The sequence below is a fragment of the Malurus melanocephalus genome, unplaced genomic scaffold (assembly GCF_030028575.1).
Source record: "Malurus melanocephalus ecotype Western Australia unplaced genomic scaffold, MMel_1.1 scaffold_191, whole genome shotgun sequence".
Classification (NCBI taxonomy): Eukaryota; Metazoa; Chordata; class Aves; order Passeriformes; family Maluridae; genus Malurus; species Malurus melanocephalus.
In genome coordinates, this window is record NW_026623423.1 from 444016 (window position 1) to 558223 (window position 114208).

At 39.1% G+C, this 114208-nt stretch overlaps 4 protein-coding genes across 4 annotated transcripts; 2 read left to right on the forward strand and 2 right to left on the reverse strand.

Annotated features, from left to right (window-relative positions):
* Positions 1-7610: 7610 nt before the first annotated feature.
* Positions 7611-70521, reverse strand: GAK (cyclin G associated kinase). Its single transcript, XM_057373249.1, has 28 exons — positions 70191-70521; positions 63772-63833; positions 62460-62519; positions 60579-60693; positions 60011-60153; positions 57676-57801; positions 56470-56559; positions 54860-54995; positions 54143-54255; positions 53492-53603; positions 51171-51294; positions 43541-43590; positions 43306-43454; positions 39606-39728; positions 37720-37853; positions 36524-36718; positions 35841-35958; positions 33431-33510; positions 32905-33098; positions 31144-31302; positions 29992-30462; positions 27885-28052; positions 20713-20847; positions 20274-20393; positions 17512-17724; positions 15925-16073; positions 14600-14776; positions 7611-13017 (listed from the first exon to the last, which is right to left on the reverse strand). Exons 1-28 carry the CDS (start codon positions 70330-70332, stop codon positions 12916-12918), a joined length of 3960 nt encoding a protein of 1319 aa, XP_057229232.1. The 5' UTR covers positions 70333-70521; the 3' UTR covers positions 7611-12915.
* Positions 70522-76603: 6082 nt separating this feature from the next.
* Positions 76604-90355, reverse strand: LOC130577728 (S-adenosylmethionine synthase-like). The gene is made up of 9 exons (XM_057373283.1): positions 90295-90355; positions 87364-87441; positions 85711-85833; positions 83517-83629; positions 82733-82876; positions 81405-81623; positions 79767-79949; positions 77971-78104; positions 76604-76796 (listed from the first exon to the last, which is right to left on the reverse strand). The coding sequence occupies exons 1-9, from the start codon at positions 90353-90355 to the stop codon at positions 76694-76696; spliced, it is 1158 nt and encodes a 385-aa protein (XP_057229266.1). The 3' UTR covers positions 76604-76693.
* A 4868-nt stretch (positions 90356-95223) lies between these two features.
* Positions 95224-105548, forward strand: TMEM175 (transmembrane protein 175). Its single transcript, XM_057373264.1, has 10 exons — positions 95224-95402; positions 95744-95782; positions 96842-96939; positions 98000-98051; positions 98912-98947; positions 100276-100359; positions 100992-101156; positions 102435-102513; positions 104099-104240; positions 104784-105548. The coding sequence occupies exons 1-10, from the start codon at positions 95259-95261 to the stop codon at positions 105445-105447; spliced, it is 1503 nt and encodes a 500-aa protein (XP_057229247.1). The 5' UTR covers positions 95224-95258; the 3' UTR covers positions 105448-105548.
* A 2844-nt stretch (positions 105549-108392) lies between these two features.
* ATP5ME (ATP synthase membrane subunit e) lies at positions 108393-110762 on the forward strand. The gene is made up of 4 exons (XM_057373282.1): positions 108393-108535; positions 108687-108741; positions 109017-109115; positions 110628-110762. The coding sequence occupies exons 1-4, from the start codon at positions 108500-108502 to the stop codon at positions 110651-110653; spliced, it is 216 nt and encodes a 71-aa protein (XP_057229265.1). The 5' UTR covers positions 108393-108499; the 3' UTR covers positions 110654-110762.
* The last annotated feature ends 3446 nt before the right edge of the window (positions 110763-114208 follow it).

Here is a 114208-nt window from a genome sequence, read left to right on the forward strand (position 1 = left end):
CCACAACATATCTCTCTGAATAGGTGATCATTTCAGTCAGAGTGTGAGGAAACATCTGGGCCCATCTGGCTCAATTAAAGTCCCTTGTTCCAAAAGCATAACCCATCATTTTCTGCTCATCTTGTTGTATTTTCACTTTTGTCTGAAATTAGGACACGCTCAGAAACGCTAATTATTTTATGAATCATCTAACATCAGACTCGATACATCTTTTTGTTGTTGTTGTCATGCAGCACTCTTACTTTCAATCCTTTTGTCCAGCGATACCGACGTAACGCTGTCTGGCTTATCTCATTTCGCAGGCGCTAAATAAAGAAAGCTTTCCTAGCTGTGGAGCCGGCCATGCGAACGKCAACGTGCTCTGCATTCCCGGCAGAGGAGGCTGTGCCCGGCCACATCAAGCCCAGCGTCAGGGCAGCCCCTCGGCAGAGGGTGGGAAGCTGTGAAAGGTGTCACTCCCTGCAGCTCAGCACGATTGTCACATGCAGGGCAGCAGCGGGGAAGCCTTTGGGATGTGCCTGTCCCTCGTGGTACCAGTGAAAGACCAGGCTGAGCAGCAGGGCCTCCTGTGCTGTTGTGTCACTCAGGGGTGTGCCTGTTGCAGAAGGGCATGCAAAACGGCTCAGAAGCACAAATTTGGAGCATAAGGAGAGTATGTGTCCCTTGCTTTTTATTAGGASTAGGGCCAGGCTTCCCCAAGACATTTGGGACAGGATTTACACAACAATAGGCAGGTTCCTCTGGTCTCCTGCCCAAGCATGAAGCAGGTCACGGGGGAACAGAAGCAGGGCTGGCCCAAGGCATCCAATTTCTTTAATTCAGTTCATTGTCCTGTGGCACAATCAGATACATTACCATGATAGCAGCCACTGGAGAGGGACACATCCCTTCTCTGATGCTGAGCTATTAGACCTGCATCTGCGTGGTCAGCTCTTCCAGTGCTTCAGGCTCACAACATCCCACACAGTAACTGTATCAATCCTTCCAGAAACCCCAGGATATGATAGTCCTGGAGCCAAAAGAGGCTCACACAAGGTAGGTGGATGTTGTTCAGGGTTCCTAGTYCAGTGTGCATATTCCCAGCTATCGTGTGCTTTGCTTCCAAAAGGTTTGCTCTGAAGTCAGAGTCCAAGTCACAGCAGCTCTGCCTAGCGAGGTATTTCTGCCTGACAGCAGTCCCCAGGCTGAGCAGCTGCACGCTGCTTATACAGAGCCTCAAGGATCTGTTGGCCAGCAGTGGCTCCCACTGCACAGAATTCTCCTAGTCCTGGTGGCTGTGCAAACTATGGTATTGCAAGCAGAGAGRTAGGAAAAAGCTTATGCCATCTCATCCCCCATGTCCCTGGGGCTGGAAAGTCCATATTGAAAGCAGGAAAGATTCTATGTGCATGTGTTATTTGCTAGAGATCAATTACAGATCAGTGTAAACAGCTGATCTCCCACAAAATTCACTTCTTTATTATACAATTTATTGGAGGATTATTCAGACAGCTCAGCTGGACCYTACTAGTGCATCAATATTTATTCTGCCCTTTAGCAAAAAGCAGAACTGCAAAGCATAATTTTCTTACTAAACTCTCCAGCTGGGAAAGCTGTATCTTGTTAATGCCACAGAAATCCTCTCTCTCCTCCATTAAGGTTTGCAGCCCCATGCAGACCCACTCCTGGACCTGGCTTGGGAGCACAGCCCAGGTGGCACAGGCAGCACAGTGTCCATGTGTCACCAAAGAGACACATCTGCCCAAGCCAGGGACCCCACAGCACTGGCCAGCCACTGCCRTGGAAACCTGAATTGTAGCTAAAAAGTTAAGTGAAGGCATGACTGCAGTTGTACCTAGTGCCAGGGGAAACACTTCAGATTTCATAAAATGCCATTGTGAGAAAGGTCRACAAATCACAACTGTTTCAGATGACTCTGACTCTGGAGTTGCAGAGATCGATAAGGAGATAATCCTGCAAAAGCCACATATGTGAAAATAAGGCTCTGCTTAAGCACCTATTTGCCTAGGGCACTGGGCTGCTTTCCTGTTCATGCTCATTGCTCMAAAAATAAATTGCTTCAGCACCAATAACTGGATGTGTAAAACAAGGGAAAAAATTACTTCYGACACAATCAAACATGAGGAAATACTAAAGGTACTAAAATCTAAAAAGTTAGATTCTTTGGAAGCTGCCCAATTTATCAGAAGTATTGACCTCCCATCACGAAGTCCATGGTACTGTACATTGTTCTAAGGACTTCATTCCTTGTAACTATTGGAAATTCCTTACTGGGGAAAGGGAATTACTGTCCACTAATGTATCACTGAAAACAGGATTTCTGACATTTCATGTCATAAGACATCTTGGACTTGCCTTTTCTACCTAGAAATTGTAGCTTTGTAGCTCAGCCATATTYACAACAGACCTTGAGCTTCATAATATTGCTTTACCAGACCTCAAGCTGTCAGTTTAATTTTTRCTTGATTTGAGCCATCTCTGCACAATCTGTTAAGATGCATCACCTGAAATTTACCTTAGACACTTTTTGTCTAGCTTGTCTTAACTGCAACAGTGAAATTGTCTGATGGCCAATGCCTGCTCTCGCCCTGTGGCGTTGAGCTTTCTTTTTTTTTGAGCTACTGCCTCAAATGTCTTTTTGTGAAAGTTTTGTTCAACTTGAGCAATTGTGTTGTTCTTCCTCCCTAAGAAATAGTGTCTTTTACAGAGCACAGTAAACCTGAATAATCATGGTATAATTAACCCTGTGGACCTACAGGAGACAAGAAATATAACCTAATTGCATGTGCAAGTTCACACAAAGATCTTCCTAAACATACCCAAGAACAATAAGAAAAATATTAGACATTATCAACAAAGCATTTGCCTGGAGAAAGGCTGTGAAATGCCAATGAACAATGTACAGAAAGGGATWAGGAAAGATACTGATGAAGTAACTAGTGAAGGGGTAAAACATTGTACCTTTTAGGACAAACTTTTTGCTCTTTTCCTTTTCTTACGTTGGAGAAGTCAGCTCAGGAGCAAAGCTGTGCCCAAGATGAAGCCAGGACATGAAAACTCCTGCCCCCTGTCCTGTCACTACCTAGTCTTTCCAAAAGTCCCTCTTTCTCCTTTCTGCAAGCTCCCTTTAGGTGCTGAAAGGCCACAATGAGCTCACCTCAGAGACYTCTTTTCATGCTGAACAAACCCAGCTCTTCATAGGAGAGCTGCTTCCACCCTCTGATCATCTCTGTGSCCTCCTTGGAACTCACTCCAACAAATCAATATCTTATGCTGGGGGCTGCAGAGACAGGGGCTCAGGTGGCRTCTCACGAGAGCAAAGTAGACAGGGAAAATTCCAAAGACTCAAGCCATTTCTGAGTTAAAGGTAAGGAAAAAATTGCTTGGCTTTCTTTGCCTTGAACTCTAGTGACTTGGACACTCTAGTGATCTGGAAGAAAATGCACGCTGGATCTGGCAGGAGRACACAGTTGGCACACTGGGTGGATGTGCATCTTCTGTGAAATTTCCTGTGGGGWTCATTAAAGCTGGTACTACCTTTGTCCTGTTAAGGGACACAAAGTTACACAGTGCTCTGCAGAACCAGAGCTTCATTTCACAGTTCACAAGCAGGGTAAGTGCATGGTCTTCTAACATCTTCTCCTTGCATGCTTTTGTAGAAATTGCAAATATTGCTAGGAGAAATGCCTTGGGAAAATGTATTTTCATATCAGTCTATCTATGGAAAAGGATGTGAAGTATTAAATGTCACCATGGATCACAGCAACAAGAATTCCAGCCTATGCTAAAAATCCGCTGAAAAATTCAGCAGATTCTGATCTTCAAGCATCAGAAGTAATCTTYTAATAGTATTTGCATAGCACTGAAATTAAAGAACTGCATTTATCATTTCTCAGTTGAAGCAGATGCATTAGACTTGACAGCAATGGAATTAAAAGTTGAAGCTCATCTGATTTTATTTACCCTACACAAGATGCTTGATCATATTGAAAASGTAGTTTCCAATCATTCATGCAGGTAAAGCGAAAACTTTGCTTTTAAGGTCTAGTTGGTACCAAAGTCTTGTGAATTTCTGTTATTTAAGCTGAATTTTGTACCATCCTGCACAAGGATTAAGAAATTCACATCAATTTTCTTTTGAAGCTGTGGACATTTTTTTTTTCCAGACAGGAAACTTTCCAGGACAGAGCTTGATTCAGAACCTGAGTTTACGTATTCAACGTGCTGACCAGATGAATTTTGTGGCATTCATGGTGGGGCACAGGAACCCTGGTGAGAGATGGGCCTTGTCTGGAAACAGGAGAAGCTGCACAGCTCCTTCTGCAGCAGCGCTTGGGTGGAGGAGCTGGCTGCCTCTGCTGCTCTGCCAGCTCCAAGAGCTGTCAACTCTGCCTCAGGCGTTGTCAGCCTGAGAATTCAGACATCCAAAAGCAGCTCTTTTTTGCAACATCCAAACACAAACTGCACAAACACATTCACAATGCTCAGTATCAACAAAAACTAGGTGGTTCGAGTCTGAAATGGTGACAAACCTGTCATTCTGCCAGCAGATGGCAATCAAAACAAAGAAACATGATTACTGCTGCTAACTAATTCCACATGAAGTCAGGTGCATTTTATTCAGGAGACTAATGCAGTTGCCATCCACCACGAGAGGATACACGGCAGAGAGGTGGTGAGCTGAGCACAGGCCAAGGAACTGCCTGCATTAGGAAAAGCAGAGTACAGAATGACATCCCTTCTGCCTCTCCCTCTTGGATGAATTCCTGTTAAGACTTTATCAGAAAGCCCCAAACATCCTCTCTTACATCTGGAGATTGTAAGCAGCTGCCGTTCAACTCTACATAGGAGATGTGGTTCTCATGATCTCCCACACACAAGAGAAGAAATAAAGAGGTCTGACAGAGGCTTGTACCTTGCACATGTGAGGCAGCATCAAGAGCAGGTGCACAGCAGCAGGTGAGGAATTACGTGCTCCTGGTGGTACGAGCAGCAGAAACAYTTAGTGAAAAGTGAGTGGGAGAAGAAAGAGGGAGGGCAGCTTCCATAGTGAAGACAGATGAGAAAAAAAAACTGTTGGTAATAAAATTAAAATTTTATAACCCCTGCATTCACCCCTGATTTCAYGATGAGTCAGTAAAGGCACAAGAGGCGAGTAAAAACATCTCAGTGTGAAATKACATAGAATACACACAGAGTTCAACAGCCCTAATTCAATTCATTGAAAAAAACACACAGAAATGCAGTTCCTGTGGTTCATACATCCATAGAACAGAACCTGGTGCCTTATTTGCCTCCAAGGTGAGCCGCAGCTAGGATGTGGACAGAGCAGGTGCACTGCAAGAAAGGAAGAGCTATGAGGCATCACAGCAGCTAACTGCTGTAGGTTGACTGTTTCTTGTTCTGCTTCACTGAAKGTCATTTTCCACGTGAAGTCCAGTGAATCCATTGCTTTAGAAACTCGAGGCCCAGGGAAAGACAAAACCTTGGAAYGATGACAAGAAGGAAGTCTTTGGGTCAAACACTCCACTGGCAGYGTCTAGGAATGCTGTCAGCACCATTTTTGAGCTCCCTCATGAGGCTGACAGGACTAGGCTAGCAGTGATAAGGAAAGGAGCAGACCCAGTGGGAGCACCAAACTCAAACTACACTATGGAACACTCAGTGCTTCACAGCACACACAGCAGCACGCTGCAGTGGCAAACCAAGGCTTGTAATTTAAWTTAGCTTCCTGAGCAAGCTGGATGAGCTGTTTCTTCAGGTCTCATCATGCACATGAGAAGCGTGCTGAACACACTGCATATTGTCAGGGAGGCAGCACGCTCACAGTACCATCTCCTGCAGAGTTCGTGTGCAGTCCTGCTGCCCACCACAGCACAGAGAGGCTAGCACTGCAGTTCCCCAGTTCATAATGGCCTTATCAAATGTAACCCCCCCCCCCAAACACTGGCACACAGATAACTGTTAAATTCTTGGGTCTGCCAGCAGCATTACACACCAGAAAACCTCTCAGGCATTATTCTGTGTGTGCCCTGAGCTTTGATTAGGACCAGGAGTCACTTTGAGAGAACAGCTGTCAGCTTTACAGATYAAAAGAGATGAGGAGTTCCTCATAAGTTTGTACTAACAGGGATCCATCTAGTTCAAGTCTTCACCTAGCTACATGTTCCATTTTCCCTCCTTCAGTGTTTTATACCAAAAAAATCTGCCAGAAGTTCTTCTYACCCTCCTAAGAGAGGCAGGGCTGAGGCAGGGCAAATCAGAGCCTCTACAATGCTACAGTAACCAGATCAGCTGTCCACAAGTACAGACTTGGAAAACTTTGATTGCTAGAAGTTKCTCTGCACACCACAGCAGTGTTTCTGCTGCCTTTTAAAATCCTCCACTGTTTTGTTTACTCTACTTAATACTGAATTTAGGCCATGCTATTACTTTGTAATGCATTTCGCCTAGCCGGTGTAATTACTGATGCCTGCTAGCTTGACTCTTCAGGATTTCTATCTGCTGTGTTCTCCCAAGTCTTTCTAAATACATATTAGAGTAGCCAGAAACCTGCATATGGCAAAGGAAGATACACTTGACTAACACCATCTTTCTTTGCTGCAGTGGTGAAGGACCAGAAGTAGGTATCATTACATTTTTTTCCACATCTTTCCMGGTTAGTAATAAACCAATTAGCAGCAAAACTGGTAGTATGTTCTTTATGTGAAGAAAGGTCTTTMGCATCTTGTCACTGAATAATCTATCATAAGTTCTTGGAAACCCATCAAATTATCCAAAGTAATAAGCAGAATATGAAAAATAGCCCACTGTCCAGTAGCAATGACCTTTCCATAAGACAATTGGTTTGCTTGCTGGTCCTAATCTTTCTTGACACATGCATTTTCACCCATCCTTCTTTGGTCATGCCTGTCCATTCTTTCATCTCCTCCCTGTTTTTCACCCTTCTCCTTGGGGATCCCCAATGGTAAGCCTATAGTTCTGTGCTTTTATCTTCAAAATAAACTTTCTCTATGTCACCGAAGAGGCTTGTTCCCACCTATGGAAGATCCTTCTTGCCCATTCTCGTGTTGAGCATGGAGTCCAAAGATGCCTCTGGGCACCTTGCCAGTACGCTCCCAGCAGCAGCTCACCCTTTGCCAAGCCACATTCCCTCAGATTACTGCCACCAGCAGTCCTTCATTGATGGATGTGCCTCTCCACCATTCCTACAGACTGCCCATTCCTCTCTCACGCCTCAATCATGTGTGTCCATGTCCTCCTGCTCTCTTCCCTTTGACTACTGCCCTGCTCTTGGGCCAGAAATTCCATTGGGCAGTGGAAGAGCACTGCACCAGATCCTGTGCAAGAACCTCCACAATCCAATACAGGCACTTAAAAAATGCAGCTCCCAAACCTCAAGGCACACTGCAGCGATGTCTCTCTGACAGGAGAGACACTTCTAAAGAGCCACTTACATCCTAAAAGATTCAGTCAACCTGAAAATACCAATGAGAACCAATTCTCTAACATTTACGTATTGTTCTGGAAGAGGCAGTGGAAATGCTTTGGGTGTTCAGACTGCTTCTCCCGTGGTAAAGAAGGAAACATACAAAGTTATTTTKTTTGCTTTAATTGATCACTGGTTAAATTGTAATACATTTCAAAGCAAAATATTATGTTCAAGGACATTGTACCAAACATTAAATCTACTTTTAAACAAGGCTTAATTTGACAGTTTTACCTTATATACATACAGGTACAAGTTTCATTTCACCAGTAGCAAAATTACACAGTACATTGCATTTCCTGAAAGATGGCAAAAACAGGACTTGAGTGTCTGCTCTGTCCTTACACACACTCCAAATCAGAAAAAAAACCCCACAGGTATTGAAAGTACAATCACAACTACAGGTAAATACAATAAGGACCTCAGAGCAAGCCAAGACCTTATGAGAGATGACAATCACTTCTAGAAATCTACATTGCAAATATACAGTACATTCCACTAAAGAGTTTTGGGAGTTCTCACGATGCCTCTTAATCCCCTTTTGGTAATAAAAGCTTCTGTGACAACACGTATCCTTCATAAAAATTATTGAATTCGTATTTTTGGAGCATATGTTGGAAGCCTAACGCAGTCAAAACTGCAGTCCACGATAAGCTCACCCAAAGAGAGAGTAAGCAAGCACTGCAAGATGGATCAAGTTCAGAACCAGAGCTCAGCTCCTTGCCTTTGGGCTTCTGGGTGCAAGAGCTGCTCTGCACCAGGGACAGGCTCAAAGGGTGAGAAATGTACATTCCTTTTACTGCTGTCGCAGGTCAATCACCTGCAAAATCTTAACAGAAAACATCAACTGACTCATACAAGATTAAATTGAACTTATTTACAAAGCAGCTGTGACACTGCAATTGTTAGACAATTAAGGACACAGCTGAGGAGCCACAAGGTTTCCACAATTATGCTATCCCTGAAACGCTGTGAGCAGCAGAGAATGCGGCGGCCAGCAAGCATACAAACACACTGCCACTGCTGGGGAAACTGCAGCCTGGCCTCAGGAGGTGGAATGGTGCATGGAACCCAGCAGCCTCAAAGGCCCGATGAGATTTCTGTCACACTCAAACTCTGCTTTGGTTTGTGCAAAATATTAATCTTGTGCACATAGCTTTCACAAACGAACTGTTGCTCTATGCTTGGCCAGACAAAATGGGAGGAACTGTCCAGAATTATCAAGAAAATGGAGGTAAACAAGGCATTTTTCATGAGCACTTGTTGCCATCAACTACAACACCAAGGACTCTGCCACTGTTGCAAAAAAAATGTACTTACTTCATCAGCACTGTTGGAGGTTTTTCTGTTCTGTACTTGCTGGAGAAGCTACCACTGATTAGCAAAATACTTGAACATGACCCAAATAACAAGGAACTTTTCCTTCTAGGCTTTATGGCTAACTAACAACTAACATCTTTCCTGCTCCTAAGGAACTCTGACAGGACTAGGAAACATCAAACAGGCATGCCTGAGGTTGAAGACATTTCCTCCAACACCCTTCAAATACATCACTTGTCTCTATTAGGCAGACTCCAGCCACACACAATCTGAACACCAATTCTTCTTCACAGATCTCTGTTTTAAAAGTTATGTTGCTGGACTCCCCAGATCTAAAAGCAACGTAACACAAGCAATTTAACTAAAATAACTAATGGAAACCTGCCCAATTATTTCATAAACCTGCTTTATAGAAACTTCTGGGGGAAAAAAAAAAAAAGCTAAGGACTTTATACTCCCACCTGCTACAGTCAGTCAGCAGCATTGTAAAACGGTTGGAAAAGCAGGCTGCAAACCAGGTTGTCCCTGCTAGTCTTGACCTGTTTTTAGCAGAGGTAGGTAGCAATAGGTCAGTGAAAGAGAAATAGAAAACAGTATTTCAGACACTTTAGAGCCCTGGTGTACTTCTCTACTCTTCCTTTAATCTATCTTGTGCTGTTACCCTTTGTTCTTGCAATAACCATGCCAGCTGACACACTTGTGGAAAGTGAGCCCTGGTAGGTTGCAAACACTGCATGACATTAGTCAGGTGCTGTTTTCAGACAAGAACAACCAACATGGGCCACCAGGCACCATGATTTGCTGCAAGAGTCAAGGAGGTGCTTCACAAGAGAACCTCAAGTGCCACATGCAAAGCCTGTTGCCTGCTGTCAACAACCCAGCTACCTCAGCTTCAAGCTTCATAGCCAGCAGAAGCAGATATGAAGTCCAGTTTTCAGGGCATGGCTTCAACATGTCAAAATTTAACTGTACAAGGAACAATTACCAGAAAATACACATTTTAAGCAAAGAGAGAATCCAGCCAAGTCTCTGATTAATAATTTTTTCTGAAGCTGGTTCTAAAAGCTTTTCAGTTTGTGAACACTAAGAATGCAGCTATAGTGAAATGTATGTTTCATCATTTGCACTCCTAGCCCATAAAGCAGACAGATAAACAACCAAGTAAAAAGCATACAAAAGGTTGAAAAGCCCTCACTCCCAAATTTTCTACCACTTTTAATCACTGTTTTAAGATTAATCCATACAGAATGGCTGGACTGTTTCCAAACGACCCTCCTTTATAAAAGTTGCATTAAGACTCAATACAAGCTTTTATTAAACATACTTTAACTTCCTTCTTCCCAGGTTCTTGTAATTAATATATACCTTGCACTAAGAAACACCTTTAATGGTCCTCATGCTCCTTTGCGTTCCACAGAAAAYAAAACTTCAGTTTATTATGTTCATATTCACCACTTGACCTTTTTTAATATCCAAATCACAGTTTGCTTACAGAATCTTAGTGAAATCCCCATTGTTTGCACATTCTTGTATGTAACACAGATGAATAGCACAGTTAAAGAAAATAAACCCAAAACACTCTACCTGAAATAGCTTCATTGCCAAGATTCAATGATTTACCAAACCAAGCCTCTCCCAGATTCGTAGCAGCAAAATTCAATAATGTAGAAAGGAGTAGGATAGAGAAATGATTCAGTTCCCCCACTGAGAACCAGAGCTGACTAAGCCATAAAATAAGCTGAGCACAGTTCTGTCTGAAGACACAGTAATTGTCTACTGGCTCTTGGAAGAATCCATAGCCAAACCTCTTGATTTTCCATAATTTTAAAAAAGAACAAGCCAATTTCAAGAGATCTTCAGTTCCAGGTAAAGTATTTGCACTCATGTTTTCCCTGCCTACTTAAAATCACATCTAAGGTTCTTCTCTGATGTTTCAAAAAAATTTTGCAAGCAAGAGTACAGAAATTAAAAAAATATTAACATAGACATCATCCAGAAAATGCTACCAAATGTACAAAGCAGAGGAAGATGYTTTCCACCCAATTTTCATGTTTGAATTTTTGAAACATGTATTYCAAGAAAAGATAAATTAAAAATGTATGCCTCAAAATTAACTTGTCTGTATATGGATGAATGTGGTTTTTTAAAGCATTCCTTCTGTACTTGAAGCAACTCCCTCAGAAATGCTTTATCTCTTAAATGTATATAGGACTGCAGTCTGTCCTTTTAAACCTGTTACTATAGCATTTGCCATTTGCCCTAGAACTGTAAAGAGCCACGCCAGTCTCCCACAAACCTATCCTATCAGCAAAAGCCTTTAATTTCCATGGATGCAAAACACATACACAGATTTAATGAAGTGTCCAAAGGAAAAAAGACCAACTACTACTTTAAATCAGACAGCAAGTTACATACTTTCATGAAGAMATCTACTGAGATTTAAGATTGCTTCAAAGCAGTAACTGAAATACAACGGCAGCTATGAATAATACATAACCTTCCTGATCCATAACTGATCTTAGCTTCATCTTTAAAAAAAAAAAAAAATCACAGCAGCTGAATATATATGCAAATATACACAAACAAAACCTTTGATCAGAGATTAGTAAGTAACTGTGTTGTATCAGAGCTGGAGACTAGACATTGCAAGTGTTCAGCAGCCTCTAACCCATCAGCTTTCAGGCTGGTGCATCAGTGGAAAATCTCATCCAACACGGATGGTTCAGGTGGCATTAGAATCTCGTGTTTCCTGTTCCGATGTTGCTCAGCTGAACAGTTACCTCTGCTAATAATACAGTTTCCCTCTCAGTTAAGCATGCAAAATGTACAAAAAGGCAAGTGATCAAAATATCCCCTTGAATGCCCAACTGTACTGTATCAAGAGACTGCTGCTGAACATTTAATATCCCAGCACTAATTGTCAATGTTTTCAAACTTGATATGAAAATTGCATTTTGTTATTACACATAGTATAACAGTCATTGGTCATGTGCATCATCCACCCCAGCACTAGTGAAAAAGTGCCTCCTGAACAGGCATGAGAAAACATGGCATGTTTTGTCACCAAGTTGTGTCTCTACTCAGAAATTCAACAGTCCACCAAAACACACCATGTTTTCACATACTCTGATGCCACGCGTATGTCAAAAATATAGACGTTCAAACATGCAGCAAAATGTGTTAAAGCACTTTAAATGCTCTCCATATGATAATGAGTGATTTAATACTCAGACAAATCAAAGCACAATAAAAGGTTTGTGCTTATGTTTCAAGTTTCAGAGTAACTTTGTTTCTATCAGAGTATCTGAAGTGCAATGAAAAGGAATGTTCCACTGAAATCAGAAGCAAGAGACTTTCAAAGAACTAGGAAAATAAGCACAGGTCAGAGTATTTCCAAATATTAATAATAAATAACAAAATATCAGGAACATGCAGACTTTAAAGACATAATTTCTTTTTAGAATCATGATATGTAAAAAAAAAAAAACCAGGAACAACTCTTTCTGACTTTCTCACATGTTGTGTCTTTTTTTGGCCAAACAACTGTTACTGTCTTGTAAGGAACATAGATATTACCAGAAAACATTATTTACAGAATGATTATCTGATTGGTTATATAAAATACAGATGAAAATATACACCCTTAGGTTTGAGATAAGCCAAGCAAAATCACTGCTGCTAACTAAAGCACTTTGAAGAAGGCGACAAGCATCAGATATCAAAACTGAATCACAAAACTACTCAAAGTAACAGACAAATTTGGGAAGGTAGAGGTACAGCAAAGATCAATTAAGTTGGAATGATTGATAACTAATACTAGCCTATCAGGAATTATTTAGCTTCATTAAAATTCTATTTTTCTTTTACAAAACTGAAGAGAAACCTTTACTCCCAGACTGTGATTTCTACAGGTACTCAGCAGCTTTTTTCTTAATACATCTATGTAATGCTTTGTACTCTACATCTTACAAAATACATCCCCACATTTAAGTGCATGACTAGAAACTGTGCTGAAATCATGGAAAAGCGCTTCATAAATCTTAGGCGCAATAAAGTCATAATGCTCAGCTCCAGTTTCTGGAAGCAGTTCTGTGAAAGGTGAAGTTTCARAAAAGGGACTTTGATCCCTGGTTTTCAAACTCTGACCATGCATCATTCAATTCCATGAAGATCATTTTGGCATATTGCTCGTAAGGTTGTCCTGTGGCCTGGAAACAAAGAGAATGAACCATAAGCATAAAAATATTAAGAATTAGGTCACTTAGGAAAGATACTACCCCTTTTATATTTGTTGTCTTATTCAACAGCTATAGACTACTTTGTGAAAATAACCTTACATACACAGAATTCTCTCCAGCCTTATCCAAACCTTGCCATGAGTATTTTAAACAAATCCAAATCCTTGATCTCCTTACACTACCTTCAAGCTTTCCGTATAGTTCACAAATAATTGCAACTAAGTTAAAAACAGTTTTCAAAGCTGTTCTTTCCATAGATAGCTTYAGTTATTATTTAATAATCAAATTAAGTCATTTTTGGAATTGCTTCCTGAAACACCTTGCAGTAGTGCATATAGATAAAATCTGAATCCTATTTAAGACAACTTCTTTTGGATGGGATTCCCTGAAGAAAAATCTTTTGCTGGCTGTAAATCATTTTAAGTTTCAACATGACTGACACAGAACCTCCTGTGTGTTTTTGCTTCCAAACTCAAAGACAGGACACTCCTAATTCCCTGCCTGTTTCACAGCAGCCCTGACTCTGGGCCAACACAACCCAACCCAACCCTCATGGTTAATAAAGTCCCAACACATAGTTTTTTCCAACAAAAAAGAGAAGCCCCAGAGCCCTCCAGTATTCTTCCCTTTCTCCTGCTGCCTAGTTTTTGCCAGATTTGGTACTTTATTGACATTTTTAGAGAGTGCTTTAACAGGTAAGTGGCGGAATAAAAAAAAACAAGGAAGATGAGTATGTCTTAAAGAGCTGCATTCCGAAACTGATGCATTAAGGGGCTTACAGAAAACACCTAAGAAAACCACCACAAAGATGGAAGAAGTCATATGGCCAAGAACACTGAAGGACAGGAGGGATCAAAAATAAACCAAAGATTGACTTGTTTTTTTCTGTATGGGCACAAAACAACATAGGGTTTAGATTATGGCTCACCAAAACATTATGGAATGCAAACCTGAGAATTTAGACCCAGTACATCCTATCAATGCCTATCTTTATATGTAATTCAATGGCTCAGAGTAAGAAGCTAGCTTGATACATTGGGATGCATTAAATATTTTTAAAAAAACAACTGTAATGCAATACTCATTAAATACTTTTCATCTGATAATTTGTTTATTCTAGCAAGTTTACTTTTACAAGTAAAAATGGTTTGGTAAATGAGGTTCAGCAGGCTTTTCCTACCAGTTCTGCTGTGACAGTCTCTGAGTCGGCATCTTAGTTCCAAAGGACTAATTCACAGAAATGAAACATTCCACTAATCAGCATTAAATCTATCAGCTGTTAGTCAGAACCTAGCATGACTTTGGTACTCAGTACAACCTTAATGGGATCTTTCCTTTGTTAAAACTTGTCTGTTGAATTCTGTGCTGTGTCAGGATGACAATAATCCTGTATTACCTGTATTACACAGTAGGACATTACATGGAGAAGACAATAAAAGCAAACTAAAGAGCATCTAGAGTGTTGATTGAGAAGCAAGGCATTTGCCAGTGACCAGCATGGTATGGTAAAAGTAGTTTGTATTTCTTCTGAAATAAAGAGGAACACGCTTACCTTATCAGGATGAACCACAAGCACTGCTCTCCTGTAGTACTTCTTTACTTGTTCAGGAGTCACTAAATCTGCCATGCTGACTGGTTTCCACTTATTTTCCCCTTCCCAAAGTACTGTATGAAGAGTGGATATTAATGCTCTAATATTTCTCTCTTTTCCTTCAATCCATTCAAGAATCTGGAAAAATCAGAATACATAGAACTGAATGCAGCACTATATGCATTCTCAGCCTCTGCAAACAATCTTCACTCTTTGCAAGACCATATGATAAAGACTCAAGTACAATTGTCCTACTGCACTCACTCCCCAAATTCAATCGTCCTAGCCACCCAAAAAGTGGTATTTTGCATCTACCACTAGGGAATAGATCACTATGACGAGTTTATTGCAGAAATTCAGTCATTGCAAGAGAATTACTGATATGGTTAAACATTACAAACCCATGTAAAAGTAATGGCAAGAGAATTGACAGGAATAATTAAAAATACCTGTTAGATATTACATTAATCTGGTCCCTGTCAGGACACAGCCACTGAAATTATTACTTTATTTGAACAGAAGTGTAAATATATTTTAAAACTTCTTTTGTACAAGCTTTTTATAAAAGATCATGTCTGTTAATATTTACTGTTTACTTAAGAAACTTGCAGAGGTGCATATATCTTTGAGATATGCCCACAGTCAATTAGAGTAACTTTGCAGACTTTAACAGCAATGTTCAAGCCATGATATAAGGAGGATACAGTGTCTTCATTGATAGTTACACAGTATGAAAATCTCTGCCCTATATCGCCAGTGAGGGTGGCTTCTAATTATCTACTTTTTTCTATTTGTGGCAATATGTGTTAAAAGGCACCCAACATGCAAGCAATGCATGCTCTCTTCAGCCAGGACACCCCACAGAAACAAGTTCCAGCATCCCTCTAAAGTCCTTTCACAAACTTTACTAAAGCACCATAAAGACTACAAACCTAAAAGTATATTAATACGTGAAGTTACGAATGACTAATGTGTCACAAAAATATACAAGAACAGCAAAAATAGCAAGAAYACCTCCTAAACTAGTTATATAGCCTAAGTCCAGAAAGAAGTGCACCCTCTAGTAACTTCTTACAACAGCAGCAGCACTTATTAACCAGTAAATGAAAGTACATGGTCACACTAAAGACAGCTAKTCTCATATGACTCATTTTTAAAGCATATTTTTGTATCATCAGCTAAACCATTAGTTTCTCTGTTAGTCATTATATCCTTCTGCTCTGGTATCAGCAATTCTAAGCATAAAATCAGATTTTCACTTAMATCAAAATCACTGTTAAACCAACCTTGAGTTTTAAGGGGTCCATGTCTTTAGACATCTCTTGTTTTCTCATCTCAGCAATTGTCTTTGGTCCCTTTTTATCAGATTTTGCTGAAAATCCTTGATTAGATAAGAGATCCTCAAAATCATTTTCTGAAACTTTTGGCTTTTGACCTGTGAAAGGAGAAAAAAATATTAAATGAAAAGTTAYACAGGAGAATACATTAACAGGGGAAATATATTACACTTACATACCCTCCAGGTATATCTATCACTACCATGATAAATATTCTTCAGTGACAACAAATGCCACAAGACTACGCATAGAAATAAAAGGGATCACGAAAAAATTTTCAGTCCAGCAGAGCAGACCACCTCACATGCTAACCTCTGACTAAATATCTGTATGTCCTTTTTAAAAATGTTTAGTAGATTTGAGGCATCACACATCTATCCATGATTTTGGAAATCATTCCATTCTTCCATTTTAAGTTAGTTCTAAGTGCTGTGCAGGAGTTTTTCAAGTAACCATACACTCAGTTGAATATAACCAATACTCTAGTTGAAAACATGTAGTCAACATCTAAGTATGTTAAAACTTATACATAATAATGAAGGGATAAAATAGCCAACATAATTATTCATTACAGAACCAACAAACTTCAGACAACTGTAGAATAACTGAGCCCTGAAGAGGCCTCTGGATGTTACCTAGTCCAATTCCCACTCGACACAAGGACAACTAGGTACTTTTGTTAGGTCCTTGTACAGCTGAGGTCCATCTGTTTTCAACAGAGAGGAATTACAACATACTGTTGCAGCATTTCGTCTTGCCAATTGATTTTTTGCCTTGTTCTACAGACTCTGCCATGCTGCAACCTATGATCACTGCCTTTCATCCTGACACCTTTTTCCAAATATGGACCARCAGAAGAATTTCAACTTAAAGAAGTACCTGCTGTTCACTTATATGCCAGTTTAAGGCAGGCAGATTCTCAACATGAAAACACCAGAAAATAATTTTTTCCAAGAAAGGTCATACAGGAGAAGCCAACCCTATTTCTTTAATTCAAGGTTTGCCTATTCAGTGGGAATATCTGAAAGGACTGTATGATTTCACCTTTTCCTGTCCCCATATCACTTTCAAACACAAGAATTTTTAGTTATTTTAACCTTGATCTTTCTCAAGACTAGCTACTCTTCTTCAGCTAGGAAAAACACTGCATCCCTTTACCTGTGTATCACAAACACACAAACATGAAGCAACAATATCAACCATCTCTGCCCAGATGGATCAAATTTATGTTTCTAAACTCAGTGATACAAAATCAGTACCCATGTGGGTCAGTGGATGAGTGGCCTCGAGACTTTATGACCAAACTCACATATACTTGTGCCACTGTCAATTTATCTGTTATGTACTGGGATAGCTTTGGAAAAGCAGAATACCAGACTTGCCAAGTCTTTTTCTGTTTTTTACTAGAGACAACCTAAACATAAATAAAATTATGAAGGTGGAAGAGCTTCTGTAGGTAACAGCAGAAGTAGAGACCTTACTTTTATTCACATGGAACATTGGAAGTAATTCAGAAAGCTCATTCAGAAAACTTACCAAAACTTGGAGCTCTAACTCCTCTTTCTTCTCGTCCTCCGATAACACTCAAGTTCACTGTGTAGTTGGGCTTAGGTGCTGTGCTGGACTTAGTCTGGGATGGCCATGGAGTTGTTTGTGGTTTGTGGGATTTCTGCCATTGATTTCCCGGCTTCTGAGATGGTGCAGTCTTCTGATTAAATCCACTACCCAAGAGTCCACCAGTGGATGAACCTAACAATAAATACTAAGTTAGTTGATCAGGTCAGTGCCTGCTACCTGTTCAATACAAGGACAATTTGGTCTTGATATATAACCACATAGCTCACAGAATACCACCATACAAGAGAAAATGTAACAGGAAAGTGCGGGTATAGTGAATTTAAGAGTCTCATTAAAACATAACTTGAAGAGCAGGAACTGGAGGCATGAAAGTCTTCTTTTACAACTCAACGTCTCAACTGTCAGTTGAGCAAAAACATGCACTCTTATCTGAAGGGTCAGGCATGTGTCAGGCCAGGAGATAATAAAGTAACAGTAGTTCTACCTCCCACTTCAGTACACCTCTGCTAATGTGCAGTGCACAAATATTTACTTACAAACTAAGGTCACAGAACGAGAATATTTTCAGCTGAATGCTTTCAAGGTCTCTAGTGACTCCTTGTACTACTGTTTAAGCAAGATGAGAAGATTATTCTACAATACACATTTTCAGCATTCACAGGAAATATGGCACACAAGAAAAGCATTGCAGCTTGCAGGAGATACTGTGACCACCCCACTGTGAATAGGCCAAGCTCGTCTGGGTATACACAGCAATGTAAACTTGGTTTGCTCTTTGAAAAATGGCTCCTCACACTTCAGCTCTCCTGCTACCTCTTTTTCACAGCAGCTGCTCATAGTTCTAACCTGCACAAGATGATATCTCCCCGGGGCCATATATAAGGTCCTACACACTATCTTGAAATACCACACCTGATAAAATCTAGTATTGCAATACAACACCTAATAAATTCCAGGAATGCACTGTTTTTTTCATGAAATCACTCAATTGCAGTCAACTCAGTCTTCAGTCCTTGACAACTTGTGAAATTCACAGAAAAAAAATTGTTACTAGTCAGASTAAATAACTCCCCACACTGAAAAATTCTCTCTCCTACTCCTTCAAAGCATTCTACTTTCCTTATGCCAGTTTTCAAGGCCAACAAATTTTTCCTGTAGGACAAGTCACRGCCTCACTGTTCACAAGACACTTTTCAACACCACATTCCTACTTTCTGATACAAGACCAATCCTAAAGAGTGTTAACCAACCAGCACAGAACACTGCTGGCATCCTAATACTATCCCAACACACCTCTATTAACTACTTCTAGTTACTGTTTCATTTACACTTATATAGCATTCTTATTTAAGCAACTTGCATTGTCATGCATTTTCTTCCAGAACAATCTCTTGCACATGGAAGCCAAAAAACTCCTATGAAAAACACAACAGTCTGAATTCCAGTTCTTGTGATGCCTTGAAAATTCATTTCAAGTCTGAAAATGTTAACTAGGACAATGACATCCAGCTACATTTTAATGCAGTCATTTTTCGCATTGAAAGCGAACTGACAGTGTAATGAATTGACCTAAGTCCTGCAAAAATTAGTTCCATTTCTTTCACTGCATTCACTGTATGCTATATATGCATCTTGAAATCAAAGATAAATTGACTTTTTTACTGTCACACTATCTGTAGATTTAAGAATCTGTATTAACCTGAACTATTAAATTACAAAATTTCAGAGAATTGTTTACTGCAAAGCAGCTTCAACACCAGAATTTTGCAGTGATTATGCACAAGCAACATCAAGAAGTCAAACACTGCATGTTACCTAGTGTTTCTAAAAGAATTCCACTGGTACTCAATTCAATACACAATGCTAACTGCCAAGGCAACAGGGTAAAACTTCCATCAGCTCCAAGTTAAGGGAAAAACATGTTTCTGCAATTCAGCAATACTACATTGTTCTGAACCGTTCCTTGTACTCTAGGCAGCTGGTCACATTTGTTATGGCAGTGTGGGCYCTGAAATGCAAAGACCTCAGCTCTTTTCACTGCTCTTCATTTTTCCAACTCTTTTGAGAATGCTACAGGGCTAATTCCTGAATTTCAGGCCAATAGAACACCCTGGAATATGTGTTACTCCGCACATGTCTTATCTTCCATAACTCCTTATGCCCACCACTGTAAATCGACAGTTGTTCACAATGCTTTTGGTTCTCCTGTACATATATTGGCTTTGTTTGTGTTCACTGTACAAATATAGTAGATGTGAATAGCAGAGCGATGAAGGTCTTCTGAATTCAATGGAAAGTATGAAATTAACAGGAAAACAACTGTTACTTTGGAACTAACAAATCTAACTAATTTAATCCAGTTTTCATTTTTAATCCTTCAAAAATAGTATTAATCAATGCTAGGCAAGAAACCTTACACTTAGTTACTGAATCAGCAACTCCTGGTCTCTCTTACCATCTCAACTAGATTCTGAAGCATTATYTTTATTGGTTCTATATCACAGCTGTGATTATCTTCTGAAATATTATTCTGAATGTTTCACACAATATCTGTACAATTAAATMTTTTGTTAATCACCAGTTCTCAGCAAATATCTCCAGCTGGTTGTTAACAATTAAAAGGAAACACCTTCCTTTATAGGCTAGTAATATTTATTGGTACAAGAAGCAAATCAAACAGTAGAGGTACCAGGTATAGTCTATCAAAATTAAGATCTTACCTGGAAGACCAGATCCCAGATTGGCCAGATCAGCAAAAGGATCGAAGTTCTGAGATTTCACCTGGCTGAAAGACAGACCTGAAGACATACTGGACTGGCTGACAGTGGTAAAAGCTTGGCCTGTATAATAAACAGACACATCACATAYCTGGTCTATTTGGAAATTGAAAGACAGAATAAAAATAAGACCTCTACTTCATGCAAACCTCCCTAGCATTCTGCTTCACAACATCTTTTACCATGACAAGAATCACCATTACTACAGAGAATTGAAACCATTCAATTCCTTGTACCTAAATCTGAAAAACTACACAAGTGCCTTACTAAAGCATTTAGGCAACAAAGCAAAAATGCATAAAGACATGTTCAGCAGTTTCAGGTGATTAAACTGACAAAGTCTGGAGTATTCCTCAGACAAAAAAATTTAATTTCATTATACCTTCAGAAATAGGCTTCAGCTGTGGTGACGCCACACTGCTGGCTGTTGAGGAATCTGCCCAAGAATCCCATCCACTTAAGAGATCTGGATGGCTWGTAGAAGATGATATTTTAGGTGGCTCTGGAGTTAGGCCGCCTACAGCAGAACAAAGAAACGTTTTTATGCTTTAGAAAACCATCRTAATAACATATATTTTGCTAATACCAACAGAACACGCACCACATTGTCAGCCACAYAGCTTACTTACATTTCTTGGTAACACTAGTGCAGTCTTGAACAGGACTCAGAAGGGTTTTACCACTGGAATTCCTCCACTTCTATTTTAAGACAACCCATACACTTCCTAGATAAGTTATTTTCAGGCACAGGCAATGCTATGAATTTAACAGCTTAGGCCCCCTGACCAAAASGACCAGCTCAGGTATGGATCTAGGGCATGCCCTCACAACATAGCAGGTAGGCAGAAAGCAGCAGTGCTCCATGAATGATGCTCTTTATCACTCAGCAGYCTGGGTTCTACACGGGTGAAGCCAGGTCAAACTGAAAGTTTGCCTAAACCAGGGCTCTTGTGACAAACGGGTCTCTTGGCCAACTAATACACCCCTTTAGCTGTAACACACAAACTGAGGAGCAGTACACGGGAAGAGTCATTTTTTCTTGGAAAAGGTTAAGAAATTCTAGCTCCATGGATAAAAGCCACTTTTCTATATGAAAAACAAAATCATCATGCCATCTATATGAATAAGTCATATTTAAAAGCATACAAGGGTGCTTCCACTAACTGATGGAAAATGTCACATCCCACCCAAAGGTATAACTGCCATCCCTGACACTTGCAAATGATTCTGCACTTACTCACACSAACTACGAGGTGAGCCATCCTCAGAATGAGATATTCTATGTATGGAACCCTCAAAGCTGCATGCCAGCTCTGAGCACTCTCCTCTWGCACAGCTTGTGCAGACTCACAGTGCAGCAAGACAGCTTTTGAATGTAACTCCTTCTTTAATGCTATGACAAGTCAGTGCTACAGAGAGAGGTGGTCTTTCAGTAAAACCAATACATTTAGTGGTGCTCTAAGACATTTCATAAACATAGGGTTTAGAAAGTTAACCAGCTGTTTTTACAAAAGCAGTGACATTTTGACGCTTTCAGTGTTTCGASTACTAAACCTCAGCCTTTCATTTCTCTCAGCTTCTCAACATTCTGAATATTGACATCAAATCCTCTTAATTGAGGAAATAATTAGAAGCAAATTAAAAACCCCTCTAGTATCTCAGTCTAGTAATACTATTTATAATTAGATCTTAGCGCTGCAGTGAAGCACATCAAATACTGTGCAACAAATATCTGCTGAATGCCTGTATTCCAGCAGTATTCGTCACAGCATGTGAAGGAAAACATCAGAATAAAATGTAGGAAGTATGCACAATTTCCAGCCCTTGCTCCAGACTTAAGCTTCATCTTTCTGCCTCTGAAGCCATGGGAGAACAGCATATACCTGCCTCAATACTCAGGATTCCAGCTGTCTGCTACACAGCAGTGTCACTGGCTATAAACCAGCACCTATTCRTCAGTTTATAACTTCACTCTATCACATACCACTCCCAAAAGTTAATCAGGAATTGAATTCATATTAATTTTAGTATTAATACTGATTTTTTGACTAGAAATTATTTTGTCCTACAATCTGCTATTAAAATTCTTTTTACAGGGGCATAAGAAAATTAACAACATAGGAAATTAGCTATTATGAAAATAAGTGGAGAGAAATAAGAAAATTACAGTTGAATACATTTGAAGGATTGAGAAGATACTGTGGGAATCAGCTGTTTTGTAATAGCTGGCTTAAGAGCAGTCAAGTTCAYTGCCTCACCCACCCTTAACTAAGCAGGAAGTAGCCTACTGCTATGTACAGCAGTAAATTCACTATTAAAAGCTCATACACATCCACTACACATAGCAGAAAAATCTGAAATAACGCAATGTACAATACACCAAACAGATAACCTATTCCTCCTAAAACTATTTATTCTTATGTCATCTGCTTTTTAGCTCTACAACCTGGGCATTATGTGAGATTTTAACATCAAGAAATAGTGTTATCAACACAATACTGTGACTTCTACATATTTTGAAGAGGTATGATGAAACTACATACCAAATACCTACTTTTGTAACTGACACATTGGAATTCATGCAGACACATTAAGACACAGGGGCAGAATACAACAACAAATGGTAAAACATAGCTCAATATTCCAAAAATGGAAGCAATTAACATAACGGGCATGCAGATCCATAAATAGCTGTCTCTTTAAGTTTTTTAATACACACATTGATAAACCTTAGACATACAGCAGTAAACCATAGGAGACCAGGGCAAAAAATTCTGTTCTTTACTAACACTGCTCAAATCAAGCTAAGATGCAAGAAAAAAATGATGGTAATCAGATCACACTTTCCAGTTTCCCAGAATAAGAGAACTGCATTTTACTATATTCTATACACAATAAGGTTTTCTTTATTTAACTTGTCATGTCCACAGGAAATCCTTTAATCACACACGACAACAGGATTTTCTTTGAACCAAGAGGCTGGTTTAGTATGATGCAAGGTTCTTTTAACCTTGCCTAAAGCCTGCCTGAGAATACAAATTCACAGAAACTAATTTCTACTCAGGACAAAACTAATTTGATCACCCAGGTTTTCTTTGATCACCTTCTAAATCTCTTTCCTGCTGTCTTTTCAGGAAATACATTTCTGACTCAGCCTGCATTAAAGATAATCTGCTACTTGAAAAATCCAAAAGAAAATTAAGTTACCTTGTTAATACACAGCTGTTTAGCAGCAACAGTACATTTTCCTATTGCAGGACAGAATGTGTTAAGAGACCAGATATTACATAAGAACAGTCATTTAAAAACTCGTATGATTTTGAATTTCAAGCCAACATTTGAGAAATACAAGTTTAAAATTCTAAGTCTTGAACTTGTGTTCACTGGAACAACTTTACTCCTGGTATCTATAGCAGTTTAGTAATCATTTATTATTAACTACAAACAACGCTTATCCATCACTAGAATTTGACTCTAGATGCTTATTACTGTTCCAACAGTAGATTCATCAAATCTCACTACTGCAACTCATTTTGAATAGTCACTGACATTACTACTAATTTATTTTTAGTTTAAATTTCTTTTCCTCACTTTTCCTCATGACTTCATGTTTGCACCTTCTTCTGCTCACTTGACACAATTTTCCAAATATGTCATTTGAGAATTATTCATCCTTTCTTCTCCGGGTCCCAGTGATCCTATTTCTTCAGGACTCACAAATTCACATTAAAAGCAATRTAAGTATTAATACTCCTAGTTTTCTTGATAAAATTGATACCTGTAACTGGATATAATGCTAAAGACTCAAATACATACACAGCTAAATACAGATTAAAAGCTCTAATTTGAAAGACAAATGTAAAGGAGCATGAAATGTTACCCCAGTTACTCCTCTTCCATACAGTTTTTAAAGACTATTGTATGCTACTGCATAGCAATGGAGAAATACTATGAAATCACTGTTAAACAACAGGCTGAAGAGAAAATGGGTACATTTCAAGTAACTTTTCCTATGTGGGCAGAAAGCTCCAGAAATTGCGTTAAAATAGAAGGTATCCCAATGCTCTTGCCAAGGTGCAAGCTATCAAGCAAAATCAGAAGGAGGAAGCATAAATAATAATAATAATAAAAATTATAACCTATTAAGCATAACAAGCATTGAAGTCAGATGGAAGAACATTCCTTTTTATTCTTGTTCAAATGTTCCTAACAGCTGAACATTGATGGCGATCTCCTTAAGGTTGTAGTTAAACGTTTAGTGAAGAGAAATACATGTTTTTTATTTTTCCAACTTAAATTTAATACATAAAAGTGTTTTCTATCTCATCTCTGATATGAGGATTCTTTAACTTGGAGAAAAGAACTGGAAACCATCTTAAAAATGTGTAAAAATACTTAATGTTAAGAGACTGAAAAAAAGACTGAGACATACTTTTCTATGTTGCCTAGTGGAAGGACAARARGAAATGGGCACAAAGTGAATAACACAGGCAACTCCATTAAAAAAATACTTTTTTAACTCTCCAACACTGGCACAGGTTGCCCAGCTGTAAAGTCTGTATCTCTGTAAATAGTAAAAACCAGCAAGGATGTGTCCTGAACAGCCTGCTTTACTTGACCCTTTGACATGCTTTCAGCACATCAGCTGGAATATCTCCAGAGGTCCGTGCCTCAAGTTAGATTCTAGCTGAGATAACAAAATATGCTGAGTTGCAAGGGAGCTACAAGGATTATGGAGTCTGGCTCCTGGCTTTGCACAGAAYAGCTCCAARAATCATACCATATGCCTGAGTGTTTTCCAAATGCTTCTGGAAGTCTCATCAGGCTGGAGCTCCAACCACTTCCCACTGTTCCAGTGCCCAACCGGACTCTAGGAGAGGAACCTTTCCTGATATCCAACCTAAACATASCCTTAACTGCTTCAGACCATTACGTTAGGTCATGTCACTGGTCACCACAGAGAAAAGATCAGTGCCTGCTCCTCCTCCTCACAAGGATGCTGCAAACTGCCATGAGGCTTCCCCTCAGTCTCATTCAGGCTGAACAGAGATCAAGAGACCTCAGCCACCCCTCATATGGCTTCTCCTCAAGGCTCTTCATCATCGTCATGGCCCTTCTTTAGATACTTTCTAACAGCTCAATGTCTTTTTTGTATTGTGGCACTCCAAAACTGTCCCCAGCACTTGAGGTGAAGTCACCCCAGTGTAGAGCAGAGCAGGACAATCCCCTCCCTTGCCCGGCTGGCAAAGCTGTGCCTGATATCCTCCAAGACATGCTTGGCTCTCATGGCTGCCAGGGCACTGCTGGCTCAAATTCAACTTGCCATTGACCAAGACTCCCAGGTATCTTYCCGTGAAGGCTGCTCTCCAGCCTCTTGTCTGCCTATACATCCAGCGTTGCCCCATCCCAGGTGCAGAATCTGGTGGAGATAATGCTCCACAGATCAGATGATTTGATCAGATTGATCAAATCTATTGTGCAAAAAATTTATCATGCTTGGTAACCTCATGGCAGTGATGGCAATAGTGGCATAAAACTAGCAGCCCTACAAGTATACAACTGAAACTTASAGCTGTTACTATCTACAGGACAGAGCAAAAATACGGCAACAGAGGCAGTTAAGTGGAATCTTCTCAGCAGAATTAACCACAGCTGGAATATAATGATTAACCATATGGTAGAAAGGGCAATCATGGGTAGCCTTTTATTTCAGAGAGGAAGACCTCCTCTAATCAGACAGCCACAGATAAACTGCAGAGAAAAGAATACACTAACACCCAGGCTGCATCACTCAGAGGCAGAGTCAACTAGAGAAAGGATGTAAACAAGGAGGGGGAAGACAAAGCTGCCTGCAATAAGCTCTGGGAAGAAATCACTCTGGGTTCAGGATAAGGTGCATGACACCACCAATCCTAGCTACCTGCATATTGTAAGGAGTCTGTCTGAGGAGAGGCCTGGGCTTCTGTGTTGGACAGAGCCAGCTCCAACAGATTCACCACAAGCTACGGCTAAGCCTTCCAAACTAGATGGTGGCCTCTTTGSGAAAAAAGAGAAGGCAAAAAATGCTGCACAGCAGCTGTAAGAAAAGGGAGAGAAGCATRACAGAAACAGCCCTGCAGACATCAAGGTCAGTGGAGAAGGAATGTGAGGAGGTGCTCCAGATAGCACAGATTCCCTGGCAACACATGGGAAAGACCACAGTAGAACCAATATTCTCACTGCAGTCCTGTGGAGGACCCTACATAGGGGTGTGGATCAAGCCACAGCCCAGGGAGAGCAGCAGGTTCCTGGCAGGAGCTGCAGCACTAGGGAGAATCATGTCCATGCAGCAATCTCTTCCTAAAGGACAGCACCCTACAGAGACCCATGTTCTTAAAGGACTCTATCTTGTGGGTAGAATCTATGCAGAAAGCAGGGAACAAGAGAGCAGCAGAGAGGAACTTTATGACTGACCACAGTTCATATTCCTGGGAAAGAATCCACACTTAGTGTGGGGAATGTTGTTGAGGAATGGCTGCTGAGTAAAGGAGGACATGATGAGATTCAGCTAGTTGAGCTAGAATTAAGTTAGAGGGGACTTCAAGGACTGTGTCTTTGGAGCCTGCTGTTACACAATAGCAAGAGGCAAATGAGGATGTAAGAAGGATAAAATTATCAAGGGAAAGAGGAACTGTAACCGCAAGTGGGCACATAGGGGTGGGATTGACCAGTAYTGCATTGTCCAATGATGAGCTATGCTTTTGCAATATGTATGAGCTTATTATCTTGATTATAAAAATGCGGAGKWCTCGAAATAAAATGGAGACTTGCYGATCATCATYGGATGTGCTTGTCTTCCTTCAGCTCTTCCAACACCTTTCCTTTCAAAGTCAGATTTTAAAAAAAGCTCTAACAGTCATAACTCTACCATTCCACCATTTTTACAAATGCCTATTTCTCTTTAAACAATGATGGAAGACTGAACATATCACAAAGTTTTTCATCTAAAGATCAATAGATTTTAAAATAAATGCATGAGGAAAAGGCTTCGCCAAGAATATATCAGAGAAATGAAACAAATAAGATTAGAGGATTACATAACATACTTTCTAAGTATATTACCAGAATGCMTTCAGGTCAAGAAGGTGCAAGCTAGCCTCAGTTTGCACTTTAAGAACAGGSTATATTATAACTTGACTTGCTCATTTCTCTTCCAAGTTTCCAGAATATCTTTAAATATGAATGCAGTCAACATAGCATACTATCATTTATAAAGTAAGTYTGAAGATGTTTGTGTATCCTCAGTTATAATATCATTGAGAGGAAACACCATCACCTAATATATGGTCACCAATACTAGAAATTTTCTCATATAATACATAATAACATGACATTATACAGGAAACACTTGCTTCTTGGTGCATTTGCATCTGCATTTACAGAATACAGAGCTAATTAAAACAGTAAACACAACAAGAGGATATATTAAGACACTAATCCACCTTGACTAAACTGAAAGACAAACACACAGAGGAGAAGAAACTGTTGAGAAACAGATATCAGAAGCACACTCACCTAAATTTAAGAAATCTGAGCTGGAAGAAGGTGGAAGTGAACTTTGTGTGGAAGGAACTGTATTAGCTGTAGATGTTGAAGTTGGACTAAGGAAGTCCCCAAAGAGATCTGGACCAGACAGGGCTTGATTCTCCGAACTTGACATTGTGAATGGGTCAAATGGATCGGCTAAAAAAGAAACAGAAAACAACATTATCTTACAACAAATTGTAGAACAAATGAGGCTGAAAAAGCCTTACTCTAGAGGTACAGACAAAAAGCAAAGTTCATGTTAGTAATTCCAACAGTCTTCTGCAAWTTTTTTTGTGGCAGAGTATCCACTCACCTTCCTCTAGACTAACAAACTTTTACATTGGTACAAAAAGGTTCTGAGCTGTAGATAAAATGAACAAGCCACAGTCTTCAAATGCAAATCCCTAGCAAGACTGCATACAATTCAATAACAATGTTAATTTCATTCATTTAAGACATACCTTAAATTTGAGTGACCATCTGCATACACRCAGAAGAATTACATTTGTTAAATATTCTATAATTCCAAAATTACAACAAATTTGATAAAAATGGACTATTACTCTACTAAAAGGAATATCAAGTGAAACATTCATACTACCATTTAGACTTGAAGGCATTGGCGATTCTGGGGCAGAAAGCACGTAAACTCAAGAATGAAAAGCAATAGAAGTGAGACTTCAGCAGGTCTCTGGTGATCCCAGTGAAGAAAAAACTAACTGGAAGAGTATTTATAGTCAGCATGGAGTAACATGTGACAGTCAGCTGGAMTCACAGCCCTAGATCTTTCTGTTTCTGCTGCCCTCTAGGGTCAAAAACCCTCAAGAGTCCAGGSAGTCCTGCCAGATTCATTCAGAAGTTGAAGAGAAGGAATAATCCTGCTATAATACCCCTGCACATCCTCAGGTAATGACCACATTGTACTCAGTAACATTCCAAGCAAACTAACTGTAGCATCACACACAGAACCTCAAATATAAGCCTGTCGTGCAAGACAAAATATAACAGTGGCCAAATATTCTCACTCCTGTAATTATCTTTCTCTTAATACAACTCAATGAAATACATTGAATAAGAATGAGGTACACAACTACTACTCAGAAGTTTCATGCAGAAGACATGGTTAAAAAAAAAAWAAGTAATAAAGGTCCCCTTTCTTAGAATTCTAGATTCTTCACTGACCACAGTAACAAAGTTCAGTGAGTTGTCTTCAAAAAGGCACGTATTTTAAATCATCTAAATGTCCCATTAAAAATACTTTTCAGTTGTCTGTAGGTGAAAGCTTTTAGTCCCTATGAATTATTTTTGCACAGACAAAACTTTATAATAGTTTCCAGGTYATGCAACTAATATTCTCAGAAATCTTACCATTAACTTCAGACTGAGAATCGTTATTGTCACATAACTAAATTTTTGGGAAAGAGCTCAGTACCCAATGCTCAGAGGAACAGAACCTCTAAACTAAGACACCTTGTTAAAATACCAAATAGCACTACGCAGCATTCTCTTTAAGGGTATTGACCTGTCAAAAACATCAGTAAAACCAGCAAGAAAACATCTTTTAACAGTGTCATTATCCTAGTGGTTTGAACAATAATCTACAGGATTTACAGTTGCTCAGAAGTCTTATGTGATTAACACTTAAAAATCCCACGCAGACATTTGACCTCAGCAGCACAGCTCAGTACATATAATGCCACTGCTTTACGTAAAGTTAAAGAAAGCAGTAAATTATGACAATTCTATGCCTTAGCAAGAAAAGTTATGGATACAGAGAAAGATCTAGCATGTAACATTCACATGGGCAACATAAGAGTTCTTCAAGTTACTGAATTACCTTTAAATTCAAAATTTGATACTTTTCTGTTAACAAAGTTTAAAGTTAATAGGATCTGGCAACAAAACACAATGCCAGGATAACTTACCGGACTTTGTTTCCTACATGCAGAAGTAATACCTATTGTATCCAYAGTCTTGCTACAGACTGATGCCTTCAACACACTGTTGAAATACAGCATTCATTTTCTAAGCAAAATAAAAGCAGTAGGTTTTATGAKTTGCCCAGGTGATGAGTGTTGATGTTTAACTCACATACCTGAAGACATGACTGCTGCCGAAGACGTACCCTGAGTAGCAGCTGGACACTGACTGCTGAAAAATAAATCAGTTCCTTGTCCCAGAAGATCTCCAGCAGGCTCATCTGAAACCTGTGACACACTACTCAYGAACAGATTGTTCAACAAGTCTGCATTACTTGGTGAAGAATTTATTTCTGAGATAGGTTGTTTCTTTTCTGCTGAAATATCAGAGTCTAGTCCCAGCAAGTCTACATTCTCTTCAGGGACAGATTTTTGTAACGGTGCAGATGGAGCTTCAAAACTGGCTTCAAAAAGCAACTCTCCTTCTGGAGTAGAGTCTTTTTCATCAACAATTACCGCACTTCCTTCATCTGGAAATGTAGGAAACTCTTCATCTGACGGATCACTCTCTTCCCTGTCATCAGATAGCTGAATACGATCATTTTTAGATGAACTGTCCTCTATTCCACTTTCTGGAGTTTTTCCTTCTTTGAGAGAAAAAAAAAAAATCAAAACTCACATAAGAACCAATGAAAAAGGAACTAAGTTGCCTGCCAGCTCTGTACAGGGCAGACAAAGCAGCAGCTGACTACCACATTTGCCACCCCACAATGGTAGGCATTAGGAACTTTTTCAAAATGAGACTGACTTGGCCATTAACCTCAGATTATTGTGCCACTTAGAGCTTATAAGATTTCTCAGTAACTGCTGCTCCACTCAATGAAAACATAAACAGCTGCTGACATTTTTGCCAACAAAGCAGCGCCCGGAAAGGGAGTTACACATGTGCTATAAAATTACATTTTCTTAGTCCTACTTACTGATCTGGACCCCACTGGCTAGTCTACTTTGTTTCCTCTGTTCCTCAGCCAAAGTGGGGCTGTGGGAGTGCAAAGCTTCCTTGCAGACCTTTAAGGTTAAGATTTTTACAGAAAAAGAAAAATTTAGCTCAGCATTTAAKTTATACTCAACACCAAACCCCCTTACTTGGTGTTTATCCAAAAGAAGCAGAATAACGTCTTGTTATTCTGAAGATCTCACTCTTTAAATAGCTTTTCCTCATGGTTAGTGAATTAGAGACTTTTGCTGCATAAGAAGGCTTAAGCATTCACTGGAAGRCATACAAGACAAACATAAACCAAGAAGTTATTTCAGAAGAAAATCTGTACCTTTCCAGTCCAGAGAGTGAAAGAAGTTATTTGCATCGGTACTACTGCTGTGTGGGGATTCTGTATCAGTAGGTACACTTTCTGAAGACTGCTCCAGCTGGGATGCCTCTGCTTCATATTGTGCAGTTGAACCTGGCTGTCTAGGCAATTCTGGTTTCCCTGTAAGACAGAATATAAACCAAACTCTTACAGAGAAACCTCTCAATCCCCCACACAGCAGCTGACACTTGCCTTTCAGACTGACTGCTATAGGAAGGCAACTGTCTCCAACTGCAATGAGAGACAGAAAAACAGAAAAAAAAGCAAATGCAGCTGTAGAAAAACCCAGAGTATACAAAGCCAGTGAATAAAATGAAGTGATTATGAAGGGGTTATGTTGCTATTAACAGCTTATTACATTTCTTCTTTTACTGAAATCAGTATTACGTGACTTGTGTAAGGATGAGTGGAGCAAAGTTACATTCTACTGTATCATCTCTCAAAACAAAGTTTTCTTAAGGCAAATTAAGACAACTTCCTAAATTAGTCAGTACTCATCCACTGTTTGAAAAAATRGATGTATGCCTGGGAGAAACCTATTTGTCTAAATTTAAATACACAACTGGTAGAGCAATTTTCACTCTCCTTCCACATTCTCAGTTTTAGCTTAGAGATGCTGAAAAAATAGTCTGTCCCAGACAACATATTATAGAAAGATCATGACTAATGCAAGAGTAAATTCAATTTTAATAGCAAGTTTTAAAAATCATTTCACAGTTGTCCTACTCCCTTMCCACCAATCTTAATACTTTCAGTGTAATCTGAAACCATTACATTTCAAGTAACAATCAGAAAAAGGGAAATGACTTAAGAAAAAATGTAACTTTCACAGATCCTCACCATCAATGAAACACCTTAGCTTTAGAGAGCTGAGAGTTGTGTTCACAGTAGGATTAAGCTAACTTAAATAGAAAATGGCCTAASTGAGAATACAAACAACACTCACAAGGAAAAGAGGCCAGCAGCAACCATCTTACATYGAAAGAAATGTACTTGAGATGTATGTGTATTAATAGCATAGGGTGAGATCTCATGTATCACTAAAATCACCATAGTAATCTTCATTACGCTTCTTATCCTCAAAACACAGAGAAGGTTTAAGAGCCTGAATGAAAATGTCAAAGCTAATTACTGACACCAGGAGAAGAAGAAAGATACTGAATAGCATTAACTGGAATTAATGAAGGCATCTACAGATGAAGCACTGAATATGTAGGATTAAACAAAAAAAATCTGCTGGAAAGTCATCCTAGGAAAAGGTTGAGGATATTAATTACAGCATTGCATGGATATGCATAATAATGTTGATAAAAACACTCTTCCCTAAAACTATTTGTAAGGAATKCTCACATAATTTTAAGTGAAATGATACTGGTGCCAGTTTAGCCAAATCAGGACACTGCCTACAAATACTGGCTGTTACAATTCCAATTGCTGAAAGTCCCTCCCTGTAAATAGCATATTCCTAGCTTTAACGCAAGCACATATAAGTACAATGAAAAGTAAGACAAGGATAATTATAATGAATTACTGGGGGATAACTTAATATACTCCTACATAGAATGAATATTTTTAACTGGTACTTACAAAAAAACACCTTTTTACATTTCTTTAAATTAATGGAATATCAAAAATAAAACAGAAGCCTCAAACACTAAGGACATTGAAAACTTTTTCACATTCTCTAGTCTACATTCTCAACTTTTTCAAGGGATTCCTTACCAAATTTTGATAAAATCTCTTGTTGTTCCTCTCGAGTGGAAAAGAGGATCTTGGGATTCAGCCCCTTTATATTCATGTTATCCCAAGGTGGCTGTTCACAGCTGGGCCTATCTCTGGGCTCCACCTCTACTTCCAGATTGACTTGAAATAAATCAGGGTACTTTTCTTGAATGTCACAGGCATCCAGATCATACCTGTAAAGACAGAGAGAAGTMGATTCTTGATACTGATGGCTAACTGGATTAGACCTACTGCTGTCCAAAACAAAACTTCAAAGCAACTAGTATAAGACACAAAAAAAGCTGTATGTGTTTAATTTTCCCATTTTAAACAGGTGGTATTGTTATACCTAGCTTTTCTGGTATCATGAACAAAACATTTTGTTTCCCTAAGGTGAGTCAATAAAACACTCATATTGCAATCAAAGGCATCTGCTTCCTACACACACTGTATTTCCTCCCCCTGGCAGGTTAAGCAGTTTCAAAGAAAACTTCTTCCAGTCTGGTACAAAGAGGTGTCAACATACTTCGCAAATTTCACTGTAGTGGCATTTCGGGGCACAAAACCTGTATGGAACTGAATCTGAAACATCTTCATTGAAGCCATCTGTTAAAAACAAGAAATTCAGGAAACTGCATAAATCCACATGAACAGTGTGCACAGTGTTGTGACTTTCACATAATGCAAAGTACTATCAGCATTAAAATATTTTAAAGCATTTGCTTTGCTACAATTTCCATTTATTTGCAAGTATACTCTATCTTGAAAGATTTAAATGCAGACAGAACATAAATAGATCTATTACTGACACTAAAAAAACAAAAGACCTTGAGTCAGGTGTTTCATCACCAACAAACAAACAAAAACTATCAGAATCTTACTAAACTGCACAGCTATAATTTCTCTTCTAAATAACATACAGTCAGAAAAATAAATTGTGCAATGGACTAGCCAAGAAATATACATCACATATAAAGGAGTCCATTTAAAACAGTTTTAAAAGTAATACATTTAAAAGGACACTTCAGAAGGCATGCAAAGACGGTGCTTTTTTGTGCAACTTCAAGTCAGCCATCCATTCCAGACAGAATTTTAGGGCTTTTCTGAACTGACTATTTTAATCATTCAACTGCTGATAGAAAAACTACTTTCCCATTCCTGATGGGAAYACGAAAGTCCAGAGAATGCTACTAAAGAAGATGCATGAAGCTCCTGCTCTTGCACAAATCCAAATGACAGCTCACTGATAAAGGTAGCCTGTATTTGTTTCCTAGCCTTAGTTACAGTATCGGTGAAAAAGTCTTGCCAGTGCTTATGAAGTCATACAGAAATACGAAAAAAATACAATAAAATGAAACTGAATTATGAAATCTTTCCTTGTAAATGAGCATTTACTGAACATCATAGCCAGAAATCAAGTAATACAAAAAGTTTTGCCACAGGTGATCCTTCCCCTGTATTGGGCACCAGTGAAGCCCCACCTGTAATTTTGTGTCCAGTGCTGGGCTCCTTAGGACAAGAAATATGGTCATACTGGAGAGAGTTTCCCTGATTCTTCCATCCCTCCCATTCCTTTCCTAGAAGATAAACTAAACCCGCTCTCAAATTAGCTGTGAGCGGAAGACATTCACAATGCCCAGCTCTAAACAGAGAACCGTTTCAAGGAGAAATCTTGAAACGTGGTAGATGATCTATGTAAAATTTCTGCAGTGAACTTCAGGGGGCAATTAACAGCACATACTAAGGGCACATTGAATATCTTTCCATCAAACCTCCTAACCCAGAACACCACAAACACTGTTGATGCATCACATTTTAGCTGACAAATGAAAAAATTCTAGTCTTTTCTGATCAGTGAATAAATGGCAGAGCAGCCACAACAAARAAACTCTATCATGAAAAAAAGTGATATTGTACAAGGAGTATAACCTAAGCTTGGTTAAATTTTGTCAGTTTTATGCCTTTTTCCAGAGGACATTGAACCATACAGTAGTTATTTTTTGTGCATTAAGGGATCACTCCATTGAGTTTTTCGTTTTAAGGTGTTCTGGAAGGTCTTGTTGAACCTTACAAAGTGACAAGATTTGATGCTCACCCTCCTACTCACAAAGTAAAAAAGAACATRAGGGAAAGCAATTTCAGTAACAGTAACGATGTATGAACACACATGTATGTCCCACATGTACAGAAACTGGTTGAAGAACTGTCTGGATCAATTTCCACAAAGCTTCAAGTTATTCTGTACTTTGCACTAYCCCTCCTTATGTTTTACATGGATTTCCAAGTTTAATTTGGATTTATTATCTGGAGAAAAAAGAACATGGCTCTCTTTAAAAAAATTTGAAGACAGGCTTCATTAACAAGTTTTAGTGATCTTGCAATGCATTTGCATCCGCAGGTGAATTAAAAAAGGAAATATGCCTTCTCCTTAGTTGAACAAAGACAAGTAAAAAAATGAGCTACAAAAACTGAACCTGACTTTAGAAAAAGGGAATAAAACTACATGGATTTTTTCTAGTTTGTTTTGTACAGGCAGTCTCTGGAATCCCACTTTTCTGTTGAGTGGTATTTTTCCTTTGTTTCCAGTTTATCTATACAGAATTAACAAAGTCTGGCTTGTGCAATTTAACAGATAATAACTGCTGCCTCAAAAAAACTGGCTAGGAGCTTTCCTCACAAATAAGATAATTACCAACACTGAAGTATTTYCCAGAAACGCTTTCCAAAGCATCTACATGTACAACGTTAGAAGTGGACATACTCAGAAGGCTTGAAAAAGTGGAATTCATAAGTGAACGAAAACCTCAAACACTTGTCTGAACAAAGAACAGTAAATAAAGCACAGTACTTAGCAGATAACCAGTACGATATAGAACTGTAACAAAAAAAAAAAAAAAAAACAAATCCTCCATTTAGGCTCTTAAATTTATCATTACCTTGGCTTGCAGTCGTCCTCCTAGAGTTGATCTGGCATGATAGATCACAATGAGAACATCTCCTTGGACTGTTATACCCAGTGGAATTACTGCTTTCCCATCTTCAATTTTAAACTCCCTAAAGAAAAAAAAAAATAACCACACTTAATTTAGTTTAAAAAGAGATAAAACAGTGTATTTCTTTGATTTAGTCTGCTTTCTCCAGGGYCTTTAGAAGCTAGAAAGCTAGAAGGACTTCAGTATTCTCTCATTTTTCYTGTCTGTGATCATCCACACCTTGTACCATTTGCAATTCTTGTGCAGACACAAGAGCTGTACAGGGGCTAATAAGCAGTCACTTTGCAGCTGCTGTGCCTGGGGGATCACTACCGTTTCCATGACTGAGACACGATGCTCTGCTCAGCACAAGTACATCAGATATCAATGTTCCCAGTCCTGCATCACATGAAGTGAGAAGAGGGCCTTGCTCACTGCTGCACAGTGTCCCCACTGCTACCCCATCATCATCCCCACTGTTCTGCAAGATCAGATTCAAGCTGCTGTAACAACCACATTCTCTTCCCCCATGATTCACCTTTCAAGATCAGCCAAAAGGGGACAGAGAAATCTAGGAAAAAAAGTAACCACTAGAATCTAGAAAAACGTAACTTGCTGTTTCAGAGCAAGTCATACTCCGTACTTACTTCATTTTGTCATATTCCTGAGAAGTGGTGGTTACTCTTTCATCTCCCACATAAACCTCACAAAAAGGCCTGCAGCCATTACGCTGCTTACTGAAAAGCGGAACGGGAGTCATGACAATTGATCTGACCAGGATGGGCTTGCTGTGAGGAATAATGGGTTCTTCAGCCATCATGTCACACATGTATTCAATGTATCTGCCAAAATCAGAACATACTCATTTAGTCAGACAACAGAATTCTGAGAAATGGGTAAAYAAATAAACAAGTTACTTCTGTTCTTTTTCCGTCACTAAGCATTGATGAGTGTTAGCAGTAAAACACTGGRAACACTTAATGCCACCTCCAGCAAATAGATTTTCAAATCTGACAGAATGACAAAAGGGTCTGTAGCCTTACATATATTGACTTATAAAATAAACTAGCCCCTAGTTCAAAAGGCCCTAAAACACTAAACTAGAACTATTTATTTYGTATCTTACACATAATGATAATCAATCAAATATTCCTAAAGGCTTTAAATTTGTCCTGAATAATATATATAATTTTACGGAGAACCCTTAAGTATACTCAAAGTAAATGTGTACAAAAACAATCTGTCACACTAACTAGTACTTCACTTCTCACCCCTCAAAATCTAATCCTTTTTGTATATATACCCTTACTACCAGTGTCACTTGCTATTCAGACTTGATTTAATTTGATAGATCTTATGACCATAATCAGTTTAAAACTTTTGTCAAAGTATAAGCAAGCCACCTCTGCACACACTTCTTCAAAAAGCACTAGGTGTTTTTTTCTCAATTGACAAAAATGATTTCTTGTATTCCCACAGAAMATGGAGTGTTTTGACACAATAAAACCCACTATAATAAACTAGGAAACATGAAATAWGTCTTACAATGTGGAAGAGGAATTTATAATAAAGAAAGCATTCAAAAACTCTGCATACCCTTGTTTTCATTCTTAACACTTGCTCACTACAGATCATACTTCACCCAGTTCTGATGGGTACTTATAGGCTCAGAAAATTCAGAACTACTTTCTATTCATGATGCAGCAAGACACTTGGAAAAACAGATGGTTGAACACAGAYGTATTGAAATAATTTAACTTTCTTAGATCATCCAGTTACAATCACATCCTAATACAATACTCAGAACTGAATAGCTACTTGCTACTACAGTACCTTACAGTACCTTTTATGAGAAGGCCAAATGCCAGGTGGACAGCGTTTCATACTGAACATATAAACAGCAGCTTCAGCAGTAGTGAAGAGACGGCAGAAACACAGAAAAGAACAAACTACAACAGCAGATGCTGCTCTTCCATCCTAGTAAACAATTAAAAAGTAGCTTTGTTAGTAAACCTAGTAGAAAAAACATTATCCAAGTTACTAAAGAGCATCCTATTATGTATCCTATATCCTATCATTATTTAAGGTCATGATGTTCAAGGTTTAGTGCCATTATTTGAAGTTTGTATTTGAAAGAGAAAGGTCTTCTTTTAATTTCCACACAATACAAAAGATAGCATATATTACCTTCTTGCTCAAATGTGAATAATTAYTGTAACTTAACACTATTTGAAATTGTCAACTGATTTTCTTTACCTTACTGTCACWAATGCCCATTTTCTAGGTTTGTTTCCTGGCTGCTATCTGTAACCCCATATCAGTGCTATTTTTGACTGACAGACATGGACTTCCACTAAAAGAGAAGTACAAAGATTCTGAAGAATTAAACCAGACTAAACTCTCTAGACTTCTGTCTAAAACAATTAACAGCTTGCCAAGAGGATATTAAAACACTGACTCTCTTTCTGTAGAGAGAGTCTTTCCTCTTTCTGTAGGAATCCTAAATACATACATATTCCAGATATATCCCTATATTGTAAAAAGCAGAAGATTCAGAAGAGSTAATGGTTGACAGAACAGGACTTCCCCAGGTTTGTTTGCTAGCAACATGGAACAGAATTTTTATCATTTGCTTCTAGTAATTCTGGTRTACACTTTTCTACACCACATCTGGCACACAGCCACGTTTATGGCTTAAAGTTTCCYTCACATGAGAGGAAAAGGAATGAGTTAGGTACCTAGAACAAAACACTTCAAGGGAAAGATGTAACAAAAACTGGTGCTAATTCATCACATTATCTTCTTGCCTACTTGACCAGTCATCATGTGCAATGAGATACCAGAAGTATCACATTAATATAGAATTTGATGCCTAAACTCATAGCAGCACTGAAATTATACTGGTTTTCAGGAGCTGACATTAAGTGATTTTTATTTGCAAAATGCTGTGTAACTCACAGTATGATTTGTCAGATTAACTCACAGTATGATTTGTCAGATTAAGATATAAAAATCCTCTTTTTTATACTCTGATAGCAATATTCCCTATTGACTGCTATACCAGATCAACAGACAGGTTTTGAATGCTTTCCTGCATAATTGTCACAGAGTCACGTTTCTCTTTTTACTCTGTAGTAAAGTAAGAATATAAAAATTTCACTTGCAATTTTTCTAAACATAAGAATGACCTCATTTTCAAATCTTAAGCAGAGTAACTGCTCTCAAAGTTGATTCCACCCCTCCACCATGTTTGACATGAGGTAGCTCAGAGAATAGCATCAGTTACAGAGCAATCTGCAGCCAGTAAAAGCAAGTAAACCAGAAGTCTCATAGTTAGTCTCAGTTAGTGAGACTTCTGTGGCTACGGATTACGGATTCTAAATGGACAGTAGTGGGATATGCAGGGTACACCCAGGAATCACACAAAATGGAGCAAATGGTGAAGCAATAGAGCAGAATTTTTTTTCTCCCAAAGGCTAGTTTGTCATAATAGCATGTGTGCACTGCCTTCCACTTTAAATGTAAGTAAGCAAGGGCTACATTACCCTATTAATTTCCCTAATGAGAAAATTGATGCAAGTAGTGCCCCTAGAAACACAGCAGGAAGGAATTGGCCCAGGGCTCCCAGTAAAGAAAGATAGTAACAGTCACAAATTGAATGGATACTTGAACACTTATTCACAATTTAAAGCTCTATTGAACAAAGWGCTTCAGACTGAAATTTCTTACAAGGCAATGAACAATGCAAACGTTTTTCTGGTCTTGTTTCAGCCATAAATGCATGTTCTTGCATATGCTATAGAGATTCTGAAGATTTGGCGCTCGTCTCGCTGGCCAGCCACATTCAGAAACCTGCAGTGAGAGATAAGAGAGAGCAGATATGAGAAGCAGTGTTATATAGTCACATATAAATAACTTAGGTTATGCAAATGTTTAAGATGTAATTTTACATTTTAATGGCACCTTCAGGTTGAAATTAAGCAAGATGTTCAAGAAAAGTAGTCTTACACAGTGTAAACTCCACCTTTAGAATGAAGTGCTATAAATAAAACTTCAGTCCTGTCGACAAATCTACTACTAGAAGTATCAACAACTCAGTTACCATCTGAAATATTCTTAAAGCAATGAATAAAGTAAAACAGCCTTCAACTTACTTTTGTGCACATATACTTAAGTAAGAAAACAAAATCAAAAACCAAACAACAAAAAGCCCAATAGCAGAAAGATTAGGCTTCTTTTAATATTTGTCCTTTCTACAAAGAGCTTGAATGGTTCAGTGTGTTTGAACCACAATTAGTGGTTMAAAAAAATCAGCTTCACTGTTAAGAGTCTGTCTCCTTAAAAATCAATGGTTCAGTAAAGATGTAGTATATGAAACTTGATTACTGGGGCACTTGAAACGCCTGAAGAGTAGATGACAAAAAAAAACAAAGACAAAAATCAAGCTTTTTCTATTAATTTTTATTCCCAAATGCAATTGCCAGATGTGGAAGACCAAGTTTTCCTTATCCTCCTATACAGACAAAGAGTTCAGAGGTTACTCAGATTTATTACCTGAACTGATTACCACCAAAAATTATGTTTGTGCCAAGCACAAGAGAAAAGGCTGAAATAAACAGTCTGACAAAGTCTCCTACAACTTTTTGTTGTATTCTAGTATTTTAATTAAAATATAAGGCCATTTCAGAAACCATCACTTTGCGAGAGATTTAAATTGTACCTTCCTCTGTTAGTGAAAGCTTATGTAAAGTCACCAGTAAACAAAGAAAAGCTAAAGCAAAAAGTCCTTTATATTCCCGTTCACTACAGGATGCAATGAGGGCTTCAGTAAATGTCAAACATTACAATAATAGCATGTGCTGGTTTCAGTTGGAGTAATCTTCTCCATAGTATTTAAAAGAGGCTGTGTCTTGTACTTGTCAGGAAAACAGTGCTGATAGCACAGGGATGTTTTTTTCATTGACAARCAGAGCTTACACAGAGTCAAAATCTTTTCTGCCTCTCACATTGCCTCACAAGACAGGAGATTTAGGGTGCACAAAAAGCTAGGAGAAAACACAGCCAGGACAGGTGACCTCAGCTGACCAAAGGAATGTTCCATACCACAGGACATCATGGGTTGAGCATGAAGGTGTGGCAAAAAGAAGGGAAGGGGAAACATTCAGAGCAATGGCATTCTTCTTTACAAGAAATCATTACACATGATGGAGACCTGCATTCCTGGAGATCACTGTATATCTGCCTGCCCATGGGAAAATGTGAATGAATTCCTTGTGTTGCTTTGCCTCTATCTCAACACACAAGTTCTCACATTTATCTTCTGATTCTCTCCCCAGTCCTATCAGGGAGAACTAAGCAAGCAGATGTGTGGGGCTTGGTTGCTGGCTGGAGTTAAATCACAACATTGCAAAAGAATCATATTGAAGCACTGCAGCTTCAGACCAGAGTGCAGCCTAGGAAAACATGTGCATTCAGAAAAGCAAAAAGTACTGAGTTTTTTCCTTTTAATTTACTTAAACACTAGTTTTCTTACAAGACACAACAAAAACATCATCACTTTCTGTTTCTTTTGCTGTTTTAAGCTCAAAGTGCCCTGATAATTAGCAGAATGATGCATAGTGCACAAACTTAGAGAAACCTATTCCAAGCAGAATTTAAAAGACMGAGACGACTTCAAAACTACCATTAATTTTAACCAAGATTAAACAAATAGAAGTTCCATACAGATACCAAAGAGCAGAAAACCAATAACACATGATTTCATAAATATCTTCTAAGCAAAGTGTCAAAATTTAGAATTTTAGAAGCTGTTCTCTGATCAAATTTAAGGCTTGCCATAATCATCTCTTGCAGGTACTCAGGAAAACTAAGCTTCTTTAGGTTCCTGCTCTCAGCCAGCACCGAACAATGAGGTTAGTTAGTATTGCTGGATATCTYGATTTCAATAATAGGCAGGTAAGAGTTCCCAAATACAAGAGTTTGCTTCCAAGTAAAATAGCTGCCTTCCTAMATACTCCTAGACAATAAAAGGGTCRTGAACCRATAACRTTTCCACAAGTTATAACCTAATATGACCTCCCAGAAAAACCAAGATCCTATTACCAATTCTTGGTACCAACATATCAGACATATCAGGTGTATAGACATCTCAAACTTGCATAATCAAAAAAACATTTCCTGCGTAAGTAAATTCCCAGACACGGAATTTCGTTCCATAAACAGACTGATCACTTCGTAGGACAAGGAATAAATCAGTTCACTACATCAGTCTCAACAGGCTTTCCAGCAATCTGGGGCTAAAAAGAATTGCTGAACATTTTGCTTTGAGGAACCTGCTACAAATAATGATGCAGGCAGTTTCCTGCATAATTAAGCTTTTTTGCCTTCCATCTTGAGTAGTCTGTCTGAACCTCATACTGAACCAGACACAGATAAGAAAGATGACTTCATCCAACCAACAATGCAGTAATGATTTCTTTCAGGTGTGACAATGCTTTATCTTGTTTACAAGGAAACAGATGTGATAGCACTAGAAAGAATACATTAAACACAGCTCAGTCTGACATGTTAAGTCAACTGATAAGCRAAGCAATACTAAGGATGGCTCTGCATAATAAGGCCCAAAAGGCCTTATTATTCTGTTACAAATAATGTTTCTAGACTCTCTCCTTGGCAGACACCATTGTGTGGAAGGGGCATAATCACTACAGACTCACAAGGTGAGATCTCTGTGGCCAGTGCTGGACAACTCACAACACAGTAAGTCTCCACTGTTGAGCCTCTTACAGGACAGTAGAGGTTTATTTATGTTAGACTCTGAAGACCAATATCTCAGCACCTAACAAGATGTCCTCAGTACCTTGGTCCTGAAATAGGCAAATGCCTTCCTGTCAGTATCAGAGATATTGCCAGAAAGGGTAATGGAGGCTCAGCTACACTACAACAATACTGAAGATGGTGGCAACAATCAGTCAGCTATGGCTGAGCCATATGGGAGTCAAATGATATGTAGTGGGACAAGGAGAAACTCCAGTGAACAGGTTATGCAAATCAGTCACCATGCCCTTGAGAAAGAAAGATAGTAGAATATAAGAGAGATTGAAATTTTAGTAAGACCTAAATTACTTTAAGTATTCTCCACTTAAATTTGAAACACRTAAGGTACGTGGACCTGTTTTCAAAGATAACATTATCCCAGAAAAACAAATTTTAGTCAGTAAGATTAAAGATTAGTCACTTACCAGTTAGGTTTGAATTTAAAGCAAAGATAAGCAGAAAATAGCTTACTCTTTGAACTTGTGTTTATATCCATTTTTGGTAATCTTTTTTAATAACCTACTTTAACCTAATCTATAATAAAAAGCTGAAGGTAAAATGAAAACATTGTGTTGCAAGGCTTTTTAGAGAAAAACACAAAAACTACACACACCCTGTTATGGAATCTTGAAGGCCTGTATGTTCTTGGCGAGAGATTGTACACAGCATAATGGCCAGGATGTTTAGAGTCAAGACACAACCGCACATCTTCTATGTTATTTTTGATGGCAGATTCTACACCTTCAGCTGGAAAGGACATCACTGAAGATAGAACAAACAGCAGGTGAAATGTTTTATATACTAACAACAATGAGAAATTATGTTTAAGAAAGATACAGTTAACATACCAGCAATTCTGGAAGTGATGTATGATATATCCAAGTCTCCTTTTGCRTAACTGAAACAGAACACATTGGTGTTAATACTGAGAGACATAGCTATTCAACCGTAAGTGTAAAAGCCGGATCTCTCAGATTGCACCCACCACCACAAATACTGTATCATTTCTTCCATCTAAAGCTTTTTACCTCAGATGTCAAGATTTCAGAACAGACACTGTGTTTAAGCAGTTACTCATTYCAATCAGTTGAACCAAAACCATCTGTTGGATTTTGTACGTATGCCTTTAATCTTTAACTCCTAGGCCCTGCTTTTATTGATAAAAATTCACTGCAGAGGGTCAGTTTGAAAGCCTAATGAGGATACATTTACATGTTTAATAGAGGATATCTCAATGCTTAAAAGAAAGACTACTAGTTTAAACATCAAAGTTTAAATTATGCAACTCTGGCRTGTTACTATCTGGCACAGATGGTCATGCTGCCCAATATCCAAATTCCATATGGAAAAAGTGTTAGGAACACTTYCCTGTCTGGCCATTCAGAAAGGACTCTGGCAGTCAACTCCACCAGACTTGTCACCGCCAGGACTGAAGCCCCTTTGCAGCTGGTGAGCCAATGGGAGCCCTGCTTGACAACCTACACTCCCCCMATTCACATGGTCAGACCAGACTTCCTCACCAGTTGGACCCCAGGTTTCCCACAGCAGAGTCTCCTATCTCTGGTTGCTTTAAGTGCTTTAATCCTGGTGCAGCAACAGTAACAGTTGCAGCTGCTGCCTCCCAGGAAGGACTCCTGAATAAAGGAATCMRTGGGCTTCCATACCCTCACAGTCCATGCCTCCCCAAGTCTGGGGTCTTCCTGCTGAGTCTTCAGCTCCTGCTGTGTCTCAGYTTCCAGTTGCCTGGTAGGATCACAAGTCATGTGCTCTCAGCAGTTCCTGACCTCTTGCCTCAGGCTCCCACTCAGAGCTCAACCTGCAGCACTCACTGCAGCTGCACCCCAAGCTACCTGCACTCAACACAGAGGGTACCTCAATCTGTTTCCTCATTTAAATCATTCTTCCAAAAATTCACTTTCAGAACTCTCATAGTGAGCAAGGCATTAATCATTACTCATCTCTCATACAACTGTGCACAGTTTAGAAGAGCAGCCTTTTCAAGAAATAATCTCCCCCCCATAACTGTTAAATTTTTTCTAGGCCTACTCCCTGCACATTTACCTAATAATCCACTTTATGTCAATAATTTACTAATTTAAGATCACTACTATTTTTTTGTTTCTAGAGTATCTATGTAGCAGAATGAAAAAGCAAGGGAAAAAAACTGAAGAGATCCAGTGCAGGCCAATAGCCTTGCATGTTACTACATAGGTCTGCGCTCTTGGATTAGTAAAATAAGAATAAATCCACCAACAGAATTTGATTTAGATATCCCTAACTTAAATATCTCAGTAGCATCTTAATTCCAGAATACCAAAATGTCATCAAAACACTATAATACGTCTTTAATGAATTCAGAGGCACTAACAAAACTTTTATAACCTAACAAGTTTCAAGATATTACTTAAAGAGCAGACCATGGATATTGCACTCAAATTTTGAAACGCCAAGAAATAACATTAAGTTTTGATTCTTTACTGCTTGCTAGTAATCACGGAAGTTAGAGGGATTGATTAAAAGACAACTGAATATAGGATAGCCAGGAGGATTTTAGATTAGGGGGAAAAAATCTTCTGAATGCAAGGCCATTAGAYAGTATTTATGCAGAATGGCATAATCAGTGCCCTAACAATAATAATGCCTCTGTCTCAAATTGAAACCACAAGACAGTTTGAATCTCACTAGCAAAACATTCAAAAAACCCCTTACCCTTGAGAAACCTTGCATAAGGAAGCAAGGTTCCTGCATAAGACAAGGCCTCAAATTTCAAACTTTTTTGCACATTTGGAAGGATACACTTCATTGTGTAAGCTCAGGTGGTAATACTGTTGCAGACAAACTAATAAAGGCAGAAATTTACATTCAGAACTAATAACGATTGCTTATGAAAATTGGTGATGATCATAGTAGATTTATACGATGGAGAAGCATCAAATGTTATTTGTTGTTTATATTCAACAGCTTCAAGCAAGAAAACATGCAGTCATTCTAATATCATTATTTTGTGGTATCAAGATAAAAGACCAACTAATAAAACAGCCCGAGAACACAGAACCATTATCTCTTCAATGCTGTAACACCAAGGTTAAGCAGCAACTTGTAACATAGGCACAGAACTAGAAAATGCAAAAAACCAGCAGTACTCACACCCATTCCCTCGGGAAGACTTTCAGACATTGACTTCTTACTAGCAACACCACTCAATTCAGCTTTGAGTTATTACATTTGTCTAAATTAAAAAGCAATATCAGRAGCACAGTTCTCACCATACCCATATTGATGCAAAAGTGCAGTTAAGTATGTCAACAACAAAGCTCAACTCAGCCAACTCAATCTTTATATTTYGCAGGAAAAATTCCAAGCAGGTGTCTATTACACTGAAAAAGCTTCAGAATGTTTGCAGTTTTAATTAAAATAAATCTTCTTAACAGCAAAATCAATGCAAGTCACCTGAACATGTCCCCATGTCCTTGAGTTAATACTCATTGAAYTTTATTCTGAGATTTCACAGCTATTTCAGTAGTAAGACCTGAACAGAAGGTACTCTGTTTTCAGGGGAGTGTTTTACATCAGAATGGTAACTGAGATTTCTTTAAATGGTAAGAAAGTGAAAAAAATGTGTATTATTCACATTGATAAGCACTCCTATGCATTTCAAGATAAAACTAAAAATCACAAGTGAGATATATACCTTTCATATCCTTAACAGCAGAAATGTCAATTACATAGCAGTTTTGCTGGCAGATGATAAGAGAAGAAAAGCATGCAAACATAGACATACTTTTTCAGGCCTGAAACCCTCTATGTATGACATGACACCAACATTTAGTCACTTTTCTGATGATACAAGGCTACCTCAAAGCTGGGACTACTTCACAGTGAGATTGGACAAGATTAGTGTAGTCTGTTTATGGAAGCATGCGTTTTTGTTCCTTGCAGTATCTAAWGGGGGCCTACAAGAAAGCTGGAGAGGGACTTTTTAGAAAGGCATATAATGGTAAGATACACAGAAACAGCTTTAAACTGAAAGAGGGCAKATTTATATTAGTCTAGTTTAGCTGAAGGTATCCTTGCCCCTGTCTTCTGCCATTAGAACTGAATGCTGCTTCCAGTCCAAACCACCGTATGATTCTATGAAATGTAGCAAATAAGACACAAATTCTCATTTTGCAATAAATATCAAAACAAAAATAGGCAGTTTTAACTACACGGTAAAAACTTCTCACTGTGTAAATAGTTGGCATTATCATTCTTGCCAGAGAGCAGCTGCTTCCAGCAAATTAAAAACAATGTAACTAAAATTCACAATTCAATTCATAAAATAAACTAGTAAACATACAGAACAAAATTCTACAACAGTGCATAGTTATGTTGTGTTTACTAACAACTGAAAATGAGAAAGAACAAAGAACAAGAGACTAACCAGCATGGCTACAATGTGAGCATATAAACCATCATCTTAAGTTAAATACTATCCTAACACTAAGTATTCTTCCTCCAGACATCTCTGCACTTACAGGATTAGAAAAAAGATCTATTTGTTAGTTTTTTTCAGTTTATTTTTTAAAAGCCAGGAAGAAAAACTTTACTAAAATTCAAATCAATCTGTTCCCATTTAGTTCTGCTTCACAAAACYGAATTAATCATTCAACTACCTAGTGAAACGCAAAGATCCATGAAATAAAATGCAGCAGTAAACAAGAAGCAAAATTACCTCAAAAGCAAAGAAGGCAAGCATAAAAGGCAGCTAATTGTTCCCTGATTACTTATAATCTCTTGTGCAAAAGAAATTGCTCTGMCAAGGCAAAGGAAGACTGACCACAAGTTTTGCCTGCTGCTTTCAAATACCAGTGAAGATCAAACACTTAAAACATTTTCTGGTAGGGCATCTATAAACTGTATGGATGCAGGCCTCAAAAAGCATAAAAGCTGGTCAAGAAGTTCCACAAGTGAGAAACTGATGAGCTTAACAGAAATATGCCTAGTCTGCACAGCTGCAGGTTGAGCTTTCAGGCACACATGGCCATGTCTGCTGGATTCAAGCTCCTGCCTGTGCAGATGGTGCCCCTTCATAAAGTAGTGCATATCTTCTCCATCTCCATCATGATACTTGCTTTTAGGTCACTTTGTGACAAGACAGTTGGACCTCTGTTCCCTCTCAKGTTACTATAAGCTGCTGCTTCACTGACCTGAATCTGGAACAGASGTTATGACACCTGCAACTGAGGTGGCCTGGGGAATAATGAGGACTGCCTTCTTCAGTCTCCTGTTCCTAGTAGCCAGCAATGGATGTCTTAGTTTTCAAATTTTATCATTTATTAGGATTAACAAGTGACCAAAATCAGAATCATGCTAAAGGCTGCGCTGCAGTAGCTACAGAAACGAAAAAATTTACTTTTTTTGTTCATAACTRCAAAATACTTAAATCTAACACTGCAGTTTGGATCCAGTGAGAGAGAAGTCTGTCTACAGTTAAAGGAGGTAACGCCATAATTCAGAAAAGCAATGATAAGTAAGAAGGAGAGCTCCTACCTAATGAAATGATAGACTCCAACATGAAAAGTGTTTAGTTGGGATGAGGAAAATGCATGACAAAGAAGAGACATTTTAATTTTTCCAGAATGTCTGCTTCTCATGTTGGTTGAGGTGCTTTGGAAAGGCAGTCAAGGATGCAACAGCAGAAGAGCTRTTCTCACATCACCGATTGTATCAGCTGTATCCACAACACAGATTGGTGAAGGCAGAGAACGAACATGACAGAAACAGAYATGCCCTATAGTAGATGCAAACAAAGAATTAACAATTCAGCTTGACTAAAACACAGTTTTAAGAATGCCCAAGCCCAGTGGTGTAACTCTCAGCAGCACAATGAATGTTAAATGCTGACAATGTTAAACACTAGAGGACCTGTGCCTACCTTAGGTCAAACAAAACAGTAAACACTGGTCATCTTAATGTTTTGCCATTTCACTGAACTGTTAAACACAGTAAGGATTCAAAATAAAAGGCAATATAAAGAATGAAAACCACACAAYTCAGGGCTTTTTAATAATATTGGTAAATTACAAGTGGAGAGAGTTTCTCTTTCAGTCACTGGGAAATAAGTATTAAAGTAACTGATTCTCTATAGCAGAACTTCATGCTTGGTGCATTCCCTTCTCTTTTTTTCTTCCACTGCTCAGCCCAATGACTAAATTCACCAGATAACACATAAAAACAAAACCACAATTGTATGGAGACAGAAAGTGCTCCACAACATGAAGACTGGGTTATGTTAGTGGAGAACTTAAAGTTTGACAGTTTCACATGTTGAGTCAACGATTATGTTCAAGAGTAACCTAAACACAAACCCTTATTTAACCAATCGCCTCCAAAATATCTGAGACAGACTGATCTCCTTATGACAAATCTCAGGACACAGCATACACTGTCTGACAATCCTCTGTCAATCCACCACAGTCCATGCAAATGTGTATCTCTCATTAGTTTGAAAAGGTTCAGCTAATTGATCTTTTTTGGGACAATATACCCACCCATTAAAACAAACAAATTAGGAGGTCAAACAGTTACATTTTCAAGAGAGTCAATTCTAGTAAACATCTACATGTGACTTTCTGTAATTCAAACAAATAAGAGGTAGTAGTGAGTTTTCCTTTGACTAATATTTAGGAAATTCCACAAGCCATGCACTAAGCTGTTGTGCTCAGCCACACAGAACACTAAATAACAACTGAGAAGAGGCATACTAGTTTGGGCAGTCACCATAATCTAAACAAACAACTRCCACAAGAGCATGAAAACTGAACAGAACCTTTTCAGACAGCAAGTACTCACTATCTAGTACTTCAGAAGTTGCTAGATGAGCTCTGCAGATGTGGTTGGATGTACAGCTACTGTTTTATTCCTTGCCCACTACACTTACTATGGAAGCAAAGGAAACCACACAAAGCAAAAAGCTACACACATCTGTAAAGAGAAATAAAAATAAGGTATAGGCACAGCACAAGCCTTTCCATATTAAAAAGACAATTTTAGACAGTCCTAAAGCACTACCAGGAAAGGGGGAAAAGGCACAAGATCAATTTCAAAAAAGCAATTAAACTTCCAGTGGTCTTTAAGGAAGAAACCACTTGCAAGAGAAGGAAGAGGAAACTGCTTCAAACATAACTAAGTGATGCAGGCATACCCAGAACACCATGTGAGGACAAGCAAATAAGAAAGTGAAGCACAGGAGTACTTCAGATGCATGTAGTGTAYAACAAGAACATATTAAGATCTAATACACAGCCACGGGAAAGTAGGAACTGTAACTTCATTAAAACTGCTTTGCATCATGCAATAGTTTGTGCCCCTTGCACACTCCCTGTCCTGTGTCTGTGTGGTTTGCCCCGTAAGAAAAGTTTGATGCCACTGTCCCAGTTACTTCTATAGACAGCTTAAAGACAAACCAAAGCTGTGCAGTTTTTGCAGCCTTTAAAAAACAGAGGACCTCACCTTTCTTAACCATACAAAGGAAGTTTAAACAGACTAATTGTAAGAGCAAACAGCTAAAAATACACTTGAGGTGCCTACAGAGGTGCAATACCCACAAATATAATTTACCAGAATACTATAAACACTTTAGAGCAGGACTATGCACAAGTCAAACAAATTCTGAAAAAACCTATGCAGGAAGTAGACTTCACTTTAAGACTATTCCAATTAAAGGGACATAAAGCCTACAATAAGAAATAGGGTTCAGTATTCTTTCGGAGGCTCTAGTTCAGACATGGTATTCAGTAGTGACTTACTTGCTCTTATTAGAGCTAAGAAAACCCTTTAACACGGCACAGAATTTTATTATGAGATGAAAATGTATAARTTGTACAGACTGCTTAATATTGATAAGGAAGTATTAGAAACATTTGAAATGGGACTGACAACTTGATTAGAAAAAAATAATCTCACAAATCTGAAAACATATACATCTAAATGTGAGAGTAATCATCCATGCAACGCAGGGTAAAGGAGACAAACAGTCCAGATCCTTCTCACACYATCTTGAAGGCATAGGATTCCACCTGAAGACCTTATTTTCCGGCAGTTTTTCCCGCCTCACATACATTCCCTTGATCTGTAGTTTTCACCACTCCATCTTTTGAATTCAACCCTTATACATGAAGGTCCTACCTAATAATTCAATTCTCCATGCTGCTCCAGCCCCCATCCGCTCATCTCTCAAAAGTTTTTAATACTTAAAATACAGAGCAAACAGTACTTATGAACAGGTTTTTGCCGCAACATTCTCAGTTCCAGTATATGACTGCTGAAGTAACTTTTGTATTAATATCATTCACAAAATCTCAGGTTAGCTACCAGCTATTACAGCTCAAACTTGGAAAAATATGCTCAATTTACCATTTCTGGAGTAAAGTCCTGAGCCTTCATTTAAAACTCTTACCAGCACAACTTTCAATTTTTATTTTTTGTTTTACTCACTTGGCCACAGACTGGATAACTTTAGAAGATGTATCCTTAATATTAGTGAAAAATCGCTCTGTTCCACCCCTCAGAATATCAAAGAACCCTCCATAAGTCTGGTCACATTCCGCAACGGCCAGGCCTAGAGTAGTTGAATAAAAATAATTGTACTTTATTATGGAGCCCATTCCAGGATATGACATAAAGTATGTTGCCTATAAAGCTGGAAGTGAATGCACATACAGGGTACATCTTGCTGTAAGGCTCACAGTTCTAAACCTCTCCTTAACTTTGACCTATTGAAAAAATAGTAATTCCTGCAGTCAGGAGGTACTAGTGTTCTACTTAACACGTTGTTTAATCTGCTGTCTGTATTAATRAAAAAAGAATTTAAAAGATCTGGAAGTAAGGCATATGTTTCATACAGTCAATGCAGCAAAAGACTACCTTTCTTTAGTATCAGTTTCTTAAAGTGCAGCTTATCACTGGCAAACCTACTTAATCACCTCCAGCAGACAAACTTTAATGCAGGGCTTCAAAAGCAGCTGGCATAGTTAAGGCTAAATTTTAAACACAACATTCCAGAGAGCACAACATCACGGCACAGTATTGATATTAATATGATTGCATACAAGTAGGCATTCTGGCACAAAACAAGATGATCAGACAGACTTTTGATTATAATTACATTACAAAGCTGGATTTTTCCACAGAAATTGGTATACACATAATATTAGTGCAATAAATATTACCCAATTTAAACATTTCTCCATGAGAATTAGTATCTCTTGTCTCACTGACAGCTCATCATAATTAATATCAAGCAAGAAATATCAAGCTGGAAGAAAAACTGAATACAATATGAAATAGTCCCTAGGTATCTTCTTCATTAATTGAAGCACTCCATATTCACATACAATAGTCAACATTGGTGCAGAAACAATAAGAAAAAATCTAGATGTAAATAAACCTATCACGTTTCTTATTTTCTTTACTATATTAAGTATTTTCAACTGAATGCATTCTGGAATCTCCGTTTCTACAGAGTAAGTGTCAGCTTTTAATTGCRTCATTTTGGAGACATGCTTTGATTGATTTCATTCAGTTTTGCTAGTCCAGTCTCTATTTTTCCCAGGTGGAACCCCAACTCCTCCTCCTCACCACTCATGTCCTATGGTGCAACCATCTCCTGAAGGCCAGCCTGCACAATGTAGTTGGGCTCAAGGCAGTACAAGCTATAGCTGCATCTGAAAGTGCTGACTGTGGAATCACTAGACCAAATTTAGACTACTGCCTTCTCCTGTTGAGGCTGTCAGACATGGATCTTTTGGAACTGAAAAACKAATAACTTTAGACTACAATCACTGTCAGATGCACTTCAAAATATCAGGGGGGGTGGGAGGAGCGCACCAAAAGTCTTTTTGGTGGGAAAGAAAAGGRAAGAGAGGTGGACCCAAATGTTTATGGAAGTATTTCTTCCTCATACAGGCTTTTCGTAGTCTAAAATGAACACATATGAGGTCACAACTTCCTAGCATTACTGAACTACTACGGTCCACAGTCAAAATCCATACAATTGCTTCTGCATTTATTTATTGATCTCTCTCATCTGTCACTCATGAAGGCTATTTTAGTACAAAGTAATACCAATATGCCACAAACAGCCACTATCTTTTTATGCTATAACCCATCTGATATTAAATAGCTCTTCTTAAAAAGCAAAGGCTAGTCTCACTTTTTTACCTCAGAGACCCAGTGTTGAACACAAACTCAGGACGTGCTCTGATTTTAGTACCTTCTGTCACAAGGTAACAATGTTTCAACTAAAACAGAGCACCACAATATTATTAACAGTTTAAATTGAAACACCTCTTACATGCTACTCCTTAGACAATGCACTTCCAAATACTGCTGCCTCATTGAATTAAAAAAATTCAGGGTTTAAAATAAGCTATGTTCACCTGTTTGTCGTGAAGACTCTCTCTCCAGCTTTTTATTCTTTAGAACATCATTACATCTCATATTCACACTTCCATCAAGTTTTAGTTCACTTATGTCAACACTCCTGCCTCTATAAGTCAATAGGGCACTTTAAATAATTTTCCACAGGAAACGTAACTTTTATGTTGCACAGCAATGAATTTGAGAAATTCTTATTTGCATGTATCAACATAAAATCACACCATACAAAAAAAATAATGTAAGGTTAGAAGCAAAGATATAAACACCAAATAGCTAGTACTAGTGCAAAGTATCTAAAATCCCCAAATGATTTTTTTTCTCCCACAGAAGACATGCCATTGTCTTTACACTAAAATGACATCTCTTTTTGAACATACCTGCATTGTACAAATTGTTGAGCTGCCCTGAAGGCTTGGAGCTCTGTGAAACAGAGGTCACAGATGTCCGAGGCTGAGCATTGTTTCCATAGCCTCCATTTTGTTCCAGAAGCTGAGGAGARTAACACTCATGATAAGCATCTTCTTGCTACTTCAGTCATCTTGCTATGCTTGGCAAATTACTGCTACTTGGTGAGAACAAGCAAACTGAACCTCAGGACAAAGCCAGGAAATTAAGATACACTGACTCACCTGCAGTGCAAATTAAGCATAGAACAGGAGATGCCTAACTGGCTTTCGAGTTAATGTAGGCAGAGCCTTCACATACGAAATATTTCTGTGCAAGTTAATTATGATAAAGCACAGCATGTGAAACAGAGTGCCAGCATACTAAAGAATAAACCAAGAGGATGAAAAGATTTTCAAGAAGTAGTATGAAAGACTAAATTTCCTTTAATGTCTCTGTCCTTTAACAGGCATATTTTCAAAGATCCTACAAATGATACTGATCAATTCAATTGAACTTCAAAATAAGTTAGTGCAAATTTTTCAAAATCTGAACCTACTCTGAAATCTGTTACTAAATGTACACACACTGCAGAGGATAGAAAGGAGGCCTTATCAATAATACTCTTTATGAGACATTTTTACCTCTGTGATAGGTGATTTAGGGTTGACATTCCTAGCTGCTGCAATCTCCTGTAGCTGGTTCACAAGTTCAGTGATTGACAGCCTCTCCTCTGGGTTCACCTTCAAAGTGGAGCCTAAAAAATGAGATTCACAAAACATAACAAAACCTGCAGATCTTTTCTCCTAACTGATAATATCTCCAATACACTCCAATGTAATAAGCAAACACATGAACAGAGGGAAGAAATTGCTAAATCAATATTTAAATACAACTCTCATATTGGTATCCATCAAAAAAAAACAACACTACTTGGGGTCAGCAATATTTCAAAGACTGCACTTGAGGATGATTTAATAGAGAACATCAGAGGTAACCCTGTCTAACACTGTTGGATACATTTCTGGAACAGTAATTMCTATTTCCCATAATCTATTTCAAACCTGAAGAAAATAGAATTTTTTAAGCAAGTTCAAAGAAACCAAATCAAAACACTAATTGTGCCAATGGACTAATTCAGATACTAAGCAAGACAGGTAACAGAACTACAAAAACAACTTTCACATAAAATTTCATATTTTTTTTTTTATAATGGATTAAGATTGTTAATAAAATGAGAAGTTGCTGCAGTTTACCTTTTTCACCACCACATGTCAGTAACATTCAACTACCAGCRAAACAACTATGAATAACAACATGTATCCATACAGACACCAAATTAAATAGCACTGTGAACTTACGAATGAGATCATGAAACACCAAATAACGGGTGTCATTTTGTGGGATGACATATTTCCCATTGACTATGCGAAGTTTAGCTCCATCTTCAAATGGGTGTTGTCTAAAGCACAGCAGGTACAGGATACAGCCCAGCGCCTACAGACATAAACAGACATACTGCATAGAATCAGGGAGTCATTCAGGCTGGAAAAGATCTTTACCATCCTCAACTCAAATGTTAATTCAGCATGGCCAAGCCCACCACTAAACCATGTCTCTCAGTACTACATCTTTTAAATACCTCTACTGCCCTCGACTCTCTTCCAAAATCCAAAAWCCTGCTGTTCTAAGACAGACATTACTTTCTTTGTTTTTAAGCTCACACAGTGACAAGCACAGACACATGAGTGTTAATCACTCTACCTGCTTTCTTTGGAAAAGTGCTTTGTTTATCCTAATCACAAACAACAAATCATTTATGCTTCCAGAGGCAGGGCCRTATTCTACTGTCAAATACTTTGCATATTTTTATTGAACACAAAGCATAAACAAAAAGATGTGGAACAACATGTTCCAATCCAAGCACAGTAAATCAAATAGATGTTCCCATCACCCTGTTAATGCTAATATATACAGAGTTATTTGAAACAAAAAGTATACTGCAATTGCCCTTTTGAGTGAGGCTTTTATTAAACACATTCCTAATTCTGTGTTTAACTAGATGTAATCCTGGCTCAGTATTTCATGCCTGTGAAGTGATCAAGTGGTCAGAAAAATGTGTTTTACTTGGTGTTTCTTCACAAGCCRTAAGAACATCACCAACAGCTGTAGAAGATGAACAAGGGTGTCCACAGTATCTTGTAACGACTTTAATAAACTGAACAGAGTTCCAACATTCCATATAAAAACTTTTAAAGCATCAGCACTATATTTTCTAAATTTGTCTTTGACACACTGCCCATACAGGTAAGAAATGAACAGCTTGACACCTGCCTCTGCAAAAAGCATCCCATAAACTAAGTCCCTGAYGCTACACTACTGGGGAGCACCTCTGTACTGCAATATTATGCAACTGGAACAGGTTCAACTGAGGATTTAATGTTCACCTTTAATTCTCATTACAGATCTTTTAGTGAACGTGAACAGCTTATCATCCTTTCTATATAAAGCATTAATGATATCTGTATTGTTCTCATCCTTGCTATCTGACACTGTTTTAACTACAGCATACCTCAACACTTTGAACTCAGCAATAGGCAGCCCCCAGATAATCTGCATGGCAGAGCATGAAAGGCAAGAATTTCAATTTAAGGACTCCAAGTATTCTGGATTTATGGTTGCAAGCACCAACCAAGCAACAGTTGTACTGAATGTTAGAGAAGTTCAGGTCACCTCTCAAACAGAAGTCAAGCTTGACCTGGGAGAAAACTTAAACCATATCTCTTCCTTTTAACACAGAGATACAGAGCCTCTACTATTTAAGTTTAATTTGATATAAGATAGCATCCTACATTTATTTCAGTGTTTTAATTATTGAATCAACAAACTATGAGAAGTCTGCAAAATCAGTTTCACTGTTACATGAGCAACTATCATGCAGCAAGGAAAAAAAACAAACCACCTTTCTTACCCAAATGTCCTGCTTTTCACCAATGGGAAAATTAGAATACAGGTCTATCATTTCTGGTGTCCTGTACATTGGTGTTGTATTCCTTGTGATCTGGAGAAGACAGAATTTAATGAAACAATTTTGAAGAATGAGATCTAATGGCATTCAGCCAAGGAAACAGCTCTCCATGTAGAATGAATAGTACTCTCATTTTTAAAATAATTTCAGACACACCAGTCAAGGAGAAAGCAATCAATTTAATCCTGCTATAGTCACAACAGCTTTTACATAAGGTCAGATGAAGACAGTAGAAATCAGATAACACTGTGATAGTCAAGAGTCCTCCCAGACAGTAAAGTGACTGTTCTACATGAGGCAAAAATGGAGAGAAACACTAATACCAAAAATTAACAATAAGCCAATAAGTGAATTCACACTTCAATATGTCTCTCTCCCTTTCTCAGCACAGTTGATGACAGTGCAGATACATACAAAGAGAAACTTTATGGGCATAAGGATCCCTGAAGAGACCTTTTCTAACATCTTTTTGCACAGAATATACATGACAGTGATACCAATCAAAATTTCACCAGCAATTAGTGGAGTGTTTTCCAAGAATGCCAGATTGCAGAAACAGAGGAAGCTTAGAGAGACTTGTGATGTCAAGAAGTTGCACCAACTAAATTAAGCGTATTTCCTCTACTGATGTACCACATTAGATTTACCAGCAGCACTCTCAACTCTAAACCAAGAACAAATGCACTTGGCAAAAGCACACTGCACACTAGACATGGCCACTGCAGTCCAAGTCACTGCAATACTGCCCATTCCTATTCTGCTGAGCAGACTTGCCTCTATCTAGCATTCAACTCAGAAAAACAGATCAGAACATGGGAATCAGTCCAGCAATTTCTGACTGCTTGTCAAGAGTTCAATTAGAAGATGATCTAGTAATCACTTCTATTTTCACACCAGATTGCAGAATGGATAGTGACCATGCTGAAGCAGTGTTTCTATATGTAGCTACAGACTACAAGTCATGATTGTAACTGCATTAGCTTTTGAACTTTGGCCAACAAATACAAAACCAAAACTTTATAAATAACACTGTAACTGAAACAACTTTCAGTTGCCTTAGAAGTCTCATGAATTAATACCAGATTAATAGTAACAATTAAATGAATCCACTGTTGATATTAAGATGGTATCACTTTTAAATAGTCTCACCTCTTCTTCAACCAATGCTCTCTTCTGTGCAGACCAGTTGTAGTCAGGATAGTAAGCTATAGTTGTAGCACTACCGAAGTCACAAAGTTTAATCGTTCCCTGGTTACTAATAAGCAAGTTTTCTACCTTCAAAAAAAATAGAATAATAGATCAAAAACATTTGGTTTTTTTTTGTCCTGTACACTAACACACATGCTTTTACACATCATCTTACTTGTGCATATATTTAAAAACTAATCAATTTAACCCAAAATATTGTTTACAGCAGCACAAAGGTTTCAGACAGTACTGTCTATATGGTAGCAACATAGCCAAGTTTTAAAAGGAAGCACCAAACACGCCATGAGCAGGAAACATTCAGGACAGCAAGAAACAAACTCAAGGGGAAGAAAACTCATTAGAGCCTAAGAAAAGATAGTTTTTTAGRTAAGAACTTGCAGAAGCAGTCTTAGAATCCAAATGTTTTCAGATGTAAAACTGAACGCTGTTAGCTTAACTGCARWGGAGTGGAGGTTAGGACTGTTACAGACACTAAACAGGAAGGTACTAGTAGACAAAAAGGCTACAAGTAGACACCTAYAAAGAGGGAGCTGTGACCCTGTGCAGAGACAGAAAACAGCTATTTGAGAACCACGTGCTGCCTTTACAGTTAATTATCCCTSCCTTTTTTTACTTCATAAACTCCAGCTTTCCTAATGTTAATTGAAATGTGGAAGAAACTTAAGGAAATAATAAAAGTACAGGGCAGATGTACTTGGAGTCACAATCACAAAAGGGCTGAGAAATAAAATCTGTATCTCTGCATGAAGTTAGGAAAACATGTACAAGTTAACTGGCTCAAAATTTTTCACTTGTAATTTTCTATGCTGCTGACCTTGGTTTAGCCTGCTAAAAAGGGCAGCATAGATAAATGGGCCCTATTTGGTTCTTGGCTGTAGAAAGGCCTCTGCCTCTTGTAGCACAACAATCATTTAATCTTGCTTTGCAGCCTCTGCAACATGAGACCAACACAAAACCAAATTCCTGTTCTTCCCCCATGTYTTATCTGTCAGGAACATACATTCCTTGAGAAGAAAAAACAGTTCTTGAATTACAGTATTAGCAGAACAACTATSAAGCTGGCTATGAAAGAAATTGTATTTGTAAATAGGCTTTTTTACTTTTTTTATTTTTCAGAAGAGAGGTGCATCTTTTCTACTAGCTAGGGGCTGGTGTATAGAAATTTCAGTAAGAAACGGTTAACATGTCTCTGATACAATCTAAATGCCTGTTCAATGTTACTAAGCAAAAAAAAAAAAATTAAAAAGTCAAAAAAGGGGAAAAAATATAGCTTTGTCACCAAAACTAGGTTTATATTTATAGGCTATACTAACGGCTAACATCAAAGCCTTCATAAGAGCATTGAAAACACTTAGCACATTTACTTCTAAAGAGTGGTCATATTTTCCTGCCCCAAAGTAATTCAGTACAAGCTTACTTATGGAGGAAGAAATTTTCCTATTTTTATATTCAAATGAAATCACATCAGGCTGGATACAGACACGTGAAATTCAGACACTGTTCCAGAAACAAGAATCTTCTCTCTCATTTTTTATGCTTATGAAAATTCAAATATATTTGTAGTACAGCAGAATCTCACCAATGATTAGTGTTTCTTCATCTAAGGTATAATGAACGCATAAAGGTACCCTGTCTTCAAAATACAAAATTAAGATTCAGGTAAATCTCCAAAGCTCTTAAGGGTAGAACACCTGAACACCTTCTACACCATAACCCTRTAGCCTTCAGGTAAAGGCTAATAAAACAAAGAGAAAAGCCCTAAGAAACAAAATCTAACATGAACTATGCCTACCAAATTTTATAATTCAAATTAAAAACAAGTACTGAAGGGCAATGCAAGTTATCTGTTCTAAAAGTAACAGCTTACTACACAATAGCAAGGTAATCCAGATAATTCAGCTTTCTTCTCCTTCAAAGCTTTATCCCTTTTATTTAGACACCTGCTTATCCCAGAACTGCAATTCACAAGTTGTAACTGGCTATTTTATCAAAACCAAAATACTTAGGCTAATTTAATCAGCAAAACATGATRCACAACTTTTCTGTTGGCTAGTTTCAGATAGAATACAAGTAGTTCATAACTGCAAGCAGAAGGAAAAGATGTTGTCTGAAGAGATGCAAGTATACCAGTGATGGCCTTCCCTAATACTCASCAGCTGTGGCAAGGCAACAGACCTAAGCACTACGCTCAAGAGTAGTTTTTAACACTCATGCAGCCCAACAGGATCATTTGCTGGTTTAGAAGTTCAGCCTTTATTTAAACATTGTAACACACCTTTAAGTCTCTGTGGATAATAGGAGGCTTCTGCTTATGCATATGCTGCACTGCTCTGCAGGTCTGATAAAAGATCTTCAAAACTGTGTCACAAGAGATAGGTCCTTTGGATTCTACTTTCTTTAAGAACTCCACCAGCTGTCCTGCAGGAAATCAAGAGAAATGCACGTAAGTATAGAGAGAACACCACAAATTCTGAAAGCTTGACACAAATAGACCTTTGTCAAGAAAGGTTTACAGTCTTGAGTTGCATTAAGTAGATATTCTCAAAATGGCAAATTCACACTGACTGCAGTGCCAAAAGAAAGAGTGCTCTAACGAACCACTACTACTCTCCTTTCCTCTGGTCTCAAACAAAATATACTTAATGATTACCTCATATTTAAGACAAGGTTAACCTGTAGTCTAAAAACTATGATCTTTATCCTATAAAAGATAAGGTTGAACTCTAGCTCCACTGAACCATGCTATCTTCTACAGTCATTCAAAGCTTATAAGTTAACAAGCAACCTGTGCAAAGCAGCTGCCAGAAGCAATGTGCACTTCTGGGAAAAGAAATAAAGTTTACCTTTACACAGCTCYGTAAGCAGAAGAAACTCTCCTTGTCCTGTGTCTGATTCTTCTTTTCCTATAGAAGCTGCAGAGCAAAACTGGACAATGTTGGGATGACCTGAAAGTTTTTTCTGGAGATAACACATTGAAGGAAGATGACTGCCAAGTTCATTGATACTAGTGCAACCAGTAGTTAATTTGAAATGTTAGCTTAAAACCACAGGAAGCATAAAAGCTGAAATCAATACCCTAAGCAAAACAGGGAAATCCAGCTGTAAAAATTCAGCTGTAAAAAAATCTGAGAAACTAACCTAAGGTAAAGTAATCAAAAGTCAAAACAAAATATTAAAAATTCCTTGTGATWAAGGCTCTGAGAAAACTGGACTCAGTTACAGGTCTAGTACTGTCTGTCTTTTGACAATGACTACCAGAGACTAGCATGAGTAGCAGAGATATCTTCTAAGTATCAACTGCTTCTCTAGAAGGCTGATCAAGAAAGGGCTATTGTCTCCTCACCTATCTYTCCTAAGGAAGTAATAAGCATGCCATACTTCAATTTTAGGTAATTAAAATAAAGTTCAAAACAACTAGAGGTCTAAAAGGGCAAGGAATTTATCCTTCCAGCATTAGTAATAATTTTTCATTCTAAAACCTTTATCATGTTTCATGTCCAGTTCAAAAACTCAAGGTATCATTTTTGAATTATATAAAGTGGAGTATAGTATAAGTGATCTCAGCTCCTGCCAGTGGAAGTTATCTTGCATTATGCCTGTCTGTGCATACGCTGAGATTCATTCCTGTAAGACAAACTGTTTACATGATTCATTMACCAAGTCTGAAGAGAAAAAAGCAAAGACATTTTAAGTAGAACAGAAYCACTTAAAAATGGCAAGTTGGATCCACAAAAATTGCATAAATCTGATCTTACACATCTCCTTACAACTTCCTATTTAGAGCTGCAGGAATTAATAGCATTTCAGTKTTATCTCAGAAAGTTAGCAACAGTTAACCCTTGGTCATGTTGTATRCATACTTTAAGGACTCTGAGCTGTGAAAGACATTCAAAGAACATTGAGTTCTTTACTCTTGGCAAATAAAGACAGAACAGATAGAAAATGTATAGTGCTATGGAATTCAGTTCTTAGAAGTGCAGTCCTAGTAAGTAGTCATTAGGCTAAGGTTTTGCCAAATATATCAGCAATCATAAAAGGAAATGTTTGAGTAGCAGGTGGSTTTGCCTGCTAAATGTTCAAAGCAGAAAACATGAGCATACCACAGCTACTCACTGACACTTCAAACAAACTGAGGGACTAAGAGGAGACATACCAGGCATTGAATTTACTAAAATCAAAGCCTGAAAATACTTTAAGATTACATTATACCCTATTATCTGACATCACTGCAGAAAAAAAAAGGACAGCAAGGACACTGAGAAACATGTGCTTCTTGATTCTTAGTCTACCGAAATTACTTCCTTAATGTTCAGCATTACTTCTTAAAGCCATATGCATCCAAAGCAGAAATTAATGAACATTGAGARTAAAAGTGAAGAGCAATAAATCTAGTGCATGTGAGGGAATTCTATTTAAGATCTAGGTATCATGTGAATAGTCAAAAGGTCTCGACTACATTCATAGGACTGAAAACAAGCTCAAATAAGCATTTCACTTGCAAGAAGTACATAGCAAAGTCTACACKAGTTACAAAAGTTATTTGCATACATTGTATTACAGCAATTTTTGAAGAACTGAATTTTCTGGATGTTGGTACTAGATTTATAACAAACCATGATCCCTAGAATGTCAGTCCTCTTAGGCATGAGAAGAACAGAATCTGTACAGCAGTCCTTTGTTTCCCAGAAATATCAGACAGTAAAATATATTACAGAAAAGGATACCATAAAACAAACTTCCTGAATGATGGCTTTGTTCTTTTCCTCTTCATTAGACAACAATCGCTGTTCAAAAAAACAAAATAATTGAGAAGATAGAGTTACTAAAACTTACAGAATAACAATAGTCCATAGATTTTTTTTTCACAGAATATAAAGGATAAGCTATAGTCAAAAACCTAGGGAAGGGAACTGTAATGGGGCAGTAAACACAGCTGGCTTATTGAACATTCTGCTATAAACAATACCCAGTTTTCCGGTTACCTGAGCAATTCAGGTTTAATGATTATTGAACAGTTACAACTTTTGACACTCTTAAACTTAACAACTCTGACAGTTTTGGTATATAAAATGCTGAAGTATCCTGGCTGCAATTGYGTGGGCTTAACAAGGAAAGGTTCACCTTCTGCCTGAAATATTCAGTAATAACCTTCAACTCACTCTAGACAGAACTCCTCCAAACTGTGTAGCCCAGCTTTTTCAATGGTACTTGTGTAATCAGTAGCAAAATCAAGCATTACTGTTTCTAGTATTGCCTGGATTTGTAATCAACATTTGCCTACAATCAGCCTGAGCATTTGCTACAAAAGTACCAAAACAGAGGAAGTAATGGTTCACCTTTTACCAGTTAGTTTTTAACGGTTTTCCTTCTAGAGGACCTTTAGAACACTTACAGTATATGGCTTTGGCCACATATTTTGTTACTGTAAGGATATGGCATGAAATGCAAAAAAACAGACAAAGTTATTACTGGTAGTATAATACCATCTTATCTCTCCCACTCCTCATACAGCTACCCTGTTTACAGCTGATTACCAGAAGCCTCCAGAAAACAAGAATCCAGAGAAATGCCTCTAAAAAGCACCAGGCTGAAGGTTTAAACAAGGAGTCAAAGTGTGGAGCATTATTTTTAGTAATGAAATAAGGGAACTTAAAGTAAGACGGTAGCTAAACCTTCTTCTGACAAGTGACAAATATTCTTGTACTCCATTTCAGGTAACTATGAAAAATATTCCTTTTACCCATGCAACAGAATGCTTTGGACTGGGTAATGAATTTCCAGACCAAATAAAAAAATAAAGACCAGTGGCACCTAAAAGACCAATTCCCATGTTTGTCATCTAATTATGAAGTATAGAGTTTTAAGTGGAATAACCATTCTAAATAATGTACTACAAACATCACTACCATTCTCAATCTTTCCAAGTTACTTGTTCAGTGGCATACATCAAGGATTAACTGTCATGTCAAAATATCAAGCTAAATGTCTGCTRAAAGACAAACCCTATAAACCTACAGTGAAGCAAATCAGTATTACCTTCAAAGCATAATCTTTGCCACTTCCAAGATCTTGAGCTTCATAGACAAAAGCAAAACCCCCTACAAGAAGAAGGTACACAAAGTCCATTTTAATACCAAAATTCAGGTACATTGGTTTTTTTTTTTAGCACAACAGAATCAATACATGAATTTAGATACATTTCTGAACATAAAAAGCATAAGTATTTTTCGGCATCTTGTCAAGAGTGATGGTTACCTACATAGAAGAGTTCACATATTCTATTCCTTTCTTGTATATATGCCAAGAGCACACTGACTTTGTTACTTGCCTGCATTTTGTCAAGTCTGCATAAGCAGATTTCTTATAAAGCAATTTTTTAAAAGGTCCTTATAAAACCAAAATTCAGAACAATCAATATTACCTGGTAATTTCAATTAAACTTTTTGGTATTGCACTGCTAACACATCCTATAAAAAAACAGCAATAATCAAGAAGGATAAGTGTTAAATATACCCCTCCTATTTTTAAGATAATTGTCATGATTCAGGCTCTRTATTAAAATGAGAAAGCATTTTCAAGCACTGAAGCACACATTCTAGTAACAGTAATGTTGTTACTAAATTGCACTTTGATATTCCATTAAATATTTGCCTTCCAAATCCTTTTGTCAAACTATCTATTTTCTCAAACATCTCCTTTTGCTCAAGAATACTGTGCAAACTTCATTGAGACAGTAGAAATTTGAGAGTATATAACTAGCTTAAAATATGCATTTTTACTTCAGTGATTGCACCTTCTTATCAAGAACTGCTAAAAAGAATAAAATTCATTAAACTTTGCATATATCCAGAGAAAAAGCCAGTGGTATCATGTCTGGTTAATTCCTACTTCATTGCACCTGCTTTATAGAGAATCTGACTGTAATGGCCTACAGGCTCACCCTTTACAACGCTGTCCTTCTCAAAGCATCAGCTTCTGGTAAGTTTCCCATTCTGTCATTTCATTCTTTCACATTCTGTCATTTCATCATTCTTTCACATTCTGTCATTTCATTCTCTCACCTGAACACAATTCAGTTCCATACAACACAGCTCATTCCATGCAGTGCTTGGCTCACTACCACTGCAGCACTACAGAAGATACCATATTTAAATCCATGGATTTTCTGGGATACGAAAGGAGTTAAGAGCACATTGTGAAGGCACTTTTTTAAAAATCTTTTTTAAACTATTTGCTATTGGTGAAAACAATTCTTACACAAAAGGCAAAACTAGTCCTATTGCTTCACTCTTAAGAGCAGTTTCATTTACTGTTTGATGCTGGCTTCCTTAAAGAAGTAATCTATTAGAGCTGTTTTAATATACCCTCACTAGGGACAAGTTTACTGGAAAAACTTCACTGCCATGAGTTTACTCCAAGCCCTCTGACCAATACATTCCACAAAAATTCAGAAAAAAATAATTTTAAACAGCACTTCCAACAACTCTATACAAACAAATACCTGTACAAAAGACGTAACCAAGGCAAATGGTAAAATGGAAGTTAAGAGTAGAACAGCTCCTAAAGAATGTAATTACATTTGGGATGTTTTCACTCATTTTTTCCACTTAYGTACATGCTTGATGATTGTTTTAATACAGTTTTCTGAAGCTTTCTATATAAGCAAAATCATCTTGGTATGCCCTCATACAGATCACCAGTGTAGAGATGTGTACATACCCATCCCAGCTATTGCCCAGACAGACGCAGGTTGTCCTACTGAGGCACCTCAGAGCCCCATTCTCAGAATACAGCCCAAAAGTCGTTAAAATTCATCTCATGTAGTATTTTATGCCACAGAATTAACAGCAGAAGAAAACCTGGTTTATTTCTCCTCTGTAGACACAAGCTCTTACACATCAAGGCTCACTACCCTCAAGAGCACCATTCCACCCCTTGAAAATCAGGAACTAGCCCCATCTCATTCGTTTTACTAGTGGTGCCCTGCACTCATCTTCATATCCCCACAGCCTTCAGGCAGAGCTCTTGTCAGTACTTCATGATTGTCTTACAAAGATTTAAAGACCCTTGCTTTTCCAACCAAGGGATTTGGATTCTCCCTCAAATCAAATCTAGGCATCACATAATACTGAATAACTTCAATGCACTTTCAATCAAGTTGGATTTTAAGCTGCTCTTTTTTATCCTGTCCCTGATTTTCACATCTTTACAGATTATTTTTACAGACAAGCCACTTCAGTAAAATGGCTAGAGAAGCACCATAATGGGGACATCAATCACAACATAATAYTACTTGCCATTGTAATTGTCTCACTGTTTCATTACATACTTAACTAGTTGTGAGAAAGCAAGGGTGTGAGTAGCTTCCTGTTTGTAACTATTTGATATGACTTGTCTATTCCCCTCACAAACCCTGAATGAATTTGTTTCCATATCCATTTTCAGTGGTTTAAGTTTCAATATAACCTGATTGAAACAATATCATTCTAGCCTGCATTGTAAGTTTCAGTGGATCTTACCTGAAAGCTTTTCTAYCAGGGTATCAAAACAGAAATTAAGCTCTGTTATTGTTGCCAAGCATTGATTCAYAAGCCTATTTTTTGAAGTCCAGTCATGCATTTTTGTCTATTGCAAAGTCCTAGCAACAAGATGAAACTGCCTCAAAAATGACAGATGGCCCAAACTTGAACTGTACATTTTCCYATACCCTTGAGAAGCAGAGAGGTAGATTATCTTGAAACTTTCAGAGCTCCCCTGCAAGCAGGAACAGCTGCAGCCAAAAACAACTTTTAAAACAATATTTAAAAAACAGAAATGTTCTGCTTATTATTGAAAACATTGTCTACATTTATAGCAGAGAGAATGAAAACTRGAAAGCTGCTAGGTCGGTTACTTTACTTGTTCTTTAGGAAACGTAATTTTTTTCCCCCCTATCTGTCAGCAAATAGAACAAACCATGTTCACAGAAACTTGACATTAAGCATTCATTGTGCCTCTGCTGCTGGAGTTTTACAAATTAAATCCACCCCAAAACCTGTACTTAATTAGGTTATCATTATCCTATAAATCCAGTAGTTGCACAATCCATAAAACTGTTCCTATAAGCTTGGCAAACTGTAATACTGCCTCTTCACACCCAAAATACTGAGGAAGCCTTGAAGTCTAAAGTACAAAAAAAAAAAAAAAAAAAAAAAAAAAAAAAAAAAAAAAAAAAAAAAAAAAAAAAAAAAAAAAAGCTGCTTTAATTGCAGAAGTTTCACCTTGCCAGAAAGCAGCTTGTAACAAGTCACCTATCTGGCTTTAAGACATGACATCCTTTTTTAAACTCAAAAAAAATCTGTAGCCTATTGCTATCTTTCTGACTAAGAAATGATTTTTTCATTATGATAGAAGTTTTAGATTCAGATTAAACAGCTGGAATAATGCATTCTTTTTTTCACCATGTTACTCTTTTTGTGTGCCCTGTTGTCAAGTGTTTGTTGCTCAAAGAAAGCGTAAGAAACCATTACACATGAAGAATGATTGTTAAACGTGTGCTACAGAACTTGCTTGTTCCATGTACTTTACACAACCAAACACCTAGTTTATTCCAAATAGTTCAGCCTCACATGCAAGACAAGCAACAATATTTACTAATTAGGTAGGAAATYTGTGACTGTTTTACTTAACTAAAATTCGGGGGCAGTTCTGTGCACTTAACTGGAGGACCCAAGGGAGCCAGACACCTGAAGCCACCATCATATCAAATGCAAGTAGGGATCATATACAAAGGCCCCAACCAAGGTCCTCTAAAATCTTATCTGCAGTGAACTACTGAAATGTACAAGCAAAAAAAAAAAAAAAAAAAAAAAAAAAAAAAAAAAAAAAAAAAAAAAAAAAAAAAAAAAAAAAAAAACCAGGAGACCATATTCTAGGAGTGCTCAGTCCAGCCTGTAACACAGCCTGTCTGAGCCTTAGTCTGTTCTTGCATTCAGGGGTAGTATCAGCACTAGGGATCACCAGCTCACCCGCCACGGGTTGCTGTCAGCCTTCTGCRGCAGCACACCGTATTTTCAGTCAGACCAGTCCTACCCCAGCAGAACTTGTCTGGGGAAACAYTTATAAGTGATCTGTGAAACAAGTTTCAGCTTAGAGCACAGCCAAACACAGATTTGCACCAGTGCTGGTGTCCAGCACACTACGGAGCTGGAAGGCAATGTGGGCTACAGGAACAACTGAACCTGTGCTGCCACATGATACYATGCAATGCTAAACCACAGGCTCTGTTCACATCAACTACTAACAAAGCWGAACGCATAATTCTACAGAAAAGGCTTTCTCTCTGCATTGGCAGATGACAAGCTCACCACGGATTTGAAATCCAAATTCAGGATTGCAGCACTTGGCTTTCCAGTAGGGAATCTGGCACAAAGGAACTGATCTAGAAGAACAGATTCTGTATTGGTAAACATGAGAGAAAATACATATAAGCCACAGTTGTGGACCCATGTATCAGAAGACACCACAACAGGTCCAGAGCTCAAAGATAAAAGCAATTYGAGCAACAAAATAAAAGCAACTTGAGCAACCAAATAAATTATATGYGACAGAAAAATTCAAGTCTGGAAACAGCAGGAGAGGCTGGGTCTTCTGCATTTTGTATCTATTTCGCCTTTATACTCAATATACCACAAGACTTCTTTTAGACCAGCTATCTTGGCTAGAAAATTATACTTTCCAGAAAAAGAAAGCAGCTAGTCCAGTTTCAATTAGTGAAATATAGACAGAAAACACAAAACAAAACCGTTAACATTGAGACAAACATGGAACACAAAGCAGTGGTTACAGAGAAATTGTCACAAACTGTAGAGTTAAAGAATGYCTCTGTTTGCTTTGAGCCATCTTACCTGCCATCTTTCCCCTGACATTTTAAAATGTCTGTGTCAGATCCTGGGAAACAGTCGGCTGCTGTCTAAAGTATTAAAATACCAGCTCAAGAACCAAATAGCACATATGCCTCAGAAGTAGCTACCTGCCCTAACTTTCCTTTGTCCTTTGGAAACTGCTGTGGTCACGGCCTGCAAGAATGTTACAGTATCAGCAGCACAGACAGTTCTTTTAAATTCACATCATACTGAGTGCTTAGATTTTACTCACAACTCTGACTATAAAGAAGCTGTAAGCAAAGGCTGAAGGTGAAATAGGAGGATTTGACTTTTAGTGCTGTTTTACATGTAACTTACTACATAAGAAACTGCCAGATTTTCTCTAAGATCATATGCCAAAAGCACTTTAACATTCAAGTGGCAAATCATGTGCCCTTAAGAAGATAAAGCAGTGGTGAAGACCAATTTGTTGTTGTTTTACAGCACAAAAATTTTTAAGTACCTTGTTAAGTGGCTTGAAGTAGCTAATCTTAARGAACCATGTTTTTCCTTCTATGCTGATCACCCAAATTTCAACAGAAAACTACTTAATACTAGATAAACACAAGAAGAAACTACTGAAAGAAACTCCAGTAATGAAAAGGAGCTCTAAATAGAGCTTTGARGTATTTAACCTTAATAACATCAACCATCTCAATTAAGTTGATAAAATATTTAACTGCAGAAGTATGGAAAAGTTCACATTTTAGTCTTCTGAGACTAGCCTTCAATGGTTCTGCTTGAAAAAAAAAAAAAAAAGTATTTTCTCTGACCACAAGCATAACACGATCCAAATTTTTGCTAATATCTAAGTAATTTGCATCCATCAAACAGCATGTATTCTAAAACAGATTAACAAGTCGTGTGCCAGGCTACCTACCCAAAACTTAACTGAAAAGTGCACAGATGTTTAAATCCTTGCAGTCTAGCAAAGCCTATGTGCACAATAATATTAGCCTCCTCACACAGGCGTTTAAAGCAAACACATTTCCTGCATTCCACAGTCTTCCAAACAACCCAAAACAACAGAAGCAATCTTGMACGTTTGGCATAATATTATACATGGTCAATAAAACAAAAACAAACGCAATCAGAATTTCCATTCTAGAAGTCCTTGGCAGATTATAAAGACCTTGTTGATTACAAACTCAGAGCCCTGTTATGTGGTGAAAGCATTTTAAACCACGAAGCAAAGGAAGAAGCGGCCACTGAATACAGCGGCTCTCGTGGCTATCCCTCAGGCGGGACAGTGACACCAAGCACTGCTCCGACACCTGGGACTGGAGAACASCGGCACCCCGGGCCTGGGTCACTCGGCGCCCGAGGAGAGCAGGGCACGGACACCGCCAGCCCTTCCCGAGAGGCCGGAACCGCCGCCCCGCCCGCCGCCCGTCCGCCCCCAGCCGGGCGCGGCCTGCCAAGGAGGAAACCCTCCYGGTCTAGGAATGGGAGACGGGGAAAAGGAGAGCGGGAGGCCCGCGGGGAAGCCCATCCCAGCCCCGAGGCGCCGGGGTCCGCCTCACATGGCCCGGCCCTGCCGCCCGCTCTTACCCTCGGCGATGACCCGCTTGATGCGCAGCTTCATATCGCCCATCTCCACCGTCTGCCCCACGAAATCATTTTGGTCGCGGCTGGCGGCCCCGAGGGAACCGGGGCCCGCCAGGAAGTCCAAGGCAGACTGGAAGAGCGACATGGCCCCCGGCAGGCACTGCCCGGCGGCGGCCGGGCGAGCAGGAATGGGAGAGAATTGGACGGGACGGAAAGGGGTGGAAGTAGGGTGGGATGGAGTTGGAGGGCTCCGCCGAGCTACCGACAGCGGCGGCGACAGCCCGCCTGCCTCCTCCGCCTTCCCCTCAGCCGCCCTTCCCTCAGCTCCGGGCGGCTTCCGGGAACGCTGCGTCATTTACGCGCTCCCGGTGCCGCCCGCCGCAGCCGGCCGGGCGCGGCCCCGCCCCGCGGGAGGAGCTCCGCCTCCCGCTCCTGGCCGGTGGCGGGCCGCTGCCGGGGATCGCCTTCCCGCCCTGCCCGCGGCGTTCTGCCCTCAGAAGGGACGCCATTCCCTGGGCAGCGGTGCGTTTCCCCGTGCTAGCACTCAGGTTGGCAGTCGGCGAGAGATAAGCGTTGTGCTGTCTGCCGGCACAGCTGGCGCTTGGGCAGCACCTGCGCTTTTTCCACAGGGCACTCCTGCCGTCCTTTCCCTGTTCGCCTGCCCTCGGGATATTCCACRTGTGTAGCTTTTCTCCGCAGCCCTGAGGGGCCAGCCGCTGCCCACCCACTGCCAGCAGCGGGATGCACCGGCAGAGTGTGGTGGTGGAGTCCTTTCTATGTGCCACACGAATGCTAGGAGTAGCYGTGCCCCTAGAGAGTGTCAGCCTGCCTTGTTAGGGGTAAGGCTCCCTGTGTTTGGCAGATCCCGAAATGGTCAGCCCATTTTTCGGAACAGCAGCTGATTAGAAGCAACGCTTGTCTCCAAACGTGTTGTTTCCGAAATAATACCCATAGTCAGGATTCTCTTTCAGGTCAATCTTTACTGTCTGTACCCTGCCAGCGGGCATCAGACAATTTGAGACGATCCCAGACAAGTCTATGAGACTTCATGTAGCCATGGCTACTTTCTCCTGCACAGTTGACTGGCTAAATTTTTTTAGGTTGGATTTCTCAATCAACTTCCATTAAATAAGAACTTACTGTTTTTCATGCACTGTGCAAATTACAGGGGCATGGCTTCTTGTGATTCCTTCATCGTTCTAATGCTTCATCAGTCAAGAAGTGTGTTCTTAAAGACCAGTAGATTTATATGGAGATCCCATGGTTTTGTATTTTAATTTTTAAAAATATTAAATTATCGAAGATCATAATAGAGAGCTTGCTTGTATCTGTAGCAGAGGCCAGCTTGGTATTTTTCTCTTCCAAGTCTCCGTGTAAGAAAACTTCTTTTGTTACAGTAAATCATACCACTTCTTTGCAGGAAATTCCTACCTGCAGGAGCAGGAGTATCTTACTTCAGTCCTGTTTTGGTTTCTGACTTTTCTGTGTATTTTTGTTCAGGCAAATGCTGGAATTATCTTTTTACAAACTAACACGGCTAGTTAGGCTTGCTGCACCATACTGTTCCACTCACTGTCCTTTGTATCTTCACCTGTATCTTCCCCTTCAAAGACTCATTCATAAAAGGCCACTAGAAAAGGGCAGCAGCTTCTATAAGAACTACAGAAACCATCCTTCTGTCTTTGAAGGTTTTATTTTAGTAGCTTTCCTATTCCCAAATGGAAGACTGCAGTATATGGATGGATTATGAGGACACTACTTCATATCACCTCAGCTTAAATGAAGACTTTTTTTCTGATGCAACTTCATTAACATACTGAGTGATCTGAGCTAAAATGACCTCTTTTGGGTGTTTGAGTTTATGTGGGTTTTTTTTTGCTAACCAGCTTTAATGCCTTGCTAAAATTCCCTGACTTTTCATTATTAAGCCTCACATTTATCTCAGTGCAGAAGTGATGTCCCAAAGCCAGAAGAAAAATCTGAGGATGACAAGGCAGCAGGACTGTATTTCTTTCAAAGGCAGCATGCCTCATTGAAATGCCATTAAATGTATTGTCTGAGAACCCTGATTCTCTATCAATGTGTACATTTTTAATGTATAAAAATTAGCAAATAAAATTCAATCGATGAAAACTGATTATATTTTAAATTTCATGGATTTACTACTTATGCAAGAGATTTGACTATTGAGAGAAAGGCTCTTGGCACAACTAATCAAAATCCCAGTCCAAAAATTATATTCAGGTAGGCCTCAAGTGGGAGGTTTGATGCATAAAGCTCAACCAATTGCTGCTTGTGATAGCTCAGATAGGTCTGTCACAGCTTGCAGTGGGAGCTTGTCCACAGAAAGATAGTAGGAGTAGTAACTACCTCATACACATGAAAGAAGTGTAAGAAAAAATGTAGGATAGTAGGAACTACTATCTGATTTTTGAAAAAACCAGAATTTGACACTGCAACTGCTGCAGGTGAGATAGGAGAGCCTTGATATGAATGCAGCTTTCCTGGATTAAAAACATTTAAAAGAATATTGGGCAAGATTTTATTGACCTGTGGTTTTCAGTATCCAGGACCATACTGGAGAGGTCAAGCAGATCATCCAGTGAAATGCAGTTTAATATGTGTGCAGCTGGCTAGAAGGTTCTGCACTGGTGGGGGCTGACCTTTTCATTTATTGCTGAGGCAAAAGTGTGGTAAAATGTTCCAGTTTTCAAAAAATACTTGGTCAGAAAAAAGTATTGTATTATTTTTATTTATGCAGCTTGAGAGGCCTATGGATTTTTTAAAATTTGCTAAGGGCAGCAAGGCTTATCCATTTACAGGCTGGTACACTTCCTGCTGAAAAGCAGAGGAAAGCAAGGTTGTGCCATCTGTTACTAGTTTACATCCCAGTACTGATGACCACACTGGACTGCAGGAGGATGCTTGAGCCCCTGATTAAAAGGCGCTGCTCCAGCCTTCATATTTCAATACTCATGTAGTCCTCTTTCTTCTACAGCTTCACCCAGAATGTGGCATGAATCATTCCGGCCAAAAATCTTGAGTGGGGAAGGTGGTAAAGAAGGGATTTCTTCTTGTGTCATAAGATCAAGGCAGGACAGAATCATAAACTGGGGAATTATTAAATTAAAAGTTTATTTTGTCTATTAGCATGTAGTAAAGATAGCACTTTAATTTTCATTCCAGTAATTGTTTTCAGCTTCTTAGGGAATAAATTAATTAAATAGGAATGAATTTGCATTCTACTTTGTATTCTCTACATAGCATTTAATCAAAATATAACTAGAAAAATGGCACACATAATAATGTCTCCACAGGTCTAGATAGGTTCATTAGGTTCAGCACAGCTGAAAATCTATTTCAGAAGTACATCTCAGAAGGAAGATTAAATACTTCTTCATTATTTGTACTTTTTACTGCAACTGCTTTTATGATGTACTCCAAAAGAATGAGTCATAAAGCTAATCCTCACACAAAGCAAACAGAAGAGGCTTGACCATTCTTAATTTAATATCTTCAAGTTATATGCAGAGACCCTCCATGCCTTCTGAGATCAGAAATACACCAAAAGCACTTCAGTCCAGTCATTTTCTTTTGTAATTGGCTAATCTAGGTCTGAGTGAAACTAAGACCTGTTGAAACATTTGGGTTTAATTCTGCCTCACACAATCCAGCAAGAATCAGCACTTCCGGGGGAAGTGAACGGCCAATAGTACCTTTTTGTTACACCCAAGTAATATTGTGCAGTACAAAGTTTATTCATGTGGCTTTTTGTATTAGCTGAGTATCTACTACTCAGTCTGCTACTTTGAATGAAGTTGCAAAATACAGTGCATAAACTGTTGTGTTCTTCTGATGTGCATTTTTTTTTCTGATGCAGATTATCACCTGCTGTATGTTCAGAGATTTTTATAATATATTCTAGCCCCATGCTTCAAATAAGAGTCTGTTAATTTAATATTAAAATAGCAAGGTTTATAAAGCAATAGTTGAATCATTTGGAAATAAAGAGATTTCAATTGATCTCCGTATGTATGTATGTATAATTTAGCTAAATTTTAGCTACATTCTAATTTAGCTAAATTATCAGTAATAACTGACATCTCAATGCTTATGTCTGATTTGGGAATCCTTTCTTTATAGTTGAGATTCTAGTTTAAGCTATTAATTCCTAGAATGATAATAGGAAAATATGCCAATCACTTTTTTAAAAAAGCACTTCACTGGTTTGTGGAGCAATAGTTTTATCTCTAACTTTGGATTAGACACTACACACTTAGCAGAGGTATTTTTGTCTGTTGGCTTCCAACAAGGCATATATCTTTTTGTTCTTCTTAAGGAAAATTTTATATAGGGCAAATGAGCTACATTATAAAAATAAAATTGGTTTACTGCTTATTAGAAAACTCAGTGAAATCTGTAGACACAGTCTCTGGAGATTGAATGTACACTGTAGCTGCTCCAGTCTGTAGTTAGGGATTTCTTCTGCAGTTGGTGCTTCTGGCTGCTTTGAAACACCAAACAATGACAAGAGAAAGGAAGATTTTGAGTCTGTCCAATTCATTGAAGAAAAGATCTTTAACTTTGAAGCCACAAAGCAGGGTGAAAGAAGTGTTGCAGGAATGTGTTCTTACCATCTGAAATACATTGCAGATTTTTTGGGTGGTGTTGCTTTTCTTGTTTGTTTGATGATATGCTGTGATTAACAGGCACCTCCATTGAAAAAATAATTTCCTTAATAAATTCAACAAAAGACTTTTTATCAAATAAAATAGCTCTTCTTCTGTGAGAACCAAAGCATCACTATTTCACTTTGTAAGGGTGAAGTATTATGCCACGAAAACTGATATTAGCTGTAATTAAGACAGCTGTAAATTTGAGACTATATACCCATTTACTGAACTCTCTTTCAAAAGGTCATTATAGTCATTTTACTATGTAGTGTTCTCTGCAACCCCTTGCCATTTAAACTTTGTGCCCCCATATTAATAAAAATGGAAGTTTTTCTTACATTTCAGAATTAGCGAGCTATATTACTATTTCTTAGGCAATACCAATTTGAAAAAATTTTAATAAATTTTAATAAATTTATTTTAATGCTATGCTTTATGCGTATATGGCCCTATGCAAACTAAACTGGATTATGTTCCGGCTATCATAGGGTCCAAGTCCTGTGATAAAAAGGAAAACTTGTCATTAAATAAAAAACTGCAAAAAATGCCCACAAAACAATTGGAGAAATTAATTTTGTTTTATTATGGAAGAAAAAAGGGCCTCATGTATAGGTCACAAGGACTGATTGCAGCACTACTCTGCTAGATCAGGTTAACTTTACCAGGACAGGTGCGGTGCAAGGATAGATGTACACTGACCTCACGTCAGCTCTGGTATATCAAAGGAGCAGTGGACTGATCAGACTTTTTATGAAAGCAGGAAGCTTTTTAAGACTTGCTTGAGACTAATGATACAATCAGTTGCTTGCATTTGGTTGGACTTACTACTGAAGCCTTTATCTTTCTGTTAAGAGGGGTGAGGTAGCCATATTTCTTAGTTGTCTATTAAAATTTCCTGGTCTTAGAGTAGTTCTAGCATTCCAACATTCTGTCTTAGTTACCAATTTAATAATAAATTTGCTTTTCAGAATTGCTATTTTTGATATTCAAGCATTTTCATCCTCTCTAGTACTTGAAGAGAAAATACATGATTTTGAATGTTCCCTCTCCATTTTATGCATTCAGACAGAAAAGCAAAAGGAAAGTCATGTCCTTTGAGTGTTTTTCACATTTTTTTTACATTTCAGAAGTGGAGAAATTAAACTTTATTCAAAAGTTATACAACCAATTCCAATTTATGCAGACATGGAAAAATCAATTTTGAGAGAATAGTTATAAATGAATAAAAGAGTTACAACATGGAAGTTCATCCATTTCCACAGATATGTCTACAAAACTATAAAGTTAAAAGGAAACAAATAACACTACCTTAATGCTTGGTATTTCTAAAGTTGCAGTGATCAATATTCAGAAATGGGTATTTTTACTAATTTGTTTAAACTTAACTAAAGCTGTAGTCATGGAAGTTCTGGCCCAAATAATTATGGCAATTTGTGCTATTTCTACTCTCCTCTCACAGGTAGCGCTTTAAGTTACCTCACCAATTTCATCCATGCAATACAAAGTTAATTGAATAAGCAATAATACACTTCCATGGCAGAATAGGAATGGCATCAATATGCACAACCATCCTAATGTCAGATCATAATCAAAGGCCTAAGTTATTTTATTCGCATGTTACCAAAGACAAAGCTGAATACTGTCTTATAGCAGCATGCATGAAAAGGGTAAGGACACCTTGAAAGTTAGAAATAAAATACAAATAATTTTCAGGATATCTATTAACTACAGAATGTCATTTTTAAAAGAGTAGATTTAGTCTTTGCTTCAACTGCTTCAAATTTTACTTGATTATTAAACCACATGTCAATAACATAAAACATTTTGAAAAGCTTAGAACACAAGCTTTTTCGGTATTTCCCATGTAAATTCTTCTCTTCCAAAGTGTCCATAGCATGCTGTTTTTTGATAGATTGGCTTCTTCAAATCCAGCTCCCTAAATGAAAATTAAAGAACAGTCTTACACTCTACTCCAATGTGTATTTTGATCTAGACATCCGAGAGATAATCAGTATCATTCCCAGAAGACAATAAAACCTAGGTATTGTTTCATTCCCCACACAGATTTACAGAAGGAAAAATAGTGAGTTCATAATTTAAATTTTTAAGTGTCTATAAATAGCCAGGTTTCCTCCAATGCCTAAGAGATACAGTAAGTATGCAGTTAGTCTTTATAAACATTACAGTCCAGAAGCATTTTAAACAGAAAAAAGTTCAGCTATGTGTGGGCAAGTATCAGTGTGTTTTCTGTTATTTCAAGTGTCATACAGAATATTTTATAATGTTGCTCTGGCAGAAAGATATTTATCTCAAAAGAAGCTGCCAAAGATGGCAAAGATCTAGTAACCTAAATAACTATGGATGTTTAACTGCTTGTGTAGACGCACAAAGTTACTATTTAGCTTAATATGACATGATTATGATCAGATAAATCATAATGCAGGTGCAAGTCATGCTTATTGGCTTTTAGCCTGCATAATATGGTGGATTGCAGATGTGCTAATGGTCAGCTAGTGGTATCTAAATAGAAGATTCTCTTCATTTCGTGAAAGATTTGAAACGTTTTCATCTCCTTGGGCATATGACATGACATGACAGCATCAGAGCCTTTCCATCTTCTGGCAGCTATCTCATAAGCTGTTGGCACCGGAATATCAAAGGCACAGAGACCATACTTAGCCCAATAATTATTTCAGAAGGAGCCAGTATTTTTGTTGCCCTTCAGATAAGGCAGAGATTTGCAGCCTTACATACCCTGTAAACAGACTGGAAAGCCTAGCTAAGTCTAATGTTAACCTTTTAGTCTGCTTCACCAAGCACAATACCACCTGGCTAATGAATTGCAACAAAGCTCACCACCAGAGTTACAGATGGATTTACATGGTGTAATTTCAGCAGGTTTTAGTTATTCATTGCATTTTGTGATCAGATTTATCAAATTGGCTCTTGTGTGTTGTACTGGGCACACGGATGAGGGAAGAGCGGAAATAATATCAATTAGAGATTTATGATGAAGGTGACTTTCTTGAGGTTAGAAGCCAGATAATTAAATTGTTAAAGAGAGCATTAACAATATGATTCCATGAAGTAAATACTAACATCACACAAACCTTATAATAGCTCCAAGGCGTAGATCAAAGTTTTTCTGGACAATTTCAAGCAGTTCTTCTTCAGATCTGTCTGATGTTCCATAATGAAACACCGAGATGGCAAGAGGGTGGCTGAGACCAATAGCGTATGATAGCTGTAGAACACAAGCACATAACCCACATATAGTGGGTTATATATATACAGTCCTTCCTGATTCTTGCTTAAGAGAAAGGCTTGCCATATGTATCAGGGTACAGTTTATTAACATCCTATTTTCATAAAGAAAGTTAGGAGATATCTTTTTGCTATTTTTCTTTCCTTTTAGAAAATTATGTTTTCTTCAGGGTATATTCAGGCTGGTCAAATATCAGACATAGGTGACATTCCTTTAAAGCAAAAGAGGTACTTTCTGTCCTCATCTACTGCCATTCTTAATCCTTTAGTTTCAGCTAGACACAAGGATTTCATGCCTTTGAGACTGGAGACTGAATTCTAGAAGTTTTGTGTTTTAGTTTTGGTCTTATTTTTCTCTGAGGCAGAGAAAATATCATCTAGGACAAGATGAAGAAAAGCTCCATGTTCCTAAAGCACTCTCAGAGTATTTTCCCCAGAGCAAGTTACTTCCATGCCCTCCCTAGAACTTCATGCAATATTGCCACGTACTTTTAAAACACAGCCATCAGAAGCAAAGTAACCCAAGAAGTATAGTCCAACATCTCATTTCTGTCATACCACAAGAATCACCACAGTGCAGCACTGACAGACTCACCTGAAATGTATTTTCTTTTCTCATTCAGTCCCCTTTCCAAAATACAGCCCCACTGCAGTACAGGTTGACATATACTTCATTTTCTTGCGGTTAATTTGGATGAAAATATGTTTTGACTGAATGTCACCAATCAATGCAAACCATTCTGTGCCTTTCACTGGTCTTCCTCATTGTGTCTGCTTTCTACAGATTTCAAGAACAGTCCAGTGGCTCAGTTCTGCCTACATGCATCTTAGTAAACAAGAACTGGGTTTTTTTTCAGAAACTGTCCTAATCATGACTATCTTCCCCTTAGCTAATTATGAGATTATGATGTCTGTTTGCCATTAACCAATAAGGTGACAACTCTACTTAACACTAAATAATATTGTGTTAATATACAGCTAATTAGACTGAAGTTACCTTTGTTGGCCATTTTTTTCTTTCCTTGTGAGAGATGATTAGCATGGAAACAATATCCATAGGAAAGCCAGCTCAAATTGTCAGCTTCAGTGAAGGCTGAGAAGATCTCTGCGTAGCACACTGACATTAATGGGCTGAAATCACTTTTGTGTTTCCACTGGATAGTTTTTCCTTTTGTTAATCTTTAATCCAGCCCTTGAAGACTTCAAAGGATATTCGCTTTTCAAGTCTCCTATCTTTCCATCTTACCTTCTTATCTGAGATCTCCATAATTTGCTGTTAAAAAGATTAGTCTTGCCTTGTCTAGAGATAGGTTAAGGTATTTAAGGAGGGTCTGTGAGAATTACTGGAATAACAACATTCCCATCTGACTAAAAATAAGTGATGTAAATGTTCAAAAATGACACTTACAATGTGCATACCAAGCAATCAGAAATTTCTCTTCTTTCTCCTCAGAACTCCTTGTTCCAGGACCTGGCCTGTATCTTTGGCTTCCTCATAAGAGAAAACTAAAAATTCCTGGAGCCCCATTCTACTATAAGAAATTTTTTTCTGCAGCTGGAGTGCAGTTGTGATGGTAGTACATGCTCTGAGACAGAATTTCTGTTTTGGAATTTGGTGTATTATTTTTATGGTTATTCTTACCTGGATCAATACCCTTTTACAGAGACCAGCTTTCACCAGAGATTTTGCAATCCAGCGAGCTGCATATGCTGCAGAACGATCAACTTTGGAGGGATCTTTTCCAGAGAATGCACCTCCACCATGGGCTCCCCAGCCTCCATATGTATCAACAATGATCTTCCGGCCAGTCAGTCCAGCATCAGTCTGAAGAACAAATAAAAATACTCACCAGACACAATAGCTCATCCAATCCCATACTAGGTTATGGAGTACTGCTTTCTTTATTATTTGTCACATATATGACTCTGTTCTTAGTGGTCACATTCCCATGCAACTGCTTAATGAAAGAGTTTTCTGTGTGTTTGGAGTATATTTCAGAAATGTACAAAGCTGCCTGTGCTGCACTTTTCAAAACCTTTAACAATGCAGCACAACTGCAAACACAATAAAAAGAATGCTCCCTTCAAATAAGCAATTGTGAAGTACTGTCTCTGAGTTATTGGTCAAAGTCTTCACTCAGTAACACATTTAAGGCAAGAATTTAGAGACAAAAAAACAGATCACACATGACCTAAAAGGCTAACAAGCTTCACTTAGATACACAACATTAAATGGGAATCAGGGTCTTCATGGAACTGCAGCTCAATGTTGTGAGCACAAGAGTACTGAGAAATTCCTGCCCGGTTCACACTAATGGTTCAGTAGTGATACAAGCGATAGTGCATGTCTTCCTTCTTCCTTCCCTCCTGCGCCCCTGATAATGGTCTCAAACTCTTGTATAGATTTTTGTCTGCCTYCTACAACTCTGTGATCTGAACCAACTTACTCAGCCAGGAGAGAATTACTGTCTCTGTCAGATTAGTAAAGCTAGCAACTACATGCTGATAAATGAACTCGAGTGCTGAGAAATTCCATCCTGAAAGAGGATAAATGGCATTAATCCCACTATTTGTAAATCTTAAAATAAGAAATGTGGGAGCAAAGCCAACATTTATTTCTCAATGAAGAAGTGGTATCCCCATGGTAACTCAATGAAAGTTGTATCCCCACATCATCCCAGTGTGATCAAAAAAACCTTGTCGTTTTAATCCTTGTGAACTATTTACACGAACTAGACAGTTTTATGTAACGTAACTTTCTACTATTACATAGCAATGGTCTTCTTAYCTAATGCCAACCTAGAAAGCCGAACATATGTCAAATTCTAATGACTATTGATACTTAATATGTTTGTCTCCCTTGAAATTTGTTCAGCTTTATGAGTAGTTTCAGTGTAGCTATCAGATCGATTSTTATTTCTGGTTTTGACTTTTATTATGGAAATGAAGAGACACTTCCAGCCAGGCATTTTAGCACCGAACTTAAGAATAGGCTTTTGATCATTTAAAATACTTTCTGGAAGCAAGACAAAGATCCAGGAATCCTTACATGTGGCTGCCCAAGCAGGTATAGCTTCAGTTTAAATGACAGCTGTCCAGTAGGATAGCTCCAGCAGAAATGACTGAAGSTTCCTTAAAAATGGAAAGACTTTCTGGTTAAAGGTATACCAGCGCATTGCACTATTGTTCAAGAGAACATTTACTAGCATTACTACCACTTCCACTAGTGTTGAAGTGGAATCCAAGTCTGCAAAGGTTGTTGTGTTTCAAAATACCGTACCTTAGGACCACCTTCTACAAACTTTTCACTTGGAAGGAGATGATAAATGGTGTTCTCATCAAGATACCTCTCTGGAACAACTTTTTTAACAACTTTCTCCATCAGTTCATTCCGTATTTGTTGTAGCGGTACATCTGGCGCATGATTTACTGAAATCACAAGTGTGTGCACTCGGATGGGCWCCAGTGCACCATTACACTCCTTGTATTCCATTGTGACCTAATGAGGGAAGAAAAAGAGGATGATGAACTCTCAGGGCCAAAAACACTGGTCTGAAAGCTGAAAATGAATCTCACAGTTATTTTCTGCAGCTAAAAATAAACAGATGAAGAGAAATGGTATGAAAACTAATGGATAGTTGTCAATTCATAAACCCACTGTAAGAAAAAAAAAAGTACTGAAGTACCACTACCAAGAGGGTTAACAATATGTATTGCCACAGAGAAGCAAAATAACAAGAAAGCTACAAAATCCTTTGATTTTAGCAGCTGATGCATTAACATAAGTTCCAATTGTGGATTAGCAAAGTAAAGCCAAAATAAATTTTGGAGAACCCTGCTAAAATTAACAACTGTTGATAACATGATAGGCTGTATCCTTTGCTCCCTTCTGCATGGCTTTTATGCACATGCAAGTATAAACTAGCACTGCTCCATCCTTAGTATCTGTTTTCTTACAGACTAAAGCGGYCTCTCTACTTTTCTGCTTTTCAAACATGCTTGAATAGATACATCACAAAGAAATCAGCCTGTTCACATGTCCTATACACTGCTGACAAGAGGAAGGGACACAATCCATTGTGTTGTACTGCCATAACAGCAGCACTATAACTCAATGCGGTTGGCCCAGACTAAATATAAGAAACTTAGACTAAAACACTTTGCTTTACTGGAAATGCCATGTGTATGTTTTTCCTTTCCTGTCCTGCTGGTTTCACAGCCCAGAAACCAGAGAAGTTACTGTCTTTGAGACAGCCAAAGTGCATCACTCTTACAGTAGGCTCAGTGACTCATCCACTGAGTTCTGCAATACAGYTCTCAGCAGCTGATACTTATTCAGAAAAAGCCCAAACCTGATTGTTGATAATTTGTTAATGTTCCTTATCTCCAAGGAAAAATAAGGAAAATACAACTATTGTTTTCAAGAAACCTCCTGATACACTAATAGAACAGTTTGAACAAACCATATTGCTATACACAAATGTACCTTATGAAACCCACAMCACCTTGGAACATGAGAATGACAGCACCATTTTAGACAAACATAAATTCTAAAGTGGTAGCAGACAAGGTAAATGATTTCTGTTGTTTCTCACCCCTGTTACAAACCTGTGTTTTTCCATCTGGTCTAACCCAGGGCCATGTTCCATTCCGTTCCAGAGCCTTTATGCTTGCAGTCAGTTTGTGTGCCAGGAGGAGAGTTAAGGGCATACATTCCTCAGTTTCATCAGTGGCATAGCCAAACATCAAACCCTGCATTGAAAATAGGGAAATTACATTGAAAAATGGGGAATTAAGCCACACATTTTCATGTTGTCCTTCTATTTCTGCACCAGTCTTTGCCTCACAGTACTTTAAAATCACCCAAGCTTAGCAAGGGAGAGCAGTAACATGCAGAATTTTTACCCTCAACATACATCCAGTCTGAAAAAAACATAGAAGACATTTACATACAAGAATCACAGCCATAGCAGGGGCTGATTCCCAAGAACATCTCTGCCTTATGCATCTCTTAAGAACCTTCTGCAAATGCTTCATAAACATAAAGCTCATAAAGACTGCTCAGTCTTCTTCCCACACATGGCAGAAGTTATTGCCAGGCTAAAGGACTTGAAAGATCAGAAACTTACCAACTGACAACAAAAACCTTAATTGTAGCTCTATCCTGTCAAAGCCACATTCCTTGAAACTGATGGGAAATATGGGAAAGSCACATTCCTTGAAACTGATGAAGGCTGTGATATATTTTCACATTTCTGGTGATTAAGAAAGTGCCCAGTGCTCAGCTGCTGATTCTTGCAATTTGCACAATAGCTTTCAAGGACAGTCGCTAGTCCATTGTAATTGTAGCTGCTTGTGCTTAAACTCKATTTGAGTAAGTACCTGGAATTACCTGATCCCCTGCTCCAATGTCACCATCAGTCTTGCCATGGGAAATAGCCTGCTTGATTTCTTTACACTGTTGTTCAAGGGCCACTAAAACTGTGCAAGTCTTGTAGTCCAGTCCTAGGGAAAGGAGTTTTGTAGAATTAGTTAATACAAAATTCACAAATTGCTAGAGAAGTTTTTTAAGGATTATCTAGTTATCTTGGCCGAAAGTTTTCAAATTCTAAGTATGTAAGCTTCCTACACTACTTTTTTATTGCTAACAGAAGCAGACAATCAGCATATTTATTTAACGATTCTAGGATGTGGGTAGGTTAGTGCTATTAGTTARGTCAGACTTGAATTATTGAAACTTACAGAATAAGTATAATTTTAAAAGCTATCCCACCAAAGCTTGTTACGCTTATTGTGATATTGTTTATTATGACACTGCTTATTTTGACTAGGGTTCAAGTAATTTGGGTACTAAACCTGAGAGAGGAGTTACCAGAAACTGGTATTCAGTTTTTCTTGTAGTATGTTCTAGGATTCAGTTGAATTAGAGTAAAAAAGTTGTTGTGGTGTGAACCCTGGCCAAACGCCAAGGCACCCACAACRCTTCCCTGCCACCCCCAGGAGAGGTAGAAGRGAGAGCAAAACCCCTAATTAACCCAAAGATTTATGGCTTTTAGGTAAGATAAGGGATTGAGAGAGATTTCACACTCCATGATGAATGAAAAGGCTGGAACTTAAGTTGTAAAATAGATTTATTACTAAAACTACTAAGAGTACCACACGGAAAGGGAAGAAAAAAATTAACCCAAAGTAAGGGGGAAGGACCACAAGGAGAAAAATGAACCATTAAGACACCGTTCTCTTACTCCCCTCCCCATCCCTCCTGCCTTCCCAGCTCAGGGGAGCAGGGTGTGGGACCCTTCTGGCCAGTTCATCACCACAGCTCTATTTCAATAGCTCAAGAGGGGTCCTCCTTTTGCTCTGTATCACTGTGGTGATCTTCCCAGGAGCAGCCAGTCTGCCAAACTGCTGATGGCGTGGGATTCCTTGTCCACAGGAAGGGAAGCAGTCCTTCCCAGGCCAGGCTGCCTTCATTCTGGGGGCAAGGCCATTCTCTCAAATCTCCTGGCAGAACACAGTTTCTTCTAGACATCCACTTGCTCCAAGTGGGGTGGGGGGCACCTCTCCCCCCTGGGCTATGGTCAGTTCAGCCTTCCAAGGCCAGGTTTTTTATCTCAGGTGCAGGGCCTCTCTCTCTACGGGTGTCCCACTGAAGACAGTCCCCTCGGGAACAGCCTGCTCCCCCATGGTGTGGTCAGCACACGGCATGCAAAGCACCTTCTCCCCCTCCTTCTCCACTTTGGAGTCTCCATTTATTTTTTACATCTCCTCACTTCGCCCCACCTCTGGCTAAGAGCTAATGGCAGCTGCAAACTAACTTGTTTTGAATTCTTTGTAAATACAAAACCACATGGCATCATAGGTGTAACTGGCATCTCCAATTGGCCCACGTTTGGCCAGCAGCCTGTCCATCACCCTCAGAGCCATCAGAGATTGGCCCTAAAACACACAGGGGCAGGACATGATAAAGAAGACTTCCAGAAYCTTCTCATAGGAGCCATTTTTTGTGGTTTTCCCCCACCACTAAAACCGGACCTAGCAAAACCACCACAAAAGTATATATAATGCACAAAAAGGGAACACTGAAGGGGAGTAAACATGTAAGTGGTACAACTGCTGAAAAGAAACTCCTTCGGGATACATGTTAAGAATATGTGAGGAATTCCCCTGATATGAAATTCCAGTGTCACAGGCTTATGCACCACAAGGACAAGGAACACCACTGTTAAAGTTCTCATTGTACAAACCTATAGATGCACAGATTATACACCTTCTAACATTTGTCCAAACACTCACTTTTCTGCATCAGAGAAGAAAGAGATATCTGCCTCTTTCAAGAACAAGTAGTTTACAAGTATGCCATCTTAAAATAGCTCTTTCAATACCAGGCAGTGAACAATACATACTGACAACAGCAGTGAGTCTTCTCCCAGGCCTAGATAGACACTTCCTTTTATTCTTCAGAAGACTATAAACACGTGTACAATCTCATTAGCGAATCCCAGTTCTTAATGAATGGCCCATACTGGGCTTGAAACAACTATCAATATTATTGATTATTATTGGGCCCCATGCATCTCACTCACCTTTGGAAGAGTCATCATATCCTATCCTCTTAAGAGTTTCTCTCACAATTTGTTGATAATCTACTATGGCCTGGGATGTGATCTCTCCACAAAGCAAAATCATTCCAGTTTTTGCCACACACTCTGGAGAAAATATGTCAGTAAAATGTCAGAATTTTATTTACAGTATTTTACAGTTACACAGAGAGACCCTGAAGATGGTTCTATGAACAAAGGATTGATCATTGGGAAAATTCAGTGTAAAGCCTTAGCACACATAAGGGTCTCTGTGCAACCACTCTTCAGCCGATATGAACATTTAAAAGCCTGCGTGTGGTGGGGGCCCATCACAGCCAATTATCCTACTTCACATTGGCTAGAAGCAAATGTTTGTAAGAGCAAACCAAATATGTAGGGCTGTTCCTCTGAATACAAGAAATTCAGTTCAGTGTTTTCCTGAAGCCAAAGGAACACCATTTATTAACAGATGGTATCACCAGTCTTTGATATATTTTTATTACAATAATTCACCTGGTCGTCCTTGRCAACCACAAAAACTTAAAGCTTCTACAAGATCCTGAAGCAAGAAGCTATGCAATTTCATTAGAAATTTTGTGTAGAAACACTTAACAYTTTATTCTGTTGTTTGTTCCAAGAGCCCATCTAGTCTCCAGACTTTTCTGTTTTACATAGAACATATATAGCAGACAATCACAAAAAAAAAATGTACTACAATATGATCCACTAGGTCTTTGTGATCATGCCACACCTCAGAATTCTACCTTGGTAAGACAAACTCTTAACACACTCTTCCCCTGGCATTTTTGCAGCATTCCTCTGTTACCATCTTCAACTTTTCAGTAGTTTTGGAAGCATAACTGCATGCAGTATTGAAATACATGCTTCATCAAGTCTAACACATATCCTAAACCCTCCCCTCACAATTCACTGCTCACATCTGTGCATCAAGGATCACATGAGATATTTCAGAARAAAAATATTAGAACATTGGGTTTATAAGATGCATCTAGTCCTCTGTGCTGTAACTATGGCCTTGGTGGCTTGTTCTAGAAATAAAATTACTGCATTTGGAAAGCTCTTTAGGTACATTCCCTTTCTGTGTCCATTTTTCTGTGGCAACCTAGGTCATTCCAATTTGATAACATGTCCATAGCCTCTGTTGGTGATATTGCTATTGACAACATCCATGCATAGTCCTAATGGATAATTACACAAAAAAGCAAGGCACTTGGATCAGAATGACATTCAAATGAACTTACCTTCCTGTGAACAAAGGGCACGGCCCTAATCACTCTGTGAAGACATGAATTTTGATATATATCTTTCCATACTTCTCTTTTTCCCCTGATTTTCTTAGATTTCTCATTATTATCCACTCTGACACTCCCAGTTTTCCCACTAGCTTCTCTTGTTATACTTCTTGCATTTCATTATTTTAAATTTGCTCTGTAGTACTATGTATTTTCTTTATTCTGTTTCTTTTTTACAGCTTTTTTCATGCTTTTCCTCCTCTTCTGAATCAGAGTGCCATAGTTGACCTCTTTACTGACTATGATAGTCTTGACTGGCAGCCAGCTACTGGRGGAATTTTGGGAAACAGAAAACATGATTACATGTTTCATTAATCTGGTTTTTCATCTGTATTGTACTTACCACAGGCAACCTTGGCATCTGGATCAATACTGAGATGAGCATCTAGAACAGCATCACTTATCTGATCACATAACTTATCTAGAAGACAAAAATAAGACACACATTTCTTTTTTGTGATTAAAAAATTTGGATTTCTTAATAAAATGTAATTTCCAGTGGGCAAAAGACTTTTGGTTTTAGGGCATCTGCCAAGAGGTAATTGTATCAACTTACATCCTGAAAGATATGTCTTACCCTGTTTTCACTTCTCCCCTCAAGTCAGTTCCGACATTTTATTATTACCTGCATAGGCCAGCAACCTCCCTGGTAAGGGGGYAATGAAAAATGCTTGCAAAGACATCTGAAATAATCAATATAATTTCAGGATAATAGAATACTCACGTAGTAATTTTGGAAGAMGTATTTAAGCTAAGACCTTTCTGTAATTCTTGTCCTCTTTTATTTTAAACTTTGTATTGCATTTTCTGTGTGGATTACCTATTTTGATCCACATTTTACAACTTCTGGAAGTGTTTACCCATTCAGTACCTGCCGTGTGCACCTCTGAAATCTCACGTATCAATTTTTTTGGATGACAAGAGGCATTGCTGTCCTTACAAAAGGRACATGTCCTTACACTATATTGAAGTCCTCTCCTGCAATTACGCACTGCTATCTGGCTCATTCAGGCTCAGGAAAGCTTCTGAAACATTCTCTCAGGGTCATGCATTGGCCCCTCACAAGTTTTTACAGTTATATTTCTGAAGTGTTGGCCTTTCTGTTTCAGGGAAAAAAAGCACTGGAAAAAAGGTTTTACTTATACCATCTTTAGCCTCTTTGACTTCTTGTTCACCTAAGACCTGAGCATGACAAATGCATTTATTCAAAGTTAATGAAMAATTTAGGGGAAGAATTGGGATTATCTCGTCAGGATAACTAAACCAGATGAAAGCAATCCATGTTAATACTTCAAAACAACACATTTGAGAGGTAGCATATCTGCAGAACCAACAAAAAATATATTAATTAAGTTTCACCCACCATCATCACAAAAGAGAGCCATCCAAAATATGTTCAGCCACACAGATACACTGCTCGGTCTACAAGATCATCTGTGTTAGTGAGCCAGGTGCCCATATAGTTTTTAACAGTTTATGAAATTGTACATGTAATCACCAATTAAAAGTAACATCTTTTGAGGGCCCATGGAGAAAATTAATGAAGAAGCATAACTGAATGTCCACCTTAAACTACCTATTTACTTTTACACATAATCTGTTCTGGAAGTACACAAACATCAGAATGAAATTATAAGGTGAGAGTAGAATTATTCTGTACATCAAAAGATCTGTATTTCAATGCAGAGTTTAAGTACAAATTGAAYTTTAGTATGAGAACAGTAATTATCTTTTGTTACAATCTAAAAGCAAAGAAAAGTGAGAAGTGCTAGCATGTAGCTTTGAATAGATGAACCATTGTGCCATCAACACCACCATACTCAAATACAAACTATAACCAAAAGCAAAGCAGAAGTGCTAAATAWGCATGTTTGCCTTTTATTGAAATAGGCGAACAGTGATCTCAATGTCTTCATAAGATTTTCTTATGGAAATGCACAGGTTGTTACTTCACTGGCATAATTTTCACAACATGAATCAGTTGTTTCTCTATTTTTTACATCCTATTTCTAGCATTTTCCCCAAACAAGCTAAAGCTAAACATTTAACTGCACTTCTTAATCATTTGCAAAGTCCAACCATCTAGAGGCTTGGAAAAAAARSMAAAAAAAMCACCATCTTAGAAAGTGTAAAACCTGCCTTCAGATATTTGTGTTATTTTGAATTATTTCCCAGCTTAAGCATTATCTGCTTGAAATTTTTGCAAGCACAGCTATTCAAAGATTAAGAATCCTGATCTGTTCTGCAAGTTACATTTCACCTTCACTGATAAAAAATGACCTTTGATTGAAGACACGAGGACGTAAGATGAAAGGCAGAAACAACATGCAGTCATAAACTCAGACCCAGAAGCCATCGGTGCAAGCATAAAATCAGAAATGCCACATCACCTGACTAGTTTGATACCCCGAAGTAAACTAAGTTCTGAAGATTGAGATACTGATTCACACCAAAAGGTCCAAGGCTCCAAGCAGGAATGGCATAACCTTTAACATCTGACAAGTTTTACTGCCTGTGTGCATCATTACTCGCAGCACACCGTTTTACATAAACAAGTGGTTGTTCAAGAAATGGTGACACATGCTGCAGTGGGCTCACTTAACATTAAAATGCTCAGTTTCAAGTACTACCTTCACTGTAAATTTGAGTCATTACCATGTGCATTGGAAGTCCAAATTTCCCCCAGTGCCTCTAGATAAATAATTGTGTAAACAAAGCTGTATGAAAAATAGCTGAGCAATTAGAGCTGAAGTGTTGTCTTGTAGTTCAAGACCTGGAAAATACAATGGTTTTGTACATCCTACACTTGTTGTAAATTTCTGTCAGCAAAAACAATGTGAGAAATACATATATGCAGATCTATAGCAGTGTTTGGAATTAGCTCTGATGCAAATTAATGTTTAATATTCCAATTTCAGAGAATCAAAGTTCAAAGATCACCTAAAATACAAATGTGCACGATGTACTGTTTTTTTCATTACAGAATAAAAAATGAAATTACAATTCTAGTACACATGACAGCTCCACATCTACTTGTAGACCTACCCATGCTTTACTCAAGCAAATGTTTAAAGTTGCCTAGACAGATTATATTGCTAAACAAATAAGACAAATCCTAGGCAAGCAAACAAAAACACTAATGCAAAGTCTATTAAAAAATATTAATTTGTTTTTCCTTTTCTCTTTGGAGGAGATATGACTAAATTTTCATCAGATAGCATTTTTCCATGTGAGTATCAATGAAAGATAAGATACAATCAGCATTTTTACTTACCAGAATGTCCTTCAGCAACAGATTCTGAAGTAAAAAGAAATCGTTTTTCTTGTTTTGACATGTTTTTATATCTTTAGCAGGCTTGCAAGCAAGAAAGAAGAAATACAACTGGACTACAGAAGGAGCACATGTAGAAGGTGAAGTGGAAAGGTTAATGTCTTTATGCAAATAGGTTATGTCATTGCTCCTCCCTGCTTGTTCCCCAGAGGTCCAATAGGTAAAACTGACCTGTGTGGCTTTTATGATGCACTGCTACAGAGACTTCTTTCCTATGACTTTAGTGTGGGTAACCTCCTACACTGTGCAGAAGTGCATCAGTTATGTGAAACGTGAATGCAGCTAAACCCGAGTTCAGTGTTTTTGCATACTTCCCTAAGCCTTCATGCTTCTCATTGTTCTAAGTGCTCTAAGGAGCATTTCAAGGTAGCAATACAGAACACAGACTTTATTTTAATTTGTAGGGGCAGATAATGTTTCCAACTAGGCACGATATCCATACTTTGTACTCAGCTGCAGTAGTGAACAGTGCAGAAATATGTCTCTCTGTATGTGAGAACAAATGTTCACAACAGCTCCAGGTGGTGAACACTATGCTCTTCTTCCACAATAGTATGGCAAAGTCAGGGGCTGTTGAGCAACAATCCAGCACACTGTAGAGACAGGGGTGAAGACAATGGGTTCATGCAAATTACCTTGAATTCTGAAACTGAAAGCTATACCCTAGCTCAATAAATTTTCAACTTGTTAATGGTCAGGATTTCACAATTCATTCAAAAAAATCCTTTTCTCATATTTTCTGTCTGGATGGAGAGACCCTAGTAGGAAGCAGCTAGACTCAAGTATCCAGACTAAGCAAAGACATGCTGCCTATTTAGAAGCACTGTTTCCCTTTGGCTTGTTTCAGAACACAGGGCAATAACACACCAAAGCATCTGAACACAGCAGTGTCAAAAAGCTACCTAGGAATAACAACAGATGTGTCTGGTCTTAAAAACCTTCATCTTGTTGAGCAGCTCTACATTGCTGCTATACATCATGTTGAGCTCAGCTTCTCTAAATCATTTGTCATTTCTAGACGTATCTGAAGGGAGGGTGTCAAGAGGATGGAAACAGGCTCTTCTCAGTGGTATTGACAAGAGAAAATGGGCAGAAACTGGTGCACAGGAAGTTTCCCTTAAACATGAGCAAGAACTTCTTTGTTGTGGAGGTGATTGAACAGGTTGCCCAGAGAGGCTGTGGAGTCTCCTCCTCAGGAGACATTCCTGAACCATATGAACACAATTCTGAGTAATGTATTGTAGGGGACCCTGCTTGAGCAGAGAGATTGGACTAGGTATCCTCCAGTGGTCACTTCCAACTTTACTTATTTTGTGATTGTATCTTATACAATATTCTCATTCAACATATATTCCTTGGTAGAGTATACCCAACTCCAAACTTGAATGTAAAAAGAAAAAAAATACGCTCAAAGAAAAGTCAATCCTTTTGAGTGCTCTGTTAAGAATATAAAAATGCGGCAGAAGATAAATGCCCTGGCATTCCAGCTGGTCCTGAGAGATCAGAGGGGTTGTGTGCAGTTTGGCTTCAATTCTGAAGATAAGCAATTTGTCATGTAAGTCTGGTCATGTTCAGTGGGATCCCAGGTGCAGAGACAGTGTGGGTTACACCAGAAATCCTACCACATTAGCAATCCCAGATTCCCAAATAGCGCAGTTCATCAATTCAACACTGTAAGTCTGGTCGAGCTCAATCAGAACTTTCACAAACACAGATGAACCAATAGTGTGGTTTACAAAAACAAGTTTCCTGGTTCGAGCCCAGATCAGCAGCAGGGGGCAYGGCCAAAAAATTGTGCTATTTGATACCACCTTGCAGCACTGCCAGCAATGGGGAAAAGAGACTCTCTCACTTCCAGGAGGAAGTGAGAAATCCAGTGAAGAATCTGTTTCTGGTGGAACAAAAAGTGTGGTGGTGTGGGGAACCTCTCAGACATTATTCATTGTCATGAGTCGATGGTGAGCATTTTCACATGCAAATTACCTTCTTTTTAAAATACTTTCGGTTTTAATATCGCTGCTGTTACTGTTTTTCTTGTCTCATTGCAGTTTCTAGCAAATAACTCGTCTCAATCCAATTTTCACCATTTGTGCCTTCAAGTCTCAACTCCATCCCCAGAGGGGGAAAGGGGAATGAAAGCTGAGCAAACAGCTGGCCATCACACCCACATAATCCCTTCACTGCATCTCTCCCAGCATATCACATGGCATTAGGCCTCATTCCTGCATTATCTGCACCATGGCTCCAGTCACACCTTCAACTCAGTGACTCCAATCACACCTGTACATATTCAATTTTTCATGGTATCCTTACAGGGCAATTCCTAATCCCTCTACTGCACAAATTTAATTTTCATCCACCCAGACCTTATTTATAGCTGATGGATCATTACCCATGTTTTCACTTACTTAGCTATTATTAAAGTAAAACAGAGTCAATATTAAAAGAACAACAGGGTGAAACAGTTTGCTGAAAATTTCCATAGCAGTGGGTGACCATCTGAAAAGGGTGTCCCACTACTGATGCTGTCCATCCTTCACCTATTCCAAGACACTATGTATTTCGTCTGTATTGTGATGGACAGTGATCAGAGTCTTTTATCCATTTTCATGGGTCTGTTTTAACAGTTGTAAATCATTGTAACAACTGTAACATGTGACAGGACCTGGATGATTAAGGACACAACTCTAACAAATATACAAGCRCAAGTATTTGAGTCCCTACTTGCATCTCCAGTGATGTTATCTGCAAATACATAATCACAAAGGGTTCTCATACAAATACATCCTTTTTCAATATGTACAAGTACATTATCAGAAGTTGTTGTGAATGCCCACCAGGACTCTGAGCCATTGACCATCCAAAGGGTAGCGTTCAATGGCTCAAAGTCCTGATGAACACCAGCCAMAAGTGGCATCCCTCAGGGGTCCATACTGGGACCAGTGTTATTAAAAATCTTCATTAGTAACACACATGAAGGGACTGTGTGCATTCTCAGCAAATTTGCAGAAAACACCAAATTGAATGATGTGGTAGACACATCTAAAGGACAGGAAGTCATCAAGAAGGACTTGGACAGGCTGGAGAAGTGGGCCCCATAGGAATATCCTGAGTTCTAACAAGACTAAATGCAAGGTGCTGCACGTGGATCGGGACAGCTGTGGTAGATGAGAAACTTGACATAATCAGGCCATGTGCACTCACCTCCCAATTGTATCCTGGGCTGCATCCAAARCAGCGTGGGCAGCAGGGGAGGGAGGGRATTGTGCCCCTCTGCTCTGCTCTGCTCTGCTCTGCTGAGACCCCACCTGGAACACTSCAYCCAGCTTCGGGGGCCCAGGKCAGGAAGGACATGGACCTATTGGAGCAAGTTTAAAGAAAGGCCACCAAGATGATTAGCAAGATGGAGCACCTCTCCTAAGAGGAAGGGCTGAGAAAATTGGGATGGTTCAGCCTGGAAAAGAGAAGATGGCCTCTGGCGCCTGAAGGGAGCCTACAAGAAAGATGGAGACTTTTGGCAAGGGCATGTATTGACAGGTCAAGAGGAATTGGCCTTAAGCTGGAAGAGGGGTAGGTTCAGGCTAGCTATTAGGAAGAAATTATTTATATAAAGGTGGTGAGGCAGTGACACAGGTTGCCCAGAGAAGTTGTGGAAGCCCCGTCTCTGAAGTGTTTGAGACCCGGTTGGATGAGGCTTTGAGCAATCTGTTCTAGCAAAAGATGTCCCTGCCCATGGCAGAGGGGTTGGAACAGTCAATCTTTAATGTCCCTTCCAACCAAGCCATTGGGTGCAAATTCTTTGCATAAGTCCAGCTGGATGATGTCAGTTCTTCCCTTTCCTGTCACCTCTATAACCCCATTGTAGAAGGCCACCACATTTGTCAGGCATGATTTGCCCTTAATAAAGCCACACTGGCTGTCACCAGCCACATTCTCATTTTTCATATGCCTTAGCATAGCTTCCATGGAAATTTCACACGGGACACAGATGAGACTGACTGGCCTGTACTTCCACAAGTCTTCTTTATCTCACAAGGTCACAGAATCACAAAATGGCTAAGGTTGGAAGGAACCACAGTGGTTCATTTACTCCATCCTCGCTGTTCAAGCAGGATTATTCTAGAGCATATGGCAAAGGATTGCATCCAGTTGGCTCTTGAGCATCTTCACTGAGGGAGACCCAACAACCTCCCGGGGCACAGTTCCTGTTTGTGATTACCCACAGTAAAGAAGTTCTTTCTCATACTCAGGTGCGGCTTTCTTTTTCTGTTTGCTGGCTCTCATTGCTTGGCACCACAGAGAAGAGCCTATGTCCACCTTACTGGCACCAGTCATTGGACATTTACAGACATTCCTGAGATTCCCATTTCAGTTGTCTCTTCTCAAGGCTGAACAGGCCCAGCTCCCTCAGCCTTTCCTCGTAAGAGAGGTGGTCCAGTCCCTTAATCATCTTTGTCACCCTCCACTGGACCCACTCCCGGAGCTCCATGTCTCTTTTGTACTGAGAAGCTCAGATTTGAACACAGCACTCATCAGGGCTGAGTAGAGGAGCAGCATCACCTCGGTCAACTGCTGACGTGCTCTTCTCTTTTTAAAAAGGGAATTTCTTTGAGGAGTATCAATTGCTTCTCTGAGGGTCATGTTTCCTGACCACGTGCAGAAAACAGCGTTGGTGTCACCAGATTCAGGATGCTGTTATGGAAAACGGAGAGGCCAACTACAAGGCCTTTTAAAGGCGGGATTGCTGCTTYAGCTGCTAGACGCCCCGCATCACCACTACTCACGAACACCCACCGCATTGTTTCCGAGAGCGGCGCTCCTCCGCCTCTCCGGGGCAGCGGGCGGCTCCCGCCCCTCTGAGGGCGAGGGGAAGCACCGCCCCCGCCGCCGCCGAGCGCAGCGGGGCCATGGCGGCTCCTCGGGCTGCGCCGCCGGAGCGCGGCCCGGGGCTGGGGCTGGGGTTTGGGTTGGAGCCGGGCAGCAGCACGCAGACATCGCACCGGCTGCTGGCCTACAGCGACGCGCTGCTCTCCATCATCGCCACCGTCATGGTGAGCGYCCGGCGGCGGCGGGAGGGAGGGGCGAGCATGGGGCAGCCGCGGCTGGTCCGGCTTTCCGGGTCGTGCCCGTGCCTGGCCGGGTCGCTCAGCGCTCCCTCGGGGCCGGTGCTGCCCGCCTCGCTGTCGCGACATGCCCGCGGCCGTCCCGGAGCCGTGTCGGCGGTGCTGGCCGGGCCGGGCCGAGCCGGGCCATGGTCCTGCGGCCCGRGAGCGGCTGTGACTCCAGAGCTGCTCCTGCCCACGCCAGCCGCGGGTTTTAGCCTCCGTGGTTTTAGCGAAGCGGTCAACACGGAAAAGAGCGTCATGTGCTAATAAACATTTTGTTATTTCAGATCTTGCCGGTGGCTCACACAAAAATACATCCTGACCAGGTATCACGTGTCTTTTGTTGTTTCTTGTGCCCTCGCAAGTAGACGTAACATTCTCATTAAGCGCGCCCGATTCATTTTGAGTTACAAGCTTTAAAAAACTCAAACCATTAAGTGACATAGATTTCATATACAGCTGGAAGTTGGCGAACTTCGATTGTAAAACTTTTAGGATGAAGATTTATGTTATCTGCAGATTTCGTGACATAAAGCCTGAATGAGGTGTATGTTGTAGGCCACAGATTATATTTGGTTACTCTTCTGTGAAAAATGAATTGCTCATCTGACCAAAACATCTTTCAGAAAGCATCTGGTCTTCTTGGTTATAAACCATCACTTCTCTAAGTCACTTACCTAGCACAATCTGAAATCAGGTTCATAATAAAAATAGTTTGAGTAGGCAAATGTGGAAAAAGAAGACTGCAGAAAACAGGTTAATTCTAAAAAAAAAAAAAAGACAGGAATTTTAGAAAATATAAATTAATAAATGGAAATAAATTATACCGGTTTTTTGTTTTATTTTAGATTTATTTTTCTACTCTTTAAAACAAACCTAAATCTCAGTTTAGGGAGTTTGGGTAAAATCTGTAACACAGCAGGTATACTACAGGAATCTAGTTGAGGCGTTGCGTGAAATTTGCTGAAGTTAAGCCCTCTCCTTTAACAATCATCACATGAAAACCTGGTGTGATGCTTCCACTGCAAGTCAGTGCTGAAAGTAAAAGAGATATATTGTGGCCTATCCTCTGAAATGCATTATTATGGTAAAAGTGAATGCATAAATGAATCACGAGGTGAACAGAGCATTGGGAAGCCCTTTTACAGATTAAAGAGATCTGTTGGTACATCRCATGCTGTATTTTATCCAACTTGAGTTCCCAGAAAGCTGGTTCTTCTGCAATGTACTAAAAGTATTGTTGGATGGGAGCTGCATTCTTGGGGGCCACTTTAAAAAAAAATAGTTTATGTTACTGTACGTACTTTCTCTTTTGCAGATACTGGTAATAATTTCATAATGTAACATTTAACTTTTGTTTCTCTGGGTATCACTTTCTGTTTCAGAAATTAGGTGAAAGTGTTCAGCAACTTCTTCTGGCAAAAATTGCTGTGTACTTGATGACCTTTTTAATAGTCACAGTGGCATGGGCAGCTCATGTAAGGTAGGAGCACTGTTTAAAGTTGAAAGCTAGAAAGTGCAGGAGATGACCAGTGTCTGATGCACTTCTGGCTTTCTACTATACTTCTTGTCTTTCGTTGAATAATATAAAAAAATCATCTTAAGAAATGCTACCCTTAGTAGTGAACAGCTACTCTGATGCCGCTGCCATAGTGATGCAGAGAAAAACAAGCATTGTATATCTTTCAGAGTTACTTTTAATTTTGCTTCAAAGTCTAGATGAAATGAGACCTCTAGTTACGCTGCAAAAACATAACTTTGTAATTTGTGTGCTCCACAACAAAGGAACTGATAAAATATAGCTCGCCTAAAACTCATCTCTTGGTCTTCAGCAGTGCTTGTCACAAAATCAATTGTAATGTTGCAGATTCTGTATTTATAGAGCTATGGACACCTCCACTTGCTGTGTCTTGGTGGCTAAAAAGAAACTGGCATGCAAGCATTACACTGGAACCAGGCAGTTTTTGTTTGAATTTTGAAATTTACAAATGTCACTGTGCAAGTGGATTGACTGCATTCCAATAAAGGTGTGCAACCTGTAATTCGATATTTGAAGCTGATACCACACAGTGCCTTTATCACAGTCCTTTTTTCTGCTTGTATAAGTAAATGCTGAGGTACAGTCTGAATAGTCCAGGGTTTTGTGGAGGATGATGGTGTTATTAATTCAAAGTGACAGTTTTATGCATGAGGAGTTTCATTACCAAAGTCTGGGGATGTTTGCAAGGAAACCTTTTTCTTTGTGTGCTGTCTCTTCAGGAGAAGAGATTTTAAGCCTTAAAATGCTGAAAATACTCAGTTCTAAATAACTGCTTCATGATTGAACTTGATTGTATCTCGCTTTTCAGATTTTTCTAACAAGTTATTTCCATATTTGAGTTACATGAGTTTTGGAAGCATCTGGAATTCTTGTATGAATTCTGAAACAAAGGAAATTGGGTTCCCCTATACTATCATAGATGTGCAATTTATATGTAGTGTTGTAAAATATATTTTGTGAGTTGGCTTGTTCATGATAACCTTACCTTGCCTTGCYTTGCCAGGTTGTTTCAGGTGATAGAGCATATAGATGATGTCCTGGCTCTTCTAAATCTGGTGAGTTTTCAGACACGTGGGATGTTTAACCTAGCAAATACAGGTCACTTTTACTTAAGTGTGTCTGTGAATGTCCATGAGTTTATACTRTAAATAGCATAACTGTGATGTATTTCCAAGTCAGGAAGATACAAAGATCTTTAGTTCCAAGGTGGCTGATTGATAAGTAACTTGCTTTTAACTTACAAATGTTTTACTACAAGCCAAATGGAACTCTGCTGCAGGTTAGTCTGAAGTTTATCTGAGGGAACTGAGTATTTTGCTATGTTTTCTAAAATCTGTTCTCTGAAAGTATGGAACCATACAGTTAGTTTAACTTTGTTCATAAAACCACTGTTGGAACTCCATGAGATAACACTAGAGAAAATTGTTTTAGAGGAATAGACCAAGACATCTGATCCTTACATAATGTAGCTTTCAAAGCAGTACATTCTTTTATGCTTTTGTTTGTTCAGTTGGTTTTTAAAAATTTTGCTTGTTTATATAGTAAATATTTGCGATCAGGTATTAATATTCTGACAAATCAGAAACACCTATTTAGAAGGTGTGGCACATTTAGCCTTGCTACTCTAGAAAGTAGTCTCTTAAAAACTCTAGCAAAATGTTTACCTGTTGTAGTGGTAACAAAACTGTAGTGTTTTCTAAAATAAGCCTGTAAAATTCGGACAGAAAGCAGGGAAAATGTGTACAAAACTAGCCATTTGTTGTAGTCAAAGCTCAGCAATTTCAGAAATGTGGGTATTTTTCATGCTGCAGCACAAGCATGTGATCTCTTTGTAAAATACAAAGCAAGCAATGCCCTCATTGAAGATATGTCCAGAAAATACCTAGTGTTTCAATATGCTCTTTTTCTGTTTTAGGCATGTATGATGATCATAACCTTCCTGCCATATACAGTAAGTAATTTTCTAAAATCTGGCATATCTTTAAATTACAGGTTTGTTTCTTTCTTTATTTGGAATGACTTTACCAAGGTATTTGGAAACTCAGGGAAGTATTGTTACCATATAAACCCTGAATCCATTATCATAGTTAAATATTGCTTCTTTAAAATTCATGAAGCTATTTTATAATCTTCAAATATTGCATGTTTTAGACCTGGTAGAAAATGGATATTCTAGAACAAAAATTACAGTCATGGAAAGTCTTAGTATCATAGAACCATAGAATTGTTTGGGTTSGAATGAGCCATTAAATGTCATATGGTCCAAGCCCCTGCAAAGATCAGAAACATCTTCAGCTAGATGAAGTTGCTCAAAGCTCCATCCAGTCTCACCCTGTATGTCKCCAGGGACTGAGCAACCTGTGTCAATGGTTCACCACCCTCATGGTAAAAAATTTCCTACAATTTCTTTTAAAACAACTGTAGTGATAAAGGTCCAAGTTAACTCCGGGGAATTTTGGTAAGAAATAAAACTGTGTTTCAAACTCCTCCTTACATAGTATGACATTTTCCTTTTGTAATTTTGACTGAGTTTGTGGTATCACTTCTGACTGGCTTTGCAAGATTGATTTTGGTATCTGATGGTTCATGTTTGAAATCTGCAGTTTCTGATGGGGTGACCTCAAAAGAACATTCGCAGCTGAATAAAACAGTTGCCTTTGGTGCATCTTGACTGTTGTATGTGTAAAAGAGGCTGTTTCTCGGTGGATATATATGTCTTATATTTAGTTTGTAAAAAATAAGGCTGTGGTCAATAAAACCATCTTTATCAGCAAGGGAACATACTTTCTGTTTTGACTTGAACCTGAAATATTTTTTTGAAAGTTGTCAATACTACCTTAATACTACACSCTGCTTTTCTTGTTTTTCTTTATCCTCCCCTAAAGAAGCTTCAGAAATTAATACAACAGGGAGCCATCAAGATAGACAAACTAAAAGATTCAAAAAGGTATCCTAATACCAAGAATTTTCACAGCTATGACATCAAGTCGACCAAAAGCAGTTAAACGTTATGCTCAGATACAAGCCAGCCTGTAATTATGATAGAGGCACAGTGTCAGAGTGGTTAAAGTTTAGCACTGTCAACATCAAAGGAAAACCGTCTCTCCATATGTCTTCTGGCTACATGGCTAGAAATTGCATGTAATGGAATTATGATTTGCAAATTATTATTTAAATTTATGAGTTTCAGTATTGAATGAAGMCTGCTTCCATTTCTCTGCTGTTATGCCTACATTGCTTCTTAATTAAATATTTGATCTTGTTGCATTCTTTTTACAGTTTTCCTTAATGGCCTCCTTTCCAGGGGTACCTTTTGGCATCTTCCTGTTCAGYGTCTGTGCTGTTGTCATTGGTCTTATACAGGTATTGGAGCTATCTATTTACATTTTCACTTTTAAATAGACCTTTTTTTGTATAGAACTGGAAGTTCTAAGTTAAGTTTCCTAACGAGGGGCATAAATTGCTAAATGTGTTGTTTGCATAGCATTCTTTTTCAAAGTTGTGCCCATTATGATAATGTAGTACCTGAATTTTCATTCACTCTCCCGTGAAGCTGTTTTTTGCAACTGAATTAGCTGATCTCAAAGTTCATAGAATTCCTTTCCCACTCTTTCTAAAAATGCCTTGGGGAAAGAACAGTTGACTTTTCCTGCTGAGGTCTTTTGGAGCCATGCAGCAGTGCGTGAGGTAACACAGGCTTTCAGCCTCAGTCTAGCATCACTCTTCCACCTGTTGCAGCACTTTGCTGCTTTCTGTTCCTTRGTACAGAGTCTTCCTTCTTCTTCATCAAAAGTCCATGGTCATGACAAGCTCTGTAGGGGAGACTAAAATCTTGGCATGCAGTGTGTTGTGAAATCTCAGAGTTTCTAGGACCAACCTTTCATATGGGTGTGAAGAATAAGTTTGAAAGTGTTTTGGAAGTTGTTGTTTTATAGTTCTGTGTCTTACATTTGAAATGCTGCTTAAACTTTCAAGTAATACTCTTCTTCTTGCAGGCTGTGATAGTAGCATATGGATTCTATCACCCACACTTACTGAATCAACAGATACAGGAGTCTGAAAATCAGAATTTCTATAAACGTCATATCTTAAAGATTATCCTAAGAGGACCAGTTTTATGCTTTTTAGCAGCCATCTTTTCTTTTTTCTTTATTCCTTTGGTAAGTTCTCCCAGTTAACTGAGAACTTKGATGCAGCAGTTTGTATCAGTTGCCTTTAGGACTGTGTATGAAAATAATGTCCATGTTAAATATGCTGACTTCCTCAGTTGCCTGTTCTGTGGTGTTGTAATCTTGACTGCTATTTTGCGTGGAATGTATTCAATCACATTTATCAGCCTTTACCTTGATCCATGAGTTCCTGTAGTTTAAAATTATATTTTGCTACAATATTACTTGCTATGCCTGCTTTTTTATCTTAAGCAGGTCTTCTAAACTCTACTTTAGTATCTTATGCATCAGAAGTATTTGAGGTAATATGGAAGATTACATGAAATAAACACCACATTACACAAACTGAGGAGAAGTGAATGCAGTTGCTGCACTAACTTAGGGTATAAGAGCAAAGAGAGTAAGGAGACCAGCTGGCCAACCTGCATCTCAAAACAAATAGTTTTGGCTAGGGCCTGCTCTTACATAGCCCTTTTGTCTTCCTTTTTATATTTAACGGCAGTGASTTGCTCCTACTTATTAATAGCTTTAACTTTTTTTATGGAACCCCTGCTCAAAACTGAAATCTAGTTTTTGAATGTATCTTGAGCTTCCATTCCTCTCGTTCTTTAGGAAAATATGGATTTAATGGAATTTTGAGAACGATTCCACAGGGATTAGTAGTATTGAAATAATCCACAAGTTTGTGAGAAATCAGGTTGCTGTTGATGAAGGGGACAGTTATGAGTGCCATGGTGAAAAAGCCTACTTTTATCTGAACATATGTTTTCCTCTTCTCCCTCATTCCATTCACTGGAGGTTTTTTGTTTGTTTTTAATATTAGCAGTAGTGAAATCAGTCTTCAAGTTGCTCCTGTGCTTAGACCTGTGCAAAGCCTGTGAACCACTTATGACCCACTAATGTGTTTTTGTGACATATGTAGTAGAGTCAGAGAATATTTTGAATTGGAAGGACCCATAAGAATCATGTGGGATAATTCTTCAACTTCCAAAGCAATTATTCCTGCATTTTTTGTTAGCAGAATTATTTCCCTCTTGTTTTAGCTTGCTTTATTAGTGGTACTAAATTAGCTATCGAAAAGCAGTTCCTCATGCAATATTCAGGAGGTGCATGTGCATTTCATCTGAGCCTTTTTCTTTGTGAAAGTCAAGATTTGTTTTTCTAAATGTGATTAGATCTAAGATTAAGAKTAGTAGTTTCATATCAAAGTTGGAAGGTAATCTGTATTTTGGCAATTATATTTAAACTGTTCATCTTTTTCTCCAATAGTCTTACGTACTTCTTGGACTCGTAATTGTTTTTCCACATCTCACTCGATTAATCACATGGTGTAAAACCAAAGTTATTGGTGAGTAACAAAATTCTTAGGAATTTAGGAGTATGCTCAGATTACATTGTCAACACGTTATCCAAACAACCTGGAGCAAAGTAATTTTAGTTCTGCTTTCTTTTTCAGTCTTGGAACATAGTACTTTAAGGGTTTATTGATGGGCTTCTAACAGTGTCTCTCTTGCTCTCTGGCTTCCCATAATTGTGAGGACATTTGTGTAAGGCACAATACACTTAAAGACCATTTCGCGGTGCAGAACCTCTGTTTTTTCCTGATTGTGCAGACACACAGCTACAGGCATAATGGCTGCAGGCCATCTATTGCTTTTCCCTTCTCAAGAGGGAGCATGGGGATGGAAGAACATGGGAAGAATGCAAACTCTGCTTGTGTCAGTTTCTTCCCTGCAAGTACTCCACCTGTAAATCAAACTTGATCAAGGTAGTTAACTATTCAGGGTATTCGATCYCATTAATCTAATTGCTGTGGTCTAAAGAGGTGCCTTCACATGTATCTTAAGTTGGCCTAAATTCATGGTTCCTTCCCTTGTGTGCTTTCTGCTCTCCTTGTGTCACAACTAACAATTGCACAACCATAGCAACAACCTGACCTGTGCCATTGCCAATATGAAAGGAGAAGGGGATATCATACAACCTACTTGGCTGAAAGATGCAGTGTCCCTCTGAGAGGGACTGCAGAAACACTGAACAGATAATGTCTRTGGAACTGACACTCCTGAGCTGGGTGAGAAGAATAACACCTTTGTGCTTCTGTTGCTGCTATTTAGGCTTGTACAAGTCTGCCTGTTCACAAGACAAATGGGAGCATACTTTTTACTCCCCCATGTGGCAGCAATAGTAGGGAGGCAGAAGTGCTCTGAAAGGATGAAGCCAGACTCTCAGAGCCTGACAATACAAATATTGTCCATGCTTATTGTGATGGAGCCACTGGTTTGCTGTCAGGTGCTGTCTGTGTGTCTCACCCTGTCAAATGGCTGACATAAATTACTGCTTTATGGAATTTCTTGAGATTACACTTGCTTTGCACTCSTATGGAACCTTAACTTCTTTCCTTGTCCAGTCTATACTCCTGAAGCAGTGTATTTTGGCTAGCTAGGCAGCTCTGAGTCCAGTCTTTAGAGATGTGTTTGACATTTGCTATGAAAGCTACACCTTTTCACCAAAGGCGTGAATTATTTTAAATCAGGTCATTTGATATCCCAGTCCAGCCCCATGCTCCAGAAAGGTTTTTTTTCTGCCATGTAGTATAAGTTCTCTGTGCTGTCATAGAGGCCCTTCAGCTATTAGGGCTTCCTGAGGCACAGCATCTGACTTTTTTTGTTCAACTGCAACTTTGATTCATTATTCACTTGGTGGAAATGGTTTGCTGTGTGGTTTAATGGACAGGACTTTTTGTTTGTCCATGAAGCACTTGTCTTGAAAGAAACACGAACTTCAGGGAGAGGCACATATGCAAAAAAAAGTAGAGTGACYGACCTGTGTGAATGACTGGCATGGGGAGAAAGGGGGGTCACAGTAGGTTGTTGAACTACCTGATTTTATACTTCTTTATTCTTTCATTATTAAGCCTCAGGATTTGTTTTCAGGTCGGAGAGGTGAAGAGGAGGAGCCTCATAGCTTAGAAACCTTCACTTTTTACCTCAGTGAACCTCTGAGTAAGGAACGGGTAGAAGCATTCAGTGATGGAGTCTATGCTATTGTAGCAACCCTGCTTATTCTGGATATATGGTAAGGCTTTGTGCTGGTTCTGCGGCTTCTTCTAGTTGAATATATTAACTTCTGTCTGCATGTAATATTTTAGGAAATATAATTAATCAGGTGTTGTCTTTGACTTCTAAAACCTGCAATGGTTACTTTAAGGTATTATTTTCTGAAAAGACTCAAAGCACAAACCAAGGATAACTACATTTTAGCAGTAATGATCATCTGTGTGTGTAATGCATGTTGGCATGTGAAGTCTTGAAGAACAAACTTCCTTTTTTCTTTACTTACGTTTTCATATGAAAGGCTTTAATCAGTAAAAGCTGTTTAGGTACATGGCAACTTTATTAACCCACAGGAATGCCAGCTTACGTTTAGATTTCCTTTTATATTTAATTTCTTTGCAGAGCTATTACTGGAAACACTGTTTCTAAGTTGCAAATTCCAGAAGTACAGAATGGATGCCTGTTGTTCACTACTTGCACAAAGTAAATCAGCATAGTTCAGTGTTGCTCCAGATGTGTTTTTATAATAGTAATGTGCAAAGTAAAGCAATTTTTCTYTCCACAGTGAAGACAATGTTCCTGATCCCAGAGAAGTTGAGGAGAAGTTCCATGGCAGTCTTCTTGAAGCTTTAAGTGAATATGGGCCAAACTACCTTGCTTACTTTGGCTCATTTGTTACAATCGGTCTCTTGTGGTTTGTCCATCACTCACTTTTCCTTTATGTAACAAAAGCTACCCGATTAATGGGACTGCTTAACATACTTTCATTGGCTTTCATTGGTGGGCTTCCACTGGCTTACCAGCTGACCAGTGAATTTGCGGAGAAGTCTCATAATGAAATAGAAGCCATTCAGGTCAGTTGTGTTATCACTTTCTTTGCCAGCATATTTCAGTTTGCCATATGGACTACAGCCCTTCTCAATGAAGAGGAAACTTTGCATGCCTTTGCTAGATATGGTGGTAAGGAGCATGCCTTCATGTTTGCCAAGCTGGCTCTCTACCCTTGTGTAAGCCTTGGGGCCTTCTTTTTAACTTGCTTGTTAAGTGAATTCAGCACAGCAATTTTCCATCTTATGCAGATTGTAATCCCATTTGCTTTCCTTGCCTTGCGCATTTTTGTTAGAATTGCTTTAACTGCCATAAGGTCTGTGATGTCTCTGTCCAGGCGGAAGRTTGTATTGTTAGAAGAAGAGGAGGCGTGTTTGTCTCCAAATGAAATACTGACCTAATTTTCTGCACAGTGCATGTGAAGTTACAAGATTAACTTCAGTTCCTCTGACTCACATTATATTCATGTGGATTATATTGACCTAAACCAAAGCCTGTATCGACCATATGTTTTAGCTGGTCATGCTTGAGGCCCTTTCTCCAAAATCTGCTATTGAAAATGTTGGGTAAATAGGGGACACAAAGAAAAGCATGTTCCCCTTCTTTTAGGGGTGCCCTGTAGGAAAAAATGCTGCTTGACATGTAACTGCAGCGATGGTTGATTAAGAAGTGGACAGATGCACAGAAAAATGGCAGCCAAACACAGGCATAGAAGTTGGTTGTGCTTCTTGTGCATAGGAGAATGTGAGGCATGGAAGATAGGGAGACCTCTGGATTTCTGGATAGTGTATCACAGTAGAACATTTGTGCATACAAGTTGCTGGTCTAAGTTTAATTTTTTTTCAATGATTACACTGTTTGTTCTGCATAATTACAAACTGGGGATACCATTTGGAAATCTGCCTGTATTTGAATGGTTCTCTGTGTGAGTTTAGATGGGAGGTGCAATTGTGATAGTCTTCCAGGCTACCTGAACACAAGTTAGTGTATCTATTCTTTTTAAAAAAGGATATATGTAAAAAATGAGGATTAGTGTGGCTTTGCATCCAGGTGTCAATTAGTTTTGATATTTTCTGCAGAAAGAGAGGTGTGGGACTAGAGTAAGGGTTTTTTCTGTTCTGCAGCAGCTGCTCATCTGCAGTGTTTGGATTTCTTCAGGCTTTTTGTGTCTGTTTTCATGCCTGTCAATGGAACATCCTTCTGTTACTCTGAAGGCATGATGCAATAKTCAAAGAGAGTATGAGACTGCAATAGATGACAGTTCTGTATTAGATAAGGGAGTTAAGCTTTTTTCTGAGTGGTGGATAACTAAGGATTCCCACAGATTGTTGCATCTCAGGAAGACAGCAGAAGAAACTAACCCTGTAAAAGTTCCTGTCCATAATAAGTTGCTTTTTGTTTTTTTACTCTTATGTGCAGCTGGATCAGCTTTACKCTTTTCAAGCCAACCAACCTCTGGCTGCCCTGGAAGCCATTACATTTCYTTTTCTCAAAACGATTAATTTGTACCTTGAATTGTCTTAGTGCCTGACTTTAATGCCATAATTATTCCCATTTGGGGAATTTTGTTGTTCATCTTAAAAAAAAAAATACTGTGGCAAAGTATGCCTGAAGAAGTCATAGGTGAAAACTAATTCAGATATCTCGTTTTGGTTGAGATCAGTCTTGAAAGCACTTGTGCTTTTGTTTTGAAGCACCTTGATACCTATATGTAATTGTGACTATTACATACTTCTTGTGAACAGAATATGTTCAGCGTTTCAAGGGGATTTATAACTAGTTGTGGTTAAATTACTTGCATTGTGTCCTGTATAATGGTTTTTCTGATACTTATTAAAAGCACTTTTGGTTCTGTACGGTTTTGTTTCTAATGTGCAGCAGGCACATAAAAAGTARTGAATATGTGTATTTGTAATAAATTGCAATCAGTGAAAAAACAAAGCTTCAGGCCACTTATTTCCTCTCTGTAAGTGAACCTTAAGTCTAATATCTGTATTAAAATTATGTTAGATGGCTTTTTCCTTCAAAATCATGAAGGTCTCTTCCAACTCAGCAGTTTTGTGATTTTTTTTTTTTTTTTTGTAAAACCTGTTTCTAGTGTGATGTAAAGAAATGTTGATTTTGCTTCTGTTGGTACTTGAAGAAAATTAAAGCCAAAACTGAATCTCACCAAGGAGTTTCATTTTGATGTGTACAAGGATACTTTGATACTATATAAAGCAATGTGTAAATACTACAAGGCACTGTATTGTCTCAATAATGCACTTTCCCTCTTTTTTTTTAATTTACCCCACTTACAGATAAGCAATTTGTTCTGCAGAAAGAACAATTTTATTTTTTCTTAAGATAGCTGTATTCAAACCAAATTTGGTAATATCTCAGAACTTAAACCTGAGGGCAAGTATGATGTTCATATAAACAGACCTGGTTTAGCAGCATTTTAAGTTCTTGAGAAACCAGTTGCATTAATTTGAATTGTATCAGTCTTAAGCAGAAAGATTATTTYTGAGTGTAACTATAAGTAGGTGTTCTTTACAGCATTACTAATGATCACGGGCTTTTCTATCTATGAATATTAACGTGAAATACAAGAATTATTACAATCCCAGAATCATACAGTGAATGTCATTGGAAAGGCCTTCTGAAGACTGTCTGGTTCAAGCCTCCACTTTAAGGTTGGGTAGACTGGTTGTAGAGGTCTATATGCAGTCAGACTGAACACCTGAACAGACCATTACTCAAAAAGTTACAGCATGATGAAATCAAGGTTGGAAGAGACCTTTAAGATCATCCTGTCCAACCATGCACCCACCACTGCCACTGTAACCCCTAAACCACATCAGCAGCACCAGATTCAGATGCCTCTTAAACACCTCCAGGGACCACCCTCTGGGCAAGCTATGCCAGTACCGGACCAACCTGATAGAAAAAGAATTTCTAGTATGTTTTCAAACGGTGCAACCCGTTTTAACGTCCGATTAGCCTTACGAGGGGGGAAAAAAAAAAGCTTTTTCTCTTCCATTTAAAAGGAATTTCCTGCATTCAGTCTGTGTCCATCAGGCATTGGCGAACATCGATGAGACTCCCCCTGATCCCTGTCACAGGCTGCACAGTCGCAGCTCCCTCAGCCTCTCCCTGTGGCAGTGAGGGAAAAAAAAAAAAGCTTTTTCCCTTCCATTTAAAAGGAATTTCCTGCATTCAGTCTATCCATTCACATTAATAAACATCGATGAGACTCCTCCAGATCCCTGTCACGGGCTGCACACTCGCAGCTCCCTCAGCCCCGCCCTGTGGCAGAGACGCGGCAGTGCCTGCGCCGCCGGAGCTSTTTCAGTGACGGCATCGCAAGCGCTCAGGAAGCAGAGCACAGCCCAGGGGATCGGCTTCCCGGTCACGGCTGCTGCCCGCCCCTTCCTGCCGCCGCGCTCGGTTCCGCCCGCCGCCGCCGCCAGGATGATCCCGCCGGTGCAGGTGTCCCCGCTGATCAAGGTGAGGGCAGCGGGGGGATCACCCAGGGGGTCCCGGGGCTGCGGGAGGCCCGGTGGGGCCGGCGGTCTCGGCGGGTCGGGGCGGGGGGCGGCGGGGCCGGCCGTGCCCGTGGGCTGAGCGAAGGGCGCGTCCTTGTCTCTGTGTCCCGCAGTTCACCCGCTACTCGGCGCTGCTCGTGGGGATGATCTACGGCAAGAARCGATACGGTGAGTGAGGTGTGCCGGGCGGCCGCTCCCCGCTCCCCCGCGTCCGCGCCGCAAGGGCACCTTGAGATGGCCCGGCCGCCATTTCCCTCCTCCGGCCCGGCCCGGCCTCGGCCCTGCCTGATCGCTGCTGCTGGGGTAAAGCCGCAGATCCTTATGTAATGTACCTGTGTGCCAAAAAAACTGGCTTTTCCTCCTTTTTGAGCGAGCCCGCAGCCGCGGAGCATTCCGCCRGGGGTTCGGGAAGTTGTGTTTTAAAGGGATTGTGTTGATGGCAGACTACCTGAAGCCGATTGCTGAAGAAGAGAGGAGAATAGAGGCGGAGGAGAAAAAGAAACGTGAAGAGCTGGAGCGGATCGCAAAAGAGATTGCGGAAGGTACTTYCTCGGTTTAGTGTATTCATAGCACACTGTCTTGCAGGTGTTTGGCTGCAGGACTGCTGTTCACCGCAGTGCACTTAGGAGAAATTGAGGCCTGCAGCTAACCCTGCAGGCAGTTGTTAGGGAGAGCCATGTAAGCAGTAAACAGTCCTGCTGTTTAATGATGCTTGCGTTTTAAAAGATTGTCAGAGCAATAGTTAACGCTTTTGCAGCAGTCAGGATTTGTTAAATGGCTGAATTTCTGCAGAGAAAATAAAWTGCTAAAAGCTGCTGATTCTTCTATGAGGCATAACTGAATCCATATATTAAGTGTAGCAGGATGTCCSTTATTTATTTGGATGTACGATCACTTTTCTCCCTGTAGTGTAGAAACCTCACCAGTGTGACTATCTAAACTGTAAGCCATAGGCAACTTGAGACTTCTAAGTGGTGTCACAGCTGGACMGTTAGAGGTTAGCTTGATTTTTTGTATCTTGTTGTGTCAGAGGTCACCTTCATTTGTTGTATCTCTGGCAYGAAGAGAGTATCCTGGAGGGTATCACTTGGAACTAGTACTCTTTCTTATTTCTCATTCCCTACCACTTGGACTGTTCTTGCTGCAGAATTTTCCCCTTGTCCTTAGGGTTATTTTTTGTGTCCTCTGTGCAGTTCWAAAAGAGGATTCCTTCCCTGCTGCCATACAGAGGAATGTGATCTTTAGCTTTTTTTTTTCACCTAGGTTTTTTAGGTAGACTTTTAGAAGAATTTTAAGAAAATTGATTAATGTCAATTAACAGCTCAATCTGTTCTTGGTACAGATACATACTCAGTAACTCCTTCCGTGGGAAGTAGTGGCATTTACATTTTCCTAAATAAAACTAGTGTTGAACAAAACGCTAAATTAACTAGACACAGAGAAAATAAAATATCATTTGCATCGCATACTAGAGATAACGCTATTTTGCCATCTTAAATACATCATCAACACATTTAACCATTGGTCATGGTTAAATAAATGAGTCTTTTAGGTGTTCTCTAACTAGAAGAAACTTTCTGTATTTTTGGAGGTAGAGGTTTTGCTGTAGTGTTGCCGGTCCCCTTAGTAAGAAAATTCTCCTTTAGAATGTTTCATGTTTAAAAGGGGCRCAAAGGTGACAGGTCTGTTGTTCCCAACGATGGTCTTGGTATGTTTTTTTCAGAAAAGCAGTGTTAAACTTCCATTATTTGCAGTGCAGTTGCTGAAGATTTTTMTGAAAGATGGACATAGCTGTAGTGGTAGCTTTTTGTGGGCCTGTTTGAATTGTCAGTTTAAAAGACTGTCTTTTACTACTGAGTAAACTTAAAAGGTTGCATTTACCTCAAAGCTCTGAGTTACAATTCTGTTGAATAAACAGAAGTGGGGTTCATAAAAAATGGCTAAAAAATACTATGTAGAAGTAGTCTTTGATTCCACTGATGGCTTTGTGTATTTTAGTTTTGCATGGGAGTGGCTAGGAGTCCTAACCATGTTTATGTCTTCTTCCCTTCTAGCAAGTGAAGATTCCATACTGAAATAAACTACAGATTTCGTCTGAATTTCGCACATGGGGATACATGGCTAACACTGAGCTCTCCAGTGGCTTTTGAACTCTGATATTCTGTCAATAAAATACTTACTATACTTAATTTGGTATTTTTTGAGTGAATTGCATGGAACAGCGACCAAAATACTTACAAAATACAACAGGAAGCATCTGCCACAATCTGTTGTTGCAGCTGGAACACCCCATTGTATTCCCTCAGCAACTGCCAGTCACTACACACATTACAGGTAATGATGATGATCAGAAGATACATACAGTTGGATGTATACATGAGCAGGTGGGGAAGACTGGTGAGGTGCTGACTGACTGATACTATTTTTTAAATGGCTTGACTGGAGAGTTTCATAGAATTGTAGAATCTTAAAGGATTGGAAGGGACCTTCAAGATCATCTAGTCCCAACATCCCACTGCCATGGCAGGGACACCTCCCACGATCACATTTAAGACCTTGTCCAGCCTGGCTTTGAACAATGCCATGGTTGGGGCATCCACAATCTCCCTGGGCCATCTGTTTCAGTATTTCACCACCCTCACAGTAAAAGAATTTTTTTCCAATACCTAACCATTTTCCTCTTTCAGTTTGTACGCATTACTCCTTGTCCTGTCACTACAGTTTCCGGCAAAGCATCCATCTCCAATTTCCCTATAGGACCATTGAGATACTGAGATTGCTGTGAGGTCTCCACACAGACTTCTCCAGAAAACAGACATGACTTCCTCAGTCTGTCTTCATAGGGGAGGTGCTCCTGTCCTTTTAGCCATGTTTGGGCCTTTTCTGGACTTGTTCCAACAGTTCCATGTCCTTTGTTGGGGGCCCTGGAACTGTTTGCAGCACTCCCAAGTGGGGTCTCAGCAGCGCAGAGCAGAGCAGAGGGGCACAATCCCCTCCCTCCCCTGCTGCCCACGCTGCTTTGGACACAGCCCAGGATCCCATTGGCTTTCTGGGCAGGGAGTGCACATGGCCTGGTCATGTTGGGTTTTTGATCAGCCATCACCCCAAGTCTTTCTCATCAGGGCTGCTCTCAATCACTCCTCCACCCAACCTGTACCTGTGTCTGGATTGCCCTGGCCCAGGTGCAGGACCTTCCTTTGGCCTTGTTGAAGTGCATGGGGTTTGCAGTCCCACCTCTCCAGCCTGTCCAGGTCCCTCAGGATGCCATCCCTTCCCTCCAGTGTGTTGAACTGCCCCACACAGCTTGGTGTCAGTGGTAAATTTACCATTGAGTGCCCTCGATCCCACTGTCACTGGCAAGATGTTGAACARCATCAGCCCCWGTACTGACCCCTGAGRGAGACCCCAGTACTGAYCYCTGKTTTCTGCATGGACAATGAGGTGTTGACTGCAATTCTGCATTTCTGTCATGTTTTTTTAGCTTTGCTATCACAGTGAATTATTGCTTGATTCTTGCATGTGACAGGGCAGTCAGATTTGATTATGGCTGTCAATCTGCTCTAATCTGAGGAATTGATGCTGACTCACTAGTCAGGTGTTCTAAACACTACAGAAGGACAGATGTTGTTCCTCAAAACTAAGAACAAGTTACAGCCAAAATGTAGTCTGTTTCATAAGGAGCGACTGGCTATGCATCCTGATTATGGAGGAGATGTCTGCCACGCTTTCCATACAGTCCTCAAAAACTGGGTTTAGGCCAAGCATGAAAGCTGTCCTTTCAATRCCTCTTAGACTGGGAAGAATTTCCGTGTGGGGTGGGAAAGGTACTATGTGTCTCTTTAGAGCCATTCCCCAGGGCCCAAATTAGTTCTCTGCCACCCCATTCTTTCCAGACAATAGATGATTATCAGGCTCAAGCCTAAAAAAGGCCAAGAAAATGAAGGAAGCAGTGAGAAAATGTATTTCCTCTCAAAAGGTATGACGGGGAAGACCCCTCATGCTTGTTCTGGAAAACATTACATCCCCCTTTGTTCTGCTGGAACTATATTTGTGTGACTTCTCAGTCCTCTGCTGCTTCTTGAGAGGGAGTTGAATGTTTCAGTTGATTCAGTTTTCTAAATGATTCMGTTTTCTACTGAATCTGCTAAATGTTTTTTTAATCTTATAGTTTTGTGGAAGTGGAGGAAGAGGTACAGAGTAAAAAAAGATCTTTCTCTTGTAAGCTTTTATGACAGATAATGCAAGCCACACTCAGCCCAGACAACAATTGAATCTTGGATCTAGTACCCTCTGGACTCCATAGAGATTTTCTTTCCCAGGATCTGGAGATGCTGATAAGACAAAGCCCCTAATTGTGCACCAAGACATGGACCCCCTCTGCCTGAAGGGTGGAGCTGGCGTCCATACCCACCATGTGGTGTTCAATACCATCTCTTTGTTTGATTGGAGGTTGAGTTGTTCCTATCCTGCCTGCYTGGGAGAAGAGGAATGCTTTCCAGCCTTATATTGAGTCAGACTGAGACTAGTTGGRAAAGGACAAGTAAGCATTTCTCTCAGATCTGCAAAAGGTGGCTGAGGACCATGTTCTCTACTCTCCCTGAAAGTTTTCCCTCCCTCTGCCAGAATTGCCACCCTCACAGCTGTCAGCAGCAGAGGCCTTGTACATGCATCTCTGAGTGTGCCAGGTCAGGCATCTTCACTCACAGCCCAGCAGCAGTCTAGGCTCCAGCAGAAGGAATGGGCGAAGGGCATACAGCATGTCCTTTTTCAGTAGCAAAGAAATGCTGTCTTGTGTTGGCTTGTCCTACCCCTTCCATCAGGGACAGCAAGTGATGGTCAAGATGCAGGATTAAAAATCCCTTGACACTTTCTCACTCAAGCAAGCTTCTTCTCCTGCACGGAAATAATATTTACACTTCACCCCTGAGCATCTCTCTGAGAAACCTCTCCTGCCAGTTTCACAGGGATATTTATTTTCCTGCCCCCRCAACCACCACCTTCATAACAAAGAATGGAGGTCTGTGTGCATTACCTGCTTCAGTGAGGCATTTACAAAACAGGTCTCTTGTCTCCCACTGGACTTGAGAGCTTCATCAAGCCACAAGTGAAAACCCTTAATTGGAAAGTAAGCAGATTTAAATTCTCTGCAGCCTTCAACAGACCCTTCCTGAAACTGTGTTGCAATGACATACATCTTTTTTCAAGCCTGGTATTATGACCTGCCTTTGAGGAAACATAGCTGAGGTTCTTGTTGATATATCCCTTGGATGGATTGGGATTACATCTTCTTACTACACCAAGACAGATAAATGATCACCAGATAGCACCATAGCTGTAGTTTTCCTTTTACTTGCAGTATTTTTGTAATGCAAAACAATGAAGGGTAAAGCCCTGAAGGTAGCAGGACTAATAAAAGAAGAAAATCCCCAGCAAAACAGATCTCCAAAGAGTTTCAAAAGAGAAAGAGAGACAGAGACAGAGAGACAGAGAGGGGAAGCAGGAGCAGACAAGGGTGTCTCTATTCAAGGGTGTGACTGAATGTTCTAATACATTTGCATGAATAAACATGAAAAGTAACTTCAGCTGAAATATAAGAGTCAGAAGTCTGGAGGATATTCTGAAAACCAGACATCTC